The sequence below is a fragment of the Ambystoma mexicanum genome, chromosome 12 (genome assembly GCF_040938575.1).
Source record: "Ambystoma mexicanum isolate Mex_15411 chromosome 12, UKY_AmexF1_1, whole genome shotgun sequence".
NCBI classification, from domain to species: Eukaryota; Metazoa; Chordata; class Amphibia; order Caudata; family Ambystomatidae; genus Ambystoma; species Ambystoma mexicanum.
The window spans coordinates 665,836,981-665,981,159 of record NC_090936.1 but is presented as its reverse complement, the minus strand read 5'-3'; the positions used below and the strand labels follow the sequence as shown (position 1 = coordinate 665,981,159).

General features: G+C 46.0%; 1 protein-coding gene and 1 long non-coding RNA gene across 2 annotated transcripts; both read right to left on the bottom strand.

The window, feature by feature from the left end:
* Nucleotides 1-37,407: 37,407 nt before the first annotated feature.
* Nucleotides 37,408-58,458, bottom strand: LOC138513979 (zinc finger MYM-type protein 1-like). Its single transcript, XM_069629157.1, has 3 exons — nucleotides 58,093-58,458; nucleotides 40,541-40,696; nucleotides 37,408-39,693 (listed from the first exon to the last, which is right to left on the bottom strand). The coding sequence occupies exon 3, from the start codon at nucleotides 39,673-39,675 to the stop codon at nucleotides 38,362-38,364; it is 1,314 nt and encodes a 437-aa protein (XP_069485258.1). The 5' UTR covers nucleotides 39,676-39,693; nucleotides 40,541-40,696; nucleotides 58,093-58,458; the 3' UTR covers nucleotides 37,408-38,361.
* A 7,729-nt stretch (nucleotides 58,459-66,187) lies between these two features.
* On the bottom strand, nucleotides 66,188-121,867 carry LOC138513978 (uncharacterized). Its single transcript, XR_011281852.1, has 3 exons — nucleotides 121,735-121,867; nucleotides 104,027-104,106; nucleotides 66,188-66,321 (listed from the first exon to the last, which is right to left on the bottom strand). It is a non-coding gene; the product is annotated as an uncharacterized lncRNA (long non-coding RNA).
* Between the last annotated feature and the right edge of the window lie 22,312 nt (nucleotides 121,868-144,179).

Here is a 144,179-nt window from a genome sequence, read left to right as displayed (position 1 = left end):
CATATGGCCTCCTCTGCTTCTTTTAACAGTGGGTATTGTTTTGCTTGGCACAGCACCTCACCAGGTTAGAGTGTTGCCCGTACGGGGGCCACTCCCTGCAGGAGCCCCGGAGACATTGCTAGGGGGGGTTGAGGGGGCTATACCCACGGGTCTTTTGGTTGTAGCCCCAGATAGAAGCTCAAGAGCTACAAGCAAAAGGCTATAGCTAGCCCCGAGTCCCGCCAGTCCCGACATTAGCTTAGCCCCTAATCTTTTCCAGACCTAAGAACACCCCTGAGGAGCCCCACATCATGGGCACTGGTTGTCCACGACGTCACCGGGACATGCTCTAGATTTTTCTCAGAAAAGGAGGGCGGAGTGGCAAGGACCATCAACGAACACTGCACCTTACGATACTGCACCATTATCTCACAGGGGATGCAGATCGCCAACACAATTTCTCTGTCATCAGCTCTATCCTCAAACAATTTTGCATCTGTCACCCCTTTTAGTACAACATTGGTTTAAATGCATCAAACAGGGTTACTGTGTTCATTTTCCAGATGTACAGTTAGGTAGCACGTGGCAGGTAATGGGTCTTGAGAGCCCGGACACTTCAAGTTATCGGATTTTATACACTGCCGAATAGTGGTAACATGTGACCCTAAATGTATGTGCTTTTGCTTATTTTTTGTTTTCAATATTCTATCGCCACAACCACATCGGAATCACTGTCATTTTGGTATGTATATATTATGTAACTTGGTATGTATGATTTTCTGTTAAAAGCGTGTCCATTTGATTGATAATGCATCTCAAGAAAAGATTATTAAAAAGACATTTGGACATTTTTATGAAGTGGATGCATAAATTACTCATTACTTACAATGAACCTATTATGGAATAATATTGAACCATGAACATAAAATAACAATTGCAACTGGATTCCAGGCCAAATTGGGAGCAACCGGTTAACTGAGTGGCAACGCTCAGTCTCAAATTGCATGTTTGTATCCTTGTGCCATAGGAATTTCTTCTCCAGAACGCTCCTTTGAATCTATTACATTTCGAGAAAAATAATGAATAAGTATGTAGCTATTTAGATCACTATTGCCCACCTGATTGAACATTTGACGGCACAGATACAGGTGGAGGCACACTTGAAATATGTTGATTGAGGACATAGAAGCATTGACAAACAGAAGAGCAGAAACCTTGGGTTTCTCCACAAAGGAGGCAGACCCAATCTTATGTTTAATCAGTAATACCATGTTTAATGCTCCAAGTGGGACCAATCCAGTTCTTTCAAGGCGCATCAAACAATTGGAGAATTTAATTTGCAAAGAAAACAACAGGACATTGCATGCCATCACATTGGGTCGATATTTTAAAAATCAGCGCATACCTAGGGCTCTTAGGATACAATTGAGACCAACACTGTGCAAAGAATGTAAAGAATTTGTTTGAAAGTGGGAGGATATACTCAACAAGTGGTCATTTAACCTTATTCTTCTAACGATCCAGAAAGTCTAATAAAAATCTGAGCACCATCACTGTTGAGATACAAGAGATAGAAAAATAACTTATGGAACTACTGGGTCAAGAAGAATTAGCCACCATCTTGACATTAATCATAAATTAGATTGTTACAAAACTGAGTTAGAAGCCAAGAAAGTGAGGAAATTTAGACGGGATACTTACGATTATTTAAATGAAGAGGTTTATACATGGATGGATCAGTTTGTACCTCCACAGAGTTGACCACGGCAAGGGGGTTCCAGTAACGCATCTAGGTCAGAATATGAAACTACAGAAGAATAGGACATATCCCCAAGAGGGACAGGGAGCAAGACACCAACAGAAGGATGTATCAGTACCCAGGCTATGACATCCACTACACCTTTTTTAGGACACAAACCAGGAGAAAAAGAACAAGGCAGGGGAAGAGTAAATCCAAAAGGAGGGAGGATAACCAGACAACAAAAGAAGACCTAGTTATTAATTTGAATTAGGGGCTACTGTGAACAAGGACATAATGAAACATGAAGAACTACTATAGGAGTTTAGAGGCAAAAGTACATTTATGCCCCCATTAATATCCCCTCGGTTGAGATTTTTTTATAAACAGGTTCTTAAAGATCTTAAAGGCATTTCGTATATACACCCATGACATAGTAACCTTAAACCACATGAACTAGAGTTTTTTAAAAACCTGTGATCTTCGACAGGACATATTAATATTCTGAATGTAATAGACAACTTAGTGATACTAATGTATATGCCAAACCTTTGGAAGATGCCACTCCCACTAATTATGGCTCATTTGAATGATATTCTCACTAAAGCAGAGGACCTTAGTTGGATCAACCATCACACACGGAAATGTTTGTAAACAAACCATTCGAGGATACCCAATTTCTATACTCTGCCCAAAATATATAAACACCCCACGTGTTCACCAGGAACACACATTATGGCAGGTATGGACAGCATCCTTCAATCCCTCTGTAAATACATTGACTATTTCCTGCAGCCACTGGTACAGAAAACCAGTACTTACATTAGGGACACAACCCATTTTCTACAACAGCTCAGCAAGACTGCATGAAATCAGGGATCCATCATGTTCGCCCTTGATGTCAAAAGCTTGTATACCTCCATCCCACACAACCTTGGTATGGAGGCCATCAAATGGTTTTTACTGAATGAAGGCGACATTAAGGCACACAAGGAGTTTATCCTGATACGTTTGCAATTTATTTGCAGAAAATTCGTAATTCCAACTGAAAGGGGCCCCTAAGGGTCCCTCGCGTTATGGAAACAAGGCAAGTCACCACACACGATAGATATGCCAAACACGAGGTTGTATTCCCAAAGCTAGGGTTTATTGCAAAGCAAATAGTCTCAGTTGGCCAACTCGGTCTCACGCCCCACGACATGTATCTCTAGACCTCAAGGGACGCAAGAGAACGAATTACGTACATCAGTTACATATATACAAAATGCATATCATACAATCAGCTGTGACATGTTTAACGCCCCCCTTTATTGGGTTTCTTTGAACTCAGTTTGATGATGGACACTTCGACGAATATGACACCTTCAAATATCTATTCTAGTACCAATATGCAACCTTACAAGTGCAGAGACATCTTTTCTTTGTTGAACAGAACACAGTGCTTCTGTTCTTGTAAGCGAGCTACATACAGGGGAAGAGTCACATTCCAGAACTTCCTATCCATGAGGTGCTATTCGTGTCCTGGGAGCCGACACGCTCTACAGGGCTCGGAAAAGGGGGGGCATAAGAAGAGCATCATTTAAGCCTTTAGCTGCTTTATTCTAACATATTCTACCACATAAGGAGACTGGCTGGCAGCTGTGAAATGATTAAATGCCCTGCGGCTCAGCTTCAAGGCTACATTCGGGAGGGAGCCGGGCATTCCTCTCCGGAGCAGCCTTTGTTGTGTTTCAGCAAACTCTTATTAGCCTCGCGGCCTTGCGGCCTTGTCTTTTCATGTTCAGACAACAATGTTAACAGTCGAGCAGTGTAAGCAGAAATGTGCTGCGAAGCAATTTGAACAGAAAGCAATGAGCAATCGTTAGAAAACAAAATGGCGATCCTTGTTATATCAAAATGGCCGTTCATTGCTCAAACTCGGAAACCTGTATTTCTATCGTTTCGTACATGAGACAGTTGGCCTTCGGCCACCAAAATGCGCTTGCCGTCCATCGTGAGAGGTGTCCATTTTTCCTAGACCGACAAACCCTCCTTTTGGCCATATGCCAAACATCTCATTCATTGATGGTATCCTCCTCTGGTGACGATAAGTCTGAAGTACTCATGTCTGAATTTTGCATGCTATTATAAGCATCATCATCGTCATTAATATCTATAGCCATTAATTCTTTCACTGTTTTCATTTAATTTGTGTATCTGTCATCCCGGCCATAAGTTTGTTTTCTTTTTGTTATCATATGCATACATCCCTTAGTAAATCCCTCAGTTATCTCAGTGCAAACTATCGGTAGGCAGTGTATGCAACAACAGCACGTTATGAATATTCCAAACAGTACTACTAATATCGCAATCAACTTCCATCCCCAAGAACGCAGTATTCCCCAAAACCAGGACTCTATTCCCCAGCCCCCTTCTTCAGTAGGGAGTTCGGAGCTTAGGACATGCATTTTCTTTATTGCTTCAAAAATCGTAGGGGAGTAGTCATCTACGAATACGCAGCACACTGACCCCACAATCTTGCAAATTCCCCCACGATCAACCAGGATTACATCGAGAGTCATTCTATTTTGCAGCGTCATTAACCTAATTCCTTTTTCTTCCAACGTCATGTTAAATAGTATATCTGTCGTTGTGTTTATGGTATCTTTTAGTATTCTGGACAGCTGCCTTATGTTATAGGAGTTCACTATCTGGGACAAGAATGGAATGAATGATTTTGCTACGTCCTTCGCTATCAAAACACCTTCGCTACTCCTATGGGTTCTAGATCTGGCTAGCCTGGCCATGTCTGCTGTTTCTAAGAGGAACACTCCCGGGAACAGTAGACCTAGGTAACATGTACCTCCCCAGTTTATGGGCAACCAAGGATATGCTTTTTCTCCACATATAAAATAGACAGGATCTCCCACATATACTGGTTCTATTTCCCATTTTAGTACCGCTGTATTCATGCATCCAGTAAATGTTCCTACTGAATAGGAGCCTTTCTTTTTTAGACAAAAAGGGACAGTTCTCGGGTTGTAATTCACCGTGTTAGAAGGGGGAATTGCATCTTTGTTCCCATCTGTTCTTACACGAAACGTCATCACAGATGTTTTAACTGGTGGGGACAATCTATCTTGTCTATTTTGTCGTGTTATTTTTCGCGTGCCTTTTGGCGTAGGTTCTGGGATCATCACTTGTGCTTTATGGAATATGGAACAAGCCACAGGCCTCATAATTATTTCCTCAAACTCATTCCTATTTGTTCTATATAATTGACCCGTACTACTCATATTCCACTTCCCATAAAACATTGCACTTAAAGATGCACTGCATGCAGAACTTAATGGTAATGGTTGTACAGACCAATCTATTCCTTTCCCCTGCGGTAAATGGGAGCATACCCAACAATTATTTTTCTTTAGAATTCCATGCGTCATGTTCATGATGAGTAATAGCGTATTGTTCCCATACCCTTCTCTGTGTCTCTCTTCCATTGGGGACAAGGTTTAAGTAATCACCTGAACCGAGCTTTCAGTAGTGGATATATTAGCTATTGGTAAAAAACATTCCCAATGGGTGTATAGACTCCACATAGCATAACACAAAGGCTGTCGTTATTGGTGGTACCGCACTCATGAAGCACATGATTATTGTCAAACCCAGCATACCATTTTTTTTACCATGCGTTTTCCCTAAGTTTACAGTCTTTATCACTAACTCATTCTCAGCAGTGGTGCAGGAGGAGGCTGAAACCGGTCCCGACATTTTTCTCACCGTCCTTCTTCTTCCTGACAAAGTTCGTCATGGATATCTCTCTTCGTCGCACTTGTCCGGATGTCAATAAGTTCAAAGGAATTGTCAACAGTTTAGTCTGCCAGCCCTTTGCAGCCTGGTTTGCTTATTCGATCTAGGTAAGATCACTTATCCTCTCTCATACTGCTCAGAGGACTTCTGAACAGTTCTCTATTGCCTTTGTACCATGTGCGCCCAGCTTGTCCGCTCTGGTTCAGGACACGTACTTTTTATGATCGCACCGAGGAGCCGCGAGTCTTGAATTGCCCGACTTGCACAATTCTCATGCTTCTCTCCTCTACACCTTTATTTCCTTCTCCGTCCATGAGCGGAGCCAGAGGTTAGCATAAACACCAAAGAACTGTGGATCACTCTGTCTTTCGAGGCCGCAAATCATATTGCCTCACTCCTGGTATTGTGTGATCCGTGAACAGTGCCGGTGCACTTCCAGATCCAGGCTCAGAGTCAGCCTGCGGCGCAATGGCAGATGTTGGTGTGCACCGCGACAGTGATGCGGATTCAGTCTTTGGCTCTGGCGCAATGGCAAGTGCTGGTGTCCGCCAAAGGGGTACACGTTTAGTATCTGTCGTTATTTGCAATGCAGATTTCGTGTCGGCCAACAGTGATGTAGGTTCTGCTGGGCAACGTTGGGGCACTCTTTGCCCTTCCCCCTTTTTGGCAATCTTTTCAGGCTTTTTTTTCGAGTTTCACTTCCCGCTCGGACAGATTTAGCGGCGGTGGACTGGCAGCAGTTTCTTTTTCGTTTCTGGGACCGCTGTCTCTTTCCGGTCGTCCGGATTGGACAAGTCTTTCAGTGAAGATGGAATCTTTTTGGCATGGATGGCATGGATCCATGACTTCCTCCCATCCACCCGTATTGCCGTCTGCGTTGCCAGAAGCACTTGACAGGGGCCGCGCCACCTGGGTGCTAACGATGATTTTCTCTCAAAGTTCTTAAGCAGCACCCAGTCTCCTGGCTCCAGCGCATGCCCCGGACCAGTATATTTTATGGGTAGAGCCTCCTGCACCTGCTGATGAATCAAACGGAATTTCTGCATTAAAAGGCCAGAATAAGTGCTAAGTACAGGATGTTCCACTTCACTCGGTCGCTTTGGCTGAGGTGCGCACCAAACATTTGCCGGCCTCCCCATCACAATCTCATACGGGGAGAGCCCAGTTCTAGCCTGTGCAGACGTACGCATGCACAATAGCGCTATCGGTAATGCATCCACTCAACTCAACTTGCTCCCTGCACATATCTTGCTAATTTTTGACTTGAGGATTCCGTTGTGCCTCTCAACAAGACCGGCCGAACTCGGATGCCTCGAACTATGAAATCTCTTATCAATCTGAAGACCTGCACAAATCTGTAATACCACTGCGCCCACAACATGTGGACCGTTATCTGACCATATGACACGGGGCAAGCCAAAACGGGAAAAGTATTCTTTAAGCATTACCTTTGCCGTACTCATTGCTGTGCAGTCTTTTAAGGGATATGCCTCCACCCACTTGCTGAATGCACAGATCACCACTAAGACATATTTCAAGGTTTGGCACCCCTCCATCTCTATGAAATCAAAATGGATTACCTCAAAAGGCATAGAGGGCGGGCCAAAACTGCCTATTGGAGTCACTGTTCCCTTTCCTACATTGTGATGTAAACACGTAATGCAGTTCTGCACCAACCTCTCGGCATTCTTCTTTATGTTTCCATTCTGCCATACCGTAGATAGGTGCTGTATTATTATTTTTTGCACAGATGTGGGTAGGGATGTGAGCCATTTTGACCATTGCAGTCACATAAGAATTTGGCAGCATCCAATTTTTAGTTCCCTTGTCCACCCAACAACCCTCTAAATCTAACTCAGCAGAGCCCTCTGCCCACCCTTGTATCTTATCGGCCGTGGCTTCGGCCTTCATCTCTTTGACAGTGGCAATTCCATCTTCTATCATACAGGGTACTTCCTCAGTCTGGACTGTCATCATTTTATTATTCATATCAGTGGCAGTTTGTTTCGCAATTCTGTCGGCAAATGCGTTTCCCTCTCCCACTTTGCATGTTATCTTTTTATGTGCCTCGCATTTCACTATTGCTAGGTGCTTTGGAAACGTGAGTGCAGACAGCAATCGTACAATCAAAGGGCCATGTTGAATTCTGGCCCCATGCGATGTCAAGAAACCCCTCTCAGCCAAGAGTCGACCAAAGTTATGAACCACCCCAAAAGCATACTGACTATCAGTATAGATATTCACGTTCAAATTTTCAGAAATCTCACAGGCTCTGGTCAATGCTATTATTTCTGCAGCTTGTGCCGAGTTGTAGGGAATTATTTTGCTTTCTACAACGCTCTCTAGGGTAGTGATAGCGTAAGCGGCAGTTGACGTGCCATCAGGTAATTTAAAACAAGAGCCGTCACAAAATAACTCTCCATCTGGCTCCTTTTGTGGGATGTCACTTAAATCAACTCTCGCCTTAGTTTCTTCCTCAGTGACCATTAAGCAATCATGGGGTGGTGATTCGTTGTCACCAATTTCTTTTATGGGCAGTGCCATTAATTCTGCAGGATTCAAAGTGCTACACCTCATAATTTGGATATGGGGCGCGAATAAGACAATTTCGTATCTTGTCAGTCTAGCAGAGGTGAGGTGTTGTGTCTGTGTCCTATTTAATAGGACATCTATGGCATGTGGCACCATCAAAATTAAAGTATGCCCCAATACCATCCCTTCCGTTTGTTTCACCGATGCAGCAGCCGCCTCAACAGATCGCAAACATTGTGGTAGTGCGTGCGCTACAGGGTCCAGCGCAGAGGAAAAATAGCCGCACGGCCTATTTCTTCCACCTTGTTCCTGTGTCAAAAGCTAATGCACATCCTTCATTCTCGCATACAAATAATCTAAAAACTTTTTCATAATTCGGCGTGCCCAGAACTGGAGCAGAACATAATGCAGTTTTCAATTGATCAAACGCTCTCTGACATTCTTCATTCCACTGCAAAGGCATCACCGCATCCTTCTTAGTTAATAGCACCATTGGCTTCACAATTAACGCAAAATTACCGATCCACTGCCGGCAATAAGAAGCCATGCCTACTATGGCTCTGACTCCTTTCTGCGTCTTTGGAATAGGCATACAAGAAATACTTTCTATGCGTTCTGGCGTTAGCCTTCTCCCTTCTTTCGAAAGTAGGTAGCCCAAATAAGCTACCTCCTTTCGATTATATTGAAACTTCTTCAAACTAGCTTTATGGCCATGTGCCCCTAGGTGTGACAGTAGTAATACGGTGCTCTTTTTACAAATCTCTTCTGTATCAGCAGCGATCAACAGATCATCTATGTATTGCAATAGTAGACACCCCACTGGTAATTCTAGCATGTCTAACTGCTCTTTTAACGCTCTACTGTAAATACTCAGACTTTCCGTATATCCTTGTGGAAGGCGCGTGACTGTAAATGATCGTCCCCTAATGTGAACGCGAACAAATATCTACTGTCCTTGTCCACCGGAATGCTAAAGAAAGCGTTTTTTAGATCAATTACGCTAAAGTGTTCTGCTGAGGCAGGTATCATTGTCAATATTGTAGTGACGTCTGGGACCAAAGGAAATTGTGGATCTACTACTTTGTTTAGCGTGCGCAAATCAATTATTAAACGATATGGTACTTCATTGCCTCCTTTCTTAAACACTGGAAGAATCGGGCTGTTACATGTACTGCCTGTAATTTCTTCAATTACCCCTAATTTCACCAAATCTGAAACAATACTTTTCAATCCTTTCTCTCCATTTGCCGAAATTTTATACTGGGCAATTCTTGGCAGTGTAACTCCTTCTTTCAAAATGATCCTCACTGGCTCTATCTTCAAGCGTCCTACATCGTTGTCATACATCGCCCATATACAGGTTGGCACTTTTCTTAACTCTCCTGGCAAGGTTTCAGAAATGAATTCTGACACAGGGGCAATTTGTGGCCAAATCGTCAGAAACACCCCGTCTGACGTACAATGTATAATCACACCTAGCTTTTTCAACATGTTCAATCCCAACAAGTTCTCCCCACAATTTTCTGTTAAGAGAAAGGGACAATGTTCAGTGAATGGTCCTATAGTAACTGGGACTGGTTGGGAAACTGGGTTTATGACTGGTGTACCTGCGAACCCTACGGAAACATTATTTTGCCCTGACAGTGGTATATCCGGAACCAAGTGATGGTCTATTGAACACTTTTGCGCTCCTGTATCTACAAGGAAGCGGTGTTCCTTATTCCCAACTCCCATTTCTACGTAGGGTCCTCTCTGATTCACGGGAATAGACACTGGTTCCGACCCTTGCCCTGGGCTGTCCTATTTGGGAAATAATACATCATCCGATGTGTAGTCACTACTATTACTGTAATACGTATTTGGCTGCGTATTGAAAATGTTCCCGTTCTTTCCTCTATTTCCCCCACTCTGATTCCCATACTGTTGGTTTTGCTGACCCTGACTCGGGTTAGGAGCACTATGGTTTTGGGCTTGGTTTTGATTACCTTCATTATTATGGTGCTGCTGCATACTATTCCTATTTGGTCCATTCGCTCCTTGGTGACCTCTGTGCTGTCTTCTCTGACCAGGTCCATTTCTGTTCTGTAAATGTCGACATTGTGCTCGCCAGTGTCCTTCCTCCTTAGAGTATGCACACTGATTTGGTCCCAATGGCCCCCCATGCATATTCAAATTACTCCTCCCTTGTGCGTTCCCTCTTCCTCGATTATGTCCTGCTACTTGCTGCAGTAACACCCTTGTTTTCAGTATGCATTCTTTCAAGTCTTCCCCCACCTGTTTTAATAACAATAATTTGTCCACCATCGCCTTTCGCCCCGGCGATGGTAACTGTTGCCGTCGATTGTGTGGCCCTAGCCCTTCCTTCCTGTCTCTCCCGATATCCGTACCCCTGTACCCAGGTGCAGTAAACATTTCAGCATAATCATTATCCAATTCATTTTTAAGCTCAAAAAGTCCATACACATGGTCCCTCACTTCTTCATCTCTTTGTCTACCGCGTGCTAATGCATTTAAGTCTAACAATCGCTGCGGTGGTAATTTCCCAATGAACTGTTTCCATCTCTCCACCAAATATTCACCCATGCATTCCAACATTACCTGTCTTTCGTTGCTTCTTCGGAAGTCATACATCGAAGCCAATGCTGCCGTCGCATCATTCCCGTCTATATACATTTCTGCCTGTTGCTGCAATTCCACCTTCCTTTCTTTGCTGATCGCACTCCGAGTTACCCTCGTGCATCCACTTTGTTCACTCCCGCCTCTTGCCCCCGTGGTTTCAACTTCAACCCCTGGAGGAACGGACGGTACAGAGTCTGTATCCAAGGCGGGAGGTGCGAATGGGACAATTGGAATGGGGAGTGTCTGCTGTGGGCCTGGTTGGCTAATAGGAAGTGTTAAGTGCGCCGTCTGTGGCTGTAGGAGGGCTTGGGCTATGGGAGGGAGAGTTTGAGCTACGGGAGGGGCTTGAGCAATAGTTACTGACGTGTTTGACCTCGCTTCTGATCTTGGGCCTTGTTTTGTATGGATCAATATGTTTTCCATCACTTCATCTGCTATGTTCAATTCTCGTTGTGGGTATATTTTTTCTATATTCAACTGGTCACGTCTACCTGACCTCCTTAGACTCTCAGTCCACTCTTCCTCCTCCTTTTCTTCCGTTACTTCACCTTTCGATTTATACCTGCGCGCATGCTTCGCTCTACTTCTAAATCAGAGCATTGCTTCCCTTATCCAGTCCTTAACGATATCAAATGCTGCAGGACGCGCTTTCTTTCTTATCAACACCCTTTCCAAATTATCTATTCTTGCTATCTCAAACTACCATTTATCAGCCACTGATGGTCTTGTTGCTTTCTAGTTTGCCTATGCCAAGTCTCACAGAATATTATCGCTCCCACACCATACTTCACATACATCTCATATGCCAGCGTTCCCCCAGGTGGTGCAATTTGGCCATCTTCCAAAGATTGTCTACCACAGCGGAAAAACCCCACTAGGGTGGACAATACCCCAGGCATGTTTCAACCTTCCCCCTGGATGATCAACCTTACCTAGGGCGTTTGATTTTGCAAAGTCAACTCTCATCCAATATCAGGATTATTTTGAATCGGGGTATGACTCACCCGATAAATCAATTTGTCCTGCAGGACACAATTCGTCTGTATACTGACGCAACCAATGACGTTGTGTCTGCGTTTCTTGGCTTCTGACTCGTTTCGGGACCCTCGCCTCCTTGTTCTCTAGCCAGATACGTCGATCAGGGATCAGATGTGTGCAGATCTGCAAAGGAATCTCTCATCACTTCTACAGGGCGCCCTGAACACCTCTTGATCCCGGCTCGATCGTCCCGTCCTCGTCGTTCTCCGCCTTTACTCAATTACAACGTACACGATGGAACAAGTGGGGGAGGGTCCCTATTCGGGCGCCATCTTGAAAGGGGCTCCTAGGGTTCCCTCGCGTTATGGAAACAAGGCAAGTCACCACACACGATAGATACGCCAGACACGAGGTTGTATTCCCAAAGCTAGGGTTTATTGCAAAGCAAATAGTCTCAGTTGGCCAACTCGGTGTCACGCCCCGCGACGTGTATCTCTAGACCTCGAGGGACGCAAGAGAACGAATTACGTACATCAGTTACATATATACAAAATGCATATCATATAATCAGCTGTGACATGTTTAACACCCCCCTTTATTGGGTTTCTTTGAACTCGGTTTGATGATGGGCACTTCCGACGAATATGACACCTTCAAATATTTATTCTAGTAACAATATGCAACCTTGCAAGTGCAGAGACATCTTTTCTTTGTTGAACAGAACACAGTGCTTCTGTTATGATATGATATGATATGGCATTTGTAACGCGCCTATACACAAGTGTTTCAAGGCACGACGAGGCAGGGGGGGACAAGAGGAGACAGACAACGATCCTACTAGGCAAGGTGTCATTCAGATCGCGCAAGTGCAAGGGTAGAGGGGACTGGGAAAAAGTGCAAGGGGAAGGGAGAGGGGGAAAGTGCTGTACATGGTTAGTAGAATACAAGATAAATAATGGGGCCAGCTGGTGGCAAGTGCAAGGAAAAGTGCAGGACATGGTTAGTAGAATACAAGATAAATAATAGGGCCAGCTGGTGGCAAGTGCAAGGTAAGTGCCGGGAGAAGGGGCTGTAGGATACAGTGACAGTCCCGTAGTGCAGGTAGGCAGTTGAGGGAAGAGTGGCTGGGCCAGGGACAGAGATCGGAGAGTGGCCCAGTAGCAGATTCAGTCCAGGTTCAGTGTTTTTAGCAGGGGAGAGAGGGAGAGAAAGTGGAGGCAAAGAGGAAGGTTTTGAGGTGCTTCCTGAACCGGAGATGGTTCTCCTCAAGTTTCAGGGAGGCAGGAAGGCTGTTCCAGAGGGAGGCCCCTGCTGCGGAGAGAGATCTACCCCCAGCTTGTTGCTTGGAGAAGCGGCTGACCCTGAGGTAGTTGGAGGTGGATAAGCGAAGAGCTCGAGAAGGAAGATATTTCGGAAGAGAGAGTTGAAGGTATTTTGGCCCAAGGCCCCAGAAGGCCTTGTGGACAATGCAGAGGGTTTTGAACTTAATCCTCGCAGCCACTGGGAGCCAGTGTAGTGATTTCAGTCCTGGAGAGATACGGTCCTTGGGCTTGAGGCCAAGGACAAGTCTCGCAGTCCTGTTCTGGATAAGTTGCAAAGGGCGGAGAGTAGAGGCAGGAAGATTTAGATAGAGGCTGTTACAGTAGTCCAGCCTCGAGAGAACCAGGGCTCTGGAGACAGTGAGCTTCTGGGGGAAGGAGAGGAAGGGAAGGATACCTCTGAGGAGGTGTAGCTGGTAGCTCTTTTAAGAGAGCTACATACAAGGGAAGAGTCACATTCCAGACCTTGCTATCTATGAGGTGCTATTCGTGTCCTGGGAGCCAACACGCTCTACAGGGCTCGGAAAAGGGGGGCCGTAAGAAGAGCATAATTCAAGCCTTTAGCTGCTTTATTCTAACATATTCTACCATATAACGAGACTGGCTGGCAGCTGTGAAATGATTAAATTCCCTGCGGCTCTGCTTCAAGGCTACATTCGGGAGGGAGCCGGGCATTCCTCTCCGGAGCTGCCTACGCTGTGTTTCAATGAACACTTATTAGCCTCGCGGCCTTGTCCTTTCACGTTCAGACAACAATGTTAACAGTCGAGCATTGTAAGCAGAAATGTGCTGCGAAGCAATTTGAACAGAAAACAATGAGCAATCGTTAGAAAACAAAATGGCGATCCTTGTTACATCAAAATGGCCGTTCATTGGTCAAACTCGGAAACCTGTATTTCTATCGTTTCGTACATGAGACGGTTGGCCTTCGGCCACCAAAATGCATTTGCCGTCCATCATGAGAGGTGTCCATTTTTCCTAGACCGACACAACATGAAGATCAATATTATTTACAAGTATGCAGAACATCTAGGGGGGCAACAATGGCCCCTATGTATGGTAACTGCTTTATGCATAAGTATGAAAGGGACCACATATTAGACCACGCAGTATGATGAAATTATATTACCCTTTGGGTGCTGTATATTGCCAAAATGTTTGGGGTATGGTCAGGCACACAAGAGAGCCTTGACAGATTTTTTAAATGTATCAACACTATAGACCCTCGGATTCAGTTCAACTACGAATCCTCACAGGAGGGCATTCACTTCTTAGATGTAGAGTTAAGGTATCTGAAGGCGGATAAGCCATGAACATGTTTTTTGGTAAGACAACGGATCGTAACAACCTGCTCCACAGGTTGAGTTTCCACCAGCCAAGCCTGATTAGGAACTTGCCATATAGTCAGATGTTACGAGTTAGGCACATTGTTAGCGATCCAGAAGAGTATACCAAGGAAGTTGCCTGAATGGGCGATAAGTTTGTTGCCCGAGGTCACAATCCAGAGGAAATCAATGCTGCAACTGCAAAATTAGGTAGTATACAACAAAAGAATGTACTGGCTCAGTTGCATAAAATCAAGAAAACACAAGCTTTGGTGTATGTATCTAAATTTTCAATTCAGAGTAAACGAATTAAGTCAGTAATCAAGAAAAAGTGGAGAACCCTTACCTGTGACACAAGGGTAGAGCACTTGTTCAGTGAATTATGCACATTTGCATACCAGAGGAGTATCACTTTTAGAGACCAATTGGTCAAAACCCAACCTGACCAAAGAAAATCTATCAGCTTACGCACAGGCACCTTTCCATGTATGCATTGTCGCAACTGCAGGTTTGTGTCCAATGGCAACACAATTAATCACCCACGCTCAGGCAAAAAGATAGGGATTTGTAGCTTTGCCACATGCGACACTGCACATATGATTTATTCAATCAAATGTCCCAGTGGGATCTATTATGTTGGACAATCCAGGAGACTTGTCAAACTAAGATGGAATGAGCATCGGTCCTTCATTAGAAATAAGAATTGTAACTCAGCAATAGCAAGACACTGGTCCGAAAAGAAGCATGACACTTCACAGATCCAGTTTCAAATTGTGGAGGCTGTTGTTAAATGCAATAAGTATGAGAATGTGACAAGAAGAATTGGTCAAAAAGAAACCTACTAGATTGAGCGCCTGGACGCAATAGCACCCGGCGGCATCAATGAAGAGATCAATTATATGTGCTATGTATAAATCATACTATCTTGTTTACATAAGCACAATTGTCAATGTGTTACATGTGATGGTCACATCCTAATACTGTGCATGGGCCATGTATAATTCACATGGTCGAACTCTGTATTTGTATTTCTTGTTTGCACGTGTTTCAATTCATATTATGGTACTACTGGTGGCTACACTTGAATACTAAATTATAGATGCTGTGAGCTGGCAATACTTATAGTTAGTAGATGATTTTTACCATTTTTAGAAATAGCTTAATTTAATTCTCAATGGTGGTGAGTGAGGTGCAGACCCACTAATATATACCTCCGTGCAGAGCATGTCAAAAGTGAACAAGATAGAGAGACCTAAGCTGTTGAGCCTTCGGTGTGGGTTGCACCCAAGATATGCATTATGTGGTTATACTTTTTTATTTAAATAGTGAAAGTTGCATTTAAATGTCTTCACATGGTTTTCTCTATAAAAGATAGTACTTAGTCCATTTAGTTTTTATAAGGTTTGAATTGTTTGAAAATTTGGTACAGTTGCAAATCATGCCAATGCATTTTCAGACTAATCTTAGTCCTTCTCCAGGGCCTGTGATTCTCATCTGATCCATGCACAGTCATTTACAATTAGTTACAATTAGTGATCAACACAACATGTGATTCATCATCCAATAGTGAAAATTGATGTTACATTACAGCAAGGCGATCATCAATATTACATATTAACATCATTATATACACCATTGTTTAAAAAATGCAGTCAAATTGGGCCACAAGACAAAATAAATCCACAACATATAGAGATTGAGAAAACATAGAAAATACATATGTCAGAGCGGTTTGTCAAAACACTATTTTCTTGCGCATCTATCTTATTCTTTAACATTTTCATGTGTGTTAATGCTATACATTAAAATGATCCCTTGTGACCCAATATATGGGTCTGCACGTGGTGTTAATCTCTTGGTTGATTGTATTCATTTTTATTCACAGTGTTTTGTGAATCCCATTTCAGTTAGCCCGGTTAATTTTAATACCAGTGATTAACTAGTGAAATAGGGATGTAACTGTTGTTCTAAACTTGTTACTATACTTGGGACTAGGGAGGGTGTGGCATGCACAGCACACTCATTGTGATCACAAAGTGATACTGACTAACCTTTCTTCGCTAGACCGAGCAGAGCAGCGTATTGCCGAGTTTCTGCAAAAGGATAATAAATATCGTAAATCGCTAAGGAGTTGTGTTATGAGATAATGCCACGGAGGCAGCAAGATCTGAGCTCTACTCACCATTCTATGATGAAGAGTATGATGAACTTGTGCATGGACGTTCTCGCTCCGCTCGTACAAAATGTTAGATCTGTTGCTGCACTGTCGTTGCTATTTTAAACTAACCAGTAGTCATGTTACATGCAGATCCAAGATCGAGTGTCTGGTCGATTCATCTCGTGTAAATGTTTTGGCTATCTTGTAGTGATATGCGTGTAACTCAGTATAGCGCTAAAAATAATGCAACTTGTCATTTCCCAAATAATGAGACTGCTTAAGTAATACCTATCTCATAGTGAACTTTCTGAATTTAAAAGTAGGTGAGTAGAATTGGTATGAAAATAGTACCTAGCGACCTCTTGTGTCACAGTCTAGATGTTCATGATATTTGGTTAATATGGTTACTACCTTCTGTACTATAGAATATATGTGAAATAATGATTACATAGTTCAGTGTCGAATATAGCTTAGTGCCATTGAAGTGCAATTAAACTGCCTAAAATGTGATATCGAAATGTCTGTGTGACAGACAGTAATGCGTCTGAGACTGATTCCCATGTAGAAAATCTCCATTAATTTAAAAGCTTAACCATTGACATCTATGTTTGGTGTAAGTTGTATATTGTCCCACTGTGACCATTGTGAGGAGCTATGTCATTCTAGTGGGTGATAGGCCTAACTGGTGGTTGATAAGCATAACCTATTGTGGATCTTTCGTTCTATTTCTAATGGTTAAGCCTCCTGAGGATCGACCATATGATGGTCAACCCTGTATCTACCCTTACGGATAGCTCTCCATATCTAACCAGAAACTATCGTTAAATCTTTACACTAGATCTAGGGGTGTATAAACATAAGCTAAATCTTAGTCTTGTCTCATCCAAAAAATGATGTGTGTTTTTTAGAAAACAATTCAGGTCCCATTCCTCATTCATTCCACTAGGGGAAAGTGAATTGAGTCGGTCTATTCAATAAGCCTCTCATTGGGCTCTCTTTCTTTTCACATCTTGTCTGTAGTCTCCTATGTTAGTGACCTCTAGTACCTGGAACTTGAGCTGGGCAATACTGTGTCCTTTATCTCTGAAGTGACGCCACTGCTGCGGACAGATTTTTGTGCCTAATTCATGATTTGTGTTCATTCATTCTTACACAAATGTTCCTTCCCATTTCCCCTACGTAATAAATTACACAGTGGCACCTAATGCAATATACTGCACTCTCAGTGAGACAATTTGCATGACATCTTAATTGTATCTTCTCGCCTGTTCTCGGGTGAAATACAAATTCACCTTTCATTACATTATTGAAGTTGCCTCAATTCAGACAAGTGAAAGTTCCCTGTGGGCTTACTCTTTTGTCTTTTCTTTTATAACCTTTGGTGTTAACCAATAAGTTCCTTAGATTGTTACTCCTCTGGTAAGAGAAAACTGGGTGATTTGGGAATAGATCTTTCATTCTTTCATCACTTGTAAGGATATCTCAATGCTTCAAAATACACTGTCTAATCTACTGACTTTGGGTTGAGAATTTAGATACAAAAACTATGGGTGGTGATTCTCTATGCCTCTTGCCTTGTAGAAGACTTGCTCGTGTGTGTGTCATCAGTTTGGATTTCGCTGTTGCCAAGTCTTACTCTGGAGTTCATCTTCAAATTAATCTGGATAACTAACAATCAGTTTAATCTTTAACATCTGTCCATAAGGCAAATTCTTCAGTGTATTCTGCATATGGAAACTAAATTTAGGAAGTAGATTCTTTCTATCTGTTGGTTTAGTGAACAGTGTAGTTGAAATGATGTTTTCTCGCACACTGATCTGTACATTAAGGTAATGTACATCTGGACTACCAATTTCTCCAGTAAACTGTATCCTTGGGTCTATCGAGTTAATGTATATCAAAAACAGGTCTAGTGATGTGCGATTGCTGTGCCGGGCTCCAAAAATGTCATCTATGTACCTTATCCATGTCTTGATATTTGCTGACCATTCAGGATGTCCTAGTATGTATGCTGTTTTGAATTTTTACATGAAGCTATTGGCATATGGCAGTGCCAATGTTGCTCCCATGGCTGTTCCTGATGTCCAATGTCCCATGCTTGATGTAGGAATTATGTGCGATATGATCCAGAGGTATCATGAAAAATTCTTTGGAGGCCCCTATTCCTTTTTCTACAATAGCAGCCATTCCACTGATTCGTGTCCTAAATTATGAGGGATACTAGTATACAAACTATTGACATCTATGGTGAATAGGATATCATCATTTGAAAGCTCAATATGATCCAATATTTGTAGAAAATGTTTTCTGGCTTTAACATAAGTAGGTGCCTTCTGTATCATTGGTTGCAGAACATGATCAATATAGGAACCCACTGGTTGGAGTATCCCTCCTGTTGCCATGACAATGGGATGACCAGGGGGGGCTTTATAATATTTTTATGAATCTTAGGGAGCAGTTAAAAAGGAGGTATTTGTGGATGGGGTGTGGACAAAAAAGCTTTGGTCTTACTGGAAATCCATTCCATTTATTCTGCTTGATTCAAATTTTTCTCTAAATTAACCGCAATCTCATTGGTCAGATCATGGTCTATTGCAGCATAGATAGTAGCATCATTCAGCTAGCGTGAAAATTCTGCCATGTAATCACAGGTGTTTTGCATCACTAGAGCACCCACCTTTTCAGCTGGTCGGATTGTCATTCTCTCATCTGCATATAGCATTTTGATTAATGATAATTTGCCGTCTACTAACGTTGTTGTTCTTTGGTTTACCATAATGACATTTTTTAAGATCTGATAATACAATTCTTTCAAAGATGTCAATAGACGTAACACTGATGGGAGCTGAGAATGTGCTCTGTGGTTTAAATTCAACATACTCTGTCTCTTCCATTGTGTTGCCTTCTTGTTGGGGTACTTAGGAGAAGAACACTTTTAGTTTGAGTTTGCGTATGAGTTTGTATAGTTTCACTTGAAAACTATACATTGGATTTACTCCCACTTGGCATAGCATGCTAGATGGTTTTTGTATTATGCTTCATGCCGAATTACCTAAACACGACTTTGTCATATATCATTTGTGTCCCTGATAAGGGGCAACAGGCAGTACTTCCAGGTTTAAGTACTTGGTGTGTATACCATTAATGATTGGTTTATCTCTGCATTGGGGTTCAGTGCAGCAGGTCCTCTTTGCGCAGTTGGAGTTTAAACTATTAATTATGCATTTATGTTTCTTGTGTACACAAATAGAGTGATATATTAAACCATATCACTAACATGCAGAACTCCCCATTGTAGAGTCATTCTGAGCAGAACCGGTCTTAATAGTCATGTTTTCGGGGGGTGGTACGTTGTATGTGTTACTCAGTATATTGCTGTACACCTCTATTAGATATATTTTTGACTGACTATATGGTACGTCTAAAGCCTAGCAGCATTTCACTAATTTGTTTTAACAACAGTGTGTACACCTTTCTTCAACTGTAATCCCTAGTTTGTTATCATGTATGTAACCACATTGTTTTACTTACCTTCAATATATACCAGTCAGTGTCTCCTCCCGTGCTTCCTGTTTACACAGGAAGTGCGGGACACGAACCGCCAAGGACGTCATCGCATGATGTACATGTGACATCATGGCGTGCTACCGGCACTGTAAATAATGCCACTGAAGACCAGGGACACCACGCTGACCCTTGCATCTTGAGTACAAGTCCCTATTGCCACGGAGGGGTACGTTATATATGGATACACATATTTGGACCTCCAACCTGTGATACTAAAAATGGCAACTAACATTGACACTTTTTTCGAATTTGCATAGACATAATCTCTATTCACTCTTATGTGAATGATTGAAACAACAGCCCAGGTAATGGTTATGCGCTATGTTTATTACAATTCTCAGCTACAACATTGGTTTATATGCATCAAACAGGATTACTGTGATGTACAATTAGGCAGCACATGGCAGGTAATGGATCTTGAGAGCTCGGACACTTTAAGTTATCAGTTTTTATACACTGTCGAATAGTGGTGACATGGGACCCTAAATGTATGTGCTTTTGCTGATTTTTTGTTTTCTATATTGTACAGCCACGATCACGTTGTAATCACTGCCATTTTGGTATGTATATATTATGTAACTTGGTTTGTATGATTTTCTGTTAAAAGCGTGTCCAGCCCTGATGATGGAATGATATTCCAAAATGCATTGCCAAACCTTGGACACATCATTTGATTGATACTGACTCTGACGAAAAGGTTATTAAAAAGCCATTTGGGCATTTTTATGAAGTGGATGCATGAATAACTCATTACTTACAATGAAACTATTATGGAATAATATTTAAACCATGAACATAAAGAAACAATTGCAACTGGATTCGAGGGCAAATTGAGAACACACGGTAAACTGAGTGGCAACGCTCAGTCTCAATTTGCACTGTCGGCTCAAAACACAATACAGTGTACCACTCACACCCATTTGAATCAGTTATTTTAGGCACTGCATCAAGCAAAACCACAAATCTGTACACAAACATGTCAGGGTCAACAGGGATGCCATGAACCACCACTTCTCCTCCCACCGCATGTATAATCACCATTGCCCTTATGGCGCACATCGCTTGGGTACCACACACTAAGAAAAACGGCTTGTCTTTGTGCAGGATCTTCAGCTTTAACGGATACAGTAACATGTATTTAAAGCTGGTATCACGTAACCTCCTTTTCACCGAAACATAGCTCAGTCGCTGTTTCTGCACCAGGAAAGTATAATCCGGATTTGATGTGATGGTCGCCGATGCCCTGTTTATCGTGCCACCCTTGCAGGAGAGTTCCAAGATCTTTTCTCTGTCTTTGTAATTCAGTATTTTGGCAATGATGGGCCGGGGAGGGGCGCCTGGTGGTGGTTTCCTGCTAAGGGCTCTGTACGCTCTCTCCACTGTGAACCCTTGCGTGAGTTTGATTACACCAATTTCTTGCAGCAACATGTTTTCGATGTAGTTCATCGGATCCGGGTTCTCCTCCCCTTCTGGCAGCCTGATAATCTGTATATTGTTTCTGCACGCCCTTCCTTCTGCCTCATCTGCCCTGCATTCCAGGTTATGCACCAGTTGTTCCAACCTGGAGACATCTCTGGTGTTAGCGGCACAGCTGCTCGTGTTTAATTTCACCTCCTTTTCGAGCCCTCTTGTGCACTTCACAAGCGCCCGTACGTCTTGCCTCAGTAGGTTGACGTCTACACTTACGGCGACAATTTTGTACTGCAGAGAAGTTTTCAGCTCTGTGATGGCAATATCTATTTTGGATTCCAACGATGCCTTCAATTCCGCAATGGCATCCAGAATCTGGTGATCGTCTCGTGGCCGGGCTGCCCCACCTTGCATGCTCTGTCATGCGATTTTGGGGGACTCCTCTGTTTGTGTAGGTTTGGTGAAAATGTCAATTGACGGATGCTTCCCCTTTAGTTTATTTAGTTTCGATGCCATGGTTCCCTCCGTGGGTCAATCGGGAACACCCCTACTTCAGCTCCCCTCATTTCCTGTCTTTTGTCAGCCGACAGCTGTGAAGGTGCCTCTTTATATTCTTACAGGGACGACAATGTGTTCCTCCCTTTGGTGTCCACTTGCCCACTGAGGCCTCCAGTCACGCTTGGGAGCAGCACTTTAACTGCGGTTAGTTAGTACTGTTGGTGCACCCCCTCTCATACCACCATTGTGCGTGCAATCTAGGTTTACTGTGGGTCCCCCTGCAGCTGTGTCGGTGCCCAAGTGTACTCCGATTGTCCAGCGCCCTAATAACAAGCACAGATATCAGCTGCAGTGTTTCCGTCACGTTGTAATTCAGGTTGCAGGCTCCTGAGTTATAGCTGGATTTTATTCATTCAGGGGAGCTCCCGATATTCACTACACAGGTCTGTGCAAGGTCTGCCACTTCACTGTGCTCTACTGGTCAATCCGGATGCCTTCCCTGGTCTGGTGGTCAGATGCCCTCGCCCGTGCTGGCCCCTGCTCTTCTTGTGGCCCTAAAGCATTGTTTACCCTCTGGGGGCGGTCTCTGGCAATGCAATTTGTGAAGGTCCTATCTTTGCAATGCTGCAATTTGAGCCCTCACCACTGCATGGATGTCAGTGGCGTTGTTGGATGTGAGCCCCTACCTCGTGCTCATACTTTTTGAATTTGTCTGGGGTCCGTCCTTGTTTACACTATGCCTTCAGTGGGCTTTAACTGCACCTACCACAATTTTGCAAGCCCGACAGTTATCCAGTCATCCCGTGTGGAGTGTCACTTCCCTTGTTCATCAGTGTTTTTAAAGTAAGGCGGGCCCTGCGTTATTCCCCATGTTGCCGTAGTGGCTTCTGAGCGTGCCTTCTCTATAGCACCTTGCTCTGCTCTTAGCCGTGCTGCTCCTCGGTTTTGCTTAACGCAGCCATGCGGAGGTGGCAGCCCCCCCCTCCAGCAGAGAACAACGGTGCGCCCGAACTGATCAGCAACCCTGCTCCACCGTATTACGTCCTGGATCTCTATTTTCCTTTTCATCAGAAGGGTGTTCTGTTTGCTTCTGTCTGTCCTTTCATTCTCTTTCAATCATGGCGCTGACAGTCCTCTTATTTGGGCTCTCGCACCAAGTGTCTGTGGGTCATCTATCCCTCCACTGCACAATAGGGAACAACTTCCACCCTCCTGGTGTTCGTGCCACTCTAACTGAGCCCACAACGCTGCATCTGTCTGATTCTGTTGTTGGTTTATGCAGACATCTGATCCGCGAGATGTTTCATGCCCTCGTTGGTTTGCTTGGGAGCTGGCAAAATAAAATGCTGGGTAAAATAATGTGCTTTCATGCGGTTACACACTGCGGTTGTCTGTTCTCCCTCCAGTCTGTCTCACTGATGTTCCTCGTTAGCCACGCTGCTCGGCCCCTGCAGTCGTTCGGTCAGCACCCTGTTTCCTCGCCTTTTTATATTGTCCATAGCCGCCTCAGGCCTGCCTTGTGTAGTGCTCTGTGCCCTCTGCAGGCGTTTATGTGCCTCTGCCTATGAGTATTTGCATGCAAAGGGAGTTCGGCCAGCTTTTACTTCCTTTTATGCGGCTGTGTCATTTCCTTGTTGCAACAATGTTTCCCTGCTGTCACCTGCCTAAAGGTTATTCGGACACGCTTTGGTTTCGTTTCTCGGTGCGTTTAATGATCCTCTCAGTTTCTCGTTGTTACACTGTATCTCTTAGGATTACGGTATGCTGGTAGGCCACTGGCTGTGCCTTTACACTGTCAGCCCTTTCATTTTTGCACCAATGCCCTCAGAACGGGAATAGGCTGCCACAGTGTCCATTCTTTGTTATGGATTGATCTATCAGTGCCATTCACGATCCTTTGTGTGCACTTTCCTATTACTATGCGGTTTGTCAGCTCATCCACTTCTTCCACCGGGAGTTTGTCGTTCATTCTGAATAACAACAGAGAGTCACTGCTCTTCAATCCTCCATCCAAGCTCTTTTGTCCGTGTCGGTCCACTCCCAACGCATCTACCCGCAGCAGTCTGGTCATGTATTCTTATCTTTGTGCGCCGTCTCTTTGTTCACAGTAGATCACCATTTTGGATCCTCCACTTACAAGCCATGGCAATCTTCTCTGGACTCAGTGTTCAGGAGCCATGGTGCCAATCAGTTCAGGATTACTCTCCAGCTATGCCGTACAGTTTCACAAGCCTCCACACTTAATTTATTCAGTCATAGACACCTTTGTGTACAGCTCATGTCCAGATCATTGCAGGATCAGCAGGCACTCCACTGGGAACACGTCTTCTTACATGGCCCTGTAGCAACGCCCCCCTTGTGTACCGCACACTACTTATTGATCTGTGAAAGAAATGGTCATATTGAACTTGCTGAGGAGGTCATGCCCCAGCAAGTTTACTGGGGGGGATTCTGAGTCTAGTAAGGGTGTGCACACCACTTTCCTGCCTATCTTGACTGCTACCACTTCTGTTTTCGGAACCGTTGATACAGCCCCAGAGAGTCCCTGTGTGTTGAGTGTTTCACCGGATAATAGGAGGTTTTCTTCACTGATGCATGATTTAGTGACATGATTTAGTGGCACCTGTGTGGACCATAAAGATGAATTGTTTATTTCCTATCTCAGCACCCACCAAGGGTTCCTCGTCAGGGTGGGTAGTCATGGTCAGGACCGGGCATTGATGGGCTGTCCTAATCAGGATATGTGTTAGTTCCTGGGAAGGTGAAAGGGTTACCTCCCATGATACTCACTCCTCTGTATGGAGCCACTGTTCTATTTGGGACAGCATTGCCTCCAGGCATGGGGGCGCCATATTATTGGTTCATTGGTGTGATCTGGTTTGGGGTGCCAGATGGGGTCTGCTGGTGCATATGCGGGGGTCGCAGTGGCAACTGTCTATAGGCCTGGTTCATTTTGTATGGGGTGGAAGTGGCCATCGGCAGTGCAGGGAAGTGTTGCTGTTGTTGCATTGTGCCAGCAGGGGCATGTGGATTGTATCCCACTCCCATTCTGCTTCTACATTCCCTTTCAAAGTGCCTCCACTTCCCATAGCTCCAGCACTGTCTCTGCCCTGTTCCCCCTCTCAGACCCATGCCTTCAAATCCACCTGACACCCTTTACAGAATCGTACACAAATGTAAACCTGGGAATTGCGATGGCCGAAAATGCTGCCTTTTTTTACCCCCCTTACACCACATATATATATGTGGGGGGGTTACAGTATAATATTAATGCGGGGGGCTCCCCCCGCATATATATTTGGTGTAAAGGGTTAAAAAAAGTTGGCATTTTCGTCCATCGCAATGATCACATAGATCCCCCCTTACCACCTTGGAGGCCCCCTCTACCGTGCTGCTGATCTCCCTAATGCCTCTCAGAATATTGAGGCTGAGATCCACCGCTCCATTGCCCCTGTCCTCCTCCTTGCCAAAGCATTGCTATTCACACCTCTGTTTGTGCCGCTACCTGCTTCGCTGGCTCGGTCTGAGTAACTATAACCACCGCCCCTTCAACTGCTATTTTTCCAAAAAACTTCTGTACCAGTTTCGCTTCCACTGCCTGCAACCTCTGTGCCGTTTCCTTCTCTCTTTCTTTTATCCTCTTACTGTGGTGTATAATTATAGTCTGCATCTCGACCCACCCCTTTGTTTCAATTCCCACCATCGTCTAGAGTGCTTTCAGCACCTCTTTTGGCAATCCACTTTTAATAGCAAAATAGAAAAGAGGAATTGATTGGCCAACTGGTCTCCTGTCCCCACTCTCCACATATACTGCACTTTCAATATTTACCGAGCGGGGTCTTCATCATCCCCCATGGTGTACTGCATTATGGACTTTAAGTCCGGTGTGTTGGGATATGCAGCCGCAGCACATTCCACACTTGTGCTCTGATATTGTTAAAGGGGGTCCCATCATGTGCATCATCATCTAGCTTCACTGTCCCATAACCTACACTTTCCGATCCTCGATCATCACTATTCCCCTTCTCAGTATGCACATTCTTTATTGCGGTGCTATCCAGTCTAAACAAAATTTCTCCAGTCCTTCACTTGGCCAAACACCCTGGTTGGCTCTCCCCCTCCCATAATGCCCTCAACCGTGCCAACTTTGCTTGTGTTGCCTCTAATGCCTTCTCTAACTCCTTCTGTGATTTCTTATCCCGTGGTGTAGCAGTGCTAGATGTCGGTCAATATGGGGCTGGGGCAGTGGTGGGTGAGGGCATATATGTTTTGGTTTTTGTATCCAGTGGCTGGGCGGGTGATGAGCGGGTACAGCCCTCCTCTAGGTGAAGGTTGTAGTGCTTCCTCTGGTGCTGTTGCGTTTACTGCTCTTGGGGCGACACTGCCATTGCACTGGGGTTTGCACCCATCAGTGTCCTCTATATCCTCTACCAAGTTCCAGAGATCTAGAATCTCTTTCCTTTTCTGAAGTATTTTACCTTTGTATTTGGCTGCCAAAAACGTGGACATGTGTTCTAATATCCCCCTGTCATTTGTTCCCTGCTCTGGCCATGGGCGGGACATCCCATTTCGGGTTTCCGCCACTCACTGCTTATGATACTTCTTCATATTGTCCCTATACAATGACAATGCACTGTAAATATACTCCAACAGAGACATTACCCCCATAATGATTATCATTATACTAAAAACTCTTAAGTTATACACCATGCATAATTTTGTCGCAAATGTCACTACCAGTCCTCTGTTCCCGCTTCCCGGTGGCCCCCTGTCCACACTCCTGTAAACACTGTCTTACTCCTCACAACCAACATACTTCCCCAAGCTCTCCCTCGGCTTCCACCTAATACACAATAATATTTTAATGCAGCAAAACAACAAACTAAAATAATAAGCCAGAATAACAACCAGTACTTCCCCCACTCGGAATATATTGGGAACAGGAATCTGAGCTCTCTAATTATACTGAGCTGCTATGTTTGTATCCCCTTATCAGCAAAATAATATGGTGCCACCTTCTGCCCTAGCTCGGAAAGGATCCCACACTTCTGTTTTCTCCTTGTTATCCTTACAACAATAATAATATAAAAAAATACAAAATAGCCATGTGGTCTTTTGCACTCTCTTTTCACTCAGGGAAAGGTGGAGGGTGCGTCGCTCCAAAGAGCAGACATGAATTCTGTGAAAACAGCTCCTGTACACCACTGCGGATCGCGCGGTTTGTACTGGTCACTGTAGGTGGGTGTGGCCTCTACAGAGATGTGGCCTGGAAGCCTCCATCTTTGCTGAAAACCTGGTATCACGTCGGGGTCACCAAAAATGAATAGAAACCCCTCAACGCTCACACCAGAAAAAAATACAACCCACTAGGGAAAAAGGCCTGGCACACCTCTTGCAAGGAGAACACGTTTTATTTCCACAAAAGATGAATACTTGCCAGCAAAGAATTCTGCTGCCATGGAGTGCACTGGCAAAAACAGGACAAGCAACACGTTAAAAGGGCACACAGCATCATCAGTAACGTAAGTTACAAATCTGAATGGCTGGTTGGTGTGACCCTATACATAGGCTACATGCCCCATAAGGGATGCCAGGCCGTTGGTCCCAGCCCCTTCTGCCTGTCTTCTTCTACATGGGCTCCTTCTGGTACGTCATCAGGCATGAAGCTACATTTAATTGTCAATTATAAGCAGAAAAACAATGCATTCTCTATCTCTACTCTAATGAGCGCCTGGTCCTATAGACATGGGCGCGGGGGATACTTTTGAGGTCACTATGATTTGCAACTCCAGCTCGATTCCCAGGCATGTCAGCGCCCTTCCAAAGCTCCCCACTCTGGTTTGTAGGTTTGTTGCTTTGCCCCTTCCAGCACCTCGCAGCACAAATCACATGACTTACTGGTGGGAGCATCCATTCCTACTTTCTGATCGACTGGTGATCTAACAGTTTTATGGTCGGTGGCCTGGAACTGTCTGATACTTTGGAATGCTGGGGTCTTTGGGCAGGGGCATCTGAGCACTATATTTTAACGCTGGAACTGGAAAAGGTCAGAGGCTCGTGCCCTCCTTCTCGTGGGATAACTTTTCACAGGAAGCTCTCAGCCCCCTCATGGCCTTGCAATGCACACTCCTCCTGGCATATGAATGCTGACAGTATAAAACATTGGAAGGTTTATGAATCTCTGCGGCTCTGGCCTTTCTCACTGCTGCCCATGTTATAACCTATACCTGCATGCATATGTTTATTTCCACGTTCCTGGCCTGGACCTACTCCACTGGCTGCAGCGCAGCATCACGCCTCGATTTCAATATGGCGGCTATTTTTAAAATGGTGTTTCACTCCCAATATACCCCATGCCCACACATGCACTAACTCGCTCATGGTGTGGTTTCTAGGAGCACACCCCTCCGCCTTATGGTCTCAACAAGCATCTACAACATGCTTTGAGGCCTCTGCCTCACCCTGAACCCCTTGGGAACCTGGGACGATGCTCCCGCTTCCGAACAGTCTCTTGCCTTTTTCCGCCTTGACGATCAGCACTTAGGTGCCGAGGTCTGTTTTCAATAAATACTGGACTCCTTGCTCTTTTGTGTATCACTGGGGCGAGGGAGATCACTCCCAAGTAACACTTGACTCTTAGTTCTTTGGATATCACTGAGGCGAGGGAGAGCACTCCCAAGTAACACTTGACGCTTTATCTGACTTTCCCCCTGATCCCACACGGGTCTCCTGCAACTCCTGTTACCTTGTCTGTGTTCAAAGTGTGTCTCCAGTTCTTCCCTGGGTCTTGGGTTGACTTCTTGTTCACACACATCTTCTGCGTGTCTTTCTTCATTGGTTCCTCTCTTGTGTGGCGCTGGTGCACTTTTGTGCTTGTGGTAGTCTGGGCGCAGTTTCTGGAACACTCTGTCCACCTCCTGGAAGTTCCGTAACCACTGACTTCCTCACATTGAATGTTGGAGTCAGATCTGTCCCATACTCGCAGAGAGCCTCTTCTTCTGTGGCTCGAGGTTCTCTCTCACGAGGGCCGACTGCCTCTGGGAAAGTCCTCCTCCCCTAATTTGAATCTCCCCGGGTTAGTATCTCAGTGTGCCGCTTCCCTCGGTGCAGCTACAGGCCAGCTTCCGGTTCCACGAGTCTCTGAGTCCTTCTTCAATCTCTACTTTATACAGCAGGCTGCGCCCCTGTATCACATCAAAGTCTCTTTCCAGTTGTTTCATGGTCCTCTTCATACTTAATTGAAGCCACCTCGTTGCAGCCTCTTGGTAATTCATTCTAAGGTTATTCTTCATGTTTCCCAGCATCTTCTTCTTTAAAGTTATGTTGGATCTAGATATAGAAGAAACCTTATAACAGCACGCACTAGTACTCTCAGGATATTTATTAGATGAATTAACCAGGGTTGTGAGTTGCAAAGGAAAGGGTTTAGAGAGGTTATTCACAGTATGTGGAGTCCATATCCCCATGAGGGGAGGCTCTCCCTATGAGGCCCTCCTGCATATTACCACCCCTAGGGGGACTTTTGGGTAGCAGCCTCACCTCCCTAGCCTCATAGGGAAGGGCTCCCATCTGGGGAGAAGTGACAAGATCCCGTGAATCGTCAAACGCCTCTGTAACCTGCTCCAAGTATATGCCAAATGTGCCTCCTCCCTTTTACATTGCAGGATGGAATTCAAGACCCTCCTCTTCAAGGAATAATGTTTTGTTAATGTACCCTCGACTTTTCACCTAATCTGAGACTTGGTGATCTGCTACCCCTGTTTCCTCCTTGGTCACTTGTAAATCCATTGGTGCCTAATTGCCGCCCTCCCCGTTGTTAGCACCCGGCTTTTTTGCATTGGTCATTTGTAATGCTTACCTCACCCTGTACTGTCCCCTATGACTTGTAAAGCGGTTTGTTGCTTCCCAATCTAGGTCCATGCTCAATAAATATAAACAAAATATAAATTAATAAATACCCTAACAATAATAATAATAATAATAATAATAATAATAATAATAATAGAAATCTTGAGACACTGGAAAAATGTATTTTGGGTCACTCAGCATGGTATCGGGAGGTCTTGCTTTCCTCCAGTCTGTATATTGAAAATACATTTTTCTAGCCCAGTTATATAAATCGCAGTTTATAAATAAAATGTTCTCTCATTCAGTACATTAACAATTCAATCAGTGGGTAAATCTCCGTCATTTATTTTGTAAATAAATCTCCTATGGTAAAGGGGAAGAGGTTAAAGGCCACAATAATTCCTCGCCATTTTGCAATAAATCAAAGAGCATTTTAGGAACATAAAAATAGACATACGTTTTTATCTGTGAGAATTATGTGAGAATGCAGCTATTGTGAGCACACAATGCGCAGTGGGCTTGTTTTTCATTTGTCCCAATACTAAGCCTAATAGGAAAGATTTCTGCAAAATGTGATTAATGTGTAACAATTTGGAAATGCTTTTCCTTTGGGTGTGAGGCGTACATTAAGCAGAGAACGACTTCTTGTTTCACTCGCTGCATTGAACGCTGACGGCTAGTTAGGGAAAGGAGCTTTCTACTTTGCTGTTTTTTAGGGCCCCCCTGATCCTGTGGGCCCTGGGGCCCCCTTGTGGGTAGGGGCTGCGAGGACCCTTACTACCCCAGTGAATTCCAATCACCATGTTGAAACAGGCACAGCCAGTATCTCCTTATCTCGTAGAGCAGGCAGAGGTCATGCTTCATCTTCAGGAGGCGTGTGAGCTGATACAGTTCAAATGCAAACAACAATAGTACGGTGGCACCAAAATAAAATAATGTCCAATCGAGGTTCTATAAAAGTAGAGACTTTAATAAAAACAATCAATACAATGAACTAATTAAAAACACTACAGACCCACCCCTGTAAGAGAAAAACAGAGGATGCAGGCTTTTGTTAAGAAACAGCAATCTCAGAGTTGATAAGCAGGCATGGCCCAGCAACCTGTGTTCAAGTATGTGTCTTTAAAAAGGCAGAGAAGGGCGGCTTAAATGTCACTGGGCCTTATTACGAGTCCGGCGGTAGCTGTACCGTAGAAACCGGCATGCTGCCCCCAGAACTGAAATACCATTCCGCCTCTGTGATTGCCGGAATCACTGGGGCATTACAACCCCGGTGACCCAGTGATTCTGGAGGCGGAATTCTGTAAATCCCCATTCCAGACTCCATGGGGATGGGGACAATGGAAACACTGGTTCTGTCTATGACGGAGCCAGTGTTTCCATTTCCGCCTGCAGGCGGGTGGCGTTACTCCCGCCAGGTCAGACCTGGCGGGAGTGACACCTCCCGCCTGCAGAACTCGGAATCAGCCGCTCCGGAAACACTGTTGTTTACGGACCGGCAGGGTCATAATGAGGCCCACTGTGTTCCTTTAAAGTGGACCATGGAGACGAGGCCTTTTCAAAATACCTTTAGCTCTTGTCATCTGTGCTCAAAAGCATTGAGTCAGGCTTCTAAGTGCTGTTAATGTGATGGACCCATTGTAGAGATGTTCAATTCTTGCAGTCCCACTGGCTTTCTTTGGGGTGAGTCAGCATTTAGTCAAGGCAATGGTTCATGATGGTTTGAGAGGGCAGTCGAGTCAGCATTTGAGATGGGCTAGTTGATGGCTTCCAAAAGGTTGAGTCAGTGTTAGAACCAGTTGCTTCCATGGAACAAAGTCGGGGATCAGGCCTAGACGAGGCCGTCAACTTTAATGATTCGTGTCAGCACCCAGATGGTTCAAACGACAGTTAAAAGGTTCAACGGTGCATGAAATGCCAAATGCAGCACCACAGGTCCTGTAGTGGCTCAAAGTATGTCAAGCACCTTCAAAGGGGCTGCCAGGTGTCTCTCAAGGTGATGAAACAGGGTTTCAGCTGCTTCTGGACTTCTGTCTTTCTGGGAGGTCCAATCCAGGGTCTCCAGGACAAGGCAACTCTTTAGTTCTGCATTTCTATTCTGGAAGGCTTTCTGGCACCTGCAAGGGATCCGTCACTTCCAATGAGCAGGATCCTTGTTCGAGTACAGAGGCATCATAGAGACCTTCGTTCACAGCAGTGCCACCCTCACTGTTTCCTAGCGATGGGTAAGGAGTAGAGCTTGCATCTGACTAGATTGCCTCTTGTCTTCATCTCTTTTGCAGAGGACTTTTTAATAGGCTGTATTACCAACAGAGGCCCAGTGAATCCGTCTTCTTCTTCTGAGAGTCCAAAGAGGAATCAACTAAGGAGAGAGTTTCCTCCCCTTATACAGGCAAAACGTCACATGGTATTCGCCCAATGTAAGCCTACTGCAAGGGGTTGAATCCAGGCTGTTGTAACAAGTGTCTTCTGACATTATACTCAGAGTGCTTTGCCCACTGGAAATCGGGTGGGCAGGGCTTTGTAGAGAGCTCTAGCAGAATCAAAGATGGTGAAGCCCCCTTTTCAGCCTAATTTTTTCCTTTAGCTTCTCTAACTCCACCCCCTTCCCATATCTGCTGACTTCAAAATGGCTCCAGTGGTCAGCACACTGGTGTGAGAGTGTCTTCCTTATGTCAATATTCCCTTTGAAGCACTGATTCCCAGTGGACCACCTGGGGAGGATTCCTGTACCCTTCCTCTAGGAGGATCAAAAGGCAGCTTCAAGGCCATTGTCCCAGATGGCTGTTATGCAAACACCCAATGCCTGACCGCTAATACATATTCCTGTCACAGCTGAGCACTGCTCATCAAACTGACACAATGATAATAGTAAAATTGCTGTGACTGTATAATTGTGTGACCCTACTACTATGCCACAACCTGCATGGATTATCTTTTACATTTTAACGTGCCACCATGCTGACTAGGGTGCACAATTTGTTTTGTTGTTTTTAATCAAAAATGTCTAAAAAGCCAATTCTGCCTGTTGGGTCGTTGTATTCCAGCGTGCTTCCATGAATTCACATGTGACCTTTGAACATGCCCTGCTGCTGCTGCAGATCAGTTGCTGTAAGTCTCAGGAGACTGGCACAGTAAAGGCACATTAATGCACTCTGCTTTTGGCATGAAGCCCGATGAAAGGGTGGTCTGTTTAGCAATCCTTCCTTTCAGACACACAATTGCCTCCATCATTTTATTTAATACAAATCAAAAAAGCTCAGACTTTCCTACCCTCTGCAGATGGCATTCTGACACAAGTACACTTAGATCTGTCCCTACCCCTACACCATTTTGGCTGGCAGAAGAGCGGCAGGGGACAACAAAAACTATGGACGATAAATAGTGTTCTTGTGACAAAATGTCGCCTAGAACCCTGGTACCTTTTCTCTTCTTGCATGTTCAGGAAGGAGTTTTAAAGAGCAGGCATCTGATTGGTCTGTCACATATTCCCAGCATACTTTAGCAATTGAGAATGCCTTTAATTTATCATCCCAAAAGCTATAAGAATAAGGAGTGATGAGCTGAAAGGACTTGACTGCAGTCAACTTCATTTAAGATGTTGTGAAAGGATGTCACACAACTCCATTTCTAATAATTGGAGGTCATTTATTTTTTCTGGAAGTCAAAGCACGCCCATGATTAAAAGATTGGTAGTGAATGACTTGCATGGAAAAAAAGTGGAACTCAGCAGCCATGTCAGCGGAATCCTTTCGACTTTTCTTTTTCATGACTGAGACAAAACATAAGCAGCGCAGTCAATTGGATTTACAATAGTCCCATTCCAAGTGCTTTCAGTAGTACCATTCCAGGTGCTTTCAATAGTCCCATTCCAATTGCTTTCAATAGTGCCATTCCAGGTTCTTTCAATAGTCCCATTCCAGGTGCTTTCAATAGTCGCATTCCAAGTGCTTTCAATAGTCCCATTCCAGGTGCTTTCAATTGTCCCATTCCAAGTGCTTTCAATAGTCCCATTCCAGGTGCTTTCAATAGTCCCATTCCAGGTGCTTTCAATTGTCCTATTCCAGGTGCTTTCAATTGTCCCATTCCAGGTGCAAGAAAAGGAATCTAAACAACTGGCCATATACAAGTTAAAGAGACGGAAGCCCTTGTTTTGGAAGAATGGGGCTTTTCCTGGGCTAAAAGGCATTAAAAAGTGCTTTTCTGAAACACTGCGCGACCACCTGATGATGTAAAATAGTCTTCAACGGGAAGGTATGTAAATAGTACGCGTTTCTCTGGTACTTGCCCGATTCATAATGTTAAGCATTTAGAACATATTTAGGATGGTGCGAAGTTATGGAGATTTACGCTGAGAATGAGAACCTACCTAGTATAATTATTATAGTTATATGTGTACTGGAATTGTAACATGAGATTGTTTTGCACGCACATTAATGGGGCCCGTCTACCCTGCTCTTCTGGAAGGAGCTGAAGACCCCGCTTTCGTCACCCATTAACCCTCTGATAGTACATCGTTCCGTCCCCGCGGGCCTCATCTCCTCCTCTCTCTGTAATCCCGCCATTTTCTGTACAGTGCACCAGGGCGTTCAGGCTCTGTGTCTGCTCCATACAACGCATACACATTCGTAGTCTGCTTACAAGATGGCCTTTCACCTTGACAACACGTGACACTGTGAAACCTGTGCTGCTCCAGTCCATCGCTCTTCAGTACATTTTGAGCATCAGTGGGAGATCAATACACTTGAAGTTCGATTACATAATATGCACCAGTTGTGGGCAATTTTGCACCACTCTGGGAAATGTTGCACCAGTGCAGTGAAGCTTTGTAATATTACCACCAATTCCCTCATGAAAAAATGATATTTGCATACACTCACCAGCAAAGACGTCATTGTTTAGCAGTCGTGCACAAGCTAAAGCCAACATGCTTGAGAGCAGTCCACAAACGCTCAGCTCTATAGCAATGTATGTAATGTGACTTCTAGTCCAAAACTTCCGACTTTAAGCTATGAAAAACACGTGTTAGCCAGTTCCCAGGCTCGGACTGGCCTATATGGCAGTACACCATGGCCCGAATCAGAAACACAACATACTAGTGAGAGCCAGTTTTGTTGGTCAGAGTAGGAAACTTTTTTGGCCCATGTGGGCCAGTTTGATGAGTTACTTCACCATGTGAGCAATAGTTTTGACCAGTGTGACCGAATAAATATTCTTTAAAATGCACAATTTGCAACACATGTTATCAAACCCCCCCCCCTTGGGTACTACTCAAACAGTCTGTCACAAAAGGAATGAATTGCCATTTGGAGTTGTGGGCCACTTTTTCATGGGTGCCTGATACAATTTGATGCTGCAGTCCGACCCTGCCAATTCCTAGATGCAATTTAGTTCTTACAGTCAGAACTAGAAGAGCACTCCCTCCGAGTAAGATTCTCAAACGGGTGGGTTTGAGTGGCGACACCCCATTCCAGTCCCAGGCTTTCCTTTTGATTTACTTTTACGTTATCTATTTTATTCAGTTGAAGTGACCCAAGACTACAACTCTGAGAATGCAATTGGTTGAGAAAGGAGAGCCCAGGAATGGGCCAAACCTGCTAACCTTATCTGTGAAGGCAAAGCTGGTGCAGACATCTGACATCAGTTTTGCTGTGCATTCATATGTTGCAAATCTTGATTAATTATGACAGCTAGATCAATTTTATTCTGCACACGTACACTAACTTGTCTCGTAGGCAGATATGTTGCACAGCCAGTTTGATTTTATGTTCAGTGAGATTCATTGTTGCAGCTAGATTTAGTTATTCAACACAGCTACACTAATTTGTGACCATCTAGAGTACTTGTTGGACAGCTAGATTGATTTAATACACAGCTAGATTTACTGTTGCAACTAGATTTATTTTTATGTAGTTACATTACTTGTTTGCATACATGAATTCATTATTGCTGTTAGATTAGTTTTTTTTTATTAGCATATTGGCTTGAATTATCAAACCTTTCGCTCATCATACGAAAAATAGACAGACATCTTCATATAGCATCAAATAAAATGTACCATTTAAAATTTAGAATTCATAAAACCAGCGTGTTTAAAATTAACGGATAAACAATAGTCAAATGTAGCATCCCTCTCATCCAAATACATGCTTTTATAATTCAATTACTTCTATTGGGCCTTTGTGTTTACATTTTATTTTTTAAACGCCCTGATCAAAACACCTTGAATATGTTTTAAATCATATTAAGCTACCAGACCAATCCTTTTTAGAAAGTGTACTACTGCAAGGGTGACGCCCACCCTATGGCCACTTTGTAACTGGACCCACATTGCTAAATCTCTATATGAAAGGAATTGCTGACGAATATGACCTAGGCAGATTGCTCTCATGTCTGTCAATTTCGGACATTTGACTAGAATATGGCAGTGTCTCCAACTGAGCGGGCTCAGCACAATATCTACAAGCACGTAACTCAAAATCCAGTTTAACCTGGGAACCCAAGACTGCTTTAGTAGGCAAGATATTAGGTCTCAGCCGCAGAAATATTTTTCTGTAGGCCGGATCCGGAAACCTACTAAGATAGTTTGGAACTTGCCCAATCAGTTTACTTTCACCTCTTGTTATAATCGAGGTTTTATAAGAATTACACTCTTCCTGGGTGTCAATCCAGTCCATTATTTGGAGCTTTGCTTTTGCTTTGCCTGGATTTTGAATTAAGAGCTCCTTTTCCATATCTGCTCCAAGAGCAATTTCCTGGCAATTCTTTACCCGATTTTGTAATCCCTTATTGGATTGCGTTTCCATAGCCATATTTATAGTTCCAAATAGTGAAGAGTCATCAGCCAGGAGACATTTCCTGAACAGGGAAAAGGTTTTCCAGCGCACGCTATTGTGCAATGACAGCAGCCCTAGTTCCCAACGCAAGTACTGGATTGGTATAGCCCTTGGAAGAGAAAGAACCCTCTTCCAAAAGATACCCTCCAGCAGGTTCCATAGGGTGCTTGGGGAACACAACAGTGGCGGCTGGTGAGTTTGAAAGCTGGTGGGGCGTAAATTTTCCAGGGCGAATTTAGTAGCGAGCGCGCGCAGCGCGCGAGCCCACCCCCCCCAAGGGGGGTGCGGGGCGGTTCTCCCACCACGAAAATGGCCTACAAAATGTGCAATTTACTGTCCAAAAAACCCACCGAAATATGAAAAAAGCATTTGGTTTTACATATTAATGGTGGTACACTTTTCTTACGTTTGCAAGTGTGATGGTGTATTTTACAGCAGCTTGTATTGAGAATAGCTGGTACTATGGTGTATGCATAAAGAAATTCATTATATAGTCAGTAATGATGGAAACATGTTTGTCATGCTGTTACTGGCATTCACATGCGCTCATCCTCTTACTAAGGTGGGATTTTAGGCATTTTCTGAAAGGGGGAAACTAAGCTAAAATATTACTTTAGTTTTTAACCACTTAATTAATGCAACATTTGTCCTACCTTTAATGGCTGTCTGCCACGCTGAGTTGCCATTGCTTCAGTTTCTCAAAGTTGCAACACGTGGAATGCACAGGTCTCAGAAATAGCACATACATATTGCATGGAGAAAAATGCAACAGAAATAGTTTACTAAGTTTATTATGTTGAGTGCTTTATTATCAACCAACAACCATAACATCAAAACATACTTCACATTTCTCACTGTTCTACACAAAATCCTAACATACATAAGGCCACTGAAACAAAGAATTCAAGGTAACCCACAAAATAACTGCAAATAGCTTGTTTGTAACAGAACATTCACTGGTCAATCATTTTGAAAGTTTGTACACAAATTGTGCACGTCTATTTTTCAGAGAGGCAAATTTATCAATAGTCAGTTTATTGAACTCAGGGATCTCTTGAATTAGTTGTTTTTCCATGGACAGCATGGCCAAAGCATTCAGACGATCCTCAGTCATTGTGTTTCTCAAGAATGTTTTAATTCGCTTCAGGGTGGAGAAACAGCGCTCAGACTCAGCTGTTGTCATGGGTGTAGTAATCAGAATTTTTAATAACTGCATTGTCTCACTAAATGCTTCTTCGAGATTGTTTTCAACAAACACTTTTAATAAAGAAATTGCCCCACTTGAACTACAGAATTCTGGTCTCTCATAAACAATTGAAAGCTCAGTGCGCAGTATTTCCTTGTTTAACATGGGGTACGCTTGGACAGTTGCATTCAGTGCATCATTGGGAAAAGACTGTCCATGTGTTTGAAATAGGTCACTCTGCAACAATTTGGCCCCCTCCAAATGGTTAGTAAATGCAAAGCGTTCTTGGGCTTGTGTAACTATATTGTCACATACTTCTTTAGCCAAACGATTCAAAGTGTTCATATTTACATTGCGACCTGAAAAAGTTGCCTCTGATGGAAGTTTAGCTTCCAGATTGTCAGTGCTTTCACGTACTCTGCCAAAGCACTTGATAAAAGTTGCAGTAGCTTTCTGTTCATACACAGAGTCAATGTCTCACTTCTGAAGCTGGTTATATAGAATGTCGACATGGGGCATTATGTCATTGAACAAAAAAAGGAAGAAAAGGAACTCTTTCTCTTTCAGAGTTCGAATGAATCACTGGGCCTCATGCACAGTAACCCCCTCAAAATCAGTCCGTCTTTCAATAATGGTCTCAAAGCATGTACGGAGTGCTTCGCTGTGCTGATATATGGCTTCCACTACCCGAATATGGTAGCTCCAGCGAGTGCGAGATGGTTTTGGAAGTCTTTGATCTGATACCTCATCTAGAACTGCGGTTCTTTTTGGAGAACGAGAAAAAAATGTACAGAAGCCAGAGATATCACAAAAGAAAACTCGAGCTTCTGAGATTTTTGAAACAGCCTGTTCAATGATGAGGTTGAGCTGGTGTGCATAACAATGTACATAATGTGCATTTGGATACACTTCAGCTACTTTCTTTTGGACTCCACCAGACACCCCCCTCATTACACTCGCACCATCATATGTTTGCGCAATTACTTTTTTTTTGTGGCAATCTTCAGGGAATACTTTGTCCAATTTTTCCATTATGGCAGTAGCAATGGTCTGCGCACTAGAGTCTTTCAGATGAGAGAATCCATAAAACCTTTTAACAATTCTGTATCGTTCATCAATGTAGTGATAGACTAGCACAGACTGAGTCTTAGTGGAAACATCAGTTGTATCGTCTGCCTGAATAGCCACATAATCTGTGCATTTTAACTGCTCTACAATGATCTCTCTGGTGACCATGAGCATGCAGTCCAGCAGTTCATTCTGAATTGTTTTTGAAGTGCCCTTGAATACTGTTGCATTTTTTAAGTGTAGTTCCATTGCACTGTCTATGCTGGATACAAAATCCACCAGGCCTCTAAATACACCAGGATTTAGAGAGTCTTCAGTTTCATCATGGCCACGTAAAGCCAATTCAAATGCACCACAAAAACACACACAGTCTATTAACTTTGACAAGATGTATCGGTTTTTATCCACATCCTCATTATGTCTCATCACGCTCCGGCGATAGGCATCATCCAACTGTGTTGCAATATTTACACTTCCCAACATGCGCAGCTGTAATATATTCTCAATATGAGATTTGCACGATTCATGTCTCTTGCTTTTTTCTGACAAATGCTTTAAGTCAGTGACTCCGGTTTTTGTCGTTTCACCTCCAAACAGCAGGCAAGGGAAGCAGAAAAAAGACTGCTTAGCAATGCTACCAGTGAGCCATGTCTTCTTTTCATACCACACCATGGAAAATGAGCGTGTGTAAGCCTTTCCCCTATCTTTTGCGGACTGTTCAATTTTTACATCTGGCCGATCAGGTCCTAGTCTTTTCACCTCCAGTTTTTCATTGTGTGCGAGTCCGGAAAATGGTTTTGAGAGTAATTGGTCCACTGAATTCATTTTCGGCAACAGTGACACCTGTTAATAAGCAAAATGATTATGTACATGTATATGTAGATGGAATCATGTAGTCATTGTTGGGTATGCTCTTCAATAACACATTAGTATAATTAGTCGGTACTAGACACAGATAGCATCTGCAATTATACACAACTCTGCTGTACTTATCATCGACCAGTACAATTGAGTATAATTGCCGATGTTATCTATGCATGCGTTAACACATATGCCCATTAGCAAATGTGACACCAGCCACACAGTACGTATTGCAGCTTGTTTGGCAAATGAGTACTTATGGAAGAAATGAGGCAAGTTTGTTCTGTTAATACTGTTAAAAAAAAAAACTTTGTTTAGAATGTAGGGAGATTTTTCTGACTGCATGACACAACCCCAACCCCTCCCAAGCACTGTGGGAGCAACGGTGAAGATTAGAAAGAAGGTATTCTGATGTTTGAAAGACTGTGGGATTTTACAGCAGTAAAACAAATTACTGTATGCCATTCAACTGGAAGATACCAGGACATCATGAGGTAAGTGGGAACCACCACCCAATGCTATCCTTCGAAAAACTGTTTCCAACTGGACAGGTTTGCTTCCATTGAACCATAAGCAGGCCTTTTTGCACTATATGTATGACTTTCCATTTTCACATGCCACCCTCTCAGCTAGTCATAGATGCCATTCTGTATCTGTAGTCTGTACTGTTCATCACATTTTCCCCCACTTCATTGATCCCCACAAATATGGGCTTCTTTTAAAAGAAATGTGAACAAGATAGCTGTGTGCCTTCTTTACTACAGATGAACACAAGCCGAGTTGGAGTGCCCTGAGCACCAAACTCTACAAAAGACTCATGCTAGCTCACCTCGTTCTGGAGAATGGTCACTGCAATGAACTCCTTTGCAGGCTATGGGAAATCCAAATCTCGGAAGGTGCACTGTGGAGGTTGAAGTTTGATGTTTTTAGTTGCACAATTGCCCTGGACTGGTTAGATTTGTTCATTTAAGGTGTTGCTGATGGTCTGTAAAGAGAAAGCGAGAGACTGATCTGAGAAAGGGCAACAGAGGCTCAGAGCAGTACTAAAATGGTTTTTCACACATGAAGGAGAATTAACTGCTTGTAACATTGAAGCTGCACCAGAATAATCATAAGTGCAATGTGTAAAGAAAGTACTAGCAACTCCCACCATGTTCCAGTCATCGGTTGTATAACGCTGCAATATATACATTTTTGTAATATTTTTGTTCTGGGGCTTTAAAAGTGCGCTTTGTGGAGCTCACATTACAAAATTAATTTGCTGCAGCCCTTCAGGCACCCGATTTATAAGCACTCTGCGTGTCCTTCGCTGAAGTCCTGTTAGCATTGGAAAAGCCACTGAGATCTTGTTCAAACACAAGCATTGATAAAGACAACATTTTGGCCTTGTGCATACGGTGTAAGCTTCTGCCAGGCACTGCTATTAGATCATGATGCCCAGGAACTTGCACCATGTTTCTGCTTCTACAACAACGGGTAGTTAATTCTGCTACAACTGTGCCTGGCAAGTGGCACTGTGCTTGGCAAGTACCTGGCAAGTGTAGCTGTGCTACAGCTGTGCCTGGCCGCAACAAGGGATGAAGGGGTGAAGGTAGACAGAATAAGCACAACACAAGGCAGTGAGCCGAGGTGAAAGGGGAAGGTGGGTAAACAGCAAGAAGAAGCAGCACAGGCTGACAGTTAAATACCAGGGGTGCAGATAAGCAAGAAGGAGAAACGGCAAGTCAGAGAACTGGTTGTAGATCAGAGAGAAGAGGAGCGAGGGGGTAACAAAGAACGTAGTAAAGCGCAGGGTTGGGAAAGACAGACAACATGGGGGTACATAACCTTGAGGTGCATAATTATTTACACAGGGAAATACCTCTCACCATGTACTGTTTCCAGATGATTCTTATGTTGTTTTAAAGATTGTCACGACTCACGAGAGATCATCTCAATGGAATTCCTACCCAACACTCTTGGTCTCACGTAGCCTGCTGGCTGGGCTGGCATCATAAGAACATGATCTGCGCCCAGCACACCACAGGAATGCACCCTGGCGAAACATTTGCTAAAAAGTGTTTCGTCCGTAAGCTGGGCGCAGTCACATTGACTAATGGCCCATCGGTAATGGATAAGATTAGATAACACATACCTCAATACAAAAGGACTATTATGCAACGCAACAGGCCACGGGTCATACAAAACATGCACGGAATATAGAAAGCACTGCATCAAAATGTGTTTAAATGATGACAGTGGCCCAATAGCAAGGGAGATTCATTCTGCGTGTAAATTCTGTCAGTCAGTCAACAGCCCTAGAAATCCAGAGCGCGCAGCGGTAATGAAGCTGAGCCCTGTGGGGAGTTTGGTATTCTCAGGGCCATGGCACGCCTAATGAACTCATTGAGATTAGAAAATGCATTTAATATTTTATCAGAATTAACCTGTGCCAGGAAAGGGGATTACAATTCATATCCGAAAATGTGGCGGCGTTACGGTTGAGGCAGCATATTACATGAATATTAAGTGCTCAGCTTTGCGCATATTGTCATGAAGCCAAACATTGCAAGGCAATTATATGTTAATATATACTGCTAGTGTTCTGCCAATAATTAAATCTGAGTAGGGCATCATGGATATTTTACTGGATGTAAATCTAATACACATTTTATTTTAACAGCTGAAATCATCTTGCATACACATGCTACACTATATTTCAAAACTTTGAAAGCAGAGCAGTGAAAGCAGTGTTTCAACAAAGATATTATTTGTTTTTGTCCAAATATGACATGAGATGATAGGTTATTATTGCCCCTTCCACCGTAGGCCTCTCTGCTGCTAAGAGTGCCCAATAGAAATGGGGGCTCTGTGACGTGTGCACAGCTGCCCACCTGGAATTGGACTGAGACTGGCAGCTCATGCACACAGGGGTACGCATGGACATGGGTAGAGGGAGGCACAGAATTGACTACCCCCTAGATAGCCTAAGAGCAAAATGAACCTCTTTGTAAAGAATGTATATATACACAACATAAGGACCATCAAATGGTTAAACCTGTTCACAATGAAGAAATTGTGCAGTGATTGTGTGTGCGCATGCGTCAACTGGCAATGCTGACCTCACGGTGTGTGGCACCAGAGCCCCTGGCACAGGCGATTCTGTGTTAGCCTTTGACTGCACATCCAGGGTTCATCCTGGGCACAGCTCAGGGAAGAGGTTTAGCAAAGAGCGGTGAAGGCACATGGTTTTCAGCCGAGACTGGCACTGGCTTCAGATGGCACACCCCAGTGGGATATATTTATTTATTTAATATATTGTTTATATGTACAGCGCCTGTACATAGAGACATGCTTCAAAGCGCTCAATGAAGAGGTGGGGGGACAGTAGGATACCAAAAGAGAAACTGCCAGGAAGGGTAGGCTGCAGGGAGAGCAGGCACAGAGCAGCGAAGCCTGCACATCCCTATTTAGATGTTCGTATGCCCATTCAGACACTGTGCCAGTAGACCAGGGTGGGTAAGGAATGTGCATGCTTCGTGCCTTCTCAGTGCTAGGGGTAGTGTAGTGCCTGGCTGCCTGCTGTGCCCCAGGGCCCGCTCTGCCCACTGTGGCCGTGTGAACGTGGCACTAGTGGGGTTCTCCATCTAGTGCTCTGGCATGGGTCTCCACACATGTGTTGGGCAGGCTACTACCCCTATGGTGGTGGTCCTACAAAACGGACTACATACTGGCCCGGCCGGGGCTGAAAGGCAGCCGCGGCCCTCAAGCACTCCCGCATCATGCTAATTGTGCCGTTTTATATTTTCGGCATTTTTCGACAAAAAATGCCGAAAATATAAAATGGCACAAGTCACCAGGGCTCTCCCTGGTGACTTGTGTTTGCCGTTTTGGCATTAAAAATGCCGAAAATATAAAACGGCACAAATGCGGGAGGGTCGCGGCCGCGGCTAGGTGGTGGTGAGTTTGGGCTCCCCTCTCCCTCTCACAGGGGAGTGCCCCACAAATATCCCGGCCCGTAGCGGTGCTCAGACAGCACTTTTGTGATGAGGATTGCATTTGGGCAACAAGTGTCCAAGTTGCTGTGCGCATGACTTCCTAACAGCAATACAGTTTTGTTTTGAAGAGCCCCCAGGGTGGCTCACTCGCCAGCGGAGGCCTTCATTTATTTTATTTTATTTTGGCTTAGTTTCTCCCCATGGGAGTTGGGGTTTACATGTAGGTACTAGTCTAGGAGGGCTTTTTTTAGAGAAGAAAAAAAAAATCACAGTGCTCTAGGGAATGGGTTTGTGCTGCTACTTGGGCAGCAGCAGCGCACGCCTGCCTGCCATCGCCCTGGGCCAGGGCACTGGCAGGCAGACGTGCACTGCTGCTGCCCAAGTAGCAGCACAATCCCTTCCTGGGCCTTGCAGCGTACCGGTCCGGCGTGGCCTGAGGCAAGGCCCATGGGCCACGGCACGGACCGGGGCTAACAATACAAAGTAGGCCCAGGCAGGCGGCCCCCTGGCTTGGTGGTAGCAGGCCGCCCGCTACCACCAAGGCAGGGGCCGCCTGGGCCTAGTACACAGTGCTATTTTCGGTGTTGGGATTGAATTTGTGCTGGTACTTGGGCAGCAGCCAGCAGCAGAAGCACAAGCCTGCCTGCCAGTGCCCTGGGCCATAGGCCCAACCCAGGGTACTGGCAGGCAGGCGTGCGCTGCTGCTGCCCAAGTACCAGCACAAATTCAATCCCTTAAGCCTTAACACCGAAAAGAGCACTGTCTGTGTAGGCCCAGGCAGGCGGCCCCCGGCTTGGTGGTAGCGGGCCGCCCGCTACCACCAAGCCGGGGGCCACCTGGGCCTACACAGTGCTCTTTTCGGTGTTAAGGCTTAAGGGATTGAATTTGTGCTGGTACTTGGACAGCAGTAGAACTGAAGCACAACAAGCCTGCCTGCCAGTGCCCTGGGCCGTAGGCCCAGGGCACTGGCAGGCAGGCGTGCGCTGCTGCTGCTGCCCAAGTAGCAGCAATCCCTTCATGGGCCTTGCGTACCGGTCCCGACGTGGTAGCCCAAGGCAAGGCCCATGGGCACCCACGGCCACGGCACGGACCGGGGTAAACAAAGTAGGCCCAGGCGGCCCCCGCCTTGGTGGTAGCGGGCGGCCCACTGTTGGGCCACCCGCTACCACCAAGGCGGGGGCCGCCTGGGCCTACTTTGTTTAGCCCCCCGGTCCGTGCCGTGGATGCCCAACTTGGGGCGAGCGTTGGTGGTAGCGGGCCCCGCTACCACCAAGGCTCGCCTTAAGTAAGTTGACGGCAGCACTGCAGTCATTCAGCTCGGCAGCACTGAACGACGTGTAGGCCTAGCCTAAGCCTACACGTTGTTCAGTGTTGAGTGACTGGGCCTACCTGCTGGGCCCCGTAGTGGAAAGTGGGCCACATAGTTTGGGCCCGGCGGGGGGACTCACTCCCGACTCCGAGTCTCAGAGTCCCCGGCCCGGGCCGAAACTAACAGAGAAGTTCTCTGTTAGTTTGGGCCCCGAGTCTCAGAATCCCCGGCCCGGGCCGAAACTAACAGAGAAGTTCTCTGTTAGTTTGGGCCCGGGCCGGGGACTCAGAGACTCGGAGTCGGGAGTGAAAAAACAAGTTACAACGAACGAACGCTGCGCAGTGCGCCCAAATTACTTACCGCGGGTCCGCGGCGTCGCTGCTGGGCTGGTGTGGCCTGGTGCTGCAGCAGCACTCCTCTCCGGTGTGCTGATGTTCGGCCGGCGTCGGGGGAATCCAGATTCGAAAAGAAAGGGTCGGGTGTGAAGGCAGCGCAGGCGCACGCACACACCCTGCGCCGCCAGTAGATACAGTATGACATTGGCTGTTTGCCAGCCAATGACATACTGTATCCATGGCAGGGGAGGCCGGGAGGGAGGGATTAATAATGTAAGTGCGCTGTTTGCGCACTGGCGGGGCCACCCCTGAAGCGCCCCGCCAGGCCTCTAATTAAAGGGGCTACGTAGAGTGCGTGGAGCTACGAGCTCCACGCACTCAACTATAAAAAAAAAATACTAAATTGGGACGCGCCCCGCTGTTGGGTCGGGCGGCTATACGGATTGTTTCCTTGCCACAGCGCCCCCGCGCTGTTGGCAAAGGAAATGCAGCAGCATCTGGCTAAAAGAGATTAAATCAGAGAAGTTCTCTGATTCAATCTCTTTTAGCTTCTCTCTCTTTTTCTGGGGGGCGGCGCCCGGCCGCCCTATTATAGCAGCCGCCACTGGAACACAGTGCCACTTCGGCTCTGTAAGTGAGCGTAGGTAGCACCTTTGACCTCTAGAACAGGAGCACCGGCCGCAAAGGGCATTGTCCATATTTCCTATGGATCGCCAGACCCTGCGCAGCCAGGGCCTCTGCCCTCAGTCTCAGAGCTGCCACATTAAACATGTTTCTTGGGCCTGTGTTCATATTAAACCCTAGATACTTGCATCACTCCACGCAGTCCACCGCCTCACTAGAAATGGGCCATTTACGTCTCGTAACTATATTGGCAGCAGCAGATTTAAAAACTATGATGTTCGATTTTCCAACGTTAATTTTCAAGTGGTTGTCCACTGCAAAGGACGGCAACGCTGTCAGAAGTCTTTGAAGTCCTAGAGGAGTTTGGTCTAAGAAGACCAAATCATCAGCATACACAGTAGGCACTGCGGAAGACTGCCATTCAAACGAGGAGGGAAACTTTGCGCTTTGGATAAAACAGACCACAAGTCACTGCTATACAGATTAAATAAAGCAGGGGCCAGGATGCACCCTGGCTTTAAGCATCTCCCTGGGGGAATCTTAGCTGATAGGTCTCCCTGTTTGTTCAACGTTATTCTGCAAGATGTTTCTGAGTACATTTCCCTAATAATTGCAAGCAGGTATGTCAGACATTTCTACCTGGTTAATTTATGCCACAATCGCTGCTGGTCTACACTGTCGAATGCCGGCTGGAAATCGGTGAACGACCATGTAGATTCTTTTGCCACTACCCAAAGTGCCACTACCTGGCCTTGAAGACATTTAGAATAAGCAGTTTAATGAAGTTCCTATCTCATTTACAAATTCTGCTTGATGCTTGTCTAACACTTCCTGATTTCTAGACCATTAACCTAGTTTCTTGAGAACTATAGAGGCGAATATTTTGCCTGGTGCATCCAAAAGTGTGATAGGTCTATAATTCATAGGGTTTGATCTATCAACCTTTTTAAAGATTGGGATCAAAATTCCCTCTTTCCAGGAGAGTGGAAGCATTCGAAGTTTCAAAATCTGGATTAAGATTGTAAATGGAACTTAGACTCATGCATCTATATGGTCCTTTAATATCATGTTAGACAGCCCATCTAATCCAGGGGCTCTGGAGTTGCTGCTTTTACTGATCAGGCATCTAATTGTATTCCTTCTCTACCTCTAATGACCATATAGCCTTGTGTGTATTTACAGCATGGCAGTGGGCGTAGATGGCTGAGAAGTGTTCAATCCATTTCTCTTCAGCCACCAGGTTTTCCAGGGCCAATTGATTAACATTAAATTGAGTTTTAATCAGTTTCCAGACTTGTACTGGAGAGGAAATTGAATTTAACATTGCTGCTGCATCATTCTGCCTCATCTGTATTTTGTGTTCCTGCGGCCAGTTCTGATATTTCAACTTCCTTCCATCATCCCTTGCTGTTTCTGTTCCTTTTAGAGCCCTGATGTCCAAGCGAAGCTGTCATTTTTTCATACCAATTTTTCAGTCAAGGGCATGCTTATGTCTATACAATGGTTTAAAAGCTCCTGTCTTTAGAACATCAAACTGGTTCAGGAAAGGGACACACGACTCTGGGTTTGATCTTGTTGACTCTCCTTTATACTCATATCTCTTAGTGAGCCAAGTATTAAGGTACTTCTTTCCAGATAAGGTGATTCCTCCCACTTCTCACCAAGGCGATAGGTGCATATTTACTTATGCTAATAGGCACCCTAGAGATCAGGTTTTATGGTCACTATGCAGGGAATAGATAACTTGCATGGAAGAGACCAAAGGGGCAATGTTAGCTGACATATACACATAATCAATAATTGATTGTTGCTGTTCCCTGCACTAGGTTGAATTTGCAGGGGCATCTCCCTTGATATTACCGTTCAAACAAGTGAATCCCCACTCCCCCATAAAGGCTGCCCAGCGCTTCCCTCTAGCTCAGCATCCTGCTCGGCCTTACATTTGAGTCAAAAATTGAACATCCAGCTCAGTGCATGTGATGTATGTTCAAATCCCCACAAAGAATTATACCTTTGATCATATTATCAGACCAGTATTCATCAAGGATTGTAGCAACTGCATCCATAAAGGCACTCACAGAAATTGCAGCCACGTTCCATAGTAGCAACACATACATTCCAAACCCGGATACCTGTTCTTGTCACACTTCAACTTGACTACTTGAATAAACATATTTGGTGTAAGCCATTCCTGTAATTTCCCAGGTTATTACAAACTATTTTCATCAACCCTGAGGCAGTGCGCTCCTTTGTGCCTCTCTGCGCCTGGTTCAACAGAATAGAAAAGCTGTCGATGACAGGTGGAATTGTTAACCATGTCTCTTGGAGACAGAGAATATCATTCTGGTCGAACAAGGGTCCTCCTGCTGGAAACAAATGCACAAAACCTCTGGTGTTCCAGGACCTCATTTCGATCTCTGTTTAACAGGATTTTGGGATAGCTTGTAATCATTTACAGGCCCCGGAGAGAATACTCTATCTTGATCGTCACTGTCTACAAATTCCACATGGTTAATATCTCTCAAGGCAATTGATCTCAACTGCAGAATAATGTCAGAATGGTCCAGCACCCTTCCTCTATTCAATATTATCTGGTTGCTGCACACCGGGAGCTGTTCTAAGAGGATACCCATTGGTGCCTCTGGTACAAGTTTCTTAGTAAAGGATTCTTTCAAGGAGCTAGGGCTAGGGCTCCCAGTTGGCAGCAGGAGCTGCCCAAGTTTAAACCTCCTTTGTTCCAGTGTCAAGAATTCAGCACTTTCTTTCACAGAGCCTCTATTGCCTAGTCCCACCAGAGGCTTTAACTCAGAATCTCTGACTTTCGGATCAGCCTCATGGCCAGCGGTGCCATCCATAGCTTGTCTAGCTGTAATCAAAGCACGGTAAAGAGGAGAGAGCAGAGAATACACCAACAGATCCATCAACTCTGCAGTTTCATTATTTCTTCTATCTCTGCTACCGGCTGTACAATTCTCTTTTTCTGCTTCCTTATTTTAGCTGGGGGTTTGGACTGATGGGTATCTCCTCCGTCCACACTGGGGGAGTTATGTAAAGATCTTAAGAATTTTCTAGAGCCCATATTTCTGGCCTTTTGCCAACCAATTAGATTTTTAGTTTTATATTCGTTTGCTTGCCTTGTTTGGGCCTAGGTGTTGTTCTGTTCCCATCACTGAAGATGGGGTAATTATCTTCTACTGGTAACTGGCCGTGCTTAGGTTATCTTCAATAACCATTATAAGAGGACTTGGGGCCTGATCCTGAATCCCGCATTGCGGACTGCACTGCCCCCCAGGTTCCTATTGAGAATTCAAAGTGTGTTCCCTTATACTAGGTGTCAGGCACTGCATTGGGTCTGAGAATGATGGCATGGCACACTTGGATCAATCACTGGTACATGTTGTAACTGCCACTCTTCATTCTCCCGTTGTAGCGCTAGCCTGGTTGGCTATTTAGAAGCCATCTAGAAGCCTTCCATCCATGCAACCTTTTCTGCCAAGTCAATAAAGCAATATAGTCATGTATTTTGCCATCTATCGATTCATACAGTTTATCAGCCAGTGCAGTGCAAAATGAAGGGTATTAGACGATGTGGCAGGATCAATGGTACCCCCCACATGGGTCTCGCACCCTCGAGTCTGTCTAGGCACTTGATATGAAAAGACAGAGGCACTCTAGGAGGAGGTTGAGGATAGTGTTGGGGAGTCATGAAGAAACGGCGAATATGCAATTCCATAAGCATTAGTTGCTATTCTCAGCTCTGTTTGAGCCCCCCCCAGTATCTCCTGCTTTCCTCTCTGTTGCTACAGATACAAGGATTGCCCCCACAACTACTAGCTCCACAAATTCTCATTAATGATTTACTGCTGCAAAAACTGTGCAGGCCTCATTAAATCTTTGAATGATAATGCATCCTGGCAAGGGATTGGGTCAATTGATTCAGTCTCTACACACAAATCCCGGGCTGCGATAATGGGGTTAGTTTCATCAATCATTTCAGTATCCAGGTTTAGAATTCCGGCTAGTATAGCAGTGTCTGGAATATCATTTCCCAATATCAAACCCAATTCTAGCCCCGCTAGAGAGGGCTGATTAGATTATTGAAAGTTGGTTGTTATTTCTGTCATTGCCAACTTTCGTACACAGGTGGTGCAGCATGCTGGTGATAAGAACTTGGTCTGTAGATCATATTTAGTCTCCCATCCTGCTTTTATCTCAGTCGGTGGGGGATTAGTCACAACCTCTTTCGGACCCTCTGAGGGCTCATCCGCCATCTGCTCTATCCTTGTATCACACAGACTGTTGCCGAATGCTGTGGCAAATTGTTAATAATTAAATACCGATTGAGGATTACTTCTAAGTGCATACACATGTGCCATACCAGGCGCAACAGTTACAGTTAGCTGAATAGCTTTCACAATCAGTATTACGAAACAAAGGCAGGGCAAACCACTGAAACAGTGTGGAAGAGCGTCTTACCCGACCACTCGCGTCAGGGGGAGTACAGTGTAACACAGCTGCCAAGAAAACCTCAGTCCTCACTTTCTTGTTCCACAGATCCGCATCTCACGGCAGACTACCAGTGACTGCCAACACTTTGCCAACACCTTCGCGCTGGTCTTGGAGTTAAGTAGCTCTATCTCTGACGCTCCCCCTCTGGTGAACTAAAGGGATAGCTGCTCCAGACACAGTAAAGGCAGTCTGCCATCAGTACCAGTGACTGGCAAGGCTTTGCCAACGCTTTCTTGCCGGCGCTTCACGACGATCTTGGAGTTAAGTAGCGCCATCTCTGGTGCTCTACCTCTGGTGGATTAAAGGGATACCTGCTCCAGACACAGCAAACACAATCTGCCGTCAGTACCGATGACTGTCAACTCTTTTACAACCCTTTAGTTTTATTCTGCACAGCTAAACTAATTTGCTACACAACTAGATTATTAGTCACGAAACTAGATTGATTTTATACACAGATAGATTGAATGTTGCAGCTAGGTTAACTTCTTGTACAGCTATGCTAAAGTGTTGCACTCCTAGAATAAATAATGCTGTTTTATTTTATTCTGCACAGCTACACTCATTTTCTGTACAACTACAATAATTCATTACACCGCTGTTATAAGGGCACCGTATGCTAGGGCCCCGAGGCGCTTGCTCTGCCAATGATACGCAGGAGGCGGGTTGCAGGTGAACTTACTTTATTGATTAACAGGCAGCAACTGCAGCAACCCCGGACCCACCCCTCCCTTTCCCCCATATCATGTCCGGCGCTTTCTCGCGCGTTGCGGCCAACCCACATAACGATGTGGGCATGCCAACATCTCCCCCCTTTTTAACATGAGAGTTCATTCTCACAAGTTCTTACCCCATTTCTTCTATGAGGCGAAGTGGCTTCATGCGGCTCCTCTGGGGGCGCCTTGACCTGTCCGGAGTAGCCCTCTCGGACCGTAGCGGGGTAAAGTTTTCCTCTCTTTCTGACTTTTCCCCATCTCCATGGTATGACTCTTCGCGAGCTCTGTCAGCTTCGCGGTCTCGGTCTCCTTCCTTGCGGTCAGGTTGGTGAGGTACCACTCGTTTGAAATATGAGCTGTTTCTGGTCACCGACGAACAGACATCTCTCTGAGCTGTGACCATAGTGCCTTTGGTGTGTGTTACAATAAGGGGGGTGGGTGCGAAGGTGGCTTCCTCTTTCCTACTCTTGGGCTGTTTGAACCAGACTTCGTCGCCCGGTTGTATGATGTTTTCGCAGGCCGCCTCTTCCTGTCTGTGCTTTCCTTCGTGTTGGCCTTGCTCACTTCATCGTTGACTCGGGCTTCCTGCTCTAGTGCTGTGGGTTCCTTGTGTCGGGGGTCTTCTGGTAATCTTGTGGCAATTGGTCTTCTGAACAGTAAATCTGCAGGGCATATCCCTGTCGTGCTGTGTGGCGTGTGCCTGTATTCCCTGAGCAGTTGGTTGAGGGCTTGCTCAAACGACTTGTTTTGGATATGGGCAATGTGTAGGGTCCTCTTGATGCTTGCCATGAACCTCTCGACCATCCCATTTGCCTGGGGCCAGCGAGGGGTTATCTTGCGATGTTGGAAACCCGTGTATCTGGCAAAGCGTTGAAAGTCATGGCTGACGAATGTGGAACCGTTATCTGATTTAATGATTTTGGGGATGCCATATGCTGATAGCATCCTGTCGAGTGCTGGGATCACGCTTGAGGTTGCGCTGCTTTCAACAATCTGTGCATCTGGGAATCTAGAGTGTTCGTCCATGAGTACTACTACATGGGAGCCATCGCTCAGCGGTCCAAAGAGATCCACTGCAAGTTCTTCCCACACTTGTTTTGGGAGCGTTGAAGTCTGTAGTGGGTTTGGGTGTGGTGGTGGAGCCACTTGTGCACATGTGCTGCAGCTTCCCACGATGGCTTCTACCATGCGGTCCAGTTGTGGGAACCACACCTTCTGTCGAAGGAGACGCTTCATTGCTACCACTGCCCGGTGAGCCTTGTGAGCCAGGTCAACTATCCGTTCCCGGAAGGTTCGTGGGATGACCACCTTGCACCCCTTTAACAGTATGTGGTCTTCCACCACCGTTAGCTCATCCCGAACCTGGTCCAGCCACCTGACGTCCTCCTGCATCGCATCCGATTCAGTCCTGGCTTGTTGTCTCATGAGGCGTTTCCTGTCTGTCTGTAGGCAGTGTCTCACTACTCGAAAGGCTGGATCTGCTTCTGACTGAGCCGTCAGTTCTGTCCACTCCACGGGCAGTGGTTGGAGATGGTGGATTACATAGTTGATATATGCATCTGCGCTGGACTGCCGGGATGCGGTCGAGGCTGTGGGGTGACGGGACAAGTAATCCGCCGGGTTATCTTCCTTTCCAGGGCGGTGTTTTATCGTGAATTTGTAATCCTGGAGCCGCAGACCCCATCTGGCTATTCTTGGCGGCATTCTGGCCTTGGGATCACCGTAGATGGTGAGCAGTGCCTGGTGATCGGTGATTACGGTGAACTCCTTCCCGAACAGGAATAAATGAAAATACTCGCAAGCCCAAACTACTGCCAAACTTTCCTTTTCCGCCTGCGAATACGCCTGTTCCGTGGCGGTCAGGCTTCTGCTGGCGTATGCCACTATGTAGATGTTGCGTGGCTCTGTCGGGTCGAGTTGCGTTAATATTGCGCCGAGGCCTACTGGACTGGCATCCACTATTATCTCGGTGTCTCTTCGGGCATCAAAGTATGCCATGTCGTCCGCCTGGGAAATGGCATTTCGGATTGCCTCGAAGGCCACTTGGCAGTCTTTGGACCATATAAACGGGGCGTCTTTGCATGTGAGTAGGCGCAAGGGATTGCTCACTGTAGCATAGTTCTTCAAGTATCTGGAGCAGTAACTGGCCAGGCCCATGAACGAGCGCAGATCAGTCGTGTTCTCAGGAGGGGTGGCCGCATTGAGTGCAGCTACCTTTTCCGGATTCGGTCTCATCCCTTTGTCTGAGAAGATATGTCCAAAGAACCTCAGGGATCCTTTTGAGAATTCACACTTAGATTTGTTTAGCGTCAATTCCGCTTCTTCTAGCGCCTGACACACCCTGTGTAGTGCCATGTCATGCTCCTCTTGCGTCTTGCCATACACCAGGACATCATCAGAATAATTCAAACAGTTCGGGACATACCTGATCACCCTTCGAATCTCCTCCTGAAAAATGTCAGCAGCAGATGAGATGCCGAAACTCAAACGTTTATATTGGAATAGGCCAAGGTGTGTCACGAATGTGGTGATGTAACGGGATTCTGGTGCTATTTCGATTTGATGATATCCTTTCGTTAGATCTAGCTTCAATAAGATCCTTGCACCATGCAACAGGTGAATCATGTCGGTGATTCTGGGTGCTTGATGCTGCTCTCTCTCGATGGCCATGTTGGCTCTGTGCATGTCGACGCACAGCCGTATAGACCCGTCTAGTGACTTCTTAGGCACGGGGACAATGGGTGATACCCAGGGTGTGGGGCCCGATACAGGTTCAATGACGTTCATCTTGATGAGTTTCTCGAGCTCCTGCTCCACCTGTCTTTGGATATTGACAGGAATGCCTCCATAATGTTGAGCTACGGGCTGAATGGCTGGGTTTATGTGTAGGTGCACCTTGCGATTTTTGAGTTTGCCGAGACCAGCAAATAGTTTTGGGAAGGTTGATTCAATTGCCTCCGGTCTGGCAAAGAATTTATGTGCCATCATCTGGTATAAAATGTGCACGAGACCCATGTCCACGGCGGTTCTGAAACTTAGAATACAGCCGCTGTTGGCCTCCGTTTTTAGAATGTGCAACGGTATTTTCGCTGCATGTTCCTTGTGGGTGCACCATGCCGTGATTGTACCTTTGCACGCTAGAGGCGTCGTGGCGCCGTAGGGATATATGTCCACGACTGCCTTCTTGACTTTCGGTGGGGGTGTGAGCGACTCATAAGCTTGCTCACTGATGATGTTGACTGTTGCTCCAGGATCTATCAAAAACTTTAGCGGGGTGTTGTTGACATGTAGTGTGAGTATGGGGCTGTGTTGGGTCGCGGTGGTGTTGCTGTTTAGAGCCCATTCTAGCCCTTTTTCCTTTGGTCTTCACCTGATGATGGCGTGTCACTGCTGGTGGGGGAGCGCATTTCAATGTATCGCACAAATCGCCTTCTTTGTGAACGTCTGGTCTCGTCCGATGGCCGTCTGTCTTCTCGGGTGTAGCGGTCTTTCCAGTCTCTGTCCTCTCTTCTCGTGCTTTGATGGTCGATCTCGCCTCTGGGTCTCTGTGGGCTTTGACGGCTGTATCAGCGCCTTTCCTGCATGCAAGGTTTTCCTGGGGTGTGTGCGGGGGCATTTTTGCACATGGCCCTACAGTGGTCCATGCCACCACAGGCGGCGCACTGCTGTCCTAGCGCTGGGCATTCCCCTGCGTGAGGGTATTCATATCCACATTTGTAGCACGTGGCTTCTGGGCGTTTGCCTCCTTGGATGGGGGTGGCCTGCAATTTGTTGACTGTGTCCGGACTTTCAGTGTGCTGTTATATGGAGACCTTACCCAGGTTGTCGAGTTGGGAGTCGACTGCCGCCTCCATGCGAGCTAGTGCCAGGATTTCCTCCAAGGACCTCTGTTTCTGCAACAGCTGCTTCCGGAACGGTTGTGAGAGGCAGCCGGCGATCACCTGGGATCTGAGAGCTTCTTCATTGGAATATCTGTGGAACTCGCAGTGTTTCAGCTTGACACGGAGACGCATGACAAAGTTGTCAATGGATTCCCCTTTCTCCTGTCTGGTCGTGTGGAAGATATGCCGTTCGTAATCCACATTTGTGTGGGGCGCAAAATATTCAGATAGTTTGGCGTGGAGTTCGCCGTACCTCACTGTCTCTACGTTAAGCAGCTCATCTGCAATGTCTCTCACTGCTGATCCCACTGCCATTAAAAGCATGTTTTTTAGTCTTGCGTCGTCCGTTAGACCTATGGCACCTGCGTAGAACTTGAAGTCTCAAAGCCATATAGCCCAGCGAGGTCCTAGGTTCGAGGTGTCCCTTATTTCAAATGGATTTGGCATGGGCATGACTTGTGACGCAGCACCTTCATTATTATTGGGCTGATTGTGTCCTCGAGAGGCGTCCACCCCTCTCGATGATGGTGCGGCAGTTCCAGCTCATCCAGTATGACGCTGTGGCGGCATCCTGGTCCGACATTTTAGCCTGTCCGTGAGGGGCTGCGGATGTGTCTTTAGTCTGGTGTAGCCTCCTTACCCCTCTTGATTTGCTGGCTCTGTGGGCCCTTGGTGCTCCCAGGCACGTGATGTGGGGTTCCCAGCAGTCTTTCTGGCAGCTGGCAGTGCTGGGGATCTCCCTGCCGAACTCGTGTCACTGGGGCATCCGTCCCCGCTGTCGGGCCTCGCCTGTGCCACCGCCGCGTGCGTGTGCACGTTTGTGATTTTCAGAGAGATTTTTGATGGCGTAGCCTGCCACTGCTATGCGGGAGGCTGCGCGTGTGGCTCTTGATGGACGCGACGGCTCCTGCGTGTGCACGACGGCAGGCCTCGCCGCGGCACGAGTGGGTGTCACGAGCCCTCATCGCCATTGTTATAAGGGCACCGTATGCTAGGGCCCCGAGGCGCTCGCTCTGCCAATGATACGCGGGAGCCGGGTTGCAGGTGAACTTACTTTATTGATTAACAGGCGGCAACTGCCGCAACCCCGGACCCGCCCCTCCCTTTCCCCCACGTCATGTCTGGCGCTTTCTCGCGCCTTGGCCGCAACGGCGGCCAACCCACATAACAATGTGGGCATGCCAACAACCGCCATATTTTTTTATACACAACTTTATTGATTGTTGCAGCTAGATTAATTTATTCTGCACAGCTAGATTAATTGTTGCAGTTAGATTTAATTTGTGACCTCCATTCTGACAAGGTCTCACTTCAGCCTGTGTTAACCAGGGTATGGAACAAAATATCAATTTCTACCTCCTATATCCTCTCCACCTTATAAACGCCACAGCATTTACGCCAGCATGGCATTTTTATGCTGGTCGTAAATGCTGTGGATTCCTATAGAATCTGCCTGCTTTTTACACCATCAAAAAGCAAGCAGATGCCACATTGTAATTGCTGCCTGCCACTGCGTAAATGACAGGCGGTGTTTACTCAATTTGCACTGAAGAGTGGACAAAGGAAGCATAGTAGTGATTTTACCTGCTTGTTTCACCTGCCTTTTTCACTTTGTGGTGCACATGGCAACAATTGCACGGAAGGGACTTGTTTGCACAGGTGGTCCCCTCAGTGCAATTTATAGGGTCTTTGAAACTAAGCCCATGATTTACTCTCTGAAATGAAACCTCCAATGCTTTTGTCATGAAACACGTGGAATTCTCACCCGCACGCAGGACTCAGGATACTTTCGGTCTGCAAGCCTCAACACAAGAGCAAAGATATTTCACTTTTTCTCTCTCCCTCCCCACTAACAAAATCCACCCACTCTCTTTAAGATCTGCCAGCACGAGACCATGCAAATGGCAGTGATGCGCAGTGTAACATGAATAACATCACATAACTCCCCACATCTATGGGACTCGCGGTGTTAACCTGGTGCACTAGTTGCAGAATGTATGAATGATGCATCCCCTACATATACTTGAGGAGAACTTGAGGAGAAACTTGAGGAGAACCACCTCCGGTTCCGGAAGCACCTCAAAACCTCCCTCTTGGCTTCTGCTTTCTCTCCTCCTCTCCCCTGCTGAACTCCTGGCTGAAACTTCACTGGTAACCTGGTCACCCTCTGATTTCGGGCCCAGGTCCCCTCCTTGCCAGTTGCACCCCTGCACTGCCTCCCTGGCATCCCCCGCACTTGGGGACTGTTTTCTGTATCCCTACAGCCCCCTACCAGCACTTGACACTTGATGTCTGCACTTACCCTTGCACTTGCCACCAGCTGGCAGCATTTTTACTTATTGCTTTTATTTATTCTATTTATTTTTACTGTCGTTCCCATGTACTGCACTGCCACCTCCCCCCGCACTTTTTCCCTGTCCCCCGCCCCCTGCTCTTTTTCCCTGTCCCCCTCCCCCTGCTCTTTTTCATTTTCCCCCTCCCCCTGCTCTTTTTCCCTGTCCCCCTCCCCCTGCTCTTTTTCCCTGTCCCCCTCCCCCTGCTCTTTTTCCCTTTCCCCCTCCCCCTGCCCTTTTTCCTTTTCCCCCTCCCCTGCTCTTTTTCCTTTTCCCCCTCCCCCTGCACTTCCACGATCTCAATGTCACCTGGCCTAGTAAGATCGTAGTCTCTCTCCTGCCTCTCTTCCCCCTCCCTTGCTTCATTGCGCCTTGAAAACGTGTGTATAGGCGCGTTATAAATGCCATATCATATATCATATCGTATCATATCATGCATATGGGAGCATGGTGAATAATTAAAGTAATTGATTGAGTGAACTAGACGGAGCAAGAGAAGAGAGCCACAGACAACGGGAAAGGCAACACTTAAAACATCAGAAATGAAGCCAAAAAAAAAAAGAAATGCAGAAAAGAGTTTTCAGGAAAGCATCAAAGAGAAAGAAAAGCCACAGCCGAAGAGTCAGGGATTATATATGTATGCCATGACAATGCATGCATTCCAAGAAAAAAATGTAAGTGTGTGGTGGGATTCTACCTGTCTCCTCTTGAAAGCTGTGGCAGCAGATGTTCACATACAAAGGCCGCGCTATGCAGCGGGTACTTAGGGGAAGCCTTGAAAGCACCGGCTTGAGGTAAACCATGCATTACTGGAAACGTTCACGGTAATCCTGGATAAACAGAACGTCTCTCTTCTAAAATGGCGTCTGTTGCCGAAAACATGAACACGCCTCCATCAGAAAGTTTACCAGGGTGCATCTTATCTTAAAGCCTTCTTTTGTGCCTGGTGGAAGATAAAAAACGTTTTGTCTCAAGGGCGACAGATAAAACTGCACAATGTTCTCATTATTTTTAAGCGGAGAATATGTTTAAAACACTCTACTTTTTTAATGTACAAGGTCACTGCATAAATGGCTTCGGTGACGGCCAGGAATGTGAAGACTAAAGAAAGCTTTGTGGAAACAAAAGAATCCGGCTTATCTAGTGTTTCTTAATGCTTGGAAAATTGGTTTCTGCCTCAGTAACTTGTGTAAGAGGCACAGCCTCCAACAAATCTTAATTGTTAATCCCAATTTAGCTTCTGCCAAAAGGAAAGGCAGAACATCAAAATTTGAATACAGATAAAGATCTACTGTAAAAATAAGGTTGCAAGTTAATGCTTCTGTCGTCATATACGTAGGTTTCTTATATAGCACTTAACACTTCTACATAGGCCGCTTCAAAGCGCTATAGGGTAAAATGTGAAAGAGAAGAGGGGAAATACACATGGAATAAGGGGGGAAGAGTTGCAGCAATGTTGGAAGATAAATCAGTGGTGGGTGACAGTGAACAGAATTACGGTTTGACAGTAGATGACAGCTTAGTTAGGGAGCCCAATGAGACAGACTAGGGCAGAGATATCCCAGGTTCTTCTTGTTCCATGAGGGATACAATACCTATAGCTAGGGGGCGCTAAATCGAGTGAGACTGAGGAAGGGATGAAGATGTTAAATTCAGCTAGCCATACTAGGTTTTCTGGAGATGGAGGATTTCAGTTTTGGGTCGCCCTACCCCAGGTTGTAAGGGAGAGGATGTAACACTCTTCTAGGCCAGCCCTGGTAGTCCTAGACTCAGGTTCCCAAGGCTTGACCCTATGGTGGTTGGAAGACGGAACTCTAGCAGCACCATTGGACAGATGGGTGTGCCCATAAAGGGCTGTGGGCGTGCTTGAGGCGATAAGGGATAGTTCAAGGATGTTGGGCGCAGATGCGAATAATTCTCCCTAGTTCGCCCCAGATTAGTCCCCAGCTGTGCAAGGGGAGGGTGCAAAAGGGGGACCGTTACTGAGCCTGCTACTGTCAAGCTTGGTTACTGATGGCCCTGCTTCCTGGTCACCCCGCTCCCACTCCTCCTCCTCACCTGATGCTTCGGGTTCCTGTCTTGCTCCGAACCTCTTCTGCCACAAGGCTTTTTTTTTGGTGTGCAGATAGGGTCGGCCGCGAGAGGAAGCCACCCTGACCCTTAGACAAGAGGTCTAGGAGGGGCACCCCTTCCGCGACAGACTGGTCCGGGGAAAAAGCCTCACGGCATAAAAAACCCCTTTGCCAATCAGCGGTTCTCACTTCAGATGGTGTATTTAAGGGGAGATCCAGTATGATGCGAGTGTATCCAAAATGAGAGCACACTGGTAGATTCCAACAATAATGCACAAGGCGGTGGGAAGGCAAGGAAAGGGTATGCTGGCAGAGCGAAGGTGAAGAGTGCATAGAGGAGGAGGCTGAGCGACGAGGGGGGCACTAGGACAGCGAAGGAAGAAAAAGCGGTAAGGAGGAAAGGAAGCAAAGTATGAGCAGAAGGGAAAACAGCGTGTCAACCCGAAAGCCTGAACGCGAAGGTTGCAACGAGTCGGCTTCCGGGTTGAATGCCAGGAAAAAGGCTTCCGACGGCGTAGCCTGAAAGGCTAGACTGTCACAATACGGTGCGTGGGAGCGTGGCGGCAAACTCAATGGCGGCCCATACGCCACCGGGGCCACAACCGCCAGCTCCCACGGTTTGTGACAGCTACTTGCGACTGGAAGTAAGGGATACACTGAATTGTGGTGTCTGGCTTTAACAGATAGACTATATCAAAATACATGCATGCATATAAGTCCTGACTGACCCTCATTTGGAGAGTTATAATAACATACAGCAGTCATATGGCACACAAACATGATTCTGTTGCTGTGGCCCGCCTCGGTAGTTCTGCAGCCCAAAGCCTTTGAATAGAATGTGAAAGGTAGTCCAGCATTGTAATGACAGTAGACCCTCATTGCAACTCGGAAAGGTTTAGAGGATGTTCACACATTGCACCATCTCATGATACTGCATGTGACAAATGTCATCTGGTAAGGGAGGAATAGCCTGAGTTTATTAGGTTTTTAATAATAAAAGAATGGGGGTGAGTCTGTTTTTAAAAGTGAGATCTGCTAATCGGAGCCCACTTTCATAATGCTCCCTGCCCAAAAGCATAGTATACACATGGACTTTGCAGTGACTGCCTACTGAAATCCCCAGCAGCTGTCCTGAAGTGATAGCAGGGCAGGTTGCCAGATGCGCACTGCTGAACACAGGTATTGGAAATTAAAGTTCCAACAAGCAGAAGTGTATTTTTAACCGACTGCACCTCTGGTTTAAAATATTAAATTATGCACCCCAGTAGCTTTGTGGCAGTTAACAATATCTAAATATAAGCCATGATTAAATATGACATGGTGGCTATGGAGATTACACCATTATACAGCCAGAAGCATTGGATGTCACCTTATTGTCAGCTTGGTGAGCAGTGACTCATTTATGACATGTCCTGTGTGTATAAGCCATCTGGCCAGGGTGAACCCACAACAACCAAGTTGGATTCAGCCCAAGAAGCTTCTATTTGATCCCCCTGAAGAAGGTCAACACCTTCGACCAGGGATCAGCAACCCTCCCTGGGGGGTCATCTGGGAATCAGTGCTCCAGAGACAGTCCTGTCATCATAGAGGCCGCCTCACACCGGGGTGGTGTTTACTGGAGTCCCTTTGATATAAGCCGAAGGAGAAAGGGAACATAGAGTAGTCCAGAGGAGATGTTGAGTCCATAGAGGGGTCTCACCCTTTTGAATCTAGCTAGTGCTTCCTAACTTCCTGTTCCCCCTCCACACTTCCTGGAGAAAAGGCACACAGGGCATGACATCATCAGGCAAAGTACATTTTACAGCAGCCTGGATTAGACTCTTAACAGTAGGCTTGCTTTGGACCAATCTTCTGTAGCATTTTGCCTATCCAATGGGAGAGGCACGCCCCTTTGTTTATTCATCTTTGGGCCATTTTTAAAGAAGGACTCATCTGGAACTCTGTTGGGTATACAGTACCTTTAATATAGAGTTGAAGACAAAGAGCTCCAAGGAAGAGGAAAGCTCTTCTTCCTAACCATTCAAAGAGCCTATTTGGGATGGCCAGCTGGCTGGACAAAGCGTACTGAAAATGAGACACTGGTACCCAGGACCTGCTCACTGCAGGTGACAGAACCCTGCAAATGACTTCTACAGATTTTTGTGTTTGGCAGAAGAAATGTCTTCCTTTACCCCTCAATCCCTGGCCTGGACTGGGTCTTGCAGTAACTGCTAAGCTCAGAGAGCAGTTCAAAGCCTGTCTACCATCTTGAGATGCTTTTTGGGCCAGCTCAACTGTGCTCGACTCACTTCAAGCCGAATTGACCTGTGGTGCTGTTGTTGGCACTCCAAGTACTTTGAAACACTCTTCTAGCCATCCAGATGCTGACTCGACCCACTGAAGCAGATGGCCTCAACTCGACCTGATCCCGTCTCTGTGGAAGCAACCTACTCAACACAACTCAATCCAACAGAAGCTTTATTTTGACCCAACCTGAACCACCGACTCAACCTGCTGGTGGTGCACATTGACTCACGTGTCGTGAATGCAGACTCGCCCCAGCAGAAGAATTGTCTCAACTCTGGCTCAAACGCTGACTCAAGGTGGTGGTATACATTGACCCGTCTCAAATCCCGACATGATCCACTGGCATCCCTAGCCTCAAACTGTTTTGACACTGTCTCACTATTGGGAAAGCACGACTCGACCATCTCAACACTGGCTCGATTGAAGTGAAGCCTTGCTTAATACTGTTCAGTCTCAAGGACAATAACATAATGGTATTTGTGGAGGCCCTATTCTCCAGGTCCACCTTAAAGGATCCTAGTGACCCTTAAGACACCTCTTTACTTTTTGGAAAAACAAAACCAATATTTCTTTAATTTTTCTACAAAGGTTTTTGCCTGATCATCCCTGCCTCCAAACCCAGAATGTCCCTTTATTCTCAAAGTCTACTTAATTCCCTTACAGGGGTGGCACAGTAGTGTTTTATTAGTGTGTACATTTTGATAATTTAATTAAAGATTCTGTTTTTCTAGAACATTGGTTGAACATTGTTTTATTTTCGTACTATCACACTATTGTTTGGATTGCTTCTGTACCAAATCATATATCTCCTGAAGACCACAGCCTGCCCTCAGCCCACATTACCCAAAGAGGCAGAGGATGTATAACTGTCAGGCTGTGCCTGTTTTACCTTTATGACTGGCATTACTGCTGGCTTAATATTAATGGTGTTGGGCTTAGTAGGCACTTTAGCCACTACTCATCCCTACACTCCTGCAGAGCAGCAGTCCTTTTGTCCCACTGTCCCTCCCCACTTTGCCCCAGCCATCATGTACAGCCAACCTACCTACTACCTCATCCAAGCTTTTCTAGTCTCCTACACCGCAAAGTCACCATTTGAACCTTATTTCTTCAAAAGTAAATCGGATGTATAGAGTTCAGACAACATTTTACATTCAGATTATGTACAAAAAGGACTATTTCCAGATTACGGCCCGCCCTTTTCCACAAGTTTTTGTGCTGCGACCATTATGATATATCAGCAGTGGGAGTTAGTGCGAGTGGATAGAAATAAGCGGAGTTACATGGGTCTCCTTCAGTGGCACAATGAATATTGGGTAGATTGGGCGTAGGCCCCCCCCCCGAAACGTTGGATTATGTTGACTTTACCTGGCTGACATACAAAGCCAGGGCAGGACAGAACAGGACACAGACAATTAACCTCTTTACGAGTATGGCAGTACTGCCAAATCAAGCGTTGACAGGTACGTGCACCAGCCATCAGTGGAAACGGTTATTCGGTCTGGCGGAATTACCACAGAAAAATTAAGTACAGCAGTAAATCTGTCAATTTTCTGCAGAATTACTGTCACCGTCATAAATTGGCAGAATTACCACCGAAAGGAAAGCCATCTTTACGCTAATGGAAGTTCAGCGGGGGCCATCTTTAAAAACACAAACCACTCAAAATCACAATTTGGAAGTGCCATCCAACCATGAAAGACAACCAAAATATGTCAGGACGAAGAGGGTAAGGCAAGATGCTTGAAATGCGGCTTCACAAGCACACTTTCAGTGAGCAAGAGCTCACTATGCTTGCTGAGTAGATGGTGGCCCATTCAGAGGAGCTGTATGGGTCACAAAGCAGAAAGACCTCCCCCTAGTGCAAAATCGCCTTCTGCAGCGAGATCCGGGACAAGTTGGGGGCTGTAGGGAATGTCCCACAGGACTGCGAGGACTTCAGGAAGAGGTGGAACAACCTCAAAGCCAAGGTCTGCATCCCCATTTCCAACCACTGTTGTAATACAGCAGCTACTGGAAGAGGTACAGTTGAGCTGCTGCATCTCACACCCTTGAAGGAGACATTGGGCAGCATCATACACATGGCGTACCTGGTGGGTGTAGGATCGGCAGAGGTCAGGGGTGGCAGGCAAGAAGACACAGGTGAGTGCATGAGTGAATCGTGGGCCCATTTCATACCAACAACATATGGATGTGAACATACACTGTTGCAGTCAACCAGCAGAAAACTGGCCAGCCAGTACCCAAACACACATGAAACACCTCAGGACTGTACATGAGGAGGCATGGTAGGTGTGACGCCCCTAAAAGACCCGCCATTGAGAAGGAGACGGCTCTTCATAAAGGGCATACACAACAAGCATGCACCATCAAGAATCATGGACAGACAACCAATCACATGGTACATCACCAACACCTGTTCGCAGCACACTAGGCACCCATGTATACACGACACGCATCAGCCAAATAGCTGCCATCCACTAAACGTATGGCACATATCCGACATCTGCACGTGTCCTGGCTCAACAGACAACAAGTGCAACAGATCAGTAGCAGCAAGGCCTCTATGAAGCGTGTGTTCCACCAAATGTCACACTCACACTACTATGGCTAGCAGGTGACAGTATTGCAGGTTACATATACAACATTGGTTCAGCTTTACACTGCCCCCCATGACCTTGAACAACCCTGAAGCGCATGAGACCACAGTCCAGGCAAGGTAGACATTCCCAACAGTTAAGAGTTGCACCCAATCATCAAGCCAGTAACCCATGATACTGGCTATTTTAACATGGCCCTCATGAGGCCGTAGCACTCTGGGGCCCAAGTGTTCACAGTACACTTCATGAGATCATTCCCAACAACATTTCAGCAAGGGTAATAATGCAATGTTTCCTGTCTCCCAACAGGCACACCTGACAGCCAAGACCCCATGGAAGGCACTAGCATATCTGGCACACCTACTCCTGGAAGTGGCAAGAAGGTATTGGGACATGCTGCACAGGCCAGTGTTGCAGCTCCCCGGGAAGGCAATTGGGCAGAAGGACACCTCCAGGATCCCTCGGTGGCACTGCAGCAGCCACCTCTGGAGGTACAGGCCCACCTGCCATGGTCGTGGCACCAACTCCAGCCATTACAGAGCCTGCAGGATCACCACCCACAAAGCCACCTTCCACCACTGTTGGGCCGCAAACCACTGACCTATCTTCAGACACTAGTGAGGCTGTCGAGAAAGTCCTACACTGGACACAGCCACCCTACATGCCCCTGTGTCAGGCACCACTGACACCACCACTGGAGTAGCTGCAGTGAGCCAGATGTCCATGGACTCATCTCCCCTGCCCAGCATCTTGCCACTTCACACCAGTCCCTACCCCTTATAATCATACAATGCCCTGCAATGGCATCACCCAGAGGACACAGCATCCCCTCCAGAGGATGAGGTACATGGAGTACAGGCATCTGTCTCCAAGTGAAGTCACCACCATGAATCTCTGAGGCCAATTCACCAACATACGCGCAAAGCCATCTGGGAGAAGCTCTCTCATATTGAGCAGCTCCAGGAGAGAATGGAGGGGATTGCCAAAGGAATAACTGGGCCACTCCCAATCAATGTGGGCCATTGTGCAGGGTGCTTCCACGAGGGTGGCCACTGCCCTGGATCGTTTGTGTCGGCGTGCTGCAGATGGAACAGCAAGCACGACACTGATGAGCCAAAGGGTGCATGAGCTGGCAGAGCACATGCCTGCCACGAGAGAGAGTGTGACATGTGCCTTAACCCTCACTCTGCAGCAGAGAGAACTGTGGTGAGGACACCACCAAGGCGCTCACAGCGACGAATCAGTCATCCCACCACTGCAACACAAAAAGGTGGCAAGAGGAGGAGGTAGTGCAAACGTTAATGTGACTGACTGAAGATCACAAGGGTGGGGGATGATGGTTTGGTGAGGGGATGGTGTTGGGGATGAGGGTATGGGGAGGGGATGGTGTTGGGGATGAGGGTGTAGGGTGGGGATGGTGTTGGTGATGTGGGTGTGGGGAGGGGATGGTGTCGTGGATGAGAGTGTGGGGAAGGTGTGTGTGGGGAGGGGATGGGTGTTTTGCACTACACATAATAAACAACTTGTAAACCTTCACACAAGCAAGAACAATGATTTTTGAGTCAGGGTGTGCAATTTAATTAGTGGCTTGTGAAGTCGGAGCAAAGAAATGAGAATTAATGAAATAGTCTATGAGTTCTTGCCGCACCAGGCCACTGTCCCCGCCATCATCACGCCGACTGCATGGCGGCACTTCATCATATGCATGTGTGTCATTGTCCTCTGGGGGGGCATGTTGACATCTGGGGCCAGGGGGACATGTGGCCTGGTGCACATGTTGTTCTGTGCTGTAAATAAGGGCCCCCCCAATCAGGTGGAGAATCCTGAAACATATCTTCAGTAGCCCAAAGGTCCGCTCGATGCACAGCCTGGTCCTGATGTGTGCCTCATTGTAGAACACCTCCTACAGTGTGTGTGGATTCCGCACAGTTGTCATGACCCAAGGGATCTTTGGGTTTCCAGAGTCACCTGTAAGGGAAAAGGCCACAGGTGTCAGTAACCGGAAAAAAGAAGGTTTCGCATTTGTTCATCTACAACATCTAGATGACGTTAGGGTGCATTGTTTAACAACATGGTTGCATATCACTGTAATCACTTAAAGCATCATGTTCTATGGGGATGAAATATCCCTTTGGGATACCCCTTCTTTTATACACTGTGAAAGGATTATCAATGTACATGTTTACTGTAGTATCTGAATGCTGTGCTCTTATGAATGTGCCCTTAGGGGCATACGGTTGTTACTGTGCATTTTATGTGTGTTCCTGCTCTTCTGGAATGACACTCATGGTTTCCTGTGTACATGCCAACACTGTATAGCAGCGTTACATTATGAATGTGCTGTGGTAAGCAGTGCTATTGCCTGTGTATGTATGTTTACCTATGCATTGTGATACATGCAGTACGCTGGGATCTATGTTATAACATCAAATTTATTTTCTTCTTTTAAATGCATTTTGATGCAATTGTATGTGGGGGAAGACCACCCACATACCCCCACCTGCATCCACCCACCTGCATCCGCCCACCATAATTAATCCCCTTACCCAATCCCCCATCTGGTGAAATGCATTTAAAAAATGTCATGTTGTCATGTTACAGCATTGTCCTGTAGGACATAGACCTGTGGATTGGTGGCTGTAATGGGGTGGGGGGGGATGAGTGGGCTGGTCCTGCATGCACAGGGCTTTGACAGGTCATGCATTGAGTTTACAAAGTATTGGTCCCCCATACCCTCCCTTGAAGGGACCATTTCACTTGTGATGAAAGTTTGCAATGCATGATTGCACTTGAATATACACATTATCAATGTCGGTTGCCCTCGGTGTCTCCCCATTTAGGCAGGCAGTGTGCTCTTCCACAGGACTATGGTGTTGTGGGTGGACCCAGAAAAATGGATGCAGCAGTTTGTGATGTTGAGATCCGCATCACAGGTCACCTGTACATTCATTCAATGGAACTGCTTCTTATTGCAGTATACCACTTCTGCTGCCTGAGGGGTCACCTGGACAACATGGATGCAGTGTAAGGCTGCTATCACATTGGACATTTGGGCAGCTGAGAAAGACCGTACCTTTGTGGCATTTATCTGTGCCGGGGTGGTGGGCAGGGAGTTGTGGTGGGGTGAATGTTGCAAGAGTGCACCCAGCACCTGCCCAAGCACAATTGAAAATGTGACCTGAGACATGCCATGCAGCATGCCCACTGTGTGTTGGTAAGTGCCCGTAGCAATGAAATGCAGCACTGACACGTGCCTGAGTAAGTGGTAAGGCTGTTTGGGTGTTGATCCTGCTATGGATGTCATCCTGGATCATGGAGAGTAGCTCAGTGATGGTCTGCATGTTGAGCCGGTAGAGAGTGATGAGCTGGCCCTCTGTTAGTGCCCAGGGTGATGGCCGACCTGGGGAATGGGCACTCGCCTTGCATGGTGTTTCCTCCCCTTGTCTGCACCATATGGTCTGTGGTGGTGTTGATGCAACTGCACCTCACAGCATGAGGTGCTGAATTTCCAGATCGGCTACAACTAGTGCCTTCATGGTGTGGGAAAGTGTGTTTGGGGAAGGTGTGGGTCTTATTTACTCTTTCTGAGTCTATTGGGTGCACCTGTGGCTTCATTTCCATCACCTGTTTGCATTTACATCCAACTTTTGAGTGGAGGTAACAGCAGTGTGTTTTTGATGCAATTACTGTGATTTGCGGGCAGTATTTCAACTTCTAATCTGGCGGAATTACCATTTTATTTTCTGCTGGTTATTCCGCTGGCAGGTTTACAGCAGACACATGACGGAATAGGCGGCCATTTTCAAGGAGCCCTAATTCGGCAAAGTGGTAAAAGTAGCGGTAACTCTGCCACTTTTACCATATACTGCCGTACAAGTAATGAGGGCTGATAAACCGTGCCTGCGGCTGCACAGTTAACAAACGCTGATGGGGGTAGCAGTATTTGCATGCCAGGGGAGTGATTGGAAGGGTGGGGGGGGGGGGCAATTGGACAGCTCATTCTCACAGCTTTCTTAAGTGTGTGGTTTCAGATATGAAGGAGAGAGTTAACTGTTTGTAACATTGAAGCTGCACCAGCATAGTCTTATTAGAATGTGTAAAGAAAATTACCAATACAGAATACAATTTCTATAATAAATTAGTTAATTCTTGCTTTGATGCTCTCAACAGCTACTCCAATGATGTTCTGACTCCTGACGTCCCTAGACTGCTGCACCTTACAATGCCCACCGCCACTAAGGCTTCAAAATTCTATGGCATTCTCATATCATCCCTTAAGATTTGTACGATACGCCACAAATGGGAAGAAGATTTTGGCCACATTTTAAATGATTATACATGGTCTAAGCTTTTCTCTAGAATCAAGTATATCTCTACATCAGCAAATATCTCCCAACATTTTTTCTTCTTTATACACAGAGCTTTCATCACACCAGCTAAACTATATTTTTATCTAATATCAATAACAATGATAATTGTTGGACATGCAGAGCCACCCCTGCATCGTATGAGCACATGTTCTTCCTGTGTCTCTATACTCTCAGATTTTGGCAACAAGTATGGAAATACCTTAACTCTATTTCTTTCACTGACATCCCACTTTCATTCATGAATATTGTTGTGAGAAGCCTGGCTGTTACCACCCACCTGCCATCTGGAGCATCTAAACTCTATGATCTCTTTATTTGTTTGACTATGAAGAGTATAACTGCCAATTGGAAAGACTCTCGTTCCTTGTGCATAAGAAGCTGGTGGAATAACATTTGTCTCACGCAAAAGATGGAAAAGTGTATGGCAAATAATCTTAATTCTATACCCAAGTTCAATGCTAAGTGGTCATTTTTCATTCGTTATCTGGATCACTTTACTGTTACCACGCACGGAATGTGATATCTTCTAATATCTCACACTCCTTTGATGCTCCCAAGATTTTTTATGTATGAATTTTAATCCTGACACTGTATTGAATATTTATTTTATTATATGCTAAAGTGCCTCACTTCTATAACTACCCCCGCCTCCCCCTTTCCTTATATTTCGTGTTTGTCAAATGTCAGTCTTGTGTTTGTCCTCCCCCAACTTAAGACATCATAATGCAGAAATCGTTTTATACTAAGCTGTGCACAACACTGTGCTATAGTCGTTTCGTTTATGTTTTCAATTATAAATGTAATTTGTTCTTCAAATGCTCAACCTCAAATTGTATATAGTGCACACTATTAATTGCTCTTCTGGATCACTTCAATCTTACCATAGTTTATTCTTAATTCATGTAACAGTTCACTGCATTATGTTTCGGATACTATGACTTTATAATTGTATGCTATATACTTTAATAAAAATTATTAAAATAAAAAGAATGTGTAAAGAAGTTAGATGCCCCCACATGTCAGTTTGTCTCTTCCCCACATTCTCTGAAATTAGACCCTCTTCAAATATTTGATGGGCTAGCCCCACAAAAATGTTAGCCGAGTTGCACCCCCGTTCTTCTTCATGTAATGGAAGGGCTCCTTTTAAAAAAAGAAAAAATAAAGCATGGAGAGTAAAGAATAGCTCTATCCAGCAAGAAAACAAAGGGTATGTGCTTAAAGCTGGAAGCAGCATCAGACGCACGCAACGGAACATGGGGAATAGGATGTCCAAAGAGATATGATCACGTGCACATCATCCTATTGGATGGGGAAGCGCCTGCGTGGGTCCGCCCACGCATTCAGTAATTTAGAAGAAGAAGGAGATATGATCACCAGAAAGAGGACACAGAAAAACACTTCCACCCATTGCCCATTAACCTAAAAGTTTCAAAATGTTTATAAAATGTGATGCCTTTAGCCCTCATCGTGGCACAATCCTTGAACAATGCACCACAATAAAATTAGTAGAAATAGTATGCCAAGCTTGCAGAACAACCCCAAATTATCAAACCATATGATAAATGTTGATGTTTATGCTTGAGTACTTATAACACGCTTTAGGCCCAAAGGCAAGCAGGCATACACAAAATACTAAACAAGTGTATAGAATCAATACAAATACAAGTCACAGATACAAAGCAATAAAACACAGTCTAAAAATTGCAGATTAAAAACCAGAATAAAATAGAGAAAAATAAAATACAAAATCATGAAAAATATAAAAGGATGAGGGGCCACCAGGGGGTGCAGGCAAGATGGCTGCTTGAGCTGATAGCTCTGTCTATAGCCCTGGGAAACCTGCGGAGTTGAAGTGGAGAAAGGGATCCACTTCGATCTAGAGGAGGACACATCGCTGCTGGAGACTGAGATCTGCCTGTGGGTGAAATCCCAAGATCTCATAGTGTCCCCTCAGCTGAGATACGCAGCTTTGGGCTTCCAGGTGCCCATCCCCCCATCCGCGCTACACGCGGCGACAGGAGAGAAGTGTGCGGCGTGAACCACGACTCGAGGGGGTAGGACAATGACACCCCCGACGGACAAGGCGGCTCGGGCACTGGGACCATCCCTGCCCCCCTCTGGCAGTGCTGCTGGCGAAGGCAGCAGCGTGTCTACCTGCTGGGTTCCGGACTCGCATGGTAAGGGCAGCAGTGAACCACGCAGTGTATGCAGCAAGGCGTGGATGGTACCTCAGGAGGCCAGACACAGTGTGCAGCGTACTGCCTCTCCTAACAAGGTTATTTCGACCTGGGCCGATGGGGGAGAGCGCCCGAAGCAGAGCCGGCAATGGGACCACACGAGTGGGGACAAAGTTGACAAGGACGACCCAGAGGAAGTCTCCTGAACAGTATAGGCAGCCTGGACACTACGGGCAGCCATCCCCCTCCCCAACAACACTATATGCCACGGAGGAACTGCCTGCAACTACCGGGCTCCCAACCATAAAAAGGAGAGGCAGTGAGAAGCCACGCCACGGGTGCCACAGCAGTTTAGAGGTGATCGCTATGGCCACATAAATCTGGAGAGACGCTAGGGGGCCAGATCTCAACAGCTGGGTATTTGCCCCTACGAGTGAGGCTCCCCCAGCCTGGGCCATCGTGGGAGCGCGCCCAGGGCATTGTAGGACAGGGGAGCACAAGAGACTGGGTGCATAAGGTGAGGTAGTGTTGGGGTCCACATATCCTCCCATGTGGAGTGATACTAGTGCCACTGAGCCCCGCAACACTTGAAGAGACTTTGGCCTGTAGGACTGAGGGGGGCCACCGACTTACGGAACGCGGCACAGGCTCTGAGCCAGGTGCAGACCGGTAACCAGTGGAGGGCCTCCTTCCCCCGTGCCTCGAGACAGAGGAGAGACACTTGACGGGGGCGAGAGGGAGCTGAGGGCGAGAGGACCGGCAGCCTGGAACTCATATGACTGAGGGCAGGGCTACACACTGCCCAGGAGGACTTGGAGAGGCAGATATAGACGCTTGGGGGGGTGGCGGAATGACAGGATCCACAAGGAGGCATGAAGAGGTGGGAATAGGGGAGTAACTGAGAGACTGCCATGAGCCTGTGTTGCACGGGGGCCACCCAAAACCAACACAGTGCCCGGCAACACAAGCTGGACAACCTTAGGGGCTCTACAGAGGCGAGGCAAGGCTATACATCGACGGGAGGCTGACCACCCCAGCGGCAGCACGTGACCACCCCAGCAGTGGGTGCCCACTTAGTGGACCCCCCCACAGCATCCATATTGTGAGGAGGCCGCCTACCCACCAGCGAGGGGGTAAAGTCAACACTATGAAACCCCACAGGGACAAGGCATCAGTGAGGGTATACCCCGGCGAAGATCACGGTGCAGGGGAGGACCCACCCATACAGAGAGTGGTGCCTGGACGCACCTGGACCCCCTTTGTCCCCTTAATTTGATAGATCCACCACATGCCCCCATTAACCGTGACCTCTGGCAGCAGTCCTCTGACCCACTGGAAACGTGCCACAATCAACTGAAGAATTTTGTTGCCTAGGGAAGTGGGCAATCCCTGAGCTGGAATGGGGCATTGGCAAAGTATCAGTTCCAGGTGGACAGCATCAGGATGGAGCCCGGAAGTACTGCCGCAACCCTGACAGAATTGGACTCCATAAAAGACGACATCCAGACCATCCTTGGGGAGATAAGGGGGATGAGAACGGACATAGGGGCTAAGCTTGCTGACCTCACGGCCAAAGTAACTGCTCTAGAGGATAGAATGGACAGGGTCTCGACCAACCAGTCATCCACCGGGCTCCTGGAGACACAGATAGAGGCGAGATTTATGGAAATGCCGTGCCTAGAGGAGGAGCTCCGCCTCAAAGTAGATGACATGGAGAACCGCAAGAGAAGAAATAATCTCTGTATCTTCGGTCTAGTGGAGGCAGAGGGTGAGACCCCGTTCAGCCTAGAAGGCAAGGTGCAGGACATAATAAAGATTGCCCTAGGAGTGGATGCTGGAGAAGGGTTCTTGATAGACAGAGTCCACCGGGCTGGGGGTGGAGTGAGGGGCCCCCATTCAGTGTTGGCTCGTCTACATTATTATAGAGACAAGGCCAGGATTCTTCAGAAGGCAAAGGATCTTTGGGAAATACAGTATGGAGACTCTAAGGTGGCTATTTTCCAATACCTCTCTGCCCTTACTCTGCTGATGAGGAAAAAATGTGGCACCCTCACCAAATGGCTACAAGAGAAGGGGGTTAGATACTGCTGTGGGCACCCATTCTATCTGTCTTTTGAATGGGATGGGGAGAGACACCATCTGGTGGCTGAAGAGGACATTCAGAGAGTCACGGAGGACTTGGTTGGTGGTCGTGAAGATCCCTCAGTGGGACAGGGCAATGGAGAACCGGATCCAGACCGGGGTCCGAGAGGCCCGGATTCTACCAGGGCAAAACGTAGGGCACAAGGAGTCTGGAAATTCAAGAAAGTGGAATCCCCCCAGCCCCCGCCGCCTTTGGGGGTCACCTAAGTGAAATTAAACTGCCATATAAGTGAGCTACACCACTGTGCTCCCTCTGCGAGGCCCCGGGACAGCCCAGGGGTTGGCCTAAGGGTACAATGTCTTAGTACATGGCCATTGTTGGCCTGCTCTCGGCCCCTTGTTGTTACCGGCAGCGTTGGATGGGTGTTACACTGTTCAAATGGTTATGCCTGTTGTACCAGCCACGAGGCATTGAAGGTTTTTCGAATTGAATCAATGAGGGGGACATGGGGATGTTGGGGGGAAGAGTTTGGGGATCGTAGCCAGAGGCTATTGGGACACACTGTACGCTTCAACCCGATTTGGAGGTGAAGGAGCGACGATCCCGTTATATATATAACCCGGGGCAGGGGATGATCACCTGTTGGTTCGTCGACCAAGCCCAGTCATTCTGGGAGATGGGGACGGATGCCTCAAAGGGAAGGGGTGGTGGGAGGGAAGGTTGGGGAGAGGGATCAGGGAGTGATGGGGGTATGGGGATGGGAGGTGACATACAGGGAATATCATGGACTCTTATATTGAAGACAGCTTTGTGCCTAGTAGGACGCATGGGATATCCAGGACGCAGGGTAAGGAGAGGTGATGGTTGAGGGACGAGTTGGCACGCTAAATGTTAAGGGCTTCAACTCTCAGAATAAAAGATCCCTTACGAATAACATGTTTCGCAAACAGAACTTGGTGGTCCTCTTTTTGCAAGAGACACGCTACTGGTGGGGTGCGAAGTCACTGATAAAGGGGAAAGAAATAGGCCAGGCCCAGCGATGGAAAAGCCCACGAATGCCAAGGGAGGAGTGGATCACCAAGGTCAGTGCGATATATGACATGGAGTTTCTAACCCACCTCATGGATGAGTCTAGGTCTAACATTGAAGGACTGTGGCTCCCATTTTTTGAAAAGTATGGGCGACTGGCCTGGTGAGGTTGTGAATGAACTACATAGGAAACCACGCTGGGAAAATATTTGGAGGTAACGGGAGACTCAGCGGACACGCTGCCGGTATTGGGGATTCCAGAGGGGGTTGTCGTTTCATGGGCCCAAGGTTCTAGCATGCACGGAAGAGACACCATGATCTTGTATGAAGAGACAATACAATGCGTCCTATTTCTGAAGAAGTTCCATTTGAAGAGTCTATGACTAAGAGGGGGAACATGTTTTAATTAAGATGAGCAAACATGGTATGATTGCCATATTGCATTGTTGTAACCAAAATGGCAATAAAACTAGATTTTCAAAAAATAAAATTTAAAGAATAAAAACAGCAAGATATCAACAGGATAAGAGCAAGTGGGCAGACCAATACAGCTAGGTAAGAAAAAAGGTTTTCAAGACCTTTTTAAAAGATAAATTAGAGGAATCCAATCTCAGGCTAAGAGGTAATTTATTCCAGATTGTCGGAGCTAAACAACTGAAGGAGCATCGTCCTGCTCTCTCAAGTTTTGCTCGTGGTATCTGGAGCAGCATATCTTGACTGGAACCAAGCAATCTAGAGCATTACCTCTCCTGAATCCTATTTTTCAGGTAGATAGGCCTTTTGCCATAAATACATTCATTTGTGATGGCCAGAATTCTAAAATGTAGGCGCTCTTCTACCGGGAGCCCTATGAGCTGAAGTGATGTGTGCTCTTCTTTGAATATTAGACACAATTTGCAATGCACTGTTTTGTACGACTTGCAGCTTCCTCAAATACTTCTGGGCAGTTCCAACTAAAAGACTGCCACCATAATCAATTGTTGCGCATATAATGGCACGTACAATGGTAGCACAATTCCCATTAGAAAGAAACGGTTTAATGTGGCAAAAGGGCTTCAGATAGTATGTAGATGATGAGATAATTACATTGACTCAATCCTGCATAGATAAGGTAGGAGTAAGAACTACTCCTAATGTTTTAACCTTCAATAGGACAGGTATGTTTCAATCCACGATCAGAAACTTATTATAACACACTGAAAGCTTTGATAGCCTTTGTTGTGTGCCAACTATTAACAACTCTGTTTTTGCATCATTCAGCACCAGAGAATTGTGCACAATCCATCTTTGAATGAGACTAGAAACATACTTTTCTCTCACCTGTAAGCTGCATCAAAATGTGTGTGGCATCTGCATAATTAGCATATAAAATATCCTGCTCATCTAAAATATCAAACAGTGGCTTCATAAAAAGAATAAAAAGAGTAGGCGATAGCCAAGTGCTCTGAGGTACTCCACAAGTAAGCTATACAGGGGAAGCCATGTTCGTTTTGTGGAAGACTCTTGCCCATCTGCCTGATAAAAATGACAAGAAGCAATACACCATTCTTACAGATACATGTGCAGAGGATAGTAATGTATTATAAAGTATATTAAAATCATTTAAATCAAAGGCTGCCGATAAATCCAGTAAAATCAGCAGTGATATCTCTCCATTGTCCATAAATTGAGTCATTGTTGCCTTTAGATCAAGAAGGGCTGATTCCCTGCTGTGGTAGGCTCTAAAACCACATTTACCAGATGCAAGAGGATTCAATTCTTCTATGTAGGCTTGTAGCTGCAAATATGCCACACGATCCAGAATATTTAGTAGAAAAGGCACACTAGTGATCTGTCTATAGTTCGTGGGCATATTGGTAGCCAAAGCTGTTTTTTATTTTTATATTGGTTTTTAAACATACACACAATTCAAAAATAAACACAGTCAATTCCCAAGCGCCTACTTCCTCCTAATTCTGTAGCCTCTCCATCCCCCCATCCATAGGCCTCCCACCGTCCCATGTACACAGAATGTTAATATTGTAGGGCAAATCAAAGAATATTCAAAATTGGCAGATTTTGCAGGCAGTATTGTTCCGTAGAGTCCCCATGAAGAAAGTTCAAAATCGGCACCCATTCCATTGAAAACTTAGCTTGCTCCCCTTGAATTGTATATGTGGTCCATTCCAAAGAAACAAAGTTCCATAGCTTATAATACCAGTCTTTTCAGTGTGAGGATATGCTGGCTTCCATTTCTGAGCTATGACCATTAGTTCAGCCAGCTGAAGAATATAGAATGCTTTCCCCCGATATCTATCAGATCGATCTGTCGTAAACCCAAATATTACCTTAATATTTTCTTGCACCCCCTCCTAGAACTGAGACAGCTTAGGACATGACCACCATATATGCACTCAATTGCCTCTCTCCCCACAACCCCTCCAACAGAAAGCAGAGGCCGATGAGGAGATTTTATGTAATCGTTCAGGGGTGTAGTGCCATTGGCACATTAATTTAACCAAAAATTCTCTGATCTGTATAGATCTCGTCCTTTTCAAAATATCTAACCACAACTGAGAACACGCTTGCTCTGAAGGCATGTACCCCAATGTCTTTGCCCAAGCCAGCTGAAATGCAAGAGAACTTAGTAGAGGTTCATCAGTTATGAGCTTATACAGTCTGGAAATCAAATGTGTATCCCTGTGCTAGAAGTTCCGAACTGCTCGAATGAAGTAAGTCCTCTTAACGCTGTCGACTTGTTGGACGGGGCCATCAGCCAGTGGTGGACTTGGAAGTATTGGAAGCAGTGCCTCTCTTGGAGGGCCAACTCCTCTTTACATAACGCAAAAGATTTAATCTCTTTGTCCAAAAACATACCCTGAAACTTTATGCATCCCTCTCTTTTCCATTCGAGGAATGAACCTGCAGGGTTTCCCGGAGTGGACTGCGGATTTTCAAATAGAGGAGTGAATGCGGAGGGAAATTATGTAAAAGCGTATTGGCATACAGCCTGATCCCATATGCCCTCCACTACGCCTGTGATCATACTATGGTGTATATTCCGAGGCCTGTCAGATCTAGGTAACCACAATTTCTCTCCCATTCTAGGACCCACTATAGCTCTTTCCATCTGTTTCCACCTTTTATTCGTGTCTTCATTAAACCAATCCTTAATAACTCTCAGCTGTGCTGCGCGGTAATAATCTCTGAAATTAGGAAGCCTCATCCCTCCTCTGTGTGGAGGAAGCATTACTGTTTTCAATGCGGTCTTAGGGGGTTTGTTTTTCCATATATATTTTTACATTGTTTTATGTAGCTTTCGGAAAAACTAATCCGGAAAACGGGTATAATACCTTAGGTAGGATCACCGTTTTATTGAGTTAATCCGCCCAAGCCAAAACACCATTAAAGGTCTCCAAGACTGCAGTAACTTTTGATTTTCATCTAATAAGGGGCAAAAGTTAGCAGAATATCATTCCTCGAGTGAGCAGGTTATGTTTACTCCTAAAACCTGGATGCTCTGAGGCATCCATCGGAGTTGTGTCTCCTTCATTTTGACTTTGTGACATTGATTGTAAGACCAGCAACTCTACCAAACATTTCCAATTGGGCAAGGGCCTCAGGTAGCGAGAGATTAGGGTTGTTGATTGCTAGGAGCATGTCATCTGCATATGCCATCAAGTTATGTGTCCCTGCCCCAAAAAATATACCTTCTATTTGCTCCGATTGTCAAAGCTGTGCTAATAACGGTTCTAGATGTAATGCATAAAGGAGAGGTGAAAGAGGACAGCCCTGTTTCGTATCTCTGCAAAGAAAGACCATAGGGGAAAGTTGAACATTGATAAGCAATCTAGCAGAGGGATGCACATAGTTAGCCATAACCATCGACAAATATTCCAGACCAAACCCCATGGTTCGTAAGGTGTTAAAAAGAAAGGACCATTCTACCCGCTCAAATGCTTTTGCAGCATCTAATGAGACCAAGACGGTTGCGTCCTTTTTCTTAGCCACCTTTTTGATTAAATGACAAATTCCCCGTATAATGTCATGGGTTTGTCCCCCTTTAAAAAATCCCGCCTGTTCAGTGTGAATAAGACAAGGCATTAGATCCTCGAACATATTTGCAAGAATTTTTGTATATATTTTTGCATCAATGTTCATGGGTGCGATCGGGCGATATGAGCTGCATTAGCAAAATCCTTCCCTGGCTTCGGGATTAAAATTATTTTACCCTTTTCCATTGATGCTGTTATTTTACTGCTTTTAGAAAAGAAATTATAAAGATCTAAAGTTCCTCAAAACTTTTTATAGAAAGAGGCAGTACACCCATCCGGTCCTTGCTTTATCTGTTGGAAGATTAGTTATAACTAATAGTACTTCTTTTTGGGTGATGTCACTATCAAGACAAATGTTTTCCTCTTCCGAAAATTTTCTCCAGTTTGCTCGCATGTAGATAACTTTTTTGTGCTAAATGGTCTGGGGAATCTGATTCATATAGCCTAGGGTAGAATGCTTGAAATTGGGCTATAATATCCTCTGTCGACGTTACTTTATTTCCCTTTATATCTTCCACCCCTTGAATTGTCTGCAACGCTAGTTTCTGTTTTAATTGTCTGCCTAACAATTTGTCTGCTTTATTTGGCTTAACATAAACTCTCTGCTTCAGATATAAGAAGCTTTTTTTCTGCCTGATTAGGTTGTAGTAAATCTAGTTTACATTCTACTGTTCGGTATCGCCTATAAAGACTCGGGGATGTGTCTGATTCGATTTGTTTTAAAGTTTCCTTCACTGCAGCTTCCAATTCTATTTCCATATTACACCTGAGCCTGCCACTGTATGCCAATATCGCAATAGGTTCACCTCAAATGGTTGCTTTAAACGCGTCCCAAACCATGTCAATGCTTACATCTCCAACCAAATTGGAGTCAAAATATTCCACAATTTTACCCTCTTTTTCTTCACATACAATTGGGCCTGATATTAAATCTTTTTGAAATGTTCAACTCCAGCGTGTGGGTCTGGCTACCGTAAGATTAAGATCCCTAGTCCGAGGGGCATGATCTGAGATAGTGATTGCATGTGTGTTGATTTGTCTCACACTTCCTATCAACCCTATTGAAGCCCAAAAGTAATCTATCCTGGAAAAGGATTTGGGAACATGGGAAAAGAATGTGTACACCTGTTTGTCGCCTTTCAGGGAAGACCACACGTCTTTAAGGGCCAACTGATCAAAGTTCTCTCTAAAGGCTAATGAGGGTGGGGGTCGAGCATGTGTGGTATTGGGGCATCTGTCCTGTATAGGATTACAAACAATATTCCAATCCCCCATCACTATCATTTCCCCCTGACCAAACTGTTTCAGGTTAGACAAAGCCGACTTCAGGAAGCCCTCCTAACCTGTATTTGGAGCATATAGGGATGGCAGAGTTAAAGTCATCAAGCCAATTTGCACTATAATATACAAGCGGCAACGCTCCTTATCAGCCATCACCTTCCTGATAAAGACCTATGTATTTGTCTTAAAGGCAATGAGCACCCCTGCTGTCTTCCCCTTTGCGTTAGCCTCTCTAATTATCGGGTATTGCTTTCTTTTTAACTTATGTCGATCCTGATTTCTAACGTGCATCTCCTGTAAAGCTACACAATCAGGCTGATGTGTATTTAGTAGTTGTTCCAGTTTCCTCCTCTTCACTGAGTATTCAGCCCCTTTATGTGAAGTGGCAATAGTATGACTTATTCACTGCGCTCATCCCTTGGAAATCAATCTATACTGTTATTTAAATTATTATATTAATATAGAAACAATCCAAAGTTCCATCCTTGTGCTTTTTTATTATTAAGACAATAAGTCAGCCTATGTTAAGTGTCAAACACCTGAATGCAAAACCTTTACAGCTTGATGTATGTGCAGTTCCAATTGCCCTTTTCTTTCCAATTGATAATGGTTCTGTGTACAGTCCAACCCTCCTTCCACAACTTCCCCTATCTCCCTCCTAACGATACCTTCCCCCTCCCTCCTCAAAAATCCCCCAACCTGTTCCCCTTCTCCCTGGTGTAGGCCATCTTTGCTATTCTCTCTTTGGACTCCGTCCTCAGAGATGGCCCACCACTTAAACCACTTACACCAGGGATATGTGCAGGGTATGCTAAGGCCCTCGTTTTTGTCTTTAGAAAGTTCCATGATGAGCTATTGTTGGGCCCCAACTGTTACAGCAAACAACCTTATTCTGTGAAAAGAAAAGTACCTTATTTCTCCTTAACATCTGTAATCACATAAGTCTCAAGCCTTCAAAGTTCTGGGGGGTTCTCCGGAGGTGGAGGGCCTTTCTGTTTCCTTGTCCGGGTCTTTTGAACAGATGTCCATTCCCAATATTTTGGTCCTCGGTGGCGTGTGGTTGTATCCCAGTACTGGGGCCTGGTTGATCTTCATGGTCCCTACGCAGGATACAAGCCCCCTCCTCCTTCATTGTAATCCGATATTGCTTACCTTGCCAAGTAATTAGAAGGCCAAAGGGGAAAGTCCATCTGTATAATATCTTGTGGGTTTGTAAGTGTTGTAGGATCTCACACATGTCCTTGGGGACAGGCCCTAGTATAAGTGAATGTCATTCCCATTAAGTGTAATTTGTGTCCCTTTCCTGGCTTTCCTAAGAATTAGTTCCTTCTGCAGATAATTTGCTAGTACCACCAATGTATCTCTAGGGCGACCCCCGGGTCTTGACGCTTTGGGCCAACTCTATGAATTCTATCCATGGGAATTGTTATTTCCTTGTCATTATTTAGTAAACCTTTAAAGACACGAGTAACTTCTTCTTTTAAAGTTGAGCCTGGGACTGATTCCGGAATGTTCTTTATGCGAATATTGGACTGCCTAGATCTGTTCTCCAAGTCCTTGCATTGCTGCTCCACTTTATATGTTGTCCGCGCTAATTGTTCCAATAGAACCTCCAACTTCATAGATTCCTGTGCTAAGTCTTGTAATGTGTGCTCATTCGTATCCGTTCTTTCCTCCAAAGATGTGATATCTTTCCTTATATCTGCCAGGGCAGATTTAACTTCTGTAGTAAAATTGTCAAATTATAGTTGTAGGGAGGCAACCAGTTTGTCCTGAATAATTTGGAAACATCGGTGTTACGCTCACTTGGTGTCCACGGGGGCGTTGATCTGGGCCGGCCTGATGTTACTTCTTCCAGTGATACTCGGAGCGCTGAGATGACGGAGTGGACCGGGCCACCCAGCTTGGTCTGTGTGGCTCGTATGAATACTCTTCTGTAATGCAGAAAGGGGAATTAACCACCTGTGAGGTTTAAGCTTAACCCCACCTTCTCCCCATGAATTACTTTGGGACTCCTTTAGATTCTCACCTGATAATCTGGAAAGATGAACTCTCCATCCTGCTTCAGGAGCTCCGGAGTGTAGACGGGCGTGGCAGAAGACTGGAAGCTGCTGCAGGCACAGTGAGCGTTACGCTGCTACTGCAGAATAACGCAAAACACGTGTGGCTGTCCGGGCGTGGCTTAAATAGCTTTGGAAGAAGTCCCAGGTAGGTATTCTTCCACTGCCCCCCGTGTCCCTTACCAATGCTAGCGTTTCAAAAGCCATTTTCTGTGCATTTTTGTAGTTACGCCTAAGGAGTACCACGTTTATCCTTCGACATTTCATTCCAGAAGTGTTCGCCCCCACAAGAACCTTTTCGAGGTCATTATCTGCCTTGTTATTTTGGTTCACGAACCATTCTTAGGTTTTCAATGAGACTAACACGGCATCCATAGCTGACATCATCTCCTTTTTATTTCATGACAGGTCGGGTGATTGGCCCACGCTATTAGTTTGAACATAGGAACTCTATTTGAATCACTCTCCTGAAGAAGGCTCTGTACACATGACACAAGAACTGAAACATGTCAAGACTGTATGAACTCTGAATGATACCAGAATTTGTGAATTAATATATGTATCAATTTATTGTAAAGTGTACACAGTGATCTATCACTGATTTGCGTACTTACCTCATTCACTTTTTATTCATTAAGAGACGTTTGTGTTTGTTGTTTTCCTATTAAATGCAGAGTATACAGTATGTAATTGTTTGACCTTTGATTACTTTGTCACACTATTGGTTGACTTAATACCTGATTTAATACTTGTTTTAAAACTAGCTCTAATTTATTAAACTGTAGTGTTTTATAGTCATTTTCAAGTGGCTGTCCCAGTTCTGTCCATTTAGTACCCTCCACCTGACCTGTCTTATTCTATTTCTTTATAATTACTGACGTTGTCACCCAGCACAATCAGTCGTCAAGGTCTGTGCAGTGTCCCGCAGGGTGCGGGCTTCACTTTCATGCAGCCCACATTTCTTTAAGTGTGGCGGGCGCGATGACTACGATTCAGCTTCCCCTCCAGATGTTAAGTTGCTCTAAGAGTTCCAAGCCCGCGGAACACTTAGTCCATAACTTTCACATTAAATAGCTTCATGTGGGGCACAGAGCTCGATCTCCTGTCTCCTCACAGTTTAGCTGCTATCTTGGATCCCTAAAGCTGTTTTTTAAGCACTGGCGTAATCTATCCATGTTTAATGCAAGTAGGCACAGAGAAGGATAAAAAGGAAGCATTCACACATTTAGCAATTAGTGGGGCAATACCGTAATACATTAGTGGGGCCAATACCATAATACAGCTCTTGATAGTTTTGGAGGAGCATGGATCACCAGGGCAGTATGCAGGTTTCAGCCCTGAAACCACGTTATTTACCTCAGCCACAGTTAATACTTCCTTAAAATCAAAATGCGGTGGGCCAGCCTCAACAGGCAATGATGGATCCAGGGAAGGTGATGACATTCTCTTCTTTTGAATAATGTCCAGATTCAACAACTGCACTTTCTGAAACATTGCCTGTTGGATGCTGGAACAGCAGTTGTGATCCTTATTAATGAATTCAGGAGTTTTAACCTTACGATTCTTCAATTCTTTAAGGATTGTAAACAATTCCTTAGAGTTGGAAGCGGCCTGGCTAATAGGATTGTGCAAGTATTCCTTTTTAGCTAGAACAACCAAATTCTTATACGATATGATATGATATTTTATTTGTATCACGCTCGTACACAAGTGTTTCAGATCGCGACATTTAGGCCATCTTAGACACGATGGCATAAAGTGTCTTTGTCAATACATGACAGAGACTTTTGCCAGCAACGATGGGTCTTATTCTTTTGGGCCCGTAGTGTACGACGTTTCTGAGTATCCCAGATTTGCATTGGCTTATTCATCACAGTGATATGCACAATCCCATTGGTACAAAGGTATCAAGGGCAATGGAGAAAATGTTATTGTATCCTAGAGGTGGGGTCTCAGGTGAGGAGCTGTCACACCGATTATCACAACCAGCATCTAAAAAAGGGTTCACGGCTATTACCATGATTTTATGTATTTTCCGCATTTCTCTCAACTTTTTTTGTGGGTAGATTCAGAGAACTAAACCTACAATATCAACCGAGAAAAGAGTGGTATAATGGTCCGACTCGAACATGATGAGGTATCAATCATTTAGACTGAAATACCATGAGTACTTATCCAGTCTAAAATATGCCCAACTGAAAAGATGATATGATAGGGACCAAAACAGTAATACCTGACACATATCAGCGAACAACTGCAGTCAATGAAGGACACCCCGATGAACTCAGTACCAAGTCTGAGATATCTCTCACACAGCAATGGCCAGCAGTCCCTTATCATGATACATTTCCAATGCATTTTTCTTAGGTGTTGCTCCAGCCACAAAAACAGCATGCAAATAAAACCCAGTAACCCATCATTCTGAAGTATCTTACAGTAGATGACTATAATTAAACTTGGCAGTCACCAACACCTGTTTGCACTGGTTCAAAGGGGACAGGTTTAAACCCACAATCCGCTCAAGGTATCACTTGGAAAAAACATCAGAGTTCAGATTGATGTGCAAAGGCAGATAATAAAAATATCACACTGACTGAAAACATGTGTATTGTACAACGGACGACTCTTTACACTCTGCTTGTGAAGTAACTTTATATCTACACCTAGGAGCTGAAACTATTTCATTAGAATACAGATAGGGAGAATATATGTCATATGAGGAGGGACACAAAGCCTGTAGGTAGTGTTTGGTATTTTCCCACCTGTTGACTGGCCATACTAATCCCTATCGCCATTTCCACCCACTTCCGGCCCCTCCCCGCGCAAATCATATCATCCTGGGATCTCTTTGAGCTAGCTTTATCAAACCTTACCACCAAACTTTGTGCTCGAAGTGCATGCCAGTTTTTTTTCAAAGCAGACTTCTGAGAGTTAATGGGCCTCATTATGAGTCCGGCGGCAGCCGTGCTGGTAAATACTGGCACGGCTGCCGCCGGAGTAATTTTTTTTCTGGCGCCCGGCAATGGGGACTTACCATGGCATTACAGCCCCGGCGGTCCTTGTAATTCCCTATTGCCGGGTGCCGGAAAAAATTACTCCCCATTCCGATTCGAGTCCCATTGGACTCAATGGGAATGGAGAGGACGGATGCACCGGCACCATTCATGAATGGTGCCGGTGCATCCGTCAAGGTCTGCGAGCGGGTGCCATTCCGCCCACCAGGTCAGACCTGGCAGGCTGAAAGGCACCCGCTCTCAGACCTCAGAGTATGCTGGTCTGGTAACAATGGTGCCGGTAGCTTACCGGCACCGTTGTTACCTGACTGGCACACTCGTAATGAGGCCCAATGACTTGATTGGAGCTGTAAACGTGCTACTGGTGTAATAGAAATGTCTTAACCAGGTCTGCCTTTAGCCACTCACCATATAAGCATTATGTGTGTCCTTCACCAAAGTCTTGTTAAAACAAGCATTGGCAAAGCCAACAGTTTTGGCATGTGTATAACTATTAGGCATTTGTCAGGCACTGCTATTATATACCCACGTACTGGCACCATTTTGCAGCTACTACCATTAATGGCCAGTTAATATAACTATGGTAGTGCCTGGCAAATACATTTTGCATGCCAACACAAAAGCCAACATTGTTGGCATTGTCAATGCTTGTTTTTTGTAGGAGCTAAGCCCTATCAGGGCATGATGATGAGTTTTCAAAAATAGTTGGGTTCACTTTGAACTGGATCAGAGAGGTATGTCATATTCCTAATAAAAAATGCACAAAAGAATACTATTGGTAGGAAGATTATTCGTTTTTGGTGGGTTCCTTAGGAAGTCAGGGTGCCTTCTTCTATGGAAGACCGTACTCATGACAAGCAGTGAGTTGAGATGAAGTTAGAAATGATGGGTTCCTTAGGAAGTCAGGGTGCCTTCTTCTATGGAAGACCGTACTCATGACAAGCAGTGAGTTGAGATGAAGTTAGAAATCGCACAATATCATCCTGATTTCTATCAAAATATGTGCTGACAATTAATGGATAACAAATTGAAATCTTGGGTGAAAGGAACATTTACGAGGGAATGAGGACACTTTTATATAATTTATAAAATATCAATGAAAAACTCTTTTGTATAGTATAAAATGTGTACTGTAAAAAGGTAGTTTTGGTATCATAAGATTGACTGAATGGAGCATTTAACAGAGACATGGTTGATTCATTAAACATTGTGAATGCATTCTGTATTAAAGTGATCTCTTGATTTATAGATGAATGTACAGTTTAATATATTTATTTTCATTAATTGTTGTCTCATTGACATTTATCTCATAAATACTATAAAGATGTGTAAAATGGCATATTAGTAACACATTTATATAATATCATAAACATTTACATACCGACGTTACCTCATGTGAGAGTGTGGGACGATTGTTTCAGGGTAGCAAATGGCCTTTTATTTGTATTAGTATTTGTTTTATTTGTAACGCGCACCATCAGGCCCGTAGGCATCAGGGTGCAACTTAGACATGGTTACATGAGCAAACATTTACATAAAATCAACAAATTTACAGTACATAGTGATCAGGGCATACAGGCTATATATACATATATACAGACGTAGCTTGTGGCAAGCGTTTGCCGAAGTGGGTCTGGGCATCAAGGCTGGTTAAAGAGCCAGGATTTAGTTTTAGATTTGAAGGCGTTAAAGCTTTCTTCAGCACGGATGGTGAGGGGGAGAGCATTCCAAAGCTTAGAGGCTAGGACGGGGAAGCTAGATCCACCCGCCTTTTGGAGTTTGAACCTGGGAATGGTTAGGCAGTGGGTCTGAGCCGTTCTTTGCGGGAGGGTAGGTGCGTGTCTGGAAAGCCGACTGCAAAGATATGGTGGGGCTTGGTTAGCTAGGTATTTGTGGGTGAGGCCTAAGACTTTCAGTGAAATTCTCTGTTTGACCGGTAGCCAGTGTAGGTTGGATCTGGATTCCGAGGATGTGATGGTTTCTAGGGATGTTTAGGGCAGCTCTAATAGCGTTATTTTGGGTAGTTTGCAGTTTATTCAAGTTCTCTTGGCTCGTTCCAAGGTAGAGGGCGCTCCCACAGTCAATTTTGGCCATGATGAGCGTTCTGGCTAGGGTGACAGTGTGGGTGTAGTCAGAAATGGCCTGCAGGCTGTAATGAGTTTGCAGGTGTAGGCTGAAGAGGATCTGACTGCATTTGTCGGGTTAGTGATAGAGCGGCGTCAAGGTAGACGCCAAGAGTTTTGGTGTCCTTCGAAACATGGATGGTGTTACCATCGATGATAAATGATCGGTAGAATGGCTCAAGTTTACTGAGACGTTGCGTGGTGCCCAAGATGAGGAGCTCCGTCTTGTCATCGTTGAGGCATAGCTGATGTTGCGCCATCCAGGCTTGGATGACCAGGTAGACCTCATTCAGGGCAGGGCCTTGGTGTCCGCCACGTAGTCACCGGCGATAGGAATGAGTATCTGGGTGTCATCCGCGTAGTTAGTATAGGAGACACCCAGATGGTCAAGTACATCAAAGAGTGGTTTTGTAAATACGTTATAGAGCGTTGGCGACACACAAGAACCCTGGGGGACGCCGCAGTGAATCGGGGAAGGATCTGCAACTGCAGACTGAGAAAAGACCCACATAGATCTATTGCTCAAGAAGGATTTGATCCAGGCCGTAGCTGATGGTGAGAAGTGGGCGGCTGAGTGAAGATGTTTGCATAGGATTTGGTGATTGACCATATCGAAGGCCGCAGAGAGGTCAAGTAGAAGTAACATGGCAAGTTTTGCCGTTGTCCTTTAACACTTCGATCTGGGTTTTTAAATCTAGTAGAGCTGTCTCAGTTCTGTGTCTGGGACGGAAGCCGGATTGTCTGAGGCCTAGGAGATTGTTGGCTTCCAGGTGCTCTTGGATTTGCAGGTATGCTGCACGGTCCAGGATTTTTAACAGGAACGGGACAGTGGTGATGGGTTGGTAATTGGTAGGTATGCTGGGGTCGAGAGAGGGTTTTTTAAGCAGGGGGATCACCCGAGCATCCTTGAGGTTGTCAGGGACGGTACCCATTTTAAAGGATGAGTTGATGAAGGCTGTGATGAAAGGGGCCAGATAGTGGGCGGATTCCTTAATATTTGAGGCAGGGCAGGCATCACCCTGGCAGTTGGATGGTTTGATCCTCAGGATAATGTTTTCTACCTCCGCACTGGTGAGCGGTGAGAAGGTAAATCGATTGCAGTTTGGGACGTCAGGGGAGAAGGACCCTGCGGCGGTTGGAGGGTGATTGTCCAATTTTAGGTTAATTTGTTTGGCTGTAATTTTGAATTGAAGCATGGTGATTTTATTTAGTAATGCTGCTGGATATTGGCGCACCATTTGCTGTCTTTAATGCAGGTGTCAGGGGGGTAACAGGGGTTTCAAGCTCTTTTAGGATCTTAAATAGTTCCTTAGAGTTGGAGTCAGCCTGCAGAATGCGATTATTTAGGGATTCTTTTTTTGCTTCTATAATGCTTTGTATGTAAGCGAAGCCAGGAAGAAGCCGTCTTTGTGCAAGTCAGATGGGTGGCTTTTCCAACGGTTTTCAGCAGTGCGTTTGGATTTACGGAGTGCTCTTAGCTGTGGGGTGAACCAGGAGTTCAAATGTGCACGTGGTCTGGCCTTCCTCAGTTTGATGGGGCGATAGTATCTATAGCTGTCAGCATGCTACAGTTGTAGATGTCAGCTAAAACAGTTGGTTCATTACAGGTGTCAGTGGCCGCATTAAGTGTAGGGAGTAGTAGAGGGAGGAGTTTCTCTTTGGTTATGACCTTTTTGTTTCTGGTTGGGAGTGCAGGTGCTATCACGGTCGGGATGCCTGGGGAGGCTTTAATATTAAAGGTGATAATGTGGTGGCCTGACCAAAGGCAAGGGGTAGTGGCTAGGACGTTGATGTTGCAATTAGAACTGGCTAACCAGTCAAGGGTCCTGCCTTTGGAGTGCGTGGGCCCTAGGATGTGCAGGGTGAAGTCGCAATTGGCGAGAGTGTTTTCCAAATCGAGTGCAGCGGGATCATTAGGGTCACCAAGTCCCAAGTTGAGGTCGCCAAGGATGATGATTTGTGAATTAGTTTAGGCGTTATCAAGGAGGAGGGTGGATATGTCGCCAACAAAGGTCGGTGCGGGGCCTGGGGGCTGGTAGATTAAGTGGATGGTGGCTGTTTGGTTGGGTGTTAGTGTGAGTTTGACTGATAGTAATTCAGCTGACTCAAGTTTGGTGTTGGTCATTACACTTAGGTCCAGAGTGATTTTATGGATAATGGCAAGGCCACCCCCTCTCGAGAGGGAAGCAGAGGTACGGTCGCATCGCATTATGCAGAAGCCGGGTGGTATGGCAAGGGATAGTGACGGACCAGAAGCGGCATGTAGCCAAGTTTCGGTTATGGCAATGAAGTCAAGATCTAACGATGTTATAAGGTCTGCTATGTCTAAGGGGTGGGCAGGGAGGGATCTGGCGTTGATAAGAGTGCCTTTGATGACAGGCAGTTTCACTTCTGAAGAGGGGGTTTTGTTGATGTTGGGTGCTACTGGTAGGCACAGGAGTGTGTGTCGTGATTGCTTTGGAAGGTTGCAGCGCATAGGGTGTATGCGGAATATGGTGCCTAATCTTTTATTTCTGAGAGAAGAGGGGCATGGTTGGTTCGGCGTGGGCTTGCTAGCAAAGTGTTCAAGCCAGAGGGCCGGGTCATTGAGGTAGGGGTTGAGGTTGGTGGTGAGGTGTTGGGTGCCTGAGGTGGGTGTCAGTGCAGAATTCGTCATGCGCAATGTTTGTGAGACCGGGCTGAGGCGAGACATAATGTCGGGTGGCTGAGGGTGAGTGGGCCGTATCGGATGTGTGCATGGCTGTGTGAGGATTGTTATTCCAGATGACACAGAGTGGAGCAATAAGAGGAGGAGCGCCCTAAGGAGCATGGTAGATGCAGTTCAGTGTTTAGCTAGGGCAATACATCAACAATAAATCGACAGTAGGCAGGTTCGATTATAGCTAAGGCAGTGCAAAATCAGCAGTAGGCAGGTTCGATTTTAGCTAAGGCAGTGCAAAATCAACAATAGGCAGGTTCGATTTTAGCTAAGGCAGTGCAAAATCAACAATAGGCAGGTTTGATTTTAGCTAAGGCAGTGCAAAATCAGCAGTAGGCAGGTTCGATTTTAGCTAAGGTAGTGCAAAATCAGCAGTAGGCAGGTTCGATTTTAGCTAAGGCAGTGCAAAATCAACAATAGGTATGTTGCTTGTGAGCTGAGCAGCATCTAGGGCAGTGCGCAGACTGGGTGCAGGATGCTGCCTACTTCAGGATAGACAGGACATGGACTACTGGTGGTTGGGCAGTGCAAGTGCGCTGGCCGTGCGATGCATTAGGTGGCATAAGATCACATGCCACGTGCATGGGAGTTAGAAGATGAAGTTCTGCGAATGTTAAAGGGTGCAGGTCAGCCGTGGTGAGTGTTATTTAGGCAGGTTGCTAGGTGGGTATGCGAGCGTGGCTGGCAAAGATGTGGGTGGCAGGGGGCTTGATGTTGAATGTTACCTCATGTGGGTAGTCAGGTCCGGTTCCCCAAGGAGGAAGGTAGAGTCATCTGTCGTGGTGCAGCCGGATGCATTGTGGACCGAGGGTCTTGGGGAACACGCGCGTGTGTTCTTTCACCAGGAGTGGAGTGGATGCTGTTGTGTCCTGGGGAAGCCAGAAGGGCAAAGGCCGTGGCCCGTGCCTTGGACGCCTCTGGACAGGCTCCAGACAGGCTTGGATCCTTGTATGGTCATGTCTCTTAGTCGGCTCTGCCCAGAGTCCGCGAAGGGCAGCTAAGTGCATAGAACTGGTGAGGAACGATATAGGGTCCAGATATCCTAATACACATTCTCACCTTGGCTGATGTAATAAGTGCCTTGATGGTAGGGTTATCAAAGATTGCAAAACCTCTCAGAATTTGATTTGTGTATGTTTCTAGTAGGTGAACTGGGTCACCCATAGCCCAGTATTTTTCTATATCTGGATACGGTTTTGGGCAATTGTTCAGTAGACCACTGAAACTCAAATCCGAAGCATCCTGAATTCTGCCTGGACTGCTAGTTACACCGCCATAGTCCAAACCATCTTCTATAAGGCAAATATATGCCTCTTTAAACCAGGGAAAACCTACAACAAGTGTGTCTCTGCTTCAAACACCAGTGGGGACAAGTGATCTTTGCCTTTTTTTCGTTTGGCATGCTCCATTTCCTGTAAGACCTTCAGATCTGCTCCAATCAAAACTGATCTGCACACCCATCATCGTTTGCATGTCTACACTTCTCCAGCATTGTGGAACTTCTGCAGAGGTCTTCCTTCATTGGGATCATGAAGTTCAACAACAGTAAGCATCCGTGACTGTGAGTTACAAAATGGAGATTGGACCCACAAACAGCAGGACCCAAAGTCAACACTGCAACTCACCTCTGCACCCATAACCTCTCAGTCTTCTTGCCTGCAACCAACTGCATGAGTGGTTTTCACCAAGTATTATCTATTGTCACTGGTCCTGTTCATAAGGTCTAATGGGAGTACTTGCATACCCTTTACGTACCGCCTTCTGACCATGTAAACCTTTATAGCGTGTAAAATACTTAGCTGCAGCCATTCCTGGCCCTGTCTTTGGTTGTGGAACCTGGACATAGGAATATGCTGTGGGGGTCATTCTGAACCTCCGATTAGTGGCTGCTCCTCTTTTTCTCTTGCCCTATGTCTTATATCCTTTGCCTTATGTAAGCCTATGCGTGGACTTAGTCCATACAACTTTGTCCTATATTAGCCCATGAGAGGACTCACTTCTCCCTCTGGGGCTATGCTGGGCTTTTGAAGGCAGTGCTTGTGCTTGTGATTGTGTTCATTTACCTTATACATTATAAGGCCTATCAAATGTTTAAGCATTATCTTTTCTCTCCACTTTCCAATCGCAGACACCTGACTGTTATATATATATATATATGTCGCAAACTTAGCTTGAGAGCAGCAGAGCATTTTACAACATGTTGAAGCCAGCGTTGGATATAGTATTTTTGGACAGTAGCTCAGTTCTTTTGGCGGAAGGGCAGAAAAACGTGGATCCACGTTTTTAGTGTTTTGAGGAACTGGAGGATGGTGGGGGTGTTCCAAACCTGCAGCCTGATAGAGTTCCATAGGGGCGTACATGGCAGAAGGACTGTTTGCGGGTCTTCTCTTTGAGGGATAGCTTTGACTCAAACCTTTTGATGGATTTGCTACAGGAAGTACGAGACCCTCCGGACATGTGGAGTTTAGCCACCAGGTATGTTGGTGTGCTTTTCAAGACTGCTCTATAGATGATGCAAGCAGTTTTAAATTGGATTATGGCAGGAAGGGGGGGCAGTGAAGCTCTCACAGAAATGGAGAAATGTGTTGAAATGTGTAGGGGCCTGTAATGAGTGTGGTGCACAACTTTGAGGGAGGCCAGAAACCCTGGTCAAGCGTGTGTTTCCTCCATCAATATGGTAGATTATGAGAGATTGAAAAACAGTGAGGAAGCCATACAAGGGATGAAGGATTTGATTTTGCAGATTGTGGTGATAATAGTCAGGCCATTTGGTTGTTCTTGGCTATGTGGGTTTGAAAGGAAAGTCTTCTGTCGATAATGAAGCCTAGGGTTTTGGCTGAGACTGACAATTGCAGGATGAATCCTACCATTTACATGTCATCAAGCCACTTTTGGACATGCTGTTGTTTGGCAGGGGACTGATGAGGACGGATTTGGCCGTGGTGGGGTTAAGTTTCACGTAGGCATTCAAATCCAGGTTCGGATGGGGACCAGGCACTCACAGAGGCGGGTGATGTCCTGGAGGCTTTTGACCTTGAGGTACACCTGAGTGTTCTTGGAGTATTGATGAATGTCTATGTTGGGTTCTTTTCAATAAATTCCCATAGGTTCCATGTAGGGATAATAGGTGATGGGGAGATGATGGAAACTTGGGGGTCCCCACATGTGACTGGGAGTCATTTAGATCTGAATGGACCCATCGGTATGGCTTAGTGCTTGCTGCATAGGTAGGAAGTGAACCATTTTAGGACAGTACTACGTGGCATGAGTCACCCATGTTGATCAACTGGAATGTGGCATCCACCACATGGATGGTGGCAGTCTTGGCACTGCATTTGTGGGGGTGGGGGGGATTGGTAGTCACAGAGAATGCCAAGTTGTTTGATTTTAGGCAATAGTTGGGGATGCAACAACTTTTTCTCTGAGTTTCCCAGTAAATGGGAAGCATGTAATGGGGCTGTAATTAGCTGTGGGCTTCTTTGGGAAGGGTTGAATTAGACCTGTTTTAGGTATGTCTGGAAATGAGCCCTCAATGAGGGATGCATTCACTATGCCAAGGAGTGCACTGAGATCTGGACGGTGAGTTATTTGATTATGGAGCATGGGACAACATTGTGCACGTAAGGGGTGTGTTTGAGGGAGGCAAGGGCATGCGAGAGATCCTTTGGGGAAGAAGTGCATGCATTTGGACCAAGTGAGATGTGTAGAGGAGGGGGGTTCCATGTAATAATGGCCCCTCAAAAATATCGCCATGCAAAAATATCACCGAAAAATGGCCGTTTTTTGTGGAGACATTACTGCATGGAACATGCGTGGGACACCCCCGCAACTCCCAAATCCTTATTTTTTTACTTTAAAAAAAACATTATTTTCTTGCTGCCCCTGTCCCTATATATATGGTCACCCATATAATATCGCCACAAACTTTTCCCGGCGATATTATATACAGCGACCATATATATAGGGATAATAATACCTGATACCAGGAGGGGATGGGAAGCAGAACGTTGCCCAACTTGGAGGTGTTGATGAGAGTTCCGACTGTTCATTTTGTTTATGAAGAAGACATTGATTTCCTCACATTTTACTTGTTAAACCTTAGGGCTGGGTCTGAGCTTGGTGCAGTGCTTGACTACTCCAAATAATGCTCTGCTCCTGTTAGAGGCTGCCTTGATGGTGGAGATGTAGTAAGTAGTCTTAGCCTTGGAGATCATGTGCCTATGTTGGCCGTGCATGGATTTATGGGATGTGAGAACCTCAAAGCTGCGTTTTTTGTGCCACTGCTTTTCCAAGGATGTGATTGCACTTTTATTGGAGATGCGCTCAGGTGTGTACAACAGTACTGTCATTTTGGCTTTGGTGTGGCTAGTTTATAGGGGCACATGGGCATTAGCTACCCCATTGGCTGAGTGAATTAATTATTCCAGAAAAGCTGCTGCATCCCTGTGATGGGGGTAAAGGTTGCCTCTAGGGTGTTTAGCGGGAGGTTCTTGAAGGAGTGGGGTTCAATCACTGGGAGTTTAATCTAGCCTTTATGAGGCAATGATGTGGATGATAAGAGTAGAGGGATCGTGGTATGGTCGGTCCAGTCAAGAGGGAGTGGGTCCATGCAGGAAATTGGAAGACAGTAGGCAAAGACAAGGTCGAGCATGTGGAACTTGACATGTGAGGCAGAGAGTACAATTTGTTTGAGGTCCATGGAGCTGGTCAGGGAGAGTTGTGAGCCAGGCAGGTGTTTTGCTGGTTGAGACTCAGGGATATTGAAGTCTCTGAGAAAGATCCTATTAGAGAAATTAATATTTACAGAGGTGAGAAGGTTGGAGAAATAGTTGATGAAGTCACCACTGCCGTAGGTGGCCTGTAGACCCGGGGGAGGGTGAATCTATCTTTACATGTTTGGGGGAACCGCCAGGAGAGGGATTCAAAAGAGCTTCTTTTGGGCGTAACGCCAGTCGATCTTATGGTTGAATACCACCTCACCTCTGGATTTCCCTGTGTGGTCAGTATGTTGGATACAGTAACCATGAAGTGAGAGGATGTTGAATATGTGGAAGGGGGTCGGTATGAACCAGTTTTCTGTGATAAAAAGGGCATTGAGATCATTGTAAGATGTAAGGTTAGCAATGTCAGGGGTGTGAGCAACTGTAGCGCAGGCATTAATCAGCATCAAGGGTTGAGTGTGGGTGGTTGGAGCATGTTGTAAGGGTTGTGAGGAGTCCAATTGAGTCATCACTGATTCCCCGGAGGTGACCTTCTCGCATGCCAGGGGACAGCAGCCGCTACCTGATCATGACCCTGGGGATGGTTATATGAGGGAGGATCACATTGGAGGGGACAACAGCCAGGGAGAAGGGATGACTCCAGCGGACGAGACGCAGCATTCCCTCCTTTCTCCTGAAGAAAAACCTATGATGCCCAACATTCTAATGGCACCTTTCGAATGGCATACTGTCAACCTAGTAAAAATCCCATTCATACTTCAAACATTCACAACACATATATAACGTCTCCTTTTTCTGATGTTTCTCTATTTAAAACCTTTGGACAACATCATTTTAGAAATCCAATAACATCTATGGACTTCAGCTCCCATAAAGCCTCAAGTATTGAGATGAAGAAGAGGTTGGAGGAGCTGCTGCAGATAAGCAAAGCCCGAAACCTAATATGCAGACTAGTTGTTTAACTCAACCTCAAGTGTGTGGGAAATGTAAAAATGGCATCCACACTCAATGAAGCAGAATGAGAGAGAACCGGCCAGGAGAAAGCCGACAGAGAGAAGATGGGCACATTAATGCGGTGGCTCGTGAATGCGAGTCACACATACCAGCGTGGTGTGAAAGAAGTAGAGAAGCAGCAGGCGCACCTGAAGGACTGTGTAAGCACTGGGAGGCTCAAATGATCTCTTTGAGGTACGATTGTGCTGGGAAGCAGCATTCGTCGGTCCAAGTCACAGAGGGAAGCCGGCAAGTGAACACAGAGCTGCAGGTTATGCTGGAGAAATGTCTGCAACGTGTAGGAAGCCATTCCAGGGAGGTACCTTCATTGTAGAGACACGCCATACGTCTGAGATGCTACAAACTACCGATGAGTCTGCCCAGAGCCATTGGGGACCCGGGGGCGTACCGACATGCATGCAATCCAGTGAACGGATTATGTGAGACTACTATTATGGACAGTGCTCAAATGGGGTTTAAATATAGACAACCCCCAATGTTAAAGCTATACCCAAAAGGAAGAATGTTTGAACACTGACACAATAAAGTTCAGCAACAAAACCTGAATAAATACTTATGCATGAGATGTCAAGGGTAAACCTATTGAAACTCAACAAAGTTAATGTGGCTGTGGCATAGTGAAAAGGACAGTGAAACCAATAAGAAGTCATTGTAAAAGGAATACACCAGGCAATTGAAATTTGGGGAAAGATACCTGGCAGGGAAGTATACCAGGGGATCTACAAGACCCTACAAAAGGATTCCTGGCAGGGGAGTATACCGGGGGATCTAAGAAGTCCACAAAAGTAGTCCTGATAGCCAAACATATCAGGCATTTGAAACTGTATAAGAACACTAACATTTTGGGAAGATACCTGGCAGGGGAGTATACCAGGAGATCACAAAAGTTCCACAAGAGGAATATACAAACCCAAAAGAACTGTTGGATAAAGAGACACTTTTATGACACCAAGAAACTGTTGTTCAAAAGAAACACGTTTGCCATCCTACCAAAAAATCGAGGAGAAGGGAACCACCCTCTGGATCCAAGGGATTCTCCTTGGAAAACACTTTTTCTTGGCTTTATCTTTATGTTTTGATTATGAACACTTTTTACTAAAACTTAAAAAGTCAGAGACATATCATTGCACCTTTATTTGTTTATTTTAGTGTGAGGGGCAGATTAGAATGTTTTGGACACAAGGACGGTTTCTAAGTTACTAACTACTTGACACAGACTGATTCTTGGCTTTAGTTTCCTAGGTAGGGAAACTCTTTTCTTTATGATAGGGCTAGAACGGCTTTTTCCTAGCCAATTTCTGTTTAATAAAAATGTCTGACGATGAGAACATTACAACTTTGTGTACACCTCTCATTTCTGACCCCTCACAGGGTGTACTGGTGATATTGATCAGGTCTGTCAAGGTGAGTGTCTGGCGCTGCCTTGGGGGAACTGTGGAAAGAATGAAGAGGGACTGCAGTGGAAGGAGACTCATGGTGATGTCTGCCTAGTGTGCGAGGGGCAGAATTACTGGCCATGGCCCTATCAGACCCGAACAGGCACAAAGAGACAAGGTCCTTATCTTCATCCATCCTTTGCTGAGGATACCGGCAATGAGGATGCCTAGGCAGGACTGGTGAAATAGGTCATGGGCGGAGCAGCTGAGTGGGATGGGCTGGTCACATGACCACCAGTTTCCTCAATTCTTTCTGCTGAGAGCTAGGCTGGAGTCCTTATATAGCTGACAGGAAGGCAGGAAAATGTTGGTGGGTGGAGTAGCTGAGATACAGGTCCTGGTCACATGACCAGCAGCCTCATGACCATCAGCCTCCTCAATGCTATTGTTGTTCTTAATCACAATTCACATTATTCTTGTTAAATAAATATGTACATTTGTTCAGCATAACCTGTACAAACAATGTTCTACATGGTGTCCTTGGCAAGTTATATCTACCCTATGCCAGTTTTCAACCAAAAAAGGGAGCTTTATTACTCAGTCACCTTTACCAGATAGGTGAGTCTTTTGTGGAAACCATTCAGCACCATTAAAACTTGGTCTCTATAAACCCCACACCAATGATACTTTAGAAGATCTGTCCTAACAAGTCCTGAAAGGCAGCAAAGAGGCTATGCATTTGACTTCCAAGGGTAGTGTGTTTTGCAAGTGTGACACAAGAATAGTGGCGGAGAGGATGCTGGAGTTAACTCAGGGGGAGGGAATGTAAGATTGAGTAGGGCTCAAGGGTTTACGCTACTTGGTGAGGAGTAAAGACAGAAAGAAATGGCCAAGTATTTGGACCAACCCAAGAATTGATTTAACTACAAAGAGGAGCAATTTTAAGAGGGGGCTGTGTTGCACAGAGAGCAGCATGCATGAAAGTAGTGTGGCAAGATAGGTGAGGAGCATGGTCAATTGTAGAGAGTGGGAGATGCAAAGTTGAGATCTGCATTGCGATCAAGGAAAGACCTACAATGAGTCTGGAGCAATTATCCTGATGAGAAGAGTAAATTCGAGCTTTTCTCACAGTGGTGAGAAGGAGACAAATCTTGTGAATATATATTCTGCAGGTTTAGCCTGGTCACTGAGGCAGGAGAGTTGATGAATATTTGAAGCTTGAGTTTGCTATTAAAGAAGATCCCAAGATGCGCATGTCTTCTGTGATGGATGAGATCAGGGCAAAGCATAATGTGGCTGGATGACAGGTGGGGAGTTGGGAGCTGAGAGCTGGATGCAGTTTAGCATCAGGCATGTGAATGCCATCCAGTGCTGGCTAGTGGAAAGACAGTTAGAAATACCGGAGAATAGTTCAGGGGTGATGGAAGGTAAGGAGAACATGATTTTAATGACACTGACAAATAGGTGGTAGGAAAAGCCAAAGGATGAGATTGGTTTGCTGAGTGGGGATTGATTCGTCTGACATGAAAAGAAGTGTCTCATTGATGGAGCCTTGTGAAACACCCACTGGGTGAGAGATGGGAATGGGGGTCCAGGTGTTCCAGGAGATGGAAAAGGACCAGTCTTATAAATAGGAGCAAGCCAATCTCATACATAATCACAAATGCCAATGTTAGAGAGGGTAAGTAGCAGAGAGAGGTGCATGACAGTGCCAATGTAGCAGAGAGTTATAGGGGGGTGATAATTGGGAAGGGTTTTGAGTGGGAGGTAGCAATAAGAAAGTTTAAGATATGAGCAAGAACCATTTCCATGGAGTGATTTCCCTGGAACCTAGATTTGAGGGGGTTGCAACGACCACTAGTCTCCAGATAGAAAGTAAAATTGTTGAACCCTGCACATTCAGTTATTTAGGTGTCTTGCGGGAAGACGGAGACAGACGGAAAGATGGCAGTGTATTCAGAGTTTTAAGGCGTGTTTTGTGGATGTGTACGAGGGTAGCTGTTTTGTAGCAATCAGGGAAGATCCCAGGTGCAAGAGATGTTGAAAAGGGCAAATGTAGAATTGGGTTAGGTTGCTAAGTCTTTGATTGTCTCTGTGATGAAGGGGCCCACAGAAGCACAACATGGGTTGGCATCCCAACGGATGGGTTCCAAGTGGGTAAGGAGAGTGGGAGAAAATGCCAGTAGCGAGGAGTAGATAGGAGAAAACATGGTCAATTGACAGTGCTGAGAAGGAGGGTGGAGGCATAGGAGGCTATGATTTTGGAGATTTGTGAAAATAATTAAAAGGCAACTTCATTGGCTAAGTGAGAGGAGGGTATGTAGTTGGGGTGAGGAACGGTAAGCATGTCTTATTGGGTAGAGAACTGTTTGCGAGATGTTTGGGATCTTTATTAGCTCAACCCATATGTAGGGGAGGTCTGATGAGCTGCATTGGCGAGGTTGGAAGGCAGACTGGCAGCAGTCATGTGTACTCTCGCTTCCCAGATTATCTGGTAGCTGTGAGGCATCTGGTTTTACCCTTATGTTGGCTATCTATGGGCGTCAGGTTAGGAGATGATAAATGCTAGTTCCTTTGGGTCCATGATTCATTTTATTAGGACGGGGTGATGAGCAAGTTCTTCCGTGAGGTACATACTGAACCTTTCCATAGAGAGCTGTCGATTAATGCTTTCACAGGGCAGGTTTGAGTGTCGCTATGGATGGCAGTGGCGGCTATAGGGAATGGGCTTGTGGCATCTTCTGCCAGGTGTTAGGCTTGTCATGGTAGCTAAGGCTTGGAGAAGTGTTTTTGTTTCTTTCCATTCATAGCAAACCGTGAATTGGGTTGAAAATATTATACATTTGTTGGATCGCCACAAAGTGAATTATGAAAGTATGACAAATAAGCTTTATGCCAGCGTAAAGCCATAAAAGCATACAGCAATAAAAACATGCCATTAGTATTAAAAGAATTTTAGCAATATAAAACATGATCAAAAAGCATTGTTCCCCTGATAATATTAAAAAGAAGTTCCTGGTTAAAAACATTATCTTGGCATACTTAACACTTTAAATAATATTTGATCAAATACATTCAATATATTCACAGTGCAAACAGGTAAACATTGTTCCAAATGAAAAGAGAGTTCGAACCATTTCAATGTTGAAAAACTCATGAAAGGGAGCGAAAAAAATTCTCACAACCCACTCCAAGAGTAATGTTGTAACAATTAACAAAATTATTAACAATAACGGGGGAGGAGACTCTCACCCCATCTTTTTCAGCAATTTGTATTCAACTGATAAAGGTAGTGACTGCAGTGAATCAATATTACCTTTAGAGAAGCGTTGCCTTAGCAGCCACGCTCAGTGAATAAACCTCGCAACCATGTTGACTATCACCTGATGTGAAGTTGATTTTAGAAAAGTCAAGGCTAAGATTGTTGTTTGAACACCCTTCATTCTCAGAATGGGTTTCAAGTAAGCAGCTCTCAATGTTCTCAAATTTGGGCAAAAAGAATAAAAAAAATGATTCAGTGTTTCTGGTAACTGGCTACATAATGGACAGGTATCTGTATTCCCATTGCACCAATTTTTTGTGAATGAGGCCAATCTCAAGGTGCCCATCGGAGATCCATGTAGAGGCTGCGGGTGTACCGTGCATCTATAAGATCTAAATATGTCTCATAGCCAAATTGCCATTTGATTGCAAGGTAGGCTTCACCCAATTTCAATTTTTGACAATTTGCCATCATGTTTTCCCTGTAACAGATTTTCACAGCCTTCTTCACTCTTCCAATGTCAACCTTATCTATCCTTGCTGGATTTTCCCAGAGGGAGATCTCATTAAGAATAAGAAGGGCTTTTTTTAAATGCTTGACCCATGGGAGATTACCCCATCCTTGTGATCCAATCAGGTGCATCAATTTCTTGCAGTATACACCAAGTACCGGTGTAGACCATAACCGCAACCCGTAGAAAACCGGTTTACAGGTAAGTTCAATGATTATGAGGCCCACATCCATCTCCATATGGATTAATGCATTTGGGGTTCCGCTAGACAACATGATCATGCCCTTCAAAAACGTATTTTCCCATTTTTCTCGGTCAGACAAGTTTGAGTTTCCTGATATTTCAGCCCTATAAGAGGCTGAAGTGAATGCTTGTTTTTTTTTATACAGCTCTATGGTCAGGTTTTTTTTCACAACTTAGCAAGCCCCGCCCACCTGGTGCCTTCCTGCCTGCCACTCTTTGTCACCACTTAGCAAGCCCCACCCACCTGGTGCCTTCCTGCTTCGCGCTCTTTTTCACCACTTAACAAGCCACACCCACCTGGTGCCTTCCTGCCTGCTGCTCTGTTTCCCTACCTAATGAGCCCAACAGCCTCTTTTCCTTTGCAGATGGGGAGCAGGTGCAAGTGGATCTAAGTCACCTGGCCTAAGCCCCGCCCACCTGGTGCCTTCCTGCCTGCCGCTCTTTTTCACCACTTAGCAAGCCCCGCCCACCTGGTGCCTTCCTGCTTCCCGCTCTTTTTCACCACTTAGCAAGCCACGCCCACCTGGTGCCTTCCTGCCTGCTGCTCTGTTTCCCTACCTAATGAGCCCAACAGCCTCTTTTCCTTTGCAGATGGGGAGCAGGTGCAAGTGGATCTAAGTCACCTGGCCTAAGCCCCGCCCACCTGGTGCCTTCCTGCCTGCCGCTCTTTTTCACCACTTAGCAAGCCCCGCCCACCTGGTGCCTTCCTGCTTCCCGCTCTTTTTCACCACTTAGCAAGCCACGCCCACCTGGTGCCTTCCTGCTTGCCGCTCTGTTTCCCTACTTAAGGAGCCCTCCAGCTTCTTTTCCTTTGCAGATGGGGAGCAGGTGCAAGTGGATCTAGGTCACCTGGCTTAAGGCCCGCCCACCTGGTGCCTTCCTGCCTGCCGCTCTTTTTCACCACTTAGCAAGCCCCACCCAACTGGTGCCTTCTTGCTTGCTGCTCTTTTTCACCACTTAGCAAACCCCGCCACCTGGTGCCTTCCTGCTTCCCGTTCTTTTTCACCACTTAGCAAGCCACGCCCACCTGGTGCCTCACCTGGTGCCTTCCTGCCTGCCGCTCTTTTTCACCACTTAGCAAGCCCCGCCCACCTGGTGCCTTCCTGCTTGCCGCTCTGTTTCCCTACTTTAGGAGCTCTCCAGCTTCTTTTCCTTTGCAGATGGGGAGCAGGTGCAAGTGGATCTAGGTCACCTGGCCGAAGCCCCGCCCACCTGGTGCCTTCCTGCCTGCCACTCTTTTTCACCATTTAGCAAGCCCCGCCCCCCTGGTGCCTTCCTGCTTCCCGCTCTTTTTCACCACTTAGCCACCCCCGCCCACCTGGTTCCTGCTTGCCGCTCTTTTTCACCACTTAGCAAGCCCTGCCCACCTGGTGCCTTCCTGCTTCCTGCTCTTTTTCACCACTTAGCAAGCCACGCCCACCTGGTGCCTTCCTGCCTGCTGCTCTGTTTCCCTACCTAAGGAGCCCTCCAGCCTCTTTTCCTTTGCAGATGGGGAGCAGGTGCAAGTGGATCTAGGTCACCTGGCCTAAGGCCCACCCACCTGGTGCCTTCCTGCCTGCCGCTCTTTTTCACCACATAGCAAGCCCCGCCCAACTGGTGCCTTCTTGCTTGCTGCTCTTTTTCACCACTTAGCAAGCCACGCCCACCTGGTGCCTTCCTGCTTGCCGCTCTGTTTCCCTACCTAAGGAGCCCTCCAGCCTCTTTTTCTTTGCAGATGGGGAGCAGGTGCAAGTGGATCTAGGTCACCTGGCCTAAGCCCCGCCCACCTGGTGCCTTCCTGCCTGCCGCTCTTTTTCACCACTTAGCAAGCCCCGCCCACCTGGTGCCTTCCTGTCTGCCGCTCTTTTTCACCACTTAGCAAGCCCCGCCCACCTGGTGCCTTCCTGCTTCCCGCTCTTTTTCACCACTTAGCAAGCCACGCCCACCTGGTGCCTTCCTGCTTGCCGCTCTGTTTCCCTACTTAAGGAGCCCTCCAGTTTCTTTTCCTTTGCAGATGGGGAGCAGGTGCAAGTGGATCTAGGTCACCTGGCCTAAGCCCCGCCCACCTGGTACCTTCCTACCTGCTGCTCTTTTTCACCACTTAGCAAGCCCCGCCCACCTGGTGCCTTCCTTCACCATCACTGTCTTGTGGCCAATTCTGGATTTGACTTTTATGGACTTCATTCATTCACGGTGCGTCACTCTTTCTCAACTCTCATGCTGGACTTCCTTTGCATCTTGTACTCATGGTGGCCCTGAATCATGCTGTTCCCATATTCATCTTGTATCCTGGCTTGCAACATTATGTGTTACTACTGACTTCTGCAATTGTATTCGCTCTCCACTCTTGCTTCTCCACTCTTTTTGACAGCTTACTCTCTTTTCTCTCCTCCTTTCACTTCTCCCTTTTCCTATCTCCTCCCCTTACTTTCTTCTGTGCACTTACTCTATCAGAATTGTCCCTGGACCTAATATGATGGCAACCTCGTCTGTTTCCTCCACCCTCCCATTACTGTTTTTTTCCTCCCCTCCACCCCTACATCTGAAATGTCGTCAGGCCTAGTATGAGAGTCGCTTGGTTTGTTCCTCCCCTCCCTTTCTGCACCCCTCTCCCTCACCTTTTGTTTTTCTCTGGCTCTACCAGAAATGTCGTCAGGCCTAGTATGGTAGTCGCCTGTCTGTTTCCATTTCCTTCCCACTCTCCCCCTCCCTTCTTTATCTATGTCTTAGCTCTTGCACTATCTTAAATGTCGTCAGGCCGAGTACGATAGTTAATTTCACATCCTTACTGTTCATGGCCTGTAAGAATGTGGTTGTATTTTCCCTTGTTCCCTCCCTTGCCTTGAAGCGCTTTGAAACACATTGTGTATAGGCGCTATATGAATAAACAATCATATATCATATATCATAGGGAGACGGCGCCTCTACCATGATGAATAAAAAAACTCTGCACACCACCACCGTGCTTTTCACGACTCGCACACACCTTGGTTATCTGGGTAGTCCAGGATCCATTTTCATGGAACCTGACCCCCAGATAATCGTAGTACTTGTTCTAAATAATGGCCCTCGAGGTTCATAGTTAATCTTGCCCGTTTTGAACATAAGCACCTTGGTCTTATCAGTGCTCAAGGTGAATTTCAGTTCCTTGCACTTCTTTAAGAATGAACCTAGAGTTGCTCGTAGCTCTTGGGGCAATGTGGCGAGGAGCACAGCATCATCAGAAAAAAATATTGCCGGTTATCTCTCAAGCACCGATTTTGGCAGATGCAGAGTGTATTATGTAGTTCTTTCTTGCACATTTAAATTAGGGTATAGCAAATAACTTATTTTTAAGCAAATCATTATTGTTTAACTCACTTTTCTTGAGTGAAGAAAAACGCTTTTGTTGCGCAAAGAAACCACCAAATCAATTTGTTTTGTTAAAACATTTTTTTTCCAAAGTGAAATTTTTTTGTCAAATGGGGTTAATTTTCTATTTAGCTGCAAAGCATACTTTGGCCCAAAAAATGCTAAATTCACTTTTGATCTAAAGGAACGTTAAACATTGAATTGACACAAACTTAAAAACTGTGGGTTGCAACGATATTACAGAAGAAATTGCGTAGTGGTCTGAAGGTAAATCATATAGAAAGTTTTAAAAGGAGATAATAGTTACAAGAGAACACAGCCAGAAATATCTGGGTAATGGCACTTACTTCTGTGCTGGCTCCTGTCCAAGAGAAGAGCTGCAAAGTAAGCAAAATGGCGCTAGGGGACGAGTGCAAGGTCCTTTCTCCTAAAGGGACGACATAAGACTTTAAGAGAAGCCTTGTGGTAAGTAATTGGGTTGCAGTACAACGTGCTTGGCACCAGATACTCACAAGTTGCACATTCCAAATACATAAACAGCATGGTAAATCTCAAGAAAATGGCAATTCTGAATAAGATCTGAAGCAATTAAATTGTCTTACTGGTACTATTTTAGTTTCTTCCCCCCTCTGAAAATGTTAATGGTGATGACGTGTGCACAGGGCCTCCCTGTGTGAGGTGTGGAAAGGGTGGCCACTCTGAACTTTAACGCCCACTTACATTTTATCTACCGTGCCAAGGAAGAAAGTTACAAAGTTGTTGTGAACAACTGCACCCTTTTCACACGTTCCCTTGTCTGGTCTATGACCTCCATCAATTTCCTAGTGATCCTTTTGCATTGGATTGTGGCAGGATGTAATAGTTACTGGTGAGATGGTTCAGTGCGTGAAACGCTTGCTCCACAAATCAGTGTGCAACCCAATCTCACAGGCTTAGGGTGACCAGACGGCCTGGTTTTGCCAGGACGATTCCGGAATTGCGCCCTCTGACGCCCCCCACCACCCCCAGAGTTTTTTTAAATTAAAAAACCCTGTCCCGGTTTTGGACAAAGTGCGGGTGACAACAATTATAATTGTAATTATTTTCACAACACTTTCAGAATTTTGAGTGTGGAGGATAGCGGGCCACAACACTTACTGACTGTGCCACAGAGACTGGCTTGGAAATGATTGTACAGCAAGCCATGTAATATCAATTAGAGCAAAAGCTTGTTTTTAATTAAAATGCCAAGATTCACAGACAAAACTGCACAATTTAGCTCATATATCATTTATAGAAAGGGGAAGTGCTGGAAATAGTGTTGGGTGGTGGTTGTGGGGGCATGTTGGGGGAGGGGCAGTAATGGGTGGGCTGCAATGGGACAGTCCTTCTTTAATGTTGTTGGCAGTCCCGGTTTTTCGTTTTGGAAATCTGGTCACCCTACACAGGCTAGAATCTCTGTAAAGCACCCTCAGCGCTTCTAAGTTCTATAAATGGAAGGCCTGGTTCATGGAACTTTTAGCACGGCACAAAGTGACTTTGCACTGGTGCAAAGTGACTTTGCACTGCAAAAATATAGGTGCAAAGTGACTGCACTGCAAAATACAATTTGCACCACTCTGTGAATCAGGGTGTTTGTTGGCAGTGCAAAATGACTTTGCAACACGCTAAAAGTTATATGAATCAGGCCCTTGGCATTGTCAAGCTTGATTATAACAGCGCCCAGCAGAGGATATCATACAGACAATCATATTTTCGACTGAATGTTATTTGCATGGAGATTACCACCAACGTTTTCACTTACGTGCTGCTGGGTCTCCTGCATAAAAATGTAAACATTTAGAAGGCGGAGGGAAAGAGTAAATAGGGGCGAATTCCATTTTCTCTTTCATTTCCCTCTCAGTCTTCTGAAAAAATAAACTCCACTTGCAAGTTATGCTTTGCAGGTTGAGTTAAATAACGTATTCCTATAGAATCGACCTGGCTTTCAGCAGGTTCAAATCCGAGTCAGATTCCATAGGAATCCATTCATCTTACACCTCCATGAAAGCGTCAAGCAGGCATAAAACAAAATGCACCGGCTAGACCAAGAAGGTCCGCACACACAGCAGGGACCCTATCTCCTCTCTGGGCGCCTGGGCCTCTCCTCCACTGTGTCAGTGCTTGAAAATGGGGGCAGGTCAGGAAATGGAGGCATGCATTGCTTTTATGTCTCCACTTCCCGCTGCACCAAATTCAAAAAGAGGTTGAGAGCTGAGAAGCTTGGCAGACTGCAAGGCAGGCAGCCATTGGGAGAAGAGCCTGTGCCTGGATGCCCAAAGTTTCTGCATGCTTCAAAAATGCAAAAATAAATTAAATAAATAAATAAATCAGGCAAGATTGCCAGTAGTAAGGATGACTCAAAACCCACAGGTACTGCTTAGAAGGGTGCTGTGGGCATTGGCTAGGGGGCAACAATCAGGGATCTCGAGCATATGCATTCCGGACCAAGCTTGTGATGTTGGATGGTACCAAGGGGGTTGCAGTTCCAGGTACAGTTGGGGGTTCTGCAGACGTACATGGCACACAAATTAGTACTCAGACGCTGTTATTCAGTTACTGGAGTTGGTTGGGATAAATGCCTTCAAGGCCTATGTTTTTTTATTTTTTTACTACAACACAACTAAGAATTTCCCTCTGGGAACAATCTACGGTGACAGTGTCAGGTGGGATCAAATAGTACAGAGCTCAGTTTATATTCCTTGTGGGATACTGATCTCGCTGATGTTTCCTACACTACGCCCTAGCTCAGCATATGGCACCTAGCAGATTCCTGACTCACACTCCCAGGGATGTAGCAGCTTGCCGCCTCTTTGCCAAGTTACAATCACGTGGACAGAGCAGGCAGACACCTCTCTCCAGCAGGTTCTCTTCACAGAGATATAACACTTTGCTAGTTGTCATCTAGCCAGGAGGTTAGTGTCTGGCCCACATCTGGCTGATCCTGGGCTGTAGTGCTCCAGTTCACTAGGCAGGGATAGGGCACCCTTCTCGCCAACAATAAGGGAGCTTGTGCCCTTCTCACCTTCAATACATTGTATGGTGCCTGTATCACTCTTGGAAAGGATTATGGGGCTCTTCCTACTCTCATTAAGGGATATCGTGCCTTTATTTATTTTAATTTTGATAACGCGCCACTCACCCGCAGGTCCCAGGGTGCACAAGCAATGTCCTTCACTTCAGACTAGTCCCACAGCCAGCGCACTGCTCAAGAACTTGCCCCAGCTGTTTGCCCTGCCTTCCCAGGTCCCTAAAATATTACGTGCTGCTGGGTCTCCTGCATAAAAATGTAAACATTTAGAAGGCGGAGGGAAAGAGTAAATAGGGGCGAATTCCATTTTCTCTTTCATTTCCCTCTCAGTCTTCTGAAAAAATAAACTCCACTTGCAAGTTCTTCTCCCAGTAGTTCTTACCTCTAGTCTTAGGCCCTGGGATCTGGCCTCCGGTGTCAGATGTGTCCCCTTCCTCATGCCGGTGGCTCCTATGGCGTTGCTTCTAATTCTGTGGTCTGGCCTGCTATGTGCGGATCGCTTGGTTCTCTCTAGCCTGCCACGTCTGCCTTCATGCTGGTATCTACCTGGCTCTCTTCAGCTTTCTTTAGGCTTGACTGCCATGATCGATCCATCTCACGACTTTTGATTGGTTTTCCGTTTATGACCTCAGGATTGATGAATTGCATTCCAGTTCTGGTTTCCCCCTCCATTTACGGGTCTGTGGGGCTCCCAGGGGACATGTTAGATTCTGGAATGTCCAACGGAGCAGCATGAGTGAGCAGCTCCTGCCCACCACCGGACAGAGAGCCCCGGATCATTTGCAAAGCTAGCACGACCCGTGTCTGCAGTTCTGCCTGTTCCACCTTCACATTGAAGCCTGCACTGCAGTCCTTCTTCCTGTACTACGTGTCTCCCAGTTCAGAGATCAAATCATTCAAGTCCAGTATGACCACAGGCCTGGAGGGGAGATCCTCTACTGCCTTCAGGCAGATCACAGCTCTAGCAATACCCGCGTAGGCCGACATTCCTGGCCTTGGGACAAAGCTAGGGAGTGGACGTAAGGACAAGATCAACCCAGGGTTAGAGCTCTTTCAGTCAAGTCTTGCATCCTAAGCAGGGTGGCAGGGCGTTGTAATGTGCAGACGGAAAGGCCCGCTCTCCCCCTAAACAGAGAGAGCCAGATACATGGGTTTACCCAAGTATTAAAAAAATCCACAGCAGCTGCTGGGAGAAATCATGGGAACCGTAGCAGGCCATGCAGGCGAGATGCCAAATTCTTGTTCAAGTCCCCCTGCCAGGCCTTCAAAAGAGTACTCACCTCACCCCCCAGCAAGTGGTTGGGAGAGTGGAGGGAGCAAGGGGAAAATAGGCAAATGGGGCTAAGGTGATGGCAGGCCAGGGGCGTAACAGAACATGCCCAGACATCATGGAGCATCTCGCCCAATACACGCTCCCCCTACATTCCTCGAGGCAGCTGCTGGGGAGGGAATTGGGAAGGTGAAAACGAGGCAGGCGAGGGGGCTGCGGTAACTGGAGGGACCAGGGGAAGTTGAATGGTAGGGTAGCCCAGGACAGGGGAGGAGGCTGTGGTAACTGGAGGGACCAGAGGAAGGTGAATGGTAGGGTAGCCCAGGACAGGGGAGGAGGCTGCGGTAACTGGAGGGGCCAGGGGAAGTTGAATGGTAGGGTAGCCCAGGACAGGGGAGGAGGCTGCGGTAACTGGAGGGACCAGAGGAAGTTGAATGGTAGGGTAGCCCAGGATAGGGGAGGAGGCCATGGGGAAAGCAGGTGGGTGTAAGCACGAGATTTAGGGAATTTAGCAGACGTGGAAGAATGCAGAACAATTCAATGTGAAACACAGGGTAAGTTTCCCATGAACCTACAACTTCCCTGAGAACTGCTGCCAGGTGGCAAGAAGAGATGGACTGCACACTGGGGTCAGCCCAGCCCTTGTATACCTTGGCATCTAATGCAGACGCCCATTTTCCACAGCAAAGGTGGGAAAGGGAGAACACAGTCCTTCCAAAAAGAACCAAGAGGCAGGAAGAGTGGGATTGTTAAAGGAAAGGAGGCAATGTGAATGGCAGACCACAAAAGGCTCCAAAGCCAGGGGGTGCTGCCATCTTGAGCTACCGGCCCCACCGCGATCAAGCAGTGGCTGGACTTGCTGGCTGAAGGCCTTGCTGAAACGGGTTATGGGATCCCCCCTGCCTCTTGACAGAGCTGCAATGTCCAGGCATCAATGCCGTCCTCATAGTCAGCAGGATACTTTTATCAGAGCAGACCAAGGGATTTCCCATGAGTTCATAAGAGCAAAGCTCACTGGTGATATCTATATAACATGGAGACGTTGAGTCAGTTAGACAATGTTGCCGGATGCAGGGTTTGGGTTCAGCACTGCTCACAGGTGTTTCTCTTCTTGCAAGCCCCCTTTGCCATTTCTCAGAGTTTTATAAGTCCAACACACTTTTCTATATTTCTATCAAGCATGGGCCGTTTCCTGCCCAAATGTCCTGAAATCTGCCGTATAGAACCGTATTTTTCAGCATGCAATGAGAAAACATTACTGTATAGTCAAGCCAAATGTATTAATGGCATGCCATTAGTTTTCAAATAAATACAAATACAAGGAGAACACAGTTGTCAATTGCGATCAGAAATGACTTCCATTAGCACATTCACTGATGATGGGGCATTCCCAGAAGGGGCGCCTGTACAATAGCACAAGTGGTGAACCAGATGTGAACAAACTGACATAGAAGAGGGACAAAAAAAAACAGGTGACTCGTAAAGGTAACATTAACCCTGCAAACTAGAGAGGAGTACTGCACAAATATACTAAATTAAATTATTACACGCACTGGAAGGAGTGGTGGGGTCAGTTAGTGAGGATGAGGTAAGGGGTGCGGAGTGCTCCCTCTTTGGCCGAGTTTTGAAGTGAAAGTAATTCCAGTGAGCTAAGTAATTTATAAAAACGTGGCTCTTCGTTCACTGATAGCATTTGAAAAATGTTGATAAATGCTGGCATTTCTATTTTATTTCTATGCACTTAACACTAAATTTCCAAATCACACTATCTAGTAGGCGTAATTGGCCAATCTCAAAGACCAACATACAAGGCCTTGACAGAGCATCTCAGCTAGTCTCCAGCAGCACGCCAACTCGACGACCCCCCCCAGCGGCACAACCACTAACTTGGCCCCTGTCTATTCCCGCCCTGCCAAGGTAAACCCATGCTCAAGCCCTCTGCTTGCGCACCAGTCACACTGCGCAGTGCTTTCTCTCGTTGCAAGATCAAGCTCACCTGTACCTACCCTTTTCCTCTCTCCTCTCCGCCCCCAGCCCACCACAACCTTCATACATTCTGCAGTTGTCAGCCAACTGACCCCCATTGCTGCTGGCACCGCTCCATACAGGGAACCCATGCAACCTCCTCCACTAGCAACAAATTGTGCCATGCAGGCCCGGTCTGTCGACCCTACGGGTGCCACAAACTCACCCAGTCTACGTTCTCCCTCTCCCCCTATCACTCCGCCCAAAGCATGACACCGCTCTCAGGTCATCGATCACTCCTGAGCATCTCGCTCTTGCGCTCAATCAGCACAATACTTCACTCAGGGGTTGTATAAGCCCACCACCCTGCAGCCTGCATGCAGTCTCAAACAACTACCACTGAACCCATGCGTAACACCTCCTCTATGCTGACTGCCACCACTGTGCCTCCTGCACATTCCACACTCAACACATTACCATGCTTAGGTGCTGAACGAGCTCACCACCTGACAACCCGCACGCAGTCCCTGACAACTACCTTTGAATCCATTCCCCCTGCAGCTTCTAGACGTAACCGTTGCCTCAGATACCATACAACTCCATCAACCCCCTTCACAACCAATACCACCAACACCTACCAACACCTTCCCTAACAACACCACCGGAACCCCTCCAGTGCACCCTGATCAACGCTAGATCATTGACGGAATATGCTCCAGACTCCTAGACCTCATTACTACAAACAATATTGACATCTTGGCCGTCACAGATACTTGGCGTACCCAAACGTCTGGCACCTCACTCTCCATTGCCCTCCCCCTGGCTATGCTATACTGTGTGATGACAGAAACAACAGAATGGATGGTGGACTCGCTCTTATTTACAGGAATTCCCTCCTACTGCATGTCATCGCTTTCACCCCAATCTCCCAATGTGAATCCATTTCAGCCAAGTTGAATTGCTCGCCCAACTCTACCATCACCTTCCACCTCATCTGCCGACTTCCAGATCCTGTCATGACATTCGATGAAGAGCTCATCCAACTCATCTCATCCAACCTCAAACCCAGCACCCAGCTCATTATCCTAGGCAACCGCAACGTTGGCTTCAATGGCTACACAGATACAAATGCCTCAGCCGTAGCGAACTCTACCTCTGCGCTAGGCTGCACCCAACATATCCTTAACCCCACTCACTCACAAGATTGCACCCTATTCTGGCTCCTAGATCATAATTGCAACATCTCCATCTTCTCCAACCAACCTTGCCCATGGTCAGACCATAACAATTTCCTTCACTATCCCCAGTCCAAAAAAGCATCCTAAAATCTGCATTCCTCTATCCCCCACCTTAGCCCGTAGCACTTGTAACATCACAGTGCTAACCACCAGCCACTACTCAACCACCCACTAACCCCCCTCCATGACATTGACTCCCTTGTAAACCACTACAATTTGTTGCTTGGCAACGCAGTCATTACCCTGACCCTACTCAAAGCCTGCAAAGCCAAAAACAACAGGCACAACAGCACGTGGTTCACCACTGACCTCAGCTCGATCCGTGCTATAAAACGGGCAGCTGAAGCCATGTGGCAAAAGAAAACCACATTACAGACTAAAGGTATCTTCTCAGACATCTCTTGAAATTATAGACAAGCTATCCACTCCACCAAAGCAGCCACCTACAATGAGAGGATCGCCACTGCATCCTCTAGCTCCAGAGAGCTGTTTGCAATTATCTGTGGATTAGAATCCCCTATTGCCCCACCCCCACTTAAAATCGTTAAAGACCCCCCTCTGATGCAGTAACATCCAAAACACCCTACTGGAAACTAAAATCAGTACCAAGATCTCCCCCACACCTGTAGCCCTGAAACCCAACCTCCAACCAGACTTACCAGCCCACACTCCACCCTTCAACTTCCAACCTATCTCATACTCTCACCTTGCTGCCATAATCAAAGGACCCAAACCCTCTTGGTGCAAAGGCGGTATCTGCCCAGCTTCTGTAGTAAAGGAAGGCGCAGAATCCCTGCTACCACTCATTACCGCCATTGTTAATGCCTTCTTTGCATCCTGCCTTGTACCATCCTCCCTCAAAGAATCATGGATATCCCCCTTCTCAAAAACCCTTCACTGGACCCAGCCATCCTCACCAATTACTGGCCCATAACCACCATCCCCTTCCTATTGAAAATCATCAATAGAGTGGCCTACCTCCAAATCCAAGGCTTCTCGGACACCCACCACATTCTCAGCCCCCACCAATCCCTCTTCCATCCTAGACATGGAACTGAAAGAGCCCTCCTCGACCTAAAGAACCAACTCGTCGACTCCACCGATGCCGGCAACCTCTCTCTCCTTCTGCTCCTCGGCCTCTCTGCCGCCTTTTATCTCGTTGACTACCGGACCCTATGCCACCATCTTGGCCCACTTCTCTCCTGAAGCCGCCAAATGTGTCTCCTAATTCCTCGCCGACAGATCCTCCAGAGTCTTTGCCAGTGAAACCTCCACACTGCCAACACCAGTCTCCTGCAGTGTCCCACAAGGTTCTTGTGTCTCCCCTACTCTTTACAATGTCTATACTAAACCCTTATTTGACTACCTCGACTCTCTCGGCATCTCTTATAGAAACTACGCGGATGACACCCAAATCCTTGTCACCCTCTCCATTGACTACACCCAGTACAGCCTCAAAGTCAATACCATCTCCAAAGTAATCCAAGCTTGGATGGCCTCTCACTGCCTCTGTCTGAACGATGAGAAAACTAGCTTCTCCTTGTTGGAACTCCTGACTGCCTTGCAACACTTGGCACTCCCTTCAAATCATTCACTATTGACGGCCACAATATACCTGTTGTGCCATCCATGAAAATCTTGGGTGTCTACCTTGACGCCACAGCCACATGTTGCGCTATGTCAACCACATTGCCTCCACTTCAGCCTTCACCACGAAGCTCATCCATGCGAGAACACCTTTCCACTCTTCCAACAATCGCCTTATAGTTGCACAAGCCCTCATTGGTTCCAATCTGGACTATTGTAAAGCCCTACTATGCGGCAGGACTGAAGACAATGAAACATACTCCAAGTCATACAGAACAAGGCCCTCCACATGGCACTAGACCTGGGAAAGCACGACCACAACTCTGATGCCAGAAGATCTGCTCATTGACTCCCTGTCAGGGAAAGAATCCAATTCAAAGCCCTCTCTCTCTCGCACCACTGCCTCTCAAACAACGTGCCTTCATACCTGGCTCAGAGACTAAACAGACATTCGCCCGCCAGTCCATTACGCCCTTCACACAGCCACTGCCTCATCCTACCGACGTTTCACTGTAAGAATGCTGGAGGTTCCCGCTTCCCAGCTCGTGCAGTCACCCTTTGGAACAACTTACTGCCTCACCTGCGTTCCAAACCCTCCTACCCGTGCTTAGGAAAAGTCTTAACACCCGCTTGTTCCACTAATCACACTGCATTCCATTGAACTGCACCTTCTGTCAAGAGCGCCTAAATGCCTATGTGCTTTGAGCGCTGCTATGAATGCAGAAATAAAAATAAATCAAAAATAAAATAATAAATGACAACACATTCATTTTCCCACTTCTTTATAACATGCCACTCGTCGGCTGATAGTCAGCAAGTGCCTAATAACATATTTTCTTTAGTTCGGCTGTCCCCATTCCTCTCCCTCCCCCAGGATCCTCTTGACGTCAGCAAGGATTATCTCATCCTCTGCAGCTGGTCACGCCTGGATCATAACCGAGCATTCCATCCTCATCTCTGGTCAACTAATGGATTTGTTAGGTCCATTGCCTCTCTCATATTTCCTCGACGCTGTTGCTGTTGTGTTTTAAGAGCATCTGTGTAGCTTTCTCTTGGCACAAGAAGCCCATTCTTCTAGAACTGAAGTATGAAACGGGGATCACAGAAGCGATTTTGCACAGTGCCATTTTTTTTTTGTTGGTCAGTGGTTATTTGGAGGCGTTTCAGAATGTGCACTGTAAGACATACCATATATGTTTCACTGCTTTTGTTGTGCACAGAAGCAGTGTTGCAGAGGTTACTTCACATTTTGCACACATAAGTCTCCAAACACCACAAGAATAGAGCACAGGTGGCAGAGTTGCCACCAAGGCCATACTGCCCCGTGTGCCACAGCCTATGCCACCCTGCCTTTCCTTTCCAGTTAGCTGTCACTTCCCTTCTATCAATGCCAAAAAAGGAGAGCGGAATCACAAGGGGTCAAAATGCTATATTAGATTATCCTCCCAAAATGACATAGATTAGTTTGCATAAGTCTGTATGCAAGATTTGCTTCCGATCTCTATTCATAGTATTTTTGAGTAGGCAGTCTCTGTTTCAGTTGATTTTCTTCTAAATAATTACTTAATTCAGTGTATTCATATAAGGCCAAACATATGACCTTGCAGCCATTTTAGAGCAATTCGGCTAACACAAAGTGCCTGATGAAGTAGGGGATCCATGTTGTGTCAGCAAGTGATGTAGATGGGAGCAGAAGTGTATGCAATCAGGGTAGGATTAGGGCAGCTTGAGTTCAACTAGGGGTGCTCTGGGTGTACCTGTTCAGTACACGAATGAAGACTTGGGACTCCAGGACGCACCTAAGGGCTACTGCAGGTCCTCGCCCCTCCAGGTAAGTTGTCTCTTTTTTGTCTGGGGCATCCATTCCCCCCTAACGCGCACGCTACGCTGTGATGCCTCCACCCCGCCCACTGCCCGCCCTTGACACGTTCCATTGGTGCTACAGGTCACGAGTCCCGGAACACCAAGAGGACTTGCCGACGCAGGTGAAGTCCGCCCACTCTGCCGCGTCAAGATCCCAGGACACCCCTGAGGTCTTCTACAGGCCCTCACACCTCCGGGTAACTTGCCTTTCTTTTGCCTGGGCCATCCATTTCCACTAACACGCGCTCTGTGCTACGAGGCGCCTAATCCTGCACCATCTCCCCCGCCACTGCCCGCCCTCGACGAGCCTCAGGGTTTGTGCCGGCCCTTGCCCCTTCATGTAACTTGCCTCTTGTTTTTCTGGGGTATCCATTTCCCCATAATGCGCGATCTCCGCTAATAGGCCCTTGAGCCTGCTCCAGCTCCCCACTGCCCACTTTTGACGAGACTCATTGGTGTTCGAGGTCACGAGACCTGGAACACCTTATTTAAAGCCTTCTACGGCAGCCATGCCCAGGCAACCGGCTGAGGGCTCAAGGCAAAGGGCAAAGGGCACCTCCATCAACTGTTTGCCTGTTTGCCCTTAATGGCGCCCCGGCCATGCCATGACCCTGTCTGCTACAAGAATCAGGTAGGGAACGATGATTTGCTTGTACATCTAGTTGTGGCCCGCTATTGTAAATCTAGCTACCATTTTGTGCCGCTGCTTTGCATGTTTTTCCTACATGGTGTTGTAGGCATACATTTTGAATCTCGCTGCTGTCTGGCATGGGTCAACTGTGATCCAGAGCAGGAACTCTGTGCCATTAGGGTCTTGCCCTTTGTTTGGAATGCTTGAACTTTGATTGGTGGCTTTTCAGTTACCTACAGTAAAGAAGGCCACCTTTTTCGGCTATGCAAGCCCTTACACCAAAAGGCATTGTGGATTATGTAGCGAGTCTTGAGGTGTATCTATTATTCCATTGGCATCAAAATGGGTACTTTAAATGTGGCTTGAAATGGTCTTTTTATTTAATGTTAAGGCACATTTTGGCCACTTGGTATGCTATTCTTGGTAGCCTAAGAAGGAGTTTTTTGGAGGCTTATTTAGAAAATGTAATAGTTTTCTAGGACCATGACTAGATTTGTGGCAACTTCCTCCCCATGTTTGGTTCATAGGTTAAGGTGGTCCTTTTCATGTCTAGTGTGCTCCAGGCAATGTCTGATATTATCCCAGCTTCCAGGGCCACTCTCTAAAAGAAAATCAGTGTATTGTCCATGGACATCTTCCCTTTCACCTGGTGCTGTCACATGTGCTAAGGTGCTAAACATTCATGGAAAATTTGTGTTCAGAAGGATTTGTCTTGGGCAAACCATGCGGGACTATGTTTTCATGGAAGATTCAGATTAGGAAATTTTTTGTTTGTTGGCTCTGGGGATTAATAATGAAGGAGGGCTGTGTGTCCGTATGTATAGTCTGGCCAGTAAAACCATTTTGATGTAACGGGGCATGAGACCCAAATCTTTCTAGAACTACCATGCTATTATTAGATGGGAATTGGAAAAAGTAAACAAATATCATCCTCAGTACAAGTTGAGTGGATTTTGTGACAGGAATGCTGCCAAAGGCAATTACTATTAATGCTAGTGGTATTCCGCATCTCTGCGGCATCTAACAACTCAGCCAAACTTTTCAAAATCTGCAAGGAGCTGGCCAATCCTGCTGCAGTCTCTACCTCTCCTGTTCCCTCTCAGGCCCTCTTCACAGCCTTGCCTCTCATTTCACAACTAAATGTCAGGACATCCTGTCCACCCTCTCTTCCTCTACCTCCTCTTCCTCCTCCTCTACCATTCCTGGCCCGTCTCAGGCTGTCTCTCCTCCTTTCTCCTCCTTTCCCTGTTTTCTAGACAAGTCTGATCTATGAAAGTCTTGTCAAAGCAGGTTCTCCCCTACTCATGCAGAACCATCAAGGACCATATTGACACCCTTGCTCCTGCCTTGGCTGATTTCTGCAATCACTCCTTTGCCACTGGAACTTTCCCTTACCACTTATGTACTCTCTTGTGCACCCCCTTCAAAAGAAGCCCTCAACCGATCCTTCATCTCTTGCTAACTATCGCCCGATATCCATCAATCCTATCCTGGGCAAACTCTTGGAATAGCTGGCCATCTCCCAGCTTAATCTACATACTGAATCTGTTGGTTGCCTCCATGACCGAAGCATGGAAACTGTTCCCCTTCACACCCGTGAAGACTTGACTCTAATCTCCCTTCTGCCCTCATTCTTGTCGATCTATCCTCTGCTTTTGACACAGTGAACTATGCCATCCTGCTCAATCGCCTCCACAACAACCTTGTATTACTGATCAGTCCCTGGCCTGGTTGACCTCCTTCCTCACCGACTGACCCTCTCAGGTCAAACTGGGGTCTTTCCTCTCTTCTATCTCTCTCTCTCTCTACATGTGGTGTTCCTGAAATGATGATAGCTTATACGTCTTCTGGGTTCCTTAATAAGCTTTTATTGTAAGTTACATAAGTTCTACTGTAGAGGAATAAACACTGGGTCCCATCACCCAGGCTAGAGGTCCCCCAACTGACACAATTGGAACCCTTGATAAGAACGTACATCCACACACATTCCAACAATGACACAACAGTATTCTGTCAATGATCCATTCACAGGGGCACTACACAACCATTACCTGGCACCTCTTGCCCTCTGCATCGCTATTCTCTGCTCCAATTTTCAATGTTATGTGGATGACACTCAGCTCTCTTTCATGCTCCCCTCAGCCACCTCTGCTTCTTCTCTCATACAAGACTGTCTGGCCACAATTCAGGAATGGTGTGCCACCAATGATCTCTGCCTTAATGCCAGTAAGACTGAGATCCTCCTCATTGAGACACCCGCTCCCTCCTTTCCTGTCTCTCTCTGGCTGCCACTTTGTGCCCTCTTCCTGCTCCTTCCTATGAGGCTAAGACCCTTGGTGTCATCTTCGACTCCACCCTCTCCTTCTCTCCTCACATCTCTGACGTCTCTAAGAACTCACACTATCAGCTGCACCACCTGAGAGGTATTATTCCTTTTCTCACTTTCCCCCAGAAGCTCGCAGTCTCCAGAACTCTGGTCCTCACTAGGCTGAACTATTGCAACAGCCTCTTTCTAAATATTTCTGCCTCTACTCTACGACTTTTACAACTTATCCAGAACAGGACTGTGAGACTTGTCTTGGCCTCAAGCCCTGGGATTGTATCTCTCCAGCTCTGAAATCTCTTCACTGACTCTCCGTAGCAGCAAGGATCAACTCCAAGACCCTCTGCATCGCCCACAAGGCCTTCTGGGGCCTGGGAGTGCTCTACCTCCAAGGTTCTCTTACAAAAGATCTCCCTTCTCTAGCTCTCCGCTCATCCACCTCCAACTCTCTGAGGGTCAGACGCTTCTCCAAGCAGAGAGTTGGGGGCAGATATATCTCCTCGGCTGGGGCCTCCCTCTGGAACATCCTCCCTGCCACAAACATGTGCAGAACCAACTCCGGTTCCGGAAGCAAGACATTCCTTTTCGCTTCTGCTTTCTCTCTTCCTCTCCCCTGCTGATGCACCTGACTGCTCCATTCACTGGTCACCTGGTCAACCTCTGAACTCAGGCTCAGGCTCCTGCATGTCCAGTTGCCATCACACTGCCTCCAGGCTCCCCAGCACCTAAGGGTCTGCATCTGCAACCCTAGAGTCCTTTCACTATATGCACTTATGAGCCACCAGCTGGCTACACTTGTGAGTTAACTGCACTTCCCCCTTCGCCTCCCCCCGGCACTTCTCCCCTTCCCTCTTCCCTGCACTTGCACAATCTGAATGACACAAGGCCTAGTAAGATCGTTATTTTGTCCTCCCTGTCTTGTCACACCTAGAAACACCTGTGTACAGGCGCGTTATAGATGCCACATCATACCATATCATTCCTGTAAATATGTCCAAATCAGATTTTACTTCTGGTACAGTGGTAACTGTTACAAAATGTCTACTGCTCTGCAGGAGTATGCGGTGAGTAGTGGCTAAAGAGCATACTCAGGCCCACACTACACTAAAACTATACTAAACCAGCTAAACTAAACCAGCTGTGAACCCAGTCGTAAAGTTGAAACAGGCACAGCCGTACAGGTACACCCCCTTCCCCTGTTTTGGTAATGTCGGACAAGGGCAGGCTGTTCTCTTCAGGAGGGGTATGAGCTGATACAGTTTCAAAGAAAACAACAATAAGACTGTGATACCGAAGTAAAAGAATGTCCAACCAAGGTTCCTAAATAATAGGAATTGTAATAAAACCTAATAATGCATACAACTAATTAAAGACACTGAAGACCTGCCCCTGTAAATGAAACACAAACTATGCAGATTTGAGACCAAAGAGGGTACTCTGGGTGAAGACAAGTAAGGGGAATTGATTAAGCAAGTCTTAAAGGTTCTTGGAAAGGTTGTAAAAAGGCAAAGAGTGACGACGTATCCCACAATAGGCCCATTTAAGACGGGCCCCAGGAACAGGCACACTGCAAATGCCTTTCTGTCTGGTATTTGGGGTTCCACAGCATTGCTCTGGGTTTCTTGGTGCTTCTACTCAGAGAAGTTGGTGTTGAAGCACTTAGAATCTTATCCCAGTAGAACACAGGCATCAAGACAGGACTAGGTAGCTCAAAGTGGTCCAATGGTGAAGAGTGACCTCTGCTGCAGTGATTGGCTCAATTGGGTGAAGTGCAGGTAAGCAATGGTTCGAGTCAGAATCTTGAATCAGTCAAGTCAGCTCAAGGATGTCCACAGTGAGTTGCAATGCTTCAGTGGTGAGCGACTCAAAGGTGTGGAAATGCAAAGCTAAACAGCATATCAGTAAGGAGCAAGAGTCAAAAACAGCTCCTGTTGAGTGTGGCAGCACAAAAATAATCGTGATGTGGGCCAGCCAGCTCAAAAAATGTATCAAAGCAGGGAAAGAGGATATTGGACTGCTCCTTAAGTTTTTGCCAGTGGGGAGCAGTGGAGTAACTTTGCTGAAAATGTTGGGGGGGACATCATGACAACTGAAAAAAAGGCGCGGGTGGAGTGGGCAGGCCTTGGCACTGAGGGATAACACTAAAGTACTACACGACAAGAGTCCATTGCCGACACGCTCCGTTATAACTTTCATAAGGCTGATGGGTATCTTTAAAATTAAATTCTAAAGACACGCCAGTCTTCTGAAACTTATAGCACCACAGTTGGTCCTTAGAATTCACTGCATTGACAACAGTAAATAACTTCCACACCATGTGTCAAAAAACGGAGTACAGAACCATTTATTTTTGTAATTTCCTTTTAATAGATGGGAGGTGGTCGGCATGCTATAAACCTACAGCAACACATTTCTTATCGGGCGGGCGCTCTATTAAACCGAATGACTGTAGGCGGTCATCGCCATTAATTGAAACAAACATTCTAGGTGAGAAAAGGCTGGCTATTGCCAGTATCCAGGGAGGGAGACAACTCACAATTGAATTGAGCCCGTTTTTAGCACCAGCCAGCCAAGAATCATGCCACAGGGATTCACGCTGCCTGGCACGCTTCCTCATATTTACCCCTTGCCCCTAGGGCAACCATATCAAACACATGGGTGTATAGATCTTGGTAGTGGGCGGCCCAGTCGCTAGCTCGCAGTGCAATATCTGGCCCATACATACTGATAGGCAAACGCTCCAACCTGGTAACGGTTGGAACAAAACTGGTGTCCTTTTAGACTTAGCACTTAGCTTAATCTCTCAAGTTTAAGCCACCTTAAAACATGGCTTCTACTATGTTAGGATATTGGGGAAAACGTGTCTGTTTCTTTCCATCATGCACAGTCCAGACCATGATGTCACTAATAGTATCACATACTTGGAGAACCAAACTATTGATGATTGCCTCAGTTTTTGTTGCACTGTTTATAACCAGTTCAACATTCTTCTGCCGCGGTATACTGCTCCGCTTGGCTCGTCATGACCATATATCTACTCCTCTGGCCTAGCTGGTCTTACTACCAATGGAGCAAAGGGTGATATGTGCAACGTTTTGCACGGTGCAGAATGCGATGGATATTGCGCTGTACAAAAACATGGTAACATAATATAATTTAACATATACATTCCTGATTTTCTAGTTGGACACTAATCCTCAGTGCAGGATTAGCCAATAGGCACACTAAATACCCCCCACCCCCATTCCCACCACCCCCCAAAACCATGTCAATAACCGGGCTGACATGCTCTGCCATTTATTTCACATTTGGTAATTGTTACTGCCCTCTATCAAATCATCACAACTTTTGAATGTTTATCATCTGCAGCACCTTTACCCATTCCGGCTTTTTAATTGCGTGCCTGAACCGACGTATGCCCATAATTCGAATCAAAAAAATATTACTAGAGTTTCCAGCATGCACAGTGATGTTTGTTACAATAACATGTCTGGATAAAGATTCTGCTAACAGCACAGAGTCGGCCTCCAATTCTTATTCAGGAAATCAGCGTCCTTACACCGAGTAATCCTCAGTGGTTCCTCAATGCAATTGGGTTGCAGGTGTGATATTTAGATCATTTGAACACCGGGCAACCTACAGCCACATTTAATTGGGGAGTAAAGCTGAATGGCCACACACATCCATGCCTCTACTTCACCTGGCCTGATTGCCTCAAATGGGGGAGGATGTGGAAAGCAGCGTGTGCCATGTGCAGGAGCTTAGCTGCTTCGTCCAGTCCTGTTTTAATCTTTGGCTTCTGGTTCTTGTGCTTCGCTAACTAGCACAGGACCAATGATGGGAATTACTTCGCCTGACATAACATTAAATGCGCATTTCATTTCTCTGGGCACAACTTTTAGAGCTGGTGCCATTTTACTGGCACATGTTTGTCATTTTCTGAGTCTGCTATTACGACCCATCCATCCTCCATGCCCCATAGCTTGACACCATTTCGGACCTTAACAGATCCCATCTGATACCTTTAAGCAAAGTTCAACTGCTCCTAATGCACAGCATATTGATAGTCAATGTTTTAAATTAAAACAACCAAAATCCCAAGCACTTTACAGTGTCGTTCCCCTCTTACCTGCTGCTTGTGAATCGACTGAAGAATCTTCTTCGGGTCAGACTCACGTCACGGTAGTGGGAAACAGTGATGTGCGGGCAGTCGGGCACGTGCCTCTCAAGTACCAGCGTGCCTCCGAGCTCGAAAACTCCAGAAGGTTGCCACCCACGCACATGCATGCACGCAGCAGCAGCGTGCCCGTCATCACCCACCCCACTATAAGGAATTTCATTGGCTGACAACAGCCAATGAAATATCGTAGTATGTGTTACTTTAGGGAAACAAACTCTCACCCGGCCCACACGGCTGTGCACACACAAGAAGCAGAAAACGAAACTCAGCTCAGCCGAGTTTCGTTTTCTACTTCTAGCTAGCTGAGTTTTGTTTTCTCATCCGACACACACGGCGCTGCACAAGCAAGAAGCAGAAAATGAAACTCAGCTCAGCCGAGTTTCATTTTCTGCTTGTAGCCGAGTTTCAGCTTGCGCTGGTTACAAATGCGGCCCAAAAGATGGGGGGGGGGAGGGGCAATAAAGCATGACACAAAAGTTGGGGGGGGACAAAACCCCCGTCCCCCTCTATAATTACGCCCATGGTGGGGAGCCACAAACCAGGAACCCCACGTGCCAATTAAGTACTTTCTTTCTGCACCTCCCAGCAAGGAGGGTTATAGGGCACACTGGCAGAGTAAGTTCATACAACTCCAGTGAGCAGGGTACCAGTGTCTCAGTTGCAGTAGGTTTGCCCAGTCAGCTGCTCAGCCCAAACGTGCCCTTGGGAGGGATAGGAAACAGAGTTTGTCTCTGCCTTGGAACCTTCAGTATTCACTCTATGATAGGGGACATTGGAATATAATATTCCAAACAGGGTTCCAGTGAATCTTCTTCAGAGAGCACAAAGATTATTCAACTAAGGGTAGGATTTCTTCCCTGCATAAAGTAAAATTGCTATGGTGGATTGGTCCAAAGCAAGCATCTTTTCAGATGTTTAATCCAGGCTGATGTAACAAGTGTCTATTGCCTTCAGATGTCATACCCAGAGTGCTTTGTCTGCAGGTAGTATAGTGATGGGTAGGATGTGTAAGGAACACTAGCAGAATCCAAAATGATGGAAACCATCTCTTGGCCTAGTCCTCTCCTCTGGCTACTCTAACTCCACTCCTTTTCCATATTTACCTACTTCAAAAGGTCTCCAGTGATCAGAACACTGGTGTCAGAGTATCATGTCAGGAATTTCTTTTAAACACTCTTTGACTGGGAGCTCCTGAAAAGAGATTGTGTGATCCGAGAGCTAGCATGCCATAAGAAAGCATGGCTTATATTTAAAGTTTAATGTACCGCTTGGCTGGCTAGGGTACACAATTATTATGTTTTTAAAAAGAGGTGCAGATGATTCAAAAGCCACCTCGGCCTGTTGGAACTTTGTGTTCCAGAAACTGTCAGGAATACGCATGTAGCCTTTGAACCTGTCCCGCTACCACTGTAAGACATTTATGGAGGTATAAGAAGAAGATTACAGTGGAGGGACATGAGTGCATTATTATTTGGGCATGAAAGTGGGGCCTGATAAGCAGACCTCTCTTTCAGAAACAGAATTACTCGCATCATTTTATTTCTAAAAATGAAAAAAGCTTGGGTATTTAGCCTACTCAAATGGAATTTCATCACAGTATCAGTATACCATTTTGTATATTTCTTTTAAATGTTCAACCTGTTTCCAACACCAGTAGTGGTAATTCCCAGTGCTGTGCATTTTAAATGCATAAAAGGGTCTATTCTGACACTTTTTTTTAATTAATTCGGTATGCTGGTGAAAAGAGGGGGATCAGAAAGGCCTACTTGTTCACCTCGTACAGTGGGGCCCATAAAAAACCGTTTCCCTTGTAATGATGGGAAGCACTCCCCTTCTGTACAGTGAAAACAAAGGTAGAACTCTTTTGGGGTCACTTTACAGACTTTTGTTTGCTACATACTACCTGCACGATTTCTTCCCAGCTCATAAGAAAGGCCCTATGTCTTTATTAGCTACAACTTGTTACATGTGAGGAAATGCTACTCCCTAGACTGTCCTGCATGCCTTTAATGAATTGGATTTTCTGACACCAAATCAGGATGGACTCTTACTGGTTGATGGTGATTCAGCTAAATATGTGAGAACTTCTGCACCAAGAGGAACTAAATTAATCTGTCATCCCGGTAATTTACAGATGGACTCCCTGGAAGCACAGATTAACTGGCAAGATGGGGAGGCATTTCATGGATACTCTTGGAGCTGAATTTAGGGAAATTCGAAGATACTTGAACAGTTATGCTGCCCCTTACTACAGTCATCAAGTACCTCTGATACTGTTCCTTGATGGTAACATGGAGGCACCTTGGAGGTCAACAGAACATGCCCCATGCCCTTTTCGCACTGCTGATAAAACCTGGAGCTAGATTTACCATATAGGAAGATTGTACAATGAGGTACTCGTTCACATAAAAGCATCCAGAATAAGCCTGACATCCCCACTCGTTCACATAAAAGCATCCAGAATAAGCCTGACATCCCCTGATTTCTTTGGTGCAATCAAATAAAATTAATAAAAGTTCATGATGCTACAGATTTTCCAGCACAGAGATCAAGGCGGGATTGGATTCAGGAGAAGGAAGTAGCCCTCAACTTGATTAATGTTGACATCGCAATCACATTGGGTCATCTGACTTCTTTGCAGTAGGAATGAGGACCCTCCACCGGAGAGCAGGGATGTATGCTCCTTGAGAAATATTAGAGTGGAAGCTGGCTTACCATCCAAGGTGTCAAGACCACCTCTATACTCTTGGGCACCTGAAGTGTGAAATCTGTTCCACCTACTGTTGTTATGAGGCCTGTGCTTCCTGAGAAGTTTCAATGTATAAACCTTCAAGGCTTGAGATGAATCAAACGCTGTATAATTGGACAGGCCAAAAGATATACCTCTGGTGAAATCAACGATAACAACCTCTTGATTTACCTTTCAAGCGAAAGTCATCTGTAAATGGGGAGCAACAAATGTTTAATCAAAAGAAAATCCTAGCACTCTGTGCCTGGCCTTCTGAAGAAGACACAAAGTTGGACATCAGACGCAAATCTATACATAAAGCTGCTTAAAAACCACTGCAGGATTTCATCAAAGTAAAGTCGGTTAAATCCTTTTATGATTTGTAGCTATCACAAGGCATCCTCTTTCCCTCCAGAAAGCAAAAAAAATACATTTTTGGAGCACAGAGGAGATACATATTGAGCAAGCTTATTTAAATTGTGCCATTTATGATCATTTACATGTCATAATAGACTGCACTAATTTGGTGAAGTGGTAATTGTACATTTGGAATACATTTTATCTCAAGACCTGAATTCCCTGTACCAATGGAAGATGTGCTAACAGTAAGAACTCCCTCAATTCCTAAGGCTGCAGTAAACACTGTAGATTGTGGAGTAAAACTTCCCATTAGTGTTATAGACTTCTCCTTTTCCATTGGCAGAGTCAACATTATCTGAATTCGATACAGTGATAGTAACTGAAAGAGTTGATGCTGATCGGGAGAACCAAGCCGAGATACAGGCAAAAGGGATCCTGCAAAATTTGAAACTGTTATGGTCCAAACACATTCGTTGGCATAGTACCTATGGAGTCTCCTCCTACTCCTTATACTGTTCTTCTCTTTCTTTCATGTCTTTTGTCACTTTTGGGTGAGCTACTCTGCATGAGTTATCTTTTGAGGATGTCAGGCGCACAGGGGTGGACTGGCCCATAGGGAACTCTGGAGATTTCCCGGTGGGCCTCTGCACCCTGGGCCTCTTTTCTGTGGTATTTCCAAATGTTCTCATAGGAAAAGCATTGGGCTTGCTGAAAAGGTGTCATACAGGGCCACTTTGAACTTTATTTCCAGGGCCTCTTTTGGTCCCCAGTAATTATTTCCAGGGCCTATTTTAGTTCCCAGTCCAGCCCTGCAGGCGCATAAGAGCTTGTTACCATTTAAGTTAACAGGAGTGACTGCTGCACAAATATTAGGTAGAAATACCCCAGAATATATGTTGTACTGTTAAAAGGCAGCCAGACTTGTGATACAAGTTCTCATTTCCTTCACAATTGGTTTTAGCTGACACAAGCACAATTTCATGTTTCCCTAATGAATTCTTCCTTAAGTTTCAGAAGCATCAAGGTTGAATGGGAACTTTCTGCAGCTGTAACTTGATTGAGCCCCACTCTGAATCCCATAAGAGGATGCACACAAAGGGGATTGAAACTGGCGATCTCCCAACCCAAGCAGAAGTAGCTCTGGGAAATAGCTAAGGTCAAGTGATTACGACCCAAAAACGCCAGAGCCAGGGTGGTGAAAGATGGATTTCTGACTGTAATTTTTTCACCATTTCTGACAAAGAATATGCATGTACTAAAAGATTTATATAATAGGGAAGTGACCTTGGTACTGTTTTCAGATCCATGGACTGGAAGAGTGCGGGGACATGATGCTGATTTTGTCAGCACCTTACAAGACATGAGGCAACTAGTACACACAAACACACCACTGTGTAAATTGAAAGGAATAAGACATGTAGTTGCGTAGCAGGCCATCACGAAAGCAGACATTGAGCAGGCCAAACAGTCTCAGTCGGAATGAGTGAGCCAAGTGTGTAATATTGAAAAGTTGATCCAAGAAAATTTAGCTGAATGCATTATGAAATCTGTGGCTTGTAATATGTTGTGGGCTAACAAAATACTGAAACTGTGTAAATGCTATCATCGCAAACACCAAATTCCTTCCCTCCACAAATATACTATCACCTTTCTGTCACTCCTATGCAGGTCATGCCGGATACCCCCTCACGCCATGGCTCATGACACCAGTCAGACGACCACAGAACAGGCATGAGGAGGCCTACAACTGGGCACACTTATGTACACAGGGCATGATAGAGCGGACCTTTGGTCTGCTGAAAGCTAGGTTCTGCTGCCTCAGCAGATCGCAGGAGAATTGCTGTATAGCCCCGTTAAGGTTGGAAAAATTGTGCTGGCAAGTGCCATGCTGCATAATATGTGTATATGTCTTAACATTCCACTGCCCCCGGACATGGACCCAGAAGATGAGGAGGATGAGGATGAGGACGATGATGATGGGATGGGTGTGCAACCAGGGCGGGGTGCCATGGATGAACAACATTCACGGGGAGCACATATTCACAATTTCTTCTGAACAATTATCACATGCACATGGAGCACATTACCACATACGTCATTTGTAACACTTAGATTCAATAATTCATACGCACACAGAAGAAAATTGACCACTCGTTATTCAGATTAACAACTCAGTGTATTACAATGACAAAATAAAAAAGGTGCTACAACAATACACGCCTAAACGTAAAGACACCAACTACCCCCCAGGCACCAACTACCTATCCCAACTGTGGACCCCCCTCCACCTCCCAAATGTACCCACCCTCCCCAGGCTGCAACTACCTATCCCAACTATGGACCCCCCTCCACCTCCCAAATGTACCTATCCACCCCCCAGACCTCAACTACCTATCCCAACTATGGACCCCCCTCCACCTCCCAAACATATTCATCCACCCCGCAGGCCCCAACTACCTATCCCAACTATGGACCCCCCTCCACCTCCCAAATGTATCCACCCACCTCCCAGGCCCCAGACTCAATATGCCAACATGTGCAACAATTGTCTGTTAAAAAGCACTACTTCTTGCTATGCTTGGCCGCATGTATGTCCCTCTGAGATGCCCTGACAGCTTCTTGGACCTCCTCCTGGGGCTGCCTGCCTGTGAGCTTGTTGGTGTGGTGCTGGTGGGGGCATTGTGGGGTTATGTGGTGGATGGCGCGTCACGATGGCCTGGAGGGCCAGCTCCATTGTCTCCACCATATTTGACTGCCCTCACAGACCCTAAATATTGGAGGGGGCACAATACCCAATGGCACGTGCAATCCGGTGCCCAATGGTCTGGTTGCTCTCACGTTGCAGCCTAGACTCGTAGAGGTACTGCTGGACCAGTGCGGCCAGAATGTCCTGACGTTCCTCAATCCGTTGGGGACGGCTGCTGATCTCCTGCGAAGATGGGGTTGGAGAGCGCATTGATTCCTGATGTTCGTGGAGCTGAAAGTGCCCAGTTGATCAGGGGTGTTTGGGTTCTCGTCGCTGCCGAATCCGGCTGCCTCAACAGGCTGTTTCTCTAGACTGCTGTCTATGTTATGGGACTCGGCCTGATGGGGTGGCGCACATCCCGGTGGGATTGCAGTGGCAGAAGGGGTGTTGGGCTGGGGTGCCTGCTGTATCACAGGGGCAGCAGGGGTGGTGGTCCCCTGGGCATGATGTACCTGGGCTTTCGTGACTTCCCGGATGGCCGAGGTGCCCGCAGCTGATGTTGACTCACGTTGTGCTGGTCGATGTGCATGTCCTGTCTCCCTCGACATCCCTGGTTGTCTGCCATCAGTCTCAGATGATGTTCCTGTGGGTGAATGTAAGGCATGCTGTTAGTGGACTGACAGGGTGTGTATAGTAGAATTGCATACAACAGAGTCATTGAGCAACATAACATTGATGTTACCCACATTGATGTGTGCTGCATTGTCATGTGAGTGTCTATGGGTCATACTTGGGTGCAGGCCATCTGATTGGCTTTGCACTGTATTCATTGGGGGTCCATGGGAGTACTGGGTATGCTCGGGGTGATGTGGACTGTGATATGTATATTTCTGTGCGTTGATGTGGGAGCAGGATTAGCTTGATTCAGCTTCATATTTGCGCACTTTTTGTACTCACCAGCCAAGTTCACGGCTCCTGCCTCCTCTGAACCTGCTCCCTCGATGCCCTCGAGCAGCAGCACACTGCTGCACTTTTCCTCCCGTGGAAGCAGCTTTAGGGGTGAGTGTGGTCCGCCATCTGTAGTAGTGCATTGACATCTGTGGGCTGCCAGAAGATTCTGCACCCTTAGGCAGAGCTCATCCCATCCCTTATGGCAGTCCTTGATGCTACGGGCTGTGACATCCACAGCCGTCCCCTTCTGGGCCGCCTCAGCCCATATGGCCTAGCGCCTCAGCTGCGTGCTGTACTGCTGGTCAGCTGAGAAAAGCTCCCCTGCATTTTCCACAATGTGGTCGACCAGCATGGTGAGTTCTGCTTCACTAAAGCGGGGCTTGCGCACATGGTTTTGTGCGATTCTTGCTGCCATGTCTCTCTGTATGTTTGGCCACTCACTGTTGCTGGATGCCTTCTGGTACAGGAGGATTGCAATGGATTGTGATTTTTGTAATGGTTGCTGGTCTCTTTCCGGTTCCAGTGATCACAGTATTTCCGGGTCCAATGTTTCCGGATCGCGCAGGCAGTGCTGCTATGTCCGGCATGCAAACGGCAGAGGCGCATGCACCGCCAACATTTGTGGCAGTACATCTTTCTCCGCCGTTTTTTCTGTGATGGCGGTGGCACCGGTTCCACGCATTAGTGATGCGTGCGGCCGCTAAGCCGTAATCCTACCTTGTATCTGCCACCACACGGTGGCAGAAATGGTGCGACTGCCATCAAAGTAGCACTCGATTTTTACAGCCTGGCTTGTAGTGAGAGCCATGGAGTTAAAATTACCCTTGCCAAGATGAACATATCATGACAAGAAAATGAATAAGTGAGGGCAGGATGCAATTATATTAAAAATAAACAGAAGGCCTCATGTTCCTAAGGAAATGTAACCTTCACAAATATAAGTTTCTAGAGGCATAACTTAAAGTTTCTATTTCCTGAGAAGGGCGCATTTTCTATTCAGAACACTCAAGCAGTGACCAGGAAGGAATTTTATTGGGGCCTGTCTGTGTGATAAGCAACAGGATGACATAGCCCTGGGAGAAGAAAGGCTAATGAGGTAATTGCATGCTAACAACGGAGCAGCAGAGACTGGAGCAAATGCTCTGAGAAGAAATTGAACTTAACTGAAATGAAAATCAGGATCTGCATATATATTTGATGTTGCATCCTAATGGTTCAAGTATCTCTAAAAATCTGCTGAACAAGCCTACTTTTTGGTGTAATCCATACCAGAATTCGACATTGATGACAAGGTTTACAACCTAAAATGTGTTTTTAAGTCCCTAGAAAATGTCAAAAAGCAGAGATTAGGGGATGCGATAACCTCATTAGGGTATGGGATAACTTCATAAATAAGATATCTGGGTAGAAAATGCCACGTTCAAAAGTATTATCATTTTTGTATAAACTGCAAAAAATTGCTGCGTGCACCTGAAATTTCTTGCTGAGACGGAAGTTAGTTCACTACAAGTGGCATGATTAGAGGAACCCAAAAATATATAAGTTGTTAGGTTTATGTGTAAAATGAAGAAAGTTGCCATGTAGTGACTTTTTGGGTAAAACATTGATAATTGTAAAATGAAAGCTCCAGTGGGTGGATTCATGCCTCCCATCATTTCAACTACATAACCCCAAGGACCTATCCACAGAAAGTGACTGGGCCTTGGTGGTGGAGAGGACCGTAGGGGTCAAATTAAAATTCAGGACTAATAAGATAGCACCTTCTAATTTTAATATTTTGGAGGTGTGGCTTTTAGGTTAAAAAGTTGATGCACATGCCGGAGAGAAGAGAACTGCCTAAAAATCATCTGGATTCAATTGGGAAATACTAAAGAGGCTGAGATCTTTGCAAGGAAAGCAAAATAGAGGGATGAATGCTGGTGGCTATCCATGACTGAAGTGCATGACCAGATCCCTGTGCTTCCCCAAGAGTGCATCCCAAAATGCTGAGGTCTTTCCTTAGCACTGAGACCATAAATCCAATGTAAGTAGTTTGCCCAACACCACCAAGTGTGTGGATTTGTTTGCTTTAATACCTTCCCCTTAGTTATTGGGTGGAGGGTATGGAAGTAGGCGCTTTGTATATTTTGATGAATAATAATTCTATGAATTCTCCTATACCTAATTAACACAGGGTGATATAGTTAACATTCTAAATTGACAAATTACTCCCAGTGAGAATAAAAACTATAGTCTGTAAATGTATTCGGGTACACCTATTTTCCTTGTCAACCCCAGAATTCCCGGAAGGGAACGGGTGTCCTTATCTAAAAATGAAATTCCTTACAGTCACCGTTCCTCAGACCTGGTCTTTAAGCAGAGGGGTGTTGAATGTAACTGAATGTTTGTGTTTTTTGTGCTGGGTAGAGAAGTGCTTTGCTAAATGAAACCAAGTGTAGTTCCTAATTGAAAAAGGCACACACTTCCTGAGAGTGGGAAAGTGATGTTGATAGAAGAGAGATTTTGTATTGCTTCAGGCTGAAGAAGGGAGAAGGGTTCTATCAATACAAAATATAATCAGAAGTCTGTTGTGCTTTCAAAACTGCAAGCAATTTCAAGTTTGAAGGGAAAATAAATATACAAAGCATGGCATGTGTGAAATTGCTTTTCAAAATAGAAAAAGGTTGCAGTTGATTTACATCTGAACCTTATCAAGGAATGCTAATGCTCATGATCTTGTAATGTTCCAAGGTATTGTTTCATTTTGACATTTAGGTTTTTTTGTGGGCTAGGAGGGTTGAGCTGTTTATTTGGCATGTGTTCCATGTACATGAGACCCAAAAATGAAGTCCCAAAAATATTGTTTTGTTTTTTAAGCTTTGTTTTGTGCCACAGAGCAGGTGGCATCTGTAATCATTTGGTGCAAATATTAATGTAACCTGTTATTTAATAAATATATATTCTTTTTTTACATGGTTCTTGTCTTATTGGTGGTACACGGGGAGCGATCCACGTGGCTCTATATGAGTCATAGACAGGGCTAGTCTGATTCAGACAAATTATATATTGTGTGGCAATTTGACTGTGAGGGTTGCACTCCCCATGTTAAGGGTAGTCCCTAATTATATTGTTACACACAGGCGGCCTGGTTTTGTGACCAGACACCTTTCCTGTAGGGACATGAAGAAGGGATGAACAACAATTCTATTCATGAAGCAGAACTGATAGCCAGGTACAATTCCCAAATTGCAGTTAGTGGTGCAGGGTGTGGGATTTGATTATTGGCTGAAGTGGCCATCTTTCCGGCCAATAGGAGTGACTGAAATGTTCTGACCACCTGATAGCCTAGAATGCTGGCCATTTCATTATCCAGTGTACACAGAACGTTCTGGTGTTGGTCTGGCTGAGGCTTCTATGCGCCTGACTGAATTTTGTCCAATAAGAGAGAGACTGGGATGGGGCCAGACTAACGTCCACATCACCAAGCAGAAATACTGTGCTGGCAGATTCAGCCCCCATGACCCCATTACGCATTACAATATTGTGGCCAGGTGTTTTGTCCAGCCCTAGTTCTGACAACTGCATTTCAATAGAGAAAGACCCTCTGAAATAATGTGTTAAAGCTGGGGTATATGACATTGTCTGGCGCTAAGGGGACATTGTCAGGGGGTACAGAGACCCCCCCATCCTGCGTTAAGAGGTCTCCCAGGGCAAAAGCCAGAGTCTGCCCTAACTGACAGGTGAGTTGAGGGTGTTGGGGCAGGGGGTACCCATTCCATTAAGCACACTTTCTATGTGCCCTGTCTGAAGTGACAGGTAACACATTTTGTCACCCATCACCACACACCCTGCATTCTGGCTCCACTTCTCTATTTGATACAGGACGTCAAGGACCAGCATGCCCTGCTGTGTTGAGTGTCTCGGCAGAAGGCATAAGGAGAATAATGACACCTACACACAAATGCAGATACTCCACAGACCAGATAATAAAGAGCTGAGTTACTCACTACCACCTACTAGATAAAAAGCAACACTGACACAGCAGAAACTGTACCAGAGACTGTTCAAATTGTCATGCTCACAAAGGGAACTTTGCTAAAGAGGTTTTTTGTACCCTTGCACAGCAGTGGCCCAACCCCAGGGGAAAGAACTGGACTAGTTGGGCCCCAGTGTCAGGTGGAATGCTCAACTAATGAGGGGTGGGGGGGCAGAAAACCAAATATACAGGTATTAAAGACCAGGAGAGCAGGTGAGGTACTGTGTGCATGAAGGAGTGGTATCTAGTGGAAACACTGAAGCTGTGATTGGGAAAGTACCTGAGATAGTGAATGGTGGTGTTTGGAAGGGGAGTTTAAGAGTGTAGTAGAAGAGAGTAGATGGTGAAGGGTGACAGAGAGAGTGTGAGAATAGGAGAGAGATTGAGAGAGTGACTGGGATAGGAGGGAGGAAGGTGGAAGGTGAGAGAGAGCAAGAATGGGGGGAGAAAGGTGTTAAAAGGTGGGAGACAGAGGCATAGCCAGAATTGTGAATAAGTGGGTCCTGAAGCTAATTTAGATGGGCCCAACACAGTGACATTAACATCTGTAAATGCCCACACAGTGCTGCTGAGTGGGCATTAACAGATTTTTTCCCAATCAGAACCCTATCCTGCACGCCCCTGGTGGGAGAAGAGTGTGGAAAAACACAGGAACAGAGGAGACACAAGGTGGGAGGAGAGTGAGAGAGAGTAGAAAAGTGGTTGAAGTGGGTAGGAGCGGTTGGGAGCAGTGCTCCTCTAAGTTTTACTGTTCCTATACTTTTATTTTTATAAAACTCTTCCGAAATGGTTTAGTTTTTAAAATAAAATTGTAGGAAGAAGTTGAAACTAGCACTTTCAGTGCACTGCACTGCACATTCCCTTAAAAAGCAGGTGCATGTGTTTGGGGGTTTGTATTGTGTGTGGGTGGGGGCATGGAGAGGGTATTTGTGGAGGGCAAGGGCAGGCCAGTAGGGGACATAGTTCCACTACCACTTCTGCTCGAGAAAAAGGGCCTTTATCCAAGCCTGCATCTCTGGGGCCACCAACAGCACGCTGAACTTTTCAAAATCTACAAGGAACACACCAATCCTACCGCAGTTTCCATTTCTCCTCTGCCTTCCTTGGCCCTCAGCACTGGCCTCTCACTTCATTACTAAAACTTAGGACATCCTGTCCTCACTCTCCTCTACACCACTTTCCTCTCCATCGCCCGCTCTGAGGCCGCCTTGGCCCCGGTCCCCACTTCCATCCTATTCTCTTATTTCTCTCCCAATTCACCTGATGAGGTTTATAGACAAGTCCGCTCTATGAAAGTCTCATCCAAACAGGTACTCTCCTGTTCCCCTTGAACTATCAAGGACAACATTGCCTCCCTTGCTCCAGCCTTGGATGATTTCTGCAATCACTCCTTCGTCACTGGATCTTTTCTGTTACTCCTCAAGCACTCACTTGTGCACCATCTCCTCAAAAAGCCTTCTGCCGACCCCACCTGCCCAGCTAACTACTCCCCTCTCTCTATTGCCCCCTCCTGGGCAAACTCTTGGAAAATCTGGCCATCTCCCAGCAGTTCCACCACACTGAATCTGATGGTTGTCTTCATGACCACCAGTATGGCTTCAGAATTGCCAGAGACATGGAAACTGCACTCCTGAACACCTGTGAAGACTTGCTCTCTAATCTCGATTCCAACTCTCCTTCGGGTCTCATCCTTTGTGACCTTTCCTCTGCCTTTGATACGGTCAATCATGCCACCCTTATAACCCTTGGTGTCACAGACCTGGCTTTGGACTGATTGACCTCTTTCCTCTCTGAATGACCCTTTTCTCTCCTCTGTCTCACTCTCCACCTGTGGTGTCCCGCAGGGCTCTATCCTCTCACCATGGCTTTTCAACATCTACTTTGCCCTTCTAGCCCATTTGATCTCTGCCTTCTCTCCTAACTTCCAGTGCTATGTGGATGACACTAAGCTCTCCTTCAAGCTTCCCTCTTCTGCCTCCTCCTCTTCCTCTCTCATTCCTGACTGTCTGTCTGCTATTCAGGCATGGTGTACTGCTAATGATCTCTGCCTTAATGCCAGTGAGATGATTGAGATTCTTCTCTTCTTTACCCCAGATCCTGCCTTCCCTCCTACATTCTGGCCACCCTCCATGGGCCCCTAGCTCTCACACTCCTGTGAGGCAAAAAACCTTTGTGTCACCTCGACTCCCCTTTCTCCTTCTTGCCTCATATCACAGACCTTGCCAAGAAGGCCCACTTTCAGCTGCACCTCCTCAGAGACATTCTCCCTTTCCTCACCTTCCCCCTCAATGTCTCCAGAGCTCTGGTCCTCTCCACGTTGCACTACTACAACAGCCTCTTCCTTAATTTGCCAAACTCCACCCTTTGCCACCTTCAACTAATCCAGAATAGGACTGTGAGATTTATCCTTGGCCTTAAGCCCAGGGACTGCATATATCTTCAGCCCTAAAATCTCTCCACTGGCTCGGGGTTGCTGCAAGGATCAAGTTCAAGACCCTCTGCATCATCCACAAGGCTTTCCTGGGCCTGGGATCCTGCTGCATTCAACTCTGTCCCCCTAAATACCTCCCTACTAGAGCCCTTCATTCTTCTAGTTCCAGTTCTCTATACATATCAGACACTTTTCCAAGCAGAGTCGGTGGTAGATCTCTCTCCGCTGCAGGTGCCTCCCTCTGGAATGACCTCCCTGCCCCTCTCTGCCTTGAGCCGGATCTCCTTAACTTCCAGAAGCTTGGTGCATGGTATGGTATGGTAATTTCTATTTGTAAAGCGCCTATACACAAAACAAGTGTTTCAAAGCGGTCAAGGAGGGAGAGAACAAGGGAAAAAAACAACAGTCATTCAGAGCACTTGAATTTCCAACTGATACGATACAGATCTGCACAGGCAGAGTAAGTGCATATAATACAATTAACAGTGTAGATAACAGAAAATAGGTCTGATGACGATTCTGCAGTTTTTCCAAGTGCATTGACGCACCACCATGCAAGGAGGGGGGACAAGGGAAGACAGATAGATGAATCTTCAAGGCATGGTATGTTCAGATTGTGCAAGTGCACAGACGGTACAGGAGAGGGGAGGGGAGAGCGAAGGGAGGGACTACAAGTGCAGGGGTGTGGGGTGGAGGGGTCCAAGTGTACCCAGTGAATCAGAAACTGGGTTAAGTGCTGAGAGATGCTACTATCCTGGGTCAATTACCAAGTGCAGTAACAATGAGGCAAGTGCAAGGCCCAGAGGCAAGTGTGAGAGGACTGGTGAGGGTGCCAGGGACCTGTGAGACTCTGAGGTACTCCTGGTGGCCAGTCAGCAAGGTGTGCGGAAAAGGAGGGAAAGTGGGATAGAGCAGAGAGAGAGTTTAGCAGGGTAGAGGGTGAGAGAAGGAAGAGGAGAAGAGGAATGTAAGGAGATCAGGCTCAAGACGGAGGGTGACACAGAGGCTATTCAATAGGGAGGCCCCTGATGAGGATAAAGATCTCCCTCCAAATCTCTGCTTGGAGAACCGGCTCACTTACAGAAGGTTGGAGGTAGAAGAGGAGAGGGCTGAGGAAGGACAGTATTTAGGTAGGCCAGTGGAGGAATTTTAACACTGAAGAGATGCGGTCCCTGGGCTTGAGGCCAAGGATAAGTCTTGCGGTTCTGTTCTCGATGAGTTGCAGAGGGTGCAGAGCAGAGGCAGGGAGGTCGAGAAAGAGGCTGTTGCAGTAGTCCATCCTTGAGAGAACCAGGGCTCAGGAGACAGTGAGCCGCTGTTGGAAGGTGAGAAAAGGAAGAGTTCCTATGAGGAGGCGCAGCTGGTAGTTGGACTTTTTAGAGATGTCTGAAATGTGAGTGGAGAAGGAGAGAGAGGAGTCAAAGATGACCCCAAGGTTTTTTGCCTCAGGCTATTCAAGTGTGACAGCACAGAACACAGCGCACAATGGAGAGCTGTTTAATAATTGCAGAGCAAATGTCTGGAGGGCTCTCAGAGGGCAGTATCCTGACACGTCATATATGGGTGCAATGATGACATGTAAGATGAAGGAAGATGAAGACCCTATTGCTTACATTCAGGACATTCAAGAGCATTGGACTCTTGAAACGAGGGAGCCGTGGGAAAAAAAGTGGCATTATGTTAGCACATTTTATGTTACGGGCTGCCCGAGGAAGTACAGAGGCAAATGAAGAAACACGTGGGCATGGAAGGGAGGCGATACCATGGGCTGAAATACAGCTAACGATAGTGCATCACTGTTGGCTATTGCAGGGGAAAAACAAGAGGACAGATGAGGCGAGGAAAATTGAGGAAGCCAAATTAGTTCAAATGAAATTGTCAAAATATCCGATAGAAGGGGTAGTATTGACAAAAGGAGAAGGGTTGGGAATGCAGCACGCAGTGGGTACATCGCAGGAGAATAATCAGCACCTGATGGACCAAGGAGGAAATGGGTTCATGCCACGAGGCAGAGGCATGGCCTATAGAGGAACGGGTGGAGTCCATCAAGGTAGGTTTCAAAATACACAGAATGAGAATCAGAATGTGAAAAGAATGGGAGGGGGTTATCTGTACTCCTGCCCTCTATATGGCAGAGTAGAAGCACAGAGCACCTCAGCCAAGGTTCTCTATTGTGGTAGCAATGGACGAGCAACCAAGGCTTAAACTTTCAGGAGGTGATGCAGGCTGATTCTTGAGTGCAGTATAGTCCCCAAGCCCCCACAAAGGAAGGTCCACACACTATGGTATGTGAGAACACAGTTCTTTATTACGCGGCCCGCGGTAGAGGCCGTGTAGTTATGGTTAAGTTGCTATACTCATAGGAAGAGCACTTTTTCGGCGGCTTATAACTTCGCTCCCCCTGCACGAATCCTCACAAAACTTTGCAAAAAAAGTATATGGACGGCTCTGGATTTATTCACCAAGTTGGGCAAGGTTTTGTGTAGGGGGTAAATTTATAGGGAGGTCCCAAATTATTTTTTTTTCCCATAGACTGAATGGGGAAAATCTTTGCTCATGGCTACAGGTCAAACGGCTGGATGGATTTTCACCAAATATGCACCAGGAGCAGGGGCTTGGGCCAGAAAGCATGCTTTTGTGTGTTTGGTGGAAATTGGACCAGTAAATTTGTTACAAAACACTGAAATGTACAGCCCAAAAATGTGTGATATCTGGGTCCGCACTGCGGACCCATTTCCCTGTTCGCTCCGCAGACAGAAGTGTCATTGGATTGTGGTACGGCATGGTGTCGGAGAAGTTTGGATGGGGCCGGTGGTTGGCTGGAGGGAAGCGTGCTGTGCATCAACATTTTTTGGGAAAGCCGCCATGGTGTATCAGAGGACAGTGCGGCGGCGGCAGGGTCTGGAAAATGTACCGTACACATTATGTCGGCGGTCACAAAGGAAGGAATGGCTTGGGGAGTGAGAAGTGGTTCATGTGACATACGTAGGCTAGTATTTTCTGTGGTGATTGGAAACAGCTGTCGTAACGGTCCCTTACTTTCTGCCGTAACCTGTTTGCAGCAACCTCTTTTCGTGGTGAGTGGTGGCTGGTCATTTGCAGATGGGGAGTGAATTGCACATGAGATAGGTTGGGTGGGAGCGCAGGTGGTGGTGTGCTGCGGATGGATTGCGGTAGTTGGGCACATGGAGGCATGCATGGGTGAATGAAGGTGCGGTGGGTCTGTGGAAGGATTACACAATTGGGTGCATGGCCAAAGTGCGTAGGCTGTAGGGCATGCACTGAGGAGCATAGGGCTGCAACATACACACCGCAGGAAGGCATTTTTCAGTCTGCATCCGATACAGGGTGGTGCTTGAAAAGTGCGGTGTGTGCCGATTGGTTGCAGTAGCATTATTGCTGCAAAGTGAATGTGGGTAGGTTGGCAGTGACACAGTATTTTCTGAATGGGAGTGGGTGGCCTATAGTATGTGAATGCAAGTGTATAGGGGTGCAGGAGAGAGGGTTTTCTTTCCACGTTGTGTTATCTGTTACAATTTTTTGCTGCATAGCAGCATGGTGATGCCCATGTTGGGTAGGAGTGCTGGTAGCAGTGGTGTGTATGTCGATGGTCGTACTTGGTGAAATGGTGAAATGCATGGCGGCATTACGTTGCATTCTGGCAAGTGCGACCTGTGGTTGTGATTGGGTGTTTTATGGCCTTGGGGTGAAGTGCTGCTACCTACGTGTGGCACATTTGTGCAAAATGGTAGCTGCCCACATGGCCAACATGTTAACTGTTGCCATTTGTTGCTACGCATCGCCATGGCGGTGTACAGGTTGGGTAGAAGTGTTGGTGGCAGTGATGTCTATGTGGATTGGCGCAGAAGCTGACATGGAGACAGGCATGGGGGCATTACGTTTCTGTGAGTGTGTTCAAGGCCTAGACTATTGTATGCAGGGCCGCAGTGCCATTTCGTCGATATGCATGCACTTTGCAAAGACATCGCCACGTTTCCAGTATTAGATGTTATCGTAATTTATTATGGCGGCATGCATATGGGTTACCTGCGTTTCTTACATTTGTCCTGAAGACTGAGGAGGTTGCTGGGTGTCATGAGGACGCTTTTCCCACCGCCAAGGTGTTTCTCTCATCTACAATACAGCAGAGAGTATGGCCTACTGCACATGGATGTTGTTCCGAGCCAGACGAAGGAAGGTGTCTCATCAACAGAAGCATGTTCACTTTTTTGTCCCTCGTGCAATGTTCTTCTGCAGCAATGACCTTATTACTTGTGGACATGCAGAGTGTTTCCAAGAAAATTGCATTTTGTTGACATCCATATGCAAAGCAGTTTTGATTGCTCGTCTACAGGATGCAGTGAACATTATACTGAAATAATGTGCGTAGAAGAAAACAAAAGCATCAGAAAACAGACAAAAAGGTGTTTTTGTAGAAGGATCTACACAAAAATAAAAAAAAACAGACTCTTTTAAGAGTCGCCCCTTACTACAAACTCCCCCTGCCCAGGGTTGCAAGTTATTCCCCCACACCCGCACGCAGCACGAAAGTCACATGCAGAGATTTTGTGGGTGGCTTCCACGAAAAGGGAACTGTGGGGATTGTCCAATGAGTTGCTTAGGATGTGTGGCAATAGGAAGAGGGACTCCTGCTGCACTAGGGACCGGCCCAAGACGTACTTGGGGAACCGCACGTGCCATATTCGACGCTACTCACCATGCTGGCCTATGGAAATGGGACTGTAGCGATTGCCCTATCATGTGCTACTCAGGGTGTGCGTCGGAGGAAAGCGTGCCAATGGGAAGAAGAACTCCTCCGGCTTTACTGGGGCGCGGCGCTGATGGTACTTGGAGAAAGGCACGTGCCACATTCTGCATTTGTGAGCATGCTGGCCAATAGAAATGGTATTATGCACTTTGGCCAATCAGGTGGGCAGGGTGTACGTTACAGAAAAGAGCACCAATAGGGAGAAGGAGTCTTCTTGCTTCACCAGGGCGCCTCCCTCATGGTGATTGGGGAAAGGCACGTGCCACATTTTACCCTTCTCACCATGTATGCCAATGGAAATGGGAATATGGCCTTTGGCCAATCAGGTGCTCTGGCTGTGCGTCACAGGAAAGGGAGGCATTCACTTTTCCAGAACTTTCTGTACTACGGCTGGCAAACATGGCAAGGTGCACAGTTTTCGTCGTGGGTGATTACTTTGTGGAAGATCTGTGCATGTATGCCCTCCAAGAAGACTTGTCTAGCAATTTAGGTTTGGAGGGAGTGGACGCTTTGTGGAGTGGTATGGAATCATGGTGTTTTGGCAGACTGCTTCTAGAATGTCGACCCGTGGCCTCTTCGGCAACTGTACATGTTGTGATTGTGCACTTTGGAGGCTTCTTTTTGGGTTCCATGCCTTGTTCCTGTGTGTTTAGTCAACTGAAGATTTTGATCAAAGCAGTGCAGCGCACTTTTCTTACTGCCAATGTGCTTTCTCATGTATACTGCTGAGAATCGTGTGGCATTATTCCAACGCTTCCTTTCGCCAGCCAGAGGTCAGAAGGGGTCTCATCAACAGAAGCATGTGTGACTTCTTGAGTGCTTCTGGGATGTTCTCCTGTGAGAATGAGAACATTGGTTCCCGATACATACACCTTTTCAAGGGAAATGGCATGTCTTTGTCGGCCAGTGGCAATGAAATGTTTGTGCACAATCTACAGACTGCACTGAAGACCCTACTTTAAGAATGTGAGATGCAGTTCAAAATACACATTCACATATGAAAACCACAAAGAAAGGTTATTTTAAGAGCCACCACAACCAATGACGTGCACTCACCTGGTTCAAAGTTATACCCCCACTCCTGTGCACGTGCAGCACAAAAAGTCAGCGAATATTGCTATAGTTGCAGGGTGGTACGTGGTACATACGCCCCTTTTGCATATGACGCCCATAGAAATGGGCCTGCAGAGGCTACGGGATTGGGCAATGAAGTTAGTGGGTGTGGTGTGTAGGGACCGACGGAGCTACACTGTGTATTTGTTCACAGATATGCAGAGGGTGCTGTTATGGGTTTGTGTTTACGAGGCACAGCGTGCACGATTTTAGGGTATGCCACCATACATTCAGTGAAAGTGAACGCAAAACACTGTGCACTCGCTACTCATTTACCAATCTATGATGTACATGTGTAGTGCTATGGACTAGGTACAATGAAGTGCCTGATCTTGGTTTGTGTTGTGATACGCAATCATGACAACATTATTGTTGTTCATTGTGCAGGGAACATTGCAGAGAATGTTACACGAGTTTCAGTGCCGTTTGCGAAGAAGGATGCACTTGCCCAGTTCATGCGTTTCTTTCTGATCTCTTGCATAACTTTCTATCGCAGTATGCAGCTACCGATGTGGCATCGTCATTTTCCATTTGGTCCGTCAATGGAGACAGCGTGGTACATTGCACAGAAGTGTATTTGTGCATTTCTTTGTAATGTGCCAATGGCCTAATTCACCCATGGTATTATTACGTTTCACAGCACACATACCTTTCCCTACCTACAACGTTCATCTTACTGTGCCAGCTATCTCGATTTCTACACACCCCATCAAAGTTGGCTTGGTGCCTTTCTTGCAAGTAGTGATATTTTCTCGTAGTAAGTGTTGCACTGTGACTGTCTTCAAAATGCTCTGCAACACGTAAAGAAACCTCTTTGTAGAGCGCATTCCAGAGTAACCGACTGCACTACAGTGGTCTCCACAATGCCACGCCTCCCGCCCTGCATCCGTGCATTGGGAATTCCGTTGTTCATCTGTGAAAGGTGCTTCCTCTGTTTACCTTTTTTCGTTCCCCAGTGCATCTTTATTACCGTGTTCTCACCCGCACCACAGAAGGAAAGCCAGGAAAGGTCCATTACAGAAAGGGCAGCACCTGTCAGATACTATAGGGGGACGTGCTGGGAGACTGAATTATTGGGTGGCCATTCCCTATGTAGGCGGCACTCATTGTAATGCTCCTGTAACGACTGTTGCAATGCACTTCCATGTACCTTCCCTGTGCAGAGTAACGCATTGCACTACATGTACAATACAATGCCCTTTGCCGGTTAAGGGTCTATAGCGCAGCATATGCTTTGGAAAGGTTGTTTTACAGCTCTGCTGCACTACAGGAGTGCCCCTCTTGTTGCCCGCAGCAGATGTGGCAAATGCTGTACATGAAAGTGCCCAATGATATTTTTTGAAAGGCGGTAGCCGGCCCACTGCTCCTTTGTCCTTCAATTTCAGTTGTCATCACATGCAGTACAAACACTTTATGTTACGCCATTACTGTTAGTGGTCCCATTCACGGATATACATACATTGTGGAAGACAAGAATGTTTACAACCACACCAACCACAGCTTCTTTACGTATGCCACGAAGCCATTACATACATTGCTTTTCTAACCACCAGTAACATTGTTTGCGCTCTGCATATTCTACTGTTTCCTTACTTGCCTTTACATGCACTAGTATGTGCGTGAGGAAGGCGCACCAACTTTGTAATTTTGCAGCCTTACTACAAACTGTCCCACTTGCAGTTACACGTTTTCTTCAACTGTATAACCTGCACGCAACCTGTTCATACTTTCCGCCACACTGCTCAGTGCACTCACAATGTATCAGTTTCACAGGTCATGGAAAGGGAAGCAGCAGATAAATCTAAGTAATGCCACATTTAACGCACCCACATCACAGTGCAGGTTGCTGTTCTTTGTTTACCAGTGGCCCTATAAAGTCAGGAGTACTTTAGCTACAGATTGCTAAGTTTGCAGAGCGTCCCACGGAGTGGACAGCAATACTTTAAATGCGGTAGCTTACTGCATGAGTATGTACGGCTGGCGTCTGGGGCAGTGGTATCAGCATACAGTGCATGACTTATGCATGGGTCTAGGTGTGGAGCGTAAACATGTGTGTTTCCACAACTACTTCAAAAGTGCATTTGAAGATGCGGACATGCGTACACTAATGGAGTCCTACGGATACTTGCCGTGTAATTGCACATATGCCAACCATGTTGAAGTCCATAAATGTTACTAAAAACCTTTTCCCTTTACTGAAAACACTACCCTACAGCAACGTTATGCTTAAAGTGCCCTACTAAAAACCTATGAAATTCACTAACAAAAAACATTGTTAAAGGGACGTTATGGTTAAGTTGCGCTATTAAAAAACCTGTGAAATTCAATGGAAAAACGTTGTTACAGGAATGTTATGGTTACAGGTAAAACCGAAACCCCCCCCCCCGAAATTCTAAGCAACCATAACTCATGCCACCAGTGTGCACTACAAGGACTAACACCCATGACATCAAAGATGCCATCACAAATCTCATTCATGACATCACTGATGACATCACATGTGCATTTAGTTTCAATAGGAAGCCTCCACAAGGGATTGTTATTGTAATGGTGGGAGAAAACTATCAAAAAATATTGGAAGAACTATCATGAGAGAAGTAGGTCATGGAGGAATGCATTGCTATACACACCATTGTATTACACACTTCTTCACTGTACATGAGGGAACTCATGTGCAAACGTAGCCATTGACTGCACCATGCCTCATGGAAGTGTAACCTTCAAAATCTTTCCATGTTACACAGTGAAATCATGAATGCACTAGTTTTAGAGTGTCTGGTACTGTGAAACACGTAAGAAGTAGCTACCATTGCCTTTACAACTACACAATTGCACTACTGCACAGGAATCATAAAGACACCACAATGCATACAAACATGACCACATACAAGGGAATTAAAGTAAGCTAAAAAGGAGCTGTATTACCAGAAAATGTTCATAACATAACTGATTATCTTCATGTACAGACACCAGTGCTGTGTTTTACGCTTTCCTCTTCCCCTATATGTGTATGTATCATATCATGTGAGTGAACCATGAGGAAAGTAATGTAAGAACATATGAGAAGGGTGCCGTACAGAAATATAGAACCTCTTGAATTGTTTATTCCTGACTGTTAGTGAAGACAAGCACCTGCCTTACTTATCGTAGTGAACAAAACAGAGGGAGCCACACATGTGATGTCATGAATGAGATTTGTGATGGCATTTTTGATATCATTGGTGTTAGTACTTGTAGTGCACACTGGTGGCACGAGTTATGGTTGCTTAGCTTACCATAACTGTCGAATTTCAGCTTTTTTTCAGTTTTACCCGTAACCATAACGTTCCAGTACAAACGTAT

Coding starts and splice junctions, on each gene's coding strand:
- LOC138513979 (XM_069629157.1), bottom strand. CDS start 39,675: ATGAATTCAGTGGACCAATTACTCTCAAAACCATTTTCCGGACTCGCA.